General features: G+C 34.4%; 4 protein-coding genes across 4 annotated transcripts; 2 read left to right on the forward strand and 2 right to left on the reverse strand.

Annotated features, from left to right (window-relative positions):
* Positions 1-16,891: 16,891 nt before the first annotated feature.
* On the reverse strand, positions 16,892-18,513 carry LOC129945591 (neuferricin homolog). The gene is made up of 3 exons (XM_056055420.1): positions 18,043-18,513; positions 17,817-17,976; positions 16,892-17,612 (listed from the first exon to the last, which is right to left on the reverse strand). Exons 1-3 carry the CDS (start codon positions 18,362-18,364, stop codon positions 17,273-17,275), a joined length of 822 nt encoding a protein of 273 aa, XP_055911395.1. The 5' UTR covers positions 18,365-18,513; the 3' UTR covers positions 16,892-17,272.
* Positions 18,514-22,764: 4,251 nt separating this feature from the next.
* LOC129943994 (pre-mRNA-splicing factor ATP-dependent RNA helicase PRP16) lies at positions 22,765-118,140 on the forward strand. The gene is made up of 7 exons (XM_056053102.1): positions 22,765-23,914; positions 23,979-24,757; positions 24,819-25,012; positions 116,199-117,111; positions 117,172-117,313; positions 117,391-117,551; positions 117,611-118,140. Exons 1-7 carry the CDS (start codon positions 22,872-22,874, stop codon positions 118,042-118,044), a joined length of 3,666 nt encoding a protein of 1,221 aa, XP_055909077.1. The 5' UTR covers positions 22,765-22,871; the 3' UTR covers positions 118,045-118,140.
* LOC129943995 (signal transducer and activator of transcription B) lies at positions 43,264-61,191 on the reverse strand. The gene is made up of 4 exons (XM_056053103.1): positions 60,185-61,191; positions 50,579-50,757; positions 44,106-44,210; positions 43,264-43,997 (listed from the first exon to the last, which is right to left on the reverse strand). Exons 1-4 carry the CDS (start codon positions 60,507-60,509, stop codon positions 43,905-43,907), a joined length of 702 nt encoding a protein of 233 aa, XP_055909078.1. The 5' UTR covers positions 60,510-61,191; the 3' UTR covers positions 43,264-43,904.
* An 829-nt stretch (positions 118,141-118,969) lies between the features above and the next one.
* LOC129945058 (protein screw) lies at positions 118,970-120,331 on the forward strand. Its single transcript, XM_056054719.1, has 3 exons — positions 118,970-119,121; positions 119,208-119,377; positions 119,436-120,331. Exons 1-3 carry the CDS (start codon positions 118,970-118,972, stop codon positions 120,329-120,331), a joined length of 1,218 nt encoding a protein of 405 aa, XP_055910694.1.
* Positions 120,332-128,396: the final 8,065 nt, after the last annotated feature.

Below are 128,396 nucleotides of genomic sequence, written 5' to 3' on the forward strand. Positions count from 1 at the left end.
GCATAAATTAACAGTATAAAAATATAATTAATACACAAGATAATAAATAATACATAAATAACAATTAATACAAGAATAAAAAAAAATATGTTTGACAATTTATTAAATCAGGTTTCTAATCAGAGAATTTTCACTTAATACAAATTTTCTGAAAAATTTTTGATTGAGAATTTCAATTTTCTTGTCTATTTTTAACACGTTCGTTGTCTCTATGTGTAAGGCTTAGGTAGAATAATGCCAGGGGAGCTTCAGCATCATTTTTAAAATTTTGTTTTGGAGAATTTGCAATTTTTTAATATGCATTAGATCACAATTACCCCATACGGGCGATCCATATAACAGTATTGCTTGAAAAACGACTTTAAAAATAATAAGATTATTGTGTTTGCTAAGTAATGACCTTCGGTTAATAAGCGGATATAACATTTTTATTCCGACATTTATTTTATTTGCTGTCATTTCTGTGTGTTTCTTGAAGATCAACTTCTTATCTAAGTAAATACCTAAATACTTGACAGAGCTGACCCATGGTATATCACACTTATTAACTTCCCATAGGAAGTTATTGTAATGGGTTCGATTTGTCAAATTGAAAATTTTTGACATTTCTCGACGTTTCAAGGTCCCTAGAGTCGAAATAAAAGATTTTTAGAAAGATGTCTGTGCGTGCGTGTGTACGTACGTTTGTACGTCCGTACGTCGTTTCTGGTGAAAAAGATAGCTTGGCTTTTCCCAGCATTGATTTTAATTTTCCAGTGTTTGTAATACTCGAAAATAATTGCTAAATCAGTTTGAATATTGTTAATTATATTATCAGGATGTTCATCGGATGAGAATATCGCAATGTCACCTGCATACATATCGAATTCACAATTTTGCAAAACTGGAAAATCTGAGATAAAAATATTGAACAACTTAGGAGATAACACTGATCCTTGAGGAACGCCAGCAGGAATAGTTTTTGAGACTGAATTTTGTCCATTAAGTGAAACTATGAATGTCCTTTCACTTAAAAAACTTTGTATAAGTTTCATTAAAAAAGTTGGACATTCATTTATAATAAGTTTATGAATAAGTGCATTGTGCCAAACAGTGTCAAACGCTTTTTCAACATCTATTAAAACTAATCCTGTTGATTTATTTTTTTTTTTTAATTTTTCTTTTACGTGTCTACAGATTCTTAAGACCTGGTGTGATGTGTTATGCACTTTCCGGAATCCAAATTGTTGTATTGGTATGATATTCTTTTCATTTAAAAACAATTCTAATTTGCAGCGAATTAATTTTTCGAAAATCTTACTAATACTACTCAGTAGGCTTATTGGCCTATAACTTAGTGGATCACTTCGAGGTTTTCCAGATTTTAATATTGGAACTACTTTTGCCATCTTCCATTTAAGTGGAAAATATTGAATTTTAAAGCAGGCATTTATTAAATTTCCTTAGAATAGAATCGTATCTATCCACATTTACTTTAAAGGTTCTATTAGCCATAAAGGATATAACAATCTCAAATATTTTCTTAGGTACACCCTATTTGTAAAGCTGCTAGATTACCGGAACCATTGTTATTTTGCAAAAGCTTTTTCTAAGTCCGATGACATAACAATACTGTGCTTATTAGTTCTCGAGAATTTGTTTGCTCAAATTCTGTTGATAATTTTATAAATTCAGTTCCGGCGCCTTAAGCATAATTGCCTCAACTTAAATTTTGAAAAATTGAGCTTCCTTTTCGTGCTTAAGGCTTAACATTTGCTTTTAAACTTCTTTTCGAAAAGACAACAATATTTTTCAACTTCACTTTTTCCGCTTCAATAATAAGAATTACAACCAAATTTAGGTTTTGTGGAAAGCAGGGGAAATTGTTCCACTTTTTGGATTTAACAACACCAATAATGCATTGGGGGCATTCACTAAGCTAGTGGCTACGGAGTGAAGGCATTCTGGTTACATAAAATCAACTACAAAATGAGTTGAAATTTTCCCTCCGACAAAGTGTAAAAATTTACACTACAAAGTTAGTGGACTCTGATTTTTACAAAAAAAAGCTTTTTTTTTGTATATATGCTTGTGCTGAAAAACGGATAGAGTAATTTCATTGAGAAGTGCTTGAGAACTTTGTAGTTGGTTAAAAGAAGATAAATATGCGTCCATGTTATTGTTAGGTAAATTTGGTTATTTAATAAATTACGTCTTTTCAGCAGTTATGCTGACGTGTTGGGTTCTTAAATATATCCTTAAATTCCCGGTAGCCCCTTCGGTAATGCTTATAAATTGTTGGCAATGGACGCATTTTGCGTTTTTCACAATTTCCTGAAAAAAAAGTATTCGAATTCAGTTCCGTTTATTTGTGAGATCCATTTTCTTTTTAGAGTTTGTATTTAAAATCATACTTTTGTCGTTGTTTACTCAGTTGAAAATGAAATCTACCTTTGAAATTAAATTGGAAGTTAAGAATTCCTATTTTCGAAAAATCTCGACTTTCCCATTTCTAAGGGATTTTAATATTCTTGGAGCCCTTGAAAATACTCAAAGTTCGCAGATATTCGGCCCTATCGAGGCCGATAGGAGATAATTGGGAAACAAAAGCTATATACGCAAATTATCTGGCGCGGCGTAATTAAACTTATCTTCTAATCTAGTTCTAATCTTATAATTCAAAAATTCTTGTTATATTCTAATTCTCTTCAAGGTTCAAGAAAAACTTTTGCTTCGATAAAAATGTGTTTGTTTTTGTTTTGGAGCAGTAAACACAAATACAAAACAAATCATCTTGCTTGGAAAGGAAATTCCGCAACAAGAACCTATCGGAGGACTTCGTAAATTTTTTTTTTAATCTGTCAGAAATAAAACCATTACAAGTAATTAAACCTCCAGCTCGAAATACCTAGGAGTCATTATATATCCCTAACTAAAATGGAAGGTAAACATTGATGAATTGGTTTAGAAGGCCTGCATTGCCTTTAACGCCTGTAGAAAAACTTCTGGTAAAAAGCGATAGTGATAGATATAGATAAACTAATGTCGATTTCCATTGAACCACATGAAATAGACGGCCCGTCGGCCGTCGCTACTAAAAATCAATATTTTTTGGTTCCAATGGAAAGAAAAAACGTAGCAATATCTTTTTGTAAGTGTATTAGTGTAGCAGCTGTCAGAAGCATACTAAAATATTTACAGTAATAATCCCGCCTCTCGTCAATTGTTTTGAATTAAATTTCATTAGCTGCTACCGGTCTGGTGTCCGTATATTTTTCTACAACGTTTTCAAAATCTTTAATGGAATTTCTTTCATTCCTGGATAAAAATGCATTAGCTTGAACAATCGTCGAAGTCGTCCAATTGAAAATTGTCAGGTTATCTTCGTCCTCGGACGAAGACGAATCTAGGAGCGAATCCAGCATTCTGTAGTCCATACCCTGACAATGAAATAATTATGCTTCAACCATCTCAAGTATTCAATATAATTTTATAATTACCTGATCCTGAAAGCACTACAATAATATTGCCAAAAAATTGATCAAATTTTGTATTGTTTTCACAGAAAATAATTATTAATAATTAAAACAGAATGAAGCTGAATTCTCTTCAATTATTTTTTCCACAAACAATAATTTCATTTGACGTTTGCAAAACTGTCAAGTTTTAAGTATGTGTTCAAATGAGTGTGAAAATCTGTGTAGATTCTTCTCAAAAGACGAATTCAAAACGAATCAATTCGTCGGGAAAAAACATCAATACTTTTCCCATTGGAAAACGTTTAAGAAAAAAATATTGCCGGCCCGTCGACGGCACATCAATATTTTGGTTCAATGGAAAACCACATAAGTAATAGGGCCCATACACTACACATGCCTGCATGCGCATACAGTGCTTGCGCATGCAAACTGCCAGTGTATGGTGTGAACTGTGTGTTTGTGCAAGCGGCATGAGCAATATCAAAAAATTTTGATATTTTCTTGCTTGTGCATGCAAGCATGAGTGGTGTGTGTGCTACATTTGCTCAGTCAAGAGCTAAAGCAATCAAAATTGCCGCAGCAGCGGAGTCGAAGCTTGACATTTTTTAAAGTTTTCTGTTCAGCGGTGAACACAAAACTGAATTTTGTACAGTTTGCATGCGTAGTGTATGGGGAAAGAGTGTTTGCGCATTTTTGTGCTTGCGCATGCAGGCATGTGTAGTGTATGGGGCCTATAAGTTCAAAGAATAGCTAGTGTCGGCACTGCAGAGACCCTTAGATCCTGTCCAATAGATGCCTTAAAAGTTATTCTGTACCTCCTACCGATAGAACTACACCTAAATATTTGGTATCGTGGAGCGCGCTAAGGCATTTTGCGACCGACACCGACTGCACTCCTGACTTGAACCTAAGTAAAGATTCTGAAGTCATCTTTGTTTAATTAAAGAATAGTTTAAACCTTTTTAAATTACAATATATGCATACATATTTCAAGAATGTATTTCGTTAATATTTATATTCGTGTGTTTGCTTCCGACACACGTTCACTAGTGGCTCACAAGTGGCCAAACTTAAAACTAATGAAAAGAGGCTGGGATGTGACCCACACTGATAACTTCCCATCCCGCCTGTCGATTTGTCTTGCTTAAAAGTTTGTCTTTATGTACTCGTATCAATTTTTACCAAATTTGGGTACTCTTTTTGTAGATTTTATTTTTTATATGAAAAAACGGACTGTTGGATTTTTATATAAAAATTACTGAATATCGAAAACAATATTTTCTGTGAAATAAAATAAATTTCAAGCCAATATTTTTAAGTTTTGAAAAGCTATTTGAGTCGAAAGTAAATTTTTACCAAGTTTTAGTATTGTTTTTATTTTAGAGTTTTATTTTTTGTAAAAAAAACTGTCAATTCGATTTTTTTAAATTTTAGCAACAATATTTCTTATGAGATAAAATTACTTTAAAGCCAATACTTAAAATTTTTAAAGAGATATTTGAGTCAAAAATCAATTTTTACCAACTTTTATACATTTTTTTTAGGTTTTTATTTTTTGTAAAAAAAATGTCAATTCGATTTTTTTCAAACTTTAATTGAATATTGAGAGCAAGATTTTTTGAAAAATAAAAGTAAATTAAAGCCAATATCTCAAAGTTTTAAAAAGATATTTGAGTCGAAAATCAATTTTTTATAATTTTTTTTTAAGGTTTTTATTTTTTGTAAAAAAAACTGTCAATTCAATTTTTTTCAAACTTTAACTGAATGTTGACAACAAGATTTTTTGAAAGGTAAAAGTAAATAAAAGGCAATATCTCAAATTTTTGAAAAGATATTTGAGTCGAAAATCAATTTTTACCAACTTTTATACATTTTTTTTTAGGTTTATATTTTTTGTAAAAAAACTGTCCATTCGATTTTTTTCAAACTTTAACTGAATGTTGACAACAATATTTTTTGAAAGATAAAAGTAAATAAAAGCCAATATCTCTAAGTTTTGAAAAGATATTTGAATCGAAAATCAATTTTTACCAACTTTTATAATTTTTTTTTTTAGGTTTTTATTTTTTGTAAAAAAAACTGTCAATTTGATTTTTTTCAAACTTTGATTGTATGTTGACAACAAGATTTTTTGAAAGATAAAAGTAAATTAAAGCCAATACCTCAAAGTTTTGAAAAGATATTCGAGTCGAAAATCAATTTTTACCAACTTTTATATATTTTTTTTTAGGTTTTTATTTTTTGTAAAAAAAACTGTCAAATCGATTTTTCTCAAAATTTTTCAGAATGTTGAAAAACAATATTTCTTATAAGATAAAATAAGTTTGAAGCCTAAATTTAATGTTTTTGAAAAGATATTTGAATCGATATTCAATTTTTACGAACTTTGAGTAATGTTTTTTTAGATTTTTATTTTTTATAAAAAAAACTGTCAATTAGATTTTTCTCAAAATTTTATCAGATGTCAAAAACATTATTCTTCGTTGCACAAAATTGTTTTAGAGATAAAATTATATTTCAGTCGTAAAATTTTGGAGGTGACAAATTTTTTTTTTTCAGTTTTATTGATTTAAAATAAAACCGTTATATTCATTTTTTTAAAAAAATATACCTGTTTGGTATCACGTTACAATCTATTATATAAAATTTAATTCAAGTCTCAAGCGTTTTTGGTTCGTTTTTAAACTGCTATGGTAAAAAAACCACCCACGCAATTTTCTTGAGAGACCTTTCTGCATCTTTCTGCCTTTTTATCTGTATAACAAAATTTATTTGAAGTCGATATCTCTTCTGGTTCTTGAGCTATGGACGACGAAAAAAACGTCGCGAACGTACGGACGTACGGACTTACAAACGTGCGTACACACGCACGCACAGACATCTTTCTAAAAATCTTTTATTTCGACTCTAGGGACCTTGAAACGTCGAGAAATGTCAAAATTTTCAATTTGACAAATCGGACCCATTACAATAACTTCCTATGGGAAGTTAACTAGAACTTAAAACTAAATAACAAAAGATGCATTTCATATGTAAGACTACGATTATAAAGAATTTTATTTTCTATCAGGTTTTTATTTTTGAGTTTGAAATAAATATAGTAAGAGCAGTTACTTAGTTCGAGATATAATTTAATATGTTAGAACAAGAAACTTTTGATTTATTCAAACAAATACAAATAATAGAAAATTAATTTAATTTTATTTAATTCATAGGCTATATGAACCAACTATAATTTTATGTATTATATAAAAAGATGTACAATATTCTTTTTTTTTTAATATACAAAATTAAAACAATTTTATCCTCGAAGAACGTTCAATGTTGTCAGCCACAACATCTTAAATACTGGTCCAACAATGTCGGGATGAAATTTACAGCCAGGTTTCCAGGTCATAGTGGCATTGATGAAAATGAACGGGCTGATGAGTTAGCTTTTCGCAGGCGTAAAGGGTAAAAATTCCTATTGAAGCTATGAAGGGCAATATTTTATAAAATTTTATGTCAGAATCCAACCGCATATAGAACAGTCTAACGGACTTTACCATATCCACGAAGGTATACTACCAAAACGTAAATGGACTTCGGACAAAGACCAACATCCATCCAAGATCCATTAAAATTCGAATTTATAAAAAAGATGAGGTTAACGCGGAAAGCGGGCCTCCAAAAACTACCGAAGGTGAACTAGCGGTTGGTGAACCTGGGACGTCGTCTTCTCTCCTAACAGATGGCGACGATGCACCCTTGTCCTCTCCAATCGCGACTGCACCCTCTACAAAAGTCGTAGACAGTCCATCCTTAATGGAGACTGAGGACGACCTTAACATGATCCTTCTGAGTGAGGACGAACTCTTGGGTTCATCCTCAGACTCAGAGGATCAGAACAAAACCGTGGTGGAGGTTGATCTGCCTAATTGTAGCCAAAATGCTGCAGTTAGTACAGATTAATCTCCAACACTCCATAAAGGCATCGGCCTCATTTCTTCTCCGTCTGGCGAGTAACACTGATCCAAGAGCCATGGATTGTAGGATCTGTTGTTCGAGGACTCAGGACTCCTGGATACTACACACTTTGTGTGACAGATAAAGGTGAACCTAGATCTTGCATACTAGTGAAACGTAGCATTAATGTATTTTTACTCCATCGTTTAAGTGACAAAGATACCACCGTAGCTAGGCTGGAAACAACCAAAGGAAGTTTCTGGCTGGTATCGGCGTATCTTGGGCATGACCACCTTGGCCCTCTCCCTGGAAAACCCCTGGAAAGGCAAAGGATCCGCCTAATTATTGGGCGCGATGCTAACGCTCATCATACTGTATGGGCAGTACGAATATCAACGACAGAGGTGAGTCTCTTTTTGATTATATTCTTGGTACTAACCTCTTAGTAAGTAATGTTGGTAATGAACCAACCTTCATAACTAAAACTCGACAAGAAGTCTTAGACATAACTCTTGTCTCAGATAGTATACACCATATGATCTTGGACTGGAAAGTATCCAAAGAACACTCGGTTTCTGATCATAGATATATCCAGTTCAATATAAATGTGGATGATAACCCGAGTCCATTGACTTTTCGAAACTATCGAAAAACTGACTGGTCCATATACAGGAACTTATTACAGAGTTTACTAGAACCTGGACTATCTAGTCCTTCCTCTAACGCTAACGAACTTGACAACAAATTCAATGACCTTACCTCAGCTATGAACAGATCGCTAGAAATTGCTTGTCCACTTATACACATAAGATTAAAGAGGAAACCACAATGGTGGGCCTCAGAGCTGGACTCGCTCAGGAAGAAATGCAGGAAACTTTTCAACCGGGCCAAAGCTGCAAGACTAGCCTTCTGATATAATTGCACCAATCCTTTAGGCAATTTTCACCAGCTGTCTTTACCTGGTCCATGTTCCCTCGGCATGGAGAGAAGTTAAAGTTGTTTTTATACCTAAAGCAGGTAAATGCTCCCAAGTCAATCCTAAAAATCTACGACCTATAAGTCTATCATCATTCCTTCTTAAGACCCTGGAAAGATTGATTGATATCCATTTAAGGGCACGTATAGATACAAGACTTCTGTCTTCGTCTCAACATGCCTACTGTAAACGTAAATCGGTGGAAACAGCGTTACACACTAGTAGTTCGCTTCGGGAGTTAATTCATTTAATGCTTACGAGCAGAATAATTAACTCAAAACTGGGGACTCTTCTAGCAGACGATTGGTTAGTAGAGGGACACCGCAAGGTGGTGTTTTATCCCCTCTCCACTGGAACCTAGTGGTGAATGAAATCCTAACTAGTCTGGATGCGGAGGGTTTCAGAGTGATAGCCTATGCGGACGACGTTGCTATAGCAGTTTCAGGAAAGCATCTTAATGTCCTAAAAGAACTCTTACAAAATGCCTTGGACAGACTAATACTTTGGGCTGATCGGTGTGGACTGGGTGTTAACCCACACAAAACCGATCTGGTCTTATTTTCGAGGAGATACAAAATTCCATTTGTCAACCCTCCTAACATTAAAGGAATCCAATTAAAATTATCAGACGAGGCTAAATACCTAGGTCTTGTCTTAGACAAAAAACTAAATTGGAAACGCAACGTACAGGAAAGAGTCAAAAAAGCTACTGTAGCTCTCTTTTCTTGCAAAAAAGCTATTGGTAATAAAGGGGGTTTACAGCCCAGAATCACGCATTGGCTATACACATCGGTAATCAGACCGATTTTAACGTACGGTGTGGCAGTATGGTGGACTGCTTTAGAGAAAGGTATAAACAGGGATAAGTTAAATAAAGTCCAACGTTCAGCCTGCCTATGTATAAGCGGATCGCTTCGCACGACCCCGTCTGCAGCACTGGACACCTTGCTCTACCTTACACCTCTTTAGCAAACAAATAGCTGCAAGCTCTGCTATTCGCCTCAATGCTTCGTCGCAGTGGACTAACAACAACATTGGCCCCTCCGTAATTCTAAGGTACTTAGAATCAATTCCAAAGCACACAGACTACACCATCCCCCAACTACAATTCGACAGAAACTTCCAGATTTCTATACCTACCAGATCTTTTTGGGAGGATAGGACATTCTTGGAGGATGAGTCAATCCATTTTTACACAGATGGCTCAAAAACCAAAGAAGGGGTTGGTGGAGGTATGTACTCTGAACGACTGAAATTAAGTCTCTCATTCCGCCTTCCCAATCATTGTAGCGTGTTCCAGGCGGAACTTATTAAAAAAGTCTTGTCTTGGCTCAAAGAAAACGTGATATCAACATCTGATATCCGTATTTTCTCTGACAGCCAAGCCGCTATCAAATCTCTGGACTCTGTCTCTACAAACTCTATAACAGTCCATAACTGTCGATCATTCCTAATGGAGATGGCGCAACAGTTTAATATTCACCTTTGTTGGGTGCCGGGCCATAGAGACATTCCAGGTAACTGTAGGTTAGGTTAGGTTGGAGTGGCTGTCCAGATGTCATTGACGCACGTAGACCTCATGTGTCCATTGTGATACCACTAATGAGGTTACTCATGGGAGAGTAATGAATTTAAACAAACCATTTTGTACTTTTAATAAAGTTAGAGAGACGTTTTGTGTCAACAACCATCAGGTAACTGTAAGGCAGATGAACTCGCCAGGAACGGTACAGTACAGCCCATCCTACCACGTTTGGCAAGTACTGGCATACCAATCGCTACTTGTAAACTGTTGCTAATGCAAGACGCTGCGAGGAGGCAGGCACCAGGTGGAACAATATCACCACGTGTCAAGCCACAAAAAACATCTGGCCAACACTAGATTTAAAACGTTCAAGGTGCTTGCTCTCTCTAAGAAGATCGCATATAAGCTCGTTTATAGGTGTCATAACCGGACACTGTCTAATAGAAAAGCACGCTACGAGACTAGGCGTATTCTCAAATGACTTTTGCAGAAGCTGTATGGACGAGGAAGACGGTTCTTCATCTTCTCTGCACATGCCCTGCTTTAGCTCGAAAACGCAATAATTACCTAGGAGAATTCTTCTTTTACGATCTATACGATCTAAATCATATCGGTATAATCAGCCTCTCACGTTTCGTAAGGGACTCAAGCTGGTTCCATTGAGCTTAGGAGGAAGCCTCAAGATTCATGTGGTATCACAATGGGCCATTAAACTGGAATAAGTGTGTCCGTTTCCATCTTGGACAGCCACTATAACCTAACCTAACCTACTTGATTGACGACTTTCGATCAATATACATCGAAATAATATGCTTGAAAATTAAAATGTGCAACAGAACATATATTTATTTTATCAGCGTATATACTTCCAAGCTCCAAGAACGAGGTTTATGAAAAACTAAGTCAACTAAACGTTGTGAAGATCCGTTTTGGAAAAACACTCGATCTGGTATTTTTCTCCAAAACCATATGAAACCATATGCTCTGATTTCCTCTGCTGTCAAAATTGTGGACGAAGATCGCCATCATCGTGCATTAGACATAGCAATTAATTTAAACATGAATTCACCTCATATGCTATCTAATAACAACAAACTAGAATTCAACTTTAGAAGTGTTATTTTGAAAAACATTTTACCTATTATGTACGATCAATTATGTGTATATTTTTTTATTTAACTCTTTTTGACTGTTTTTACAAAACGATTCTATTTAAAAAGACTCGAAATTACTTGAGTGTTCCACCATGGTTTGTTTCTCACATTAAAAACTTAAAAAACAAAAGGAAAAAATTATAATAAAACAACTTTTCACTGACTTCCCTAACATCCTATATGATGAATTAATTCGGAAAATTGAATTACACATTAAAAATAATCCTGACAGTTTTTGAAAATTCGTTAATCGTAAGAAGAAACATGTGGGTATCCTAACTTAATAACTGATTCGACATCAAATAGTAATGAGCCGAGAACATTTGCATGTTTGCAAACTACTTCAAAGATGCTTTTGTAGATTATAATACTATTAGTTATAAGTGAATATATTGTCCTTAATAATATCCCACAGCTTGACGAATGTTTTAGTCCTGGTTCCGACGGTGTATCATCATCCATTTTAAAGAAATGTGTTGCGTATTTAGTACACCTGTTATGTGTTCTTTTCAACACGTCTTTAGGTATCTCGCTGTTTCCATTTATCTGGAAGAGCTCTTTCATAATACCAGTACACAAAAGAAACGTGAACAAGTGAAGATTGTATCTTTACTGATTTCAGCAAGGCCTTTGACAAACTGTGTCATAAAAACTATTTAAAACTATCAAAGCAAGATTTGAACGACTATTTCATAACCTGGATCTCCTTATATTTGCAAGATAGACGTTATAGTGTTAAAATTCGTAACGAGTGTTCAAGTTCATTTGCTGTGAATTCTGGTGGCCAGGGTAGTCACCTTGTCCTATTCTATTTGTTTTATTTATGAATGTCTTAGTTTCGATCATACAAAATTCGTCCGTCCTAATACATATATGCTGAAGACATTCAAATTTTGCAAGAAGACCTAATGGGCGCATTCACAAAGCTAGTGACTACGTAGTCAGAATTCAACTAGTTTTGTGAATGCAAAATGGCACTACAAAGCTAGTCAATCCGGAACTGTCATATTAATGACAAATATAAATAGGTATATAAAATAAGAAAAATTTGTGTTTTCAGAACTTTAAATACCTAGTTTTTTTTTTAATTCAATAAAACCATATTTGTTTTTAAATTAAAACCAGTATGCACTTACTTTGTAGCCGAAATTGTTATACTAAGTGTCGGAGGGGAAATTTCAACTACTTTTGTAGTTAGATTTAGCCAATCAGAATCCCTTGACTACGTAGCCACTAGCTTTGTAAATGCGACCAGAATTATTCAGGGAATAGTGCATTATTCAAATTACGGAGCAAGCAGGTTCATCAGTGTACAACCTTTTTTTTTGTTGTAGATCATACGGCGAATTATCGGTGGATGAATTTGAAAGAGAGTCTTTTATTTCATTTGCATTTAATGGTAGTGGTTGATTGACTATTGGAAGGGAAAGGAGCAGCCTTTGTACTCTTGTTCTTATTATTATTATTTTTTTAGACTACTTCCCTTGTCCCTCATTATGAGGCGTGGAAAAATTAACTACCGGTAAATTGGATCGAAGAACTCTTTGGGAGTAGACATTAGAATTATCATTTTTTTGTTCTTGTTTTTACTTCAAGCAAGATTTAAATTATCATCCACTTGGCAATGGGCACTTAAATGGGCATACTACTCAGATCTCAATTCACGGAGACACACTTCATATTAATTATAGAGCTTACAAAAAAAAAGTTGGTGGAATTCAGAACTAACAAAACTCTGCAAGGAAAAAATGTTGGCTTTAAAAGCATTCCAGAAAAGACCCATACAATCACACTTAATTCATTCTAAAAAATCGAACGCAAAATTTAGAAAATGCCTTAAAGAAAGTAAAGCTAAAAGTTTTAGAGAATTTACGGAACAAATAAACCCGAATTCCACCCCTACACAGGTAATCCTCTTCCATCAAAAATATTTAGTATTTTATCAGAAAATCAAATTATATCAGACACCGCAAGTATGGCCGATTGTTTTTCAAAAACATGGTCCGAATACTCAAGCGATTCAAATTTTCCATTAAATTTCACATTATCCCCAAACCAAATAAGGACAAAATTTTGATTGAAAACTATCGTACAATATCACTGATTTCATGTCTATCAAAAATTTTGGAAAAAATTGTGGCGAAACGCCTACTTTAGTTCGCTGAATCCAAAAAATGTATATCTCCAAAACAAGTTGCTTTCAAGCCTAACAAAGCCATCTCGTAAAAAAACCATGTATCCGTACTTTCATTACACTTCGAGAAAGCTTTTGATCGAATCGGGAAACATGTTATTTTAAATAAACTAAAAAAGTGGGATATTGTTTTAAAAATTTTCAATTACGTCGATTCATTCTTATCCAACAGAAAATTTTCTTCAAGAATTAATAACTGCTTTTCCAAAACATACCCATTAGAAAACGGTATACCACAGGGATCACCTCTATCGGTAATGCTGTTCACTATAGCATTCGACGACATAAGCAATATACTCGAAAAGCATAACCTATTAAACCACTGTCTTTATGCTGACGACGTTTATATTCTAAGCAAAATCTCTGACTTAAATATTTGCAAAAACATGTTTCTTAATGCCGTTAACGATATCCTCACATGGTCTCTAGAATCTGGCGCGAAATTAGCATTATCAAAATGTAAACTACTTCATATTTACCGAAAACTTAACTGCTCTAATCTTAGTTTTAATGTTAATAATATACCGATTCCAAATGTAAATAACCTAAGTATTCTAGGATTAATTTTTAATAACAAATATTATTGGAAAGAGCACCGTTTAGAATTAAGAAAAAACCTAGCTGCGAGAACCAATATCATTAAATATTTAAGTAATAGTAAAAGTAATGTTCATATAAATACTCTTTCACACATAACAAAAATATTAATATTAAGCAAAATTGACTTTGGAATATATATTAACGCTTAACGTTATTAAACCATCGTAATATCAAGCAGTGTAGTACCCGTGGCATGATGGTTAGTGCGTTAGGACCATTAAGTTAGTTGTAAGTTATGGATAATTAGGCTAGTTTTATGAATTTTTGTCTAGCTTTAAGATAGGTTTAAGATTGAATAAATAAAAATGAATTTGAAAAAAAAAAAAGTGCGTTGGACTGTCATGCAAGGGGTCTTGGGTATACGATATCATCTCATCAAAATCCCAATCATTATGTTGATGTGGGTCCGCGGTCATTCTGGCTGGTATACGTGGCAACGAAGAAGCTGATCATGCTGCTAGGTCAATCAAAGATGCACCCGTTTTTTTTTATAATTTGCAGGCACTCAAGGGGTTATTAGTACCCTTTATATGTTTATATTTCAACACAGTGCGAGCATTAGGACAATAGAGAAGGATCTAAAATGAGATACCGGTGCACATTTGGTCTTAAAGTTCTGAACATCAAAATGGGAGGGAAAAACAGAGTTGGCTAAAGCATTCCACAATCTTAATGTGCGATTTAAGAAAGAATCTCTATACTTGACAGTACGCCCGAAATTGAGCTCAAGGGTAAACTGATGAGCATTCCTGGAAGTGCGAGTATTACGGCTGAATCGTTTAAGGGGTGGAATGCAACTGGCTAGTTCAACGGAACATTGTTTGTAAAAATATAGATAAAACAACTAAAGGCATGAAACATTGCGGGGGTGTTCTAGCGATGTAAATGTTTCGATTATAATTCTCTTGCCTATCATTTTTAAAGCCCTTTTTTGTGTTCTATCCAAGAGATTTAAACTTGTTTTAGTGGCACCTGGCCAGATATCCGAATTATATTCAAGCTTTGGACGGATGAAGGCTTTGTAAGTTACAGCCAGATCAGAAGGGGTGAACAATTTATTATTATAGAAGTGGCAGACATAAGATCATTTATGAATATAAGAAAGATACCGGATGGTATCCCCGCTATTGTTCTGAAGAGGTGTTCTTCATCGCTGGCAAAACCACTGCATAAGCTTTTTCATCTGTCCTCAGGTCTCGTTCCGAGCGGATGGAAAACTGCATTTGTCCAGCCTATTCCCAAGAAAGGCGAATCTTCCTCACCCTCTAACTACCGACCGATTGCACTTACGTCCCTCCTTTCCAAGGACATGGAAACGCTGATTAATTATCAGCTCAAGAAGATCGAAAGCTTCTTAATGACCGACAATACGGCTTTCGTAGCAACAGGTCCACTGGTGATCTCATGGTTCATCTCACCGAACAGTGGAACAAATCTTTACATAGTTTTGGAGAAAGTAAGATTATTGCACTTGATATTTTAAAGGCATTGATAAAGTCTGGCATCTTGCTCTCTTATCGAAAATGCGTGCTTTCTATATCGACGAATCTCTTCTTTGTTGGATTAGAAATTTTCTTTCGAACCGTTCAATACAAGTTGTTTTCGACGGATTCAAGTCTGAAACTCATAAAATAAACGCTGGTGTGCCCCAGGGCTCCGTTTTGTCTCCGACCCTCTTCCTCATTTTTATAAATGATCTCCTGTCTGCTACTTCTAATCCAATACATTGCTTCGCTGACGATAGCACTCTTAGCTTTTCATATTCGTTTCCAGACTCACAACCCTCTTCTTCGGATGTGGAACTGCAACGGCAAAATTAAATTCCGACCTACACAATTGTACAATGGGGAATAAAAAAATCGTGTGGAATTTAATGCTTCGAAAACGCAATGCTATCTTGTATCGTTAAAGCGTAGTACACCCCCCTTGCCATTATCCATAAATGGCACTTGCATCGAGGAAACTGAACATCTCGATATTCTCGGTATGTGTATCACCAACCACCTTTTGTGAAACGATCACATACGCGATGTCGCCAAAAATGCCGCAAGATGTTTGAGTTTTCTAAGGCGATGCAAGAAGTTTTTTTCCCCCTTTGATCTGGCTGTTATCTACAAGACTTATATACGTCGAAAGCTTGAGCATAACTCCCATATCTGGGCTGGTGCTCCCGCAACTTACTTAAGCCTATTGGATAGTATTGAACGTAGAGCATTTAGATTGATTGGTGATATTACCATCATAAGATCATTTACGTCACTTGAACATCATCGAAAAGTTTCTTGTCTAACCCTCTTTTACCATTATTTTAATGGTTTATGCTCTAGAGAAATAGCCAGCTGGATTCCTCCCCTTAAACACTTCAACCGTAATACTCGCGCTTCTAGGAATGCTCATCAATATACCCTCGAGCCCAACTTCGGTCGTACTCTGAAGTAAAGAGATTCGTCCTTTAGCCAAATAATATGTAATCTTAATTATAAAATTTAATTTCGTTTTAGCAATTCAGAGCTAAAAGTCCTCGCAGCTAGGCTCTATAATAATTGTGATTACCTGGTTACTTTTTAAGTTCCTGTTAATAATTAATAATAATAATAATAAAAAAGTTTGGCAATAGATTTAAGACTGGTATTAGTCATGCAGGTGTTACACCTTTAGCACAGATTATCATTAGTATCAATTACTTTTACAATGCTTGGGCATATATTAGAGCACGAAACATTAAAAGCTAATGAACAAATTCCGCACAATGTTGCTTCATCATTATTAATGATTTTATCACACTCAAAACAAATACTAGACATTGCAATACATAACCAAGCAAGAACACGTCTTGACTATTCAACGACACATCTAACTATCTGCATTCATCCATCCAACAAATTCTAACATTCAAATGCTGATCTGGTACTATCAATAGTGTACTCTTAACATTTTTAGAATCGGATCATTTTAATTGTATCCTTGCGAACTTCGAATAAAAATTGGAGGTGTAGTAAAATTGTGCTTAAGTGTTAATTAATTTAATACAAACAAAACTTGATATTTGTGACACTATTGTTATATATTTTCTTTAATAATTTATTTTATAATTGCATATGTTGTGTAAAAGACTTTTAAGTGGTACATATATGATTTTGAACAAAGCAGGCACTTGTATCTTTTTTTTTAAAGTGCTCTTTAAACTCTAATATTTTACATCTCATTTACAATAATAATTTCAATAGCAACCTTTTGTGTGTTGTACATAAATATTAATTAATTGACTATATTTTTCTTGTAAGAATTAATCCCATTGTTTTATTTCCATTTTAATTTTCTAAGAGTGGATCAGGTTAATAAGAAAAATTAATAACTAAATAATGTTCTTAAACAAAAGAATACACATTGCTACTCTAATTAATTTTCTTTAAACAATTTTTATTCTACTTTGTAGAAACAGGTTCTCGATAGAGGATCACAGTTTTCATAAGGCTTTAGATTGGGAGAATTAAGTTCAGATGTTTCTATGCATGCACAACGATAGTCTTCTTTGCCGGCTTCATAATATTTTCGAGGAAAACCAATCCAATCTCGTTTTTTGCCACCGGATTGATCAGTACACCAGACACGGGTTCCGGTCTTTTCTGACCATTCGATGTTACATGAAGGATAAGCTTCCAGATTTTTATTTGATGTTATTTTATCTTCCAAAGCTTGATTAGCTATGGCATCCAGTTTATGATGATATTCGGTTTTGGCACCATTTTTGTCGTAGAATCTAGAAATAAAGAAAGTTTATACTTTTGTTTTTTTTATTTGTTCTATAAAGATATTCAACAATAAGATACAGTAAATTTTGAAGGATTTGTATTATAATTAAGCTTCCTAACAGCGTGCAAAAATAACAAGCTTCCATACTAGTATTCAGTAAATGCTTTTCAATGGCCTAATCTTTCTAATTTTCACTGCACTGAGATTCTACCTTCCAATTGATAATCCTTTGAAAATGTATTCCTTGTCGTAGAATTTCTTCCAATCGTACAAACTTAATACTTCACTTGGTTTTAAAGCCATCACATCGTCTGAGTTTTCATCGAACTCCTGAAATTCCCCAGTAATAAAAGACTTTGAGGCATCTTTTCCTAAAAAACAAAAACGAATTGATTTAACTTTAAATGGAAAATTCCTGACCTTTATGCTCAACCTACCAGCAAAATAAGAGTACGAACACCCAGTTCCATAGTGCTTCCTGCCCTTACTAACATCATAAACCGAACCAAGAATACTCAAGTAAATTGGTTCATCTTCGTTTTCGCCATTGAACTTAGCTAGAGCTGCCTTAGAGAATAATTGAATATCATTCTCTGCACTAAATTTAACCGCAATTGGTTCATTATCAGAAGATGAAGATATCTCAAAGATAAGTGACTTGATTTTTTCAAGAATTTGTGGATAGTAGATACCGGCGAAAACGGCAATGAGAATTATAAGGAATTGTAGTTTAAATAAATGCTTTAGCACTGCGAACATTTTCCATAAGGCACAAGAAGATTTGAACAATAAAATACTAATGAGGCGTAGCCGATATAACTTTAATTTAAAGAATTAAAACACGAAAAATTAGAGAAAGTTAAATTAAAACTCGTTTCGGTTGGCAAACGATAATGTTATTTTTATTGGTGACAGGTGACTTTTCATTAATGACAGTTCATCAGCTGTGGCTACAAAACTCAATACTCAACCCATGCATTTAGGTGGAAACACAAGACTACAAAATTAAAGGCACAAGCATAATGAATAGTCTAAGGGCTGAACTACATTTAAAACATTTTGCAAGGTAAAAATGAATGACATAAAACTTAAGCTTATAATTATCTCTAGTGAGCCTTCAGCTATAAATACACTGAAGCAGCAAATGTTGTGATACCAACGATAGATTTATTCATTAATGCTGTTATTTAACAATATTTGTATGTTGATTGATACTTTTAACCCCTGACTGGACCAAGAATACAATATGAATCGGAAATCTAGGTAAATTCGAATTGCACAGCACAAATTCATCAACTTTAAACCAATGAAGTAATCAGGACGGTCATATGATCCATAAGGCTCTAACAGTTTAGTTGTTAAACCAAAGATTTGATCAACGTAATTTTTAGTAATTGAATTCAAGAAAAATCAGTTCGTCTATCAAAAACAACTGAAATGTTTGTAATAATCTTAAGCTATTGTTTTTTTGACTTGTTGAAAATCCAAATTATTCGATAAACCAAACTGAACCACTTCATTTTCCCCAAACACGGTCGATTTTCGATCGACTCCGGTTCATTTGGCTTTTTGACTCTATAGTGTATGATTCAGTTTGAGCTCAAAGATGTAGCAAATACATCTACGGGATTTCGAAATCACCGGAACACTAACTGGGAGCGTTATAGGGAGGTAATAGCACAACTGCTTAATCACAACCTTCTTAAAAGCTTCTCCAGTAAAAATGAACTAGACCTTTCTGTAAATCATCTCACCGAAGCCTTAAATGAATCGACTTCTGACTGGGACTTATACAAACAAGCTCTAAAGCAATATAAAAAAGAATTAAGAAAGAGTAAGAGGTCTTCCTTAAGAAATTTTTGTGGTAAAATAGAAAATACTTCAGAAGCCTCAAGACTCAGGAAAATTATCTCAAAAAGAACAACAATACCCAGTGTTTTATAGACAGAAGCAGGCACGTGGACTATCACAGATGAAGAATCTCTTAATCTGTTATTAGACACCCTTCATTCCCAAAGCAGGGAAACCGTCACACGTTAACCCTAAAGATCTATGACCAATCAGCCTATCATCCTTCCTTCTTAAAACCTTGGAAAGAGTGATTGAAATTTATATCAGACATAATTTAAAATAATGTCTCATACCACAGCTCAACATGCTTACTCTAAGGGAAAATCAGTAGAATCAGCACTTTACTCGCTTGTACGTACTATTGAACATTCCCTCGAATACAAAGAATATAACCTGGTAGCGTTCCTAGATATTAAAGGAGCTTTCAACAACGTCAGTTACCAGGCGATCACAACAGCAATGGATAAGCTGAAATTAGAGAAATCACTCATAGATCTTATAAGTCTCATGCTGAAAAGCAGGACAATAATTTCTAACATGAGAAGTTTTACTACCACCAGATCGGTCAATGGAGGCACTCCCCAAGGTGGAGTCCTTTCGCCTCTTTTAGGGAACATGGTAGTAAACGACCTACTTACAGCATTGGAAGCAGAGGGTTTTAAGGTGATTGCCTATGCTGACGACGTTGCGATATCCGTATCTGGGAAGCACCCCCAAGTTCTCTCGGAACTCCTACAAAATGCCCTAAACAGGCTAACTAAATGGGCTAAGCAATGTGGATTGGACGTCAACCCACACAAAACAGAATTAATACTCTTTTCGAGAACATATAAAATTCCTCAGATTAGCCCATCCAAGATTAGAGGAATACCATTAAGCTTTTCCGATCAAGCTAAATATTTGGGCCTCATTTTAGACAGAAAACTAAATTGGAAGGCAAATATTGATGAAAGAGTCAAAAAGGCTACTGTAGCGCTTTTTACTTGTAAAAAGGCCATAGGATCAAAATGGGGCTTCTCCCCAAAAATAACCCACTGGCTATACACTTCGGTAATCAGGCCGATACTCATTTATGGAGCCGTCGTATGGTGGACCGCACTGGACAAGATGGTAAATCTAAATAAGCTTATCAAAGTCCAGCGTTCAGCAGGTATGTGCATCACAGGAGCACTTCGCTCAACACCAACCGCAGCACTGGAAGTTCTTTTAAACCTAACACCACTTTACATCTTCTCTAAAAAGGTGGCTGCCAACTCATGTGTAAGGCTTAGAGCCACCTCTCAATGGACCAGATCTATCAGATCTATTCAGATCTATCCCAGATCGCTTAGACTACCACCCCAAAAATGGTATTTGGTAAAAGATTCCATGTGTCCATCCCTTCAAGATCCTCCTGGGAAGAAGAGAGACCCCTGGAAGACGATGCGGTACACCTCTATACTGACGGTTCAAAGACCGATCACGGAGTTGGAAGTGGTATATATTCAGAACAACTGAATCTCAGTCTATCCTATAGACTTCCCAATCAATGTAGTGTAATCCAGGCAGAAGTAATGGCGATTAAAGAAGCACTATCCTGGCTCAAAGAAAACGTTATATCTTGTTAGGATTGTCGATCATCTCTGAATGAGATGACGGAACAGTTTAACATTCACCTCATTTGGGTGCCGGGCCACAGAGACATTCCGGGAAATTGCAAAGCCGATGAGCTCGCCAAAAACGGAACACTTCTGCCTCATGTTAGAGAAAAACATAACATACGAACACCACTTGCTACATGCAAATATCTTCTCAAGCAATATGCTCTAGAAACAACAAATGCTAGATGGTCACAAAGTACCACCTGCCTAGCAACCAAGCAAATATGGCCAAGTATTGACTTAAAACGGTCAAAAAGCTTGATATCACTGAGCAGACAAAGTATAAGCTCTACAATTGGAGTAATAACTGGACACTGCCTCATAGAAAGACATGCTCTGAGGCTAGGGGTCTACACAAATGACTTCTGTAGAAGCTGCATGGACGAGGAGGAAGAGGAAACAGTCCAACACCTTCTGTGTACATGTCCACCACTCTCCATTAGAAGGAATTACTTTCTCGGTAATCCCTTCTTCGATAACACCAGTGAACTGGCAACGATTGACAAAAAACGTCTCTCTAACTTCATTAAAAGTACAAAATGTTTTGTTTAAATTCATTATTCTCGTATGAGTAACCTCATTAGTGGTATCACAATGGACCCTTGAGGTCTACGTGTGTCAATGACATCTGGACAGCCACTCCAACCTAACCCACCTGGTGTATGATTAGCTTTAGACTTATTCGTTTCAGCCACGAGAAAAATCAAAGACCCATTATTCCACAATCGATATAAAACCTTCCAAATAGAATTCAAGAAGAGGTTTCGAGGACGTATGTAAGAATCTTATATGGTAGATTCAACAAAAAGAATTTGGTGGTATATGGCTTTGTAATATTAAAATGCAACATTGCATTTAAACACAATTATTTTCTGACACTTAAGAAGTGAGTTCATGACTTATTTCTGTATAACAACAAAAAATTAAGATTTTATTTCATACCTGTAAAATCCTAGTGCTCACACTGTGTCTTTACGTTACAAGGGTTTATTATATAAAAAAATCTCTCACTCATATCAGTTCTAGGTTTTGTTCTACCTCAATAAAGTTTTATCTATAATGTAATTATTTGTATCTTATTTTTCTGACAGCTTATTTTTCTGCTATGAACTTAGAAAGTTAAGGGCTAGGCTCACACAAGCAACTTTTAGTTTCGAAACTGTTTGTTTTCTTAACTGAGCACTATAGACTTATATGTATGTGAATCCACGAACATGAAGAAACTATTCTGTCGCCCATTTGAGCAACTTTTTAGTTTGTGTTTTAAAACAAACTAGACGATCACCTTGAACCAATTGCTGAGTTTGTGTCACAAGGAATTATAGATAACTGCGCGGACATTCAACTTAATCGTTGAATAATTTTCTGTAAGTGCAAAAGGGGGAAACATTTAGTCAAGGTGAATACATTTTTCCAGTGCATTGGTTTATTTCATTGATTACTTTCGAGGTAACGATCGAACTATTTGGCTACGAAAAAGTTGCATATGCGCGCCTAGCCTGAATGCCTATTGATGTACTTCCAACTCAGTCGTGTCATTCGGAGCAAAGTAAGCATTGTGCTATGAGCTTTAATATGTTTCTCGAACACGCCCTATTTTCTCTTCATTGCCATATCTGTAACTGTCATATGCAATATGTCAAAATCACTTGTTTTGCTAGTACTGTCATTAGTGTCATTGTCATCGGTAAAAATAAAACGTTTCTAATTTCTATATCGAAAATTCTTTCTACAATTTCAATTAAAAAGAAAAGAAAAACAAACCAGAAAAATCAATGGACAACGATGAAAATGTCCATCGCTTAGAAGGTCCTGCACCCACAAAAGGTGGCCTCGTTATAAAAAAACAAAAGGATAAAGATGAACACTCCTTCAAAGTACCGAAGTCATCAATTCTTGGTCTGGACAAATTGGCGGCACAACGCCGCAAAGAACGCGAAGATTCCCAGCGATTGATATCATTTAAGGACAATGATTACGATGACAAGGAAGGTAGCCAAACTCCTGGAAGCAGCAAGGACTTTGCTTTTAAAACTCCTGACACAAATAGTTTCCACAAATTGAGTCGTCAATTGAGGGAATCCAAAGATGAAACTCCCTCGCACACTGGAGGTGTATCAGATCTGGCCAGAGATCGTTTGCGTGAACACATAACACGCGATCGAACTAAAGGAGTGTATTACTCAACCAAGGACAAGCAACGCGAACGTGGTAGTGACCGGTCACCGAGACGAAGCGATCGGGATCGCGATCGTGACCGAGATCGGGACCGGGACCGCCGTGATCGTCGACGTCATGATCGTGATGGTAGACGCGACCGCGATCGGGAGCGAAGTAGAAATCGCGAAGAAAGCCATTCCGAGCGTCACAAACGCGAACCGGATTCTTCACGTAGTATCAATACGCCGCGATTCAAAGACGAGCCGCGCACACCAGCAGGCAGTTCGGTTGCCAATAGTGCATGGGATGAAGATGATGAGCGAAGTGGTCAGTTAAAAAAATCCTCCTGGGATTTCCCCACACCCCGGTCCTATGTGAGTGACCGTCCCGATTGGTCTTCTCGTCGAAGCAATCGACAAGATGAAACACCGCGTCCAACGCCAGCCCACAAATACAATTCTTGGGCAAATGATCGCAAGAAATCTGGAGCGACTCCAGCTACAGGTCGCAGCACTCGGCAGCCATGGGGAGACACTGAAGAGGACCGTGATCTTTGGGAAGAAGAGCAGCGAAGACTCGACCGTGAGTGGTACAACATTGACGAAGGCTACGACGATGAAAACAATCCGTTTGGTGGTCCAAATGCAGAGTACTTCAGGTAAAAAGTTAATCAATTATATTAACCTCAATAAACTTAAGCTTCATGTTTGTATTACTTGCAGAAAACGAGAAGAATTACTTGAGCAGAAGCGCACAAAACGAATCAGTGCACAGCAGCGTCAGATCAATAAGGACAACGAGCTGTGGGAAAGGAATCGAATGCTCACATCCGGTGTGGTTATGTCCATCAATGTAAATGAAGACTTTGATGAGGAAGCCGTCGAAAGGGTCCATCTGCTAGTTCACCATATTGTCCCACCATTTCTGGATGGTCGCATAGTTTTCACCAAACAACCAGAGCCCGTGATTCCCGTCAAAGATCCCACCTCCGATATGGCTCTGATCGCTCGCAAAGGAAGTGGCCTTGTAAGAGTTTATCGCGAACAAAAGGAACGCAAGAAGGCGCAAAAGAAGCACTGGGAGCTCGGTGGCACCAAACTAGGAAACATTATGGGCATTGAAAAAAAGAACGAAGGTGAGGACTCTAAGTTTGATCAGGAAACCGATACTGCTGACTATAGACGTGATCAAAAGTTCGCCGAACACATGAAAGATTCGGACAGTGGTGGAAAGAGTGATTTCTCGCGAAAAAAATCCATCTACGAGCAAAGGCGTTTCTTGCCTGTGTTCGCTGTGCGACAAGAGCTCTTGAATGTGATTCGTGAAAATTCCGTAGTTATTATTGTAGGTGAGACTGGAAGTGGTAAAACTACTCAGCTCACTCAGTACCTACACGAAGATGGGTACAGTAATTTTGGTATGATCGGATGCACACAGCCGAGAAGAGTAGCAGCTATGTCGGTAGCCAAGCGTGTTTCCGATGAAATGGGTACTCGTCTAGGTACGAAAATAACAACAAGAAACTTAAAGGTTTTCATAACTAAGTTGATTTTGTATTTTAGGTGAAGAAATTGGCTATGCCATTCGTTTCGAAGATTGTACAACGGAAAAAACTGTAATTAAGTATATGACCGATGGTATTTTGCTGCGTGAAAGTTTAAGAGATCCTGACTTGGATGGCTATTCGGCAGTCATAATGGACGAGGCTCACGAAAGATCATTATCGACAGATGTACTCTTTGGGTTATTGCGTGAGGTAAGTCGTATTAATGAATTCATATGGATACTTGTTACTTGGTTAATACATATTTGTATGTATTTTTTTGGTAAGAAGTTGAGTTAGAGGACGAAAAATAATCTTTAAAAAGTTTAAGCAATGCAATAGTTTAAAATTTAAAACTCCCTTAGGCCGAGGAATAGTATTTATTTGTTCTTAATACGACTTATAAAAGCTTTTGGAATAAAAGAACCGATTTGTACATTTTTGACTCACGAATTCCATCTTCTCAAGTTCAAGAAATGTCTGTGGAAACATTGGCATTGACCTATTGAACTTATTTTTTTTGACCTCAAAGAAAAAATGTCTGAGGGCGTAAAATCACAAAATATCGGTGACCAATTGTGATCACCTCTTTGAGAAAAAAAAAAACGTTCAGTAAGCTTTTCCTTCAAAAGTAGCGAATTTTCATCTTTTTCTAAGGGTTGAGAGATGAAGCGTTTCAAAATGAATGCAAGGTGCACTACAGTCTTGTGTGAACTAGGGCCTCGCCCAACCAACTTTTCCATCCAGTTCGGTCCTTAGCTAGACTTCACTTTCTACTTGTGAACTCCACATGATCCGCGGTCTTCCTCTACTGTGCTGTCCTGTAGGCGTGGATTTGAAGGCTTTTCGTATCGGAGCATTGGTTTCCTTGCGCCCAAAGGACCCAGCCATCTCAGTCGTTGGACTTTTATACAGCCCGTACAGCTCGTCGTTCCATATTCTCCTCCACTTACCTTCTATACATACCGGACCGTAGATCACGCGAAGAACTTTTCTCTCGAAATGAACAAAGGTGCTTTCAAAGACTTTTGCCATAGTCCATGCTTCTGCACCGTATAGCAGGACGGGGATGATAAGGGTCTTATATAGAAACACTTTGGTCCCTCGAGAGAGGACTTTACCACTCAATTGCTTTCTTAGTCCAAAGAAACAGCGGTTAGCAAGAGTTGTTCCGCGTTGGATCTCAGCGCTGGTGTTGTTTTCTGCGTTTACCTCAAAGTTACGTCTGTCGATGGTGACGTTTTGACCAAGACGTCGGTGTTGTATGTTCTTTCTTGACGACAGCATGTACTTTGTTTTGCCCTCATTAACCGTTAAACCCATTTTTTCCGCCTCTGCCTCAATACTCACCATTGACATCACGCTGGGTTCTTCCCATTATGTCAATGTCATCAGCATATGCCAGTTATTAGACAGACTTTTGAAAGATAGTGACTCTAGTGTTGATGTGTGAGCTTTGCACTATTCTTTCAAGTACGATGTTAAAAATATAGCATGACAGTGCATCACCTTGTCTAAAACCTTTTTTGACATCGAAAAGTTCTGTTAAGTTGTTTCCAACCTTTATGGAGCAGCGTGAATTCTCCATGGTCATCCTGCATAAACGAAAGAATTTGGCAGGGATGCTAAAACTAGACATGGCTCTATACAGCTCGTCCCTGTAGATGCTGTTATATGCGGCCTTGAAATCGATGAAAAGATGGTGGGTGTCGATTTGGTGTTCTTGGGTTTGTTCCAGGATCTGCCGTAATGTGAATATTTGATCGACTGTGGACTTTCCTGGTCTAAAACCACACTGATAAGGACCTATCAGGTTGTTGACGATGGGCTTTAGACGTTCACATATTACGGCAGAGACTATTTTATAGGCGAAGCTAAGTAGACTGATTCCTCTATAGTTGGTGCAGTTTAGAGGGTCTCCTTTTTTCAGGATCGGGCAAACAATAATGAGGTTCCATTCATCGGGCATGTTTTCTTCCGACCATATCTTACATATAAGTTGGTGCATGCTCTTAACCAGCTTATCCCCAGCTGCTTTAAAGAGTTCGGCATTCAAGCCATCTGCTCCAGCAGCTTTATTAGACTTCAGCTTAGATATTGCAATCCTTACTTCGTCTAAGTCGGGAGGATGGGATTGTTGGCTTTCGTCGTCTATGTTGAATGGATCATCCTGCCTGACAGCGGAATTCGGTTCGTCGTCGCCGTTATACAGTCTGCAGAAGTGGTCCTTCCATATCCTCAGCATTGACTGCAGTTCCACTATGATGTTTCCCCTTCCGTCTTTGCAGCCTTCGGTTCTAGGTTTATGTACCTGTGAATTTCGTTTCACCTGTTCATAAAACTTTCGAACTTCATTCCTGCTTTTAAACCTTTCAACATCTTTGACCGCACGCTTCTCATGCCCTCTCTTTTTCCTTCTGAGAAGTCGGCGTTCCCCTCGCGTCTTCTGCTCATACAGCTCATGAGCAGCTTTCGTCCTTTTATGCAGCCGACATTCCTCATCAAACCAGGGGTTCCTTGTTGATGGCTGTTTGAAACCCAGCACATCAGAGGCGGCTTCTCTGATTGCATCTTGGCAATGTTGCCACTGGTTTTCGATACATTGTGTTGGCGGCAGAGAACTTCGTGAAAGGGTACTTGTAACTCGGTCGGAAAAGGATTTGGCGATCTCTGGCGATTGTAGCCGTTCGACGTTGTACCTTCTGCCAGCACCTCCCTGTTTTGCCTTGGGTCTGGAAATCCGAAGTGCTTCCTCGGCTAAAACAAGGAAGTGGTCCTAGTCAATGTTTGCTCCTCGGAAAAACCGTACATCCATGATGCTGGAATCGTGTCTGGCGTCGATCGCAATATGGTCAATCTGATTGACGGTAGATTGATCTGGAGAAGTCCAAGTTCCTTTGTGGATTTTGTGGTGTGGAAAACGCGTATTGGTAAGTATAGTCGGAGACAATTCGAATTCTTCCTTTATTTAATGTTCAATTTTCTTGACTATATAACCTTCCACCATTTCTGAACACAATTATCTCGGATTTAGATAGATTTACTTCTAGGCTCTATTTAAGGCAGTGACATTCCAGTTGCGTTGTCATCTGCTGCAAGACCGTGACATCATCATAAAATAGTTACCTTAAGTTGAACAAGTCAATAAAGAATCCTCCTCCTAAAGATTCATGCAAATAGTTTATATCCCGAGCGAAAAGCAACGGTGATAGCAAGCATCCCTGTTTGGCTCCAAAAAGTGTCTCAAAATATTCGGAGAGCCTTTCTCCCATCCAAACAGATGATTGTTTGTTGGAGTATATGGCTTTTATTAAGTTCACAAATTTCGTCGAAACTCCTATTGTGTGTAGTTTGTAGATAAGCAAGTTTTTTGAGATTTTATCAAATGCAGCTTTCAGATCGACAAAAATGCATACACCTTCTTTTTCTGTGCCAACTGTTATCCACCGACGAATACTTTTTCCTAAAGCCCGCCTGACATTCTGTTAGTATATCATTTTCCTCCACCCAGGAAAACAGCCTAACGTTGAGAATTCCCATCATAATCTTCGCCACACAATTCGTAAAGGAGATTCCCCTGTAATTACTCGGCTGATTTGTATCGCCGTTTTTAAATATGAGAAATATAAATGTTTTCACAAAGGCTTCTTCTACTTTGCAGTCGTTCAACATCCTATTAAATCCTGCTGCCAGTTGCCCCAAGTCTTCTGTTGCATGTATGAAGAATTCATAGGTAATTCTGTCCTCTCCTGGTGCTTTGTTTAGTTCAACTTTTTTTTAGAATACTTATAATTTCATCTACAGTTATAGGCATATCTAGATTCCAATCCTATGTCCTATACGAATAGAGTACTCAGAGTATTGTATTTATTTCAATTCGATAAATAATAACGAGAACAATACGTATACATAATAATTATAATCTAAATAAATTAATCAAAGCGGTTTAAGAACATAGTTTAAAATTAAATGTATTTTAGATTGTCAGTTATAGACTCTATACAACAGTAAATTTTATTAAATATTGATATCAATTAATTTAGGGGACTATTTTCACCACAGTTGTAGCTGTAGTCTTAAACTTGTACGACTAAAACTAAAATTTAACTGAGCAATCATAAAACAAAATTACAAATACTTTCTATGACTAGTGAGTGTTGGAAGCTTTATTAAAGCAACCCTTTGAGATTAAGGGAATGTGTTTTTTCATGCGTCCATGCAAGAAAACAAGGGCCAAAACGCATAAATCTTGTCTGACTTGCTTAAACTCTTGTTATATGAATGGAGTGGTAGTAAGGTGACCACACTACACAACTATATTCAAGTATAAGTTTTACAAATGAAATAAATAAAAGCTTAAAAACGTAATTATCGAAACACAAACACGCTTCAGCTTCAGCTTGGGCCTGCTTCCAGGTTGCTTTGAATGACACTTCTATTATGACATTTCTAATATGGTACTTCTATCATTAGCAGCTGTTATTTTTTCTCAAAATAAAAAAAAATATGATTTTTGAAATTAAAAAAAATAAATTTATCACGGAAGTAGCTTACACAACCTATAATTGTTTCCAACCCAATTGTTTCTTTACTTTTTTTAAAGCTGTTAAGCTGACAGACAAAGCAAATGTTCAGCAAATTTGAACTAGAGCTTCCGTTTGGAGTCAAATAACGTAACATTACGTTATTTCCTTCCAATTGTCAAACGAAACGTGAAGTCGAAGATAAATTGTGATAGCATGCATTGAATTCCTATGGCTGAACTCGTAAACGTCAGGTGAAGCCGAAGCTGAAGCGTGTTTGTGATTCAGCCATAAAAGTCACGGAATTCGCCACCAAATCTCCTTATGAATCCTAGGAACCTATTAGCTTTCTTACCTATGTAGTTTAAATGCTCATTAAAAGTAAACTTGAGATCAAGAATAAACATTAAATCAGAGAACACCAAAACTTTACTTACGTAAATGACATTAACGAGTATCACTTAAAATCAAGATACCAAAATTACTTCCCTGAGAGACGCCAGAATTGACAACAAATTGATCCGAATACGAAATATAATACAGTTGTTGTTAAAACGTAGATCCTTCAGGTTTAAAATGAATGTATTGTGACACAACTTGTCAAAGACATTGCTAAAATGAGTAAATACACAATCTAACTGCGCACGTTTTTCAAACAAACTTAAACAAAAGGACAAAAGGAAATTTAATAAATTAGTAACTGTAGATCTCTTTTTCACAAATAAATGAAGTATAATGAAGGAAAAGCATATTACTTACAGTAGACTCGAACTGTTTCGATATTACAGATAATTTAGCTATAGGTATATAGTAGTACCCGTGGCATGATGTTAAGTGCGTTGGACTGTCATGCGAGAGGTCTTGGGTTCGATCCATGCCTATGGCATCTTAAGTCTTTTCACGGGTACTGCCTCCTGCGAGGAATTGACAAACTCTCCAAGAGTAACTCTTGTCATAAAAAAGTGTTATCTGAAATTAGCCGTTCGGATTCGACTTATAAACTGTAGGTCCCCTCCATTCCTGACAACAGTACTCGCATACAGGAATGGTTGAGAGTTGTAATTCAATAGGCCCTAGCTCTCAACGGACTGTTCCGCCACCCAATTTATTTATTTTTTATATAGTTCAGTACATCATTTTTAGGACCTTCCTCGTGCACAGGTATAAGTAAAGAACTTTTCCAGATATTAGGAGGAAACGATGAATGGAGGATGGTACACTGTGATGGTCACATACCAGATTCTTTTTTCGAAAAATGCATCGCAACTATTTTTGTAAATGCAATGCTCTGAAACACGTTCATTGATAAATTCGTGTAGGTAATTTGGTTGACTTGCAACTCGCATGTGAGATCGATCTAGCAGACTCGTACTCGGACTCTTTTTCACATGCAAAAAAACGAGTTTCCTTTCTACAGTTCTGACTCAGTGATATGAGAACAATCTCAAAGCTCTTTGCACTTGCACTAGTTAAAACAGTAGTTTCTGTCAGCCGAGTCAAGAAGAAAAAATGTATAAATGGAAATATAAACAATACTGCTGACCATCTTTGTGAATTTCTAGTAACTGAAACTAAAAAAAGAGATGCTATTCTTAAAATCATAGAAGCATTTAAAAATAAATTTGGCGAGGACAAAAAAATTACAAATATGAAGCCCCGCTTAAAAATCAAAATACTTACTTACTTAAGGTGGCACTACAGTCCGGGCGGACCTGGGCCTCAACCAACAAGCGTCTTCAGCCAGCTCGGTCCCTAGCAAGCTGTCTCCAGTTTCGCACGCCAAGTTGGGTGAGGTCCTCTCCCACCTGGGTGCGCCACCTGAGTCGCGGTCTTCCTCTACTGCGCCGTCCCTCGGGATTGGATTCGAAGACCTTCCGGGCTGGAGCGTTGATGTCCATCCGCTCTACATGACCTAGCCATCTAAGCCGTTGGACTTTAATTCTGCTAACTAGATCAGTGTCGCTGTACAGCCCGTACAGTTCGTCGTTATATCTTCTCCTCCATTCTCCATCTATGCGTACGGGACCAAAAATCACCCGAAGAAAGGACTTTACTTCTCAATTGCCTTCTAAGTCCTAAGAAGCAGCGATTTGCAAGAGTTATTCTTTGTTTTATTTCAGCGCTGGTGTCGTTGTCTGCATTAATAGCGGTGCCTAGGTAGACAAATTCCTTAACTACCTCAAAGTTATAGCTGTCCATGGTGACGTTTTGTCCAAGACGTCGCGGTCGGTCGTCCTTCAGTGTCCTTTTTTGATGACAGCATATACTTGGTCTTGCCCTCATTGACCACTAAACCCATCTTCTTCGCTTCTATCGCAATGCTCAAAAACGCTCCACTGATATCACGCTTTGATCTTTCAATTATGTCAATATTATTTGCGTATCCGAGTAACTGGATGGACTTTTGGAAGATTGCGCCTCTGGTGTTGACGGTTGAGTTTTGCACAATTCCAGAACGATGTTGAAGAAGTCGCATGACAGTGCATCGCCTTGTCTAAAACCTTTTTTGACATCAAATGCATCGGTAAGATCTTTTCCGACCTTGATAGAGCAGCGTGCATTCTCCATCGTCATTCTGCACAAACTTATAAGTTTGACAGGGATGCCAAAACTAGACATTGCTCGGTAGAGCTCTTCCCTATAGATGCTGTCATACGCGGCTTTAAAATCGATAAAGAAATGGTGGGTATCGATTTGAAGCTCCTGGGTTTTTTATAAGATCTGCCGCAGTGTGAATATTTGGTCGATAGTGGACTTTCCTGGTCTGAAGCCACACTGATAAGGACCAATCAGGTTATTGACGAATGGTTTCAGACGTTCACATAATACGGCAGAGAGGATCTTATACAATGTTAAGGAGACTGATGCCTCTGTAGTTGGCGCAGTTTAGAGGGTCTCCTTTCTTATGTATCGGGCACAATATGATGAGATTCCACTCATCGGGCATGCTTTCTTCCGACCATATTTTGCAGATGAGTTGGTGCGGAATTGTTGATCTGCGTCGCCGAGGTTGAGTGGTTCTATCTCCCTTACAGCGGAATTCGGTTCGTCATCGCCGTTATATAATTTGGAGAAGTGATCTTTCCATATTCTCAGCATCGACTGCGGTTCTACTACGATGTTCCCCTGATCGTCTTTACAGGCTTCGGTTCGTGGCTGGTACCCTTGGGAAGTTTTTTTTACCTTTTGGTAAAATTCACGAGCCTCATTCCTGTTGTGACATCCCTCTATCTCCTCGATCGCGCACTTCTCATGCTCTCTTTTTTTCCATCTAAGAAGCCGGTGTTCCTCTCTCCTCTTCTGCTCGTAGAGCTTGCGAGCAGCTCTAGTCCTTTTGTGCAGCGCCGTTTTGTATGCCTCTTGTTTCGCTGCGTGCGCTTGCCGGCATTCGTCGTCAAACCAGGGGTTTCGCTGTGGTGGCCGTCTGAAACCTAGCACTTCAGAGGCGGCATGTCTGATGGCTGCAAGGCAATGTTGCCTTTGGTTTTCAATGCTTAGGTAATGCAGGCAGCATAGGGCTCCTTAAGAGGTTATTAGGACATGGCAGTCTCTTGCGATTGTAGCCGTCTAACGTCGAATCTTCTCACAGTACTTCCTTGCTTTGGCTTGGATCGGGATATCCGTAGCCGTACCTTGGCTACAACGAGGTAGTGGTCCGAGTCAAGGTTGGCCTCTCGGAATGTTCGGATATCCTGGATACTAGAGAAGTGTCGTGCGTCGATCACAATGTGGTCAATCTGGTTGAGGGCTGATTGATCAGGAGATTTCCATGTCCCCTTGTGGATATTAAAATGCGTGAAGTGCGTACTAGCTACCAGAACGTCTCGCCCCGCAGCGAAATCGACCAGCCTGAATCCGTTGTCGGAGGTGGTGTCGTGCAGGCTGTATCTCCCGACTATCCCACCAAAGATGTCTTCTCTTCCTAGCTTGGCATTAAAATCTCCTAAGACAATTTTAATGTCATAGCCTGCAGGGCACTGCTCATATGTCTTGTCCAAGAGCTCGAAGAGTATGTCTTTGGTTTCTTTATCTTTCTCCTCTGTTGGGGCATGCGCGTATATTATATTTGCGTTTGCCCGGTCCATCCCATCGCACTTCTTAGATGGCGGTAACATCTGCCTTGCAGAAGTTTAGGGCTTCCGCTAATTGTTCGGCTGCACGTGGTCTGTTAAGGGACCTAACATTTCACGTACATATCCGAAGTACGTTGTCCTTATTTCGTTTGCGTGGGTTGTCAACAGTGAATCCGTCCGTATCCGAGGCTTGTTGGTGCTTCGAAACTTAAGGTATTTTTTACGTGGCCAGGAAGTCACCCCGACGGCACAACCTCAACCTGGAGAGCCAGATCCTTAGTATTACTCCAAGGAAGGGGAGCCGGATAAACCGCTCCTTACAGGCCTGGGCTCCGAATATGTCGAAGAAGCCCTATAAGGTGTTCACTAAGTAGTTCAACCTTGCTGGAACTGTAGACGCCACCGTTGATTCCATCTCGAGAATTCGTCCGCTGCCGCCTGGATAAGGAGAAGTGCCTTAGTGGAATAACCTTTGCTTTTCTTCTATTTCTTCAGAAGTGTGTGGGAATATGATCCATCCATCACCATTTGCACATCTTCTATTTTTATAAACACGATTTGTATCAACATTATTCAGAAACTCGTCCATTTTGATAGTTGTTTATCAACTGACTAAGGAAAAACCCATCCTTAACAATTTGTGAGATCGATCTCATGCAATTGACCGTTTGCTCATCTTTTTGCATACCAAAACTAGAACTTTCTCACATAGAGCTTTCGTCGAGAGATAGATCTCAATACTTTGAGTTCGAACTCACAGCTTGAGATCGATCTCGGTCTCTGTATTTCTTTTCCATACCACTCTAACAAAGTTCTCAGAAAAGTTAGTGAAGAGCCTGAACTAATCTTTTTGCATATGACCCAATTTCCAATCGATAGTTTCATAAATTGATTCATGTACATAGATAATATTTGATACGACTACGATAACACTTTCCTTAGAGGGATTATCGTTCGTGTAAATATTGTAAACATTCTCTTAGCACTTACTTATTTTTAACTAAATGTGTTTGTTAATTTCTATTAATCCATTTATTATTATTTTATTGATTTCTCAATGAGTTTAATTCCCAAATAACTTTGTTTTCAAAATGTTTATCTAAAAATCAAAAAAACAATAACAAATTTTACTCGCTTATCTATCAAGATCTAAATAAAACCAATTCCAATAAAATATTTTAAATGAGTAATGTAAGACAACAATAATGTTGTTATGCACTTGTGCAACCAAATAAAACAAAACAAAATTTAAATTTAATTGTTTTTATTTTGTATTTTATGTGACGTTTCTACATTTTTTTACGGCGTAAATCAGAGGTGGAATTAATACATTTAGGGTGTGGTATCAAATGATATTAAATAATTTTGACATTTCAAATTTGACAATTTCTTAAGTGCTTTATTTACAATAATATATAATTTTTAATCTAAATCACAATACTATCAACAATTTATCAGTACTATTAACCTTTGCCCCTTTCTTACTTACTTTCCCGGTTTTATGTAGAATCATCACTTCAAAGTTCAGTGGAATGATGATTGCACTTGAACCTTACTGTTTATATCAGCATTATAAAAGGTCCTGCCCCAAAGGACCTTTTATTATGCTAAATGCTAATGAACTAAGTTTAACGGGGTCAATGCAGTACGTTGAGAACTAGGGCTTAGAAATTATAACTTTCAACCATTACTTGTTGCGAGGGATGAAGTGGACCTACAATTTTAAGCCGAATTCGATCGGCTAATTTTAAAGCACTTTTTATGACAAGAATTACTCTTGGAGTTTGTCAATTCCTCGCAAGAGGCAGTGAAAAAAACTTTGGATAGATAGAACAGGCAGAGATTGTCACAGTCCAACGAACTAACAATCACGCCGCGGCCGGTACTGCAGGTAATCAAATAAATGATTATAAGTAAGTTTCATATACTATTAACTCATTCGCATAATAGTTTCCAGGCCCAATGCTCTAAACTGTTAACGAAATATTAAAAGCATTAAATTTAAGTGTATTAAAGGTCGTTGCATATTCTGGCGACATCGTAATAATGGTTTCAAGGAAATTTATACCCACACTTTGAGAATTTCTACAACTAGGTCTTAAGAAGCTTTGTAATTGCGCCAGTAACTGGTGATAACAAGTGCGAATACGTAAGACGAAAATGATTTTATTCACCAGGAAAGAGAAAATTCCAATTATAGACTGTCCTACTATGCCGCTTGTAAAGCTGGTAATAACTGGAAAATGGCTTCATCCTGTCTAAGAAACATAAAAAAACACCGTTGACATAGACACGGACATTCAAACAGATTTTTAAAGCCTTGCAGAGATTTTAACCTATTAGGCCTTACAGTAATTCCTTCTAGGGAAAACTGGAAGAAAAACAGGTAAAAACAAATCGGTATCGGTCTTTATTTATGGTTCCAATAGGGGGAGAGGGGTAGTGTCTGTTATATTTTCATGAAATCCTCTCCTAAAAAGATCAATAAAGATACTAAACTAATGCAGTGTCTTTTAAGCAAAAGTACCTCCAGTTTCATTCCTCCCGCAATTTGGAAAACAACAACTAAGACATTTTTATCAATAACCAAGCAGCAATCAAGTCTATTTTCGAACTGCTAACAAACGAACTGCTTCATCCGCTCATAAAAGAAGCCTGCATAACCGAAAGCTTGCCCGATGAGTGGAAGAAGGGAATTATTGTCAAAGCAAAAGTCATACTGGATCCTCCTGTATTGATCATATCAACACCCTCCGTATCATTATTGAACAGTGCGTGGACTATCGATCACCACTACACCTGCTGTTCGTCGACTTCGAGAAGGCCTTTGATAGCGTTAACAGGGAGTATATTTGGTTAGCATCCCAGAAAAACTAATTGCTATTTTTAAACCACCATATGATGGATCCAAGTGTCACATTCTGCACGATGGTAGGTTGTGAGATAATTTTGAAATCCGTAGCGGAGTCAGACAGGGCTGTATTCTGTCGCCAATATTGTTTTTGTTGGTAATAAGCGATGTACTGTGCCTGAAAATTAATTCCGTCAAAACAAAAGTGATCAGCCTCGGAACCCGACCATCTTTTCAAATAAATATTTCCTCTCAACCGGATTAAAAAGGGGAGTTTTTAGTACCTTGGAAGTATCGTCTCCATCGAAGGTGGAACCAAACAAGACGTCATCTGCCGCATCAGCAAAGCAAAAGCTTAAGGACAAAGCTACGACTGTTTTTCACAAGTGTCAATTCTGTGCTTCTTTATGGGTGCATCAGCACTTGAAAGGTTACTTCAGCCATTACAAGAAAGCTGCAAACCTTCGTGAATAGATATCTTCGTAACATCCTAAGGATTTTCTTCAAAGAAGGATAGGACAGGCCAGGGACCTATAAACTCTATAATACGAAGGCGTAAGTGGCAATGAATTGGACATAAGCTTCGAAAATTTAACGACTGCATTGCAGGCCAAGCAATGCAGTGGAATCCGCTCACAACCGAAGGAAGAAGAGCTAGACTTGAGATAAGCACATGGCGCAGGACAGACGAGGCGGAATCAGCGTAACTAGGCAAAAGTTGGAATGAGCTAAAACACATCTCCGGAAACCGTAGACGTGCGTAACAGAAGAGGATCTATATATTGTTTAAGGGGTTTCCAACGGACTTAACAGGTCTAAGGACCTAAGTAAGTCAAGTAAGTATAAGCAGCAATCAAGTCCATATCCGTACAGAATCAAAACTGTTTAAACAATGCTATAGAGAGATTCGTTTACTCAGCGAAGCCAACACGGTTGACATTGAAGGTAGTGAGAAAGCAGACAAATTGGTCGAAAACAGATCAATGCCTAATCCGAGTTATGTTGTATCAATGACTTACAAGCAACTAGAATGGTTAAATGAGCTAATCCACCAAAGTTTTATTGAAATTACAAACATAAAGTGGTCGGCTTTTAAAGCTTGCAGAGTTTCGAGGAATCTATAGCCGAATATTGTCTAGAGAAGGCTAAACTCTTTGCTAGTCAAATTATATCAATTCTACGTTATTTGAGAGTTTTATGACTTCGTGATAGTCTTTTTTGGGACCCCTGCAGTAGCCATGACTCCTAAAAGACCCCAACACAAAAAAATCCGCTATCTCGGATGGCAACCACGCTATTGTTCTGAAGAGGTGGTCTTCAACGCTGGCAAAACGTCGGTTCTTCTTTATATTTGATACTAATGTGGTTAAAGAAAAGTTTTTCATAAAAGCAACAACTTTGGTGCAACATGTAAACCAATTTTCTTGAAGATGTTTGAGCTTTATTCCAAGCTTAATTCACAAATATTTGTGGTGCGCATTCAATGTTGTTGAATAATTGAGAATTGGAAAGTTTAAAAATTCGTTTAAAATTTTTTTTTTTAACTATATCGAAACAATCAATATCTGATTTTCATAGCAAAACCACCATCAACAAATTTGTTGCAAAAAAATGGTCCACACAACATTTATAAATGTGTTAGCGGCTACAAACTGACAAATTTTAATAGTTTTACTCTAAGAAACCTCTTTCTTTGTGAGATATTTTTCTTTGCGAGATTTCCAAATTCAATTTGTTTGACTTTGTAGTATTAATTAAAACCCATAAGTCGCAAAATAGCTTGAGCTTATTTATTTAAAGCTGCAGAGTTATGGGACTATCTGCCATTATAAAAAATATCGTCCGCATATGGAAGCATCTTAATTAACGTGTCACTACATTTAATTTCACCCGAGACATTTTCGGAAACATCATAAATAAACAAAACAAACATAATCGGACTTAACCCACAACCTTGAGGGATACCACCGTTTGTATTAAAAACGCTTTGATATTTTATTCCAAATAGCAGCAGAAGTTTGTAATAATAAATAGCTTATATACATTAAGAAACTTTCTCGATAAACCTAAGATTATGAAAGCTTATAAATAAAAAAAGCTCTGTTCACAGTGTTAAAATCCGTCCTACAATCGCCAAAAAAGCTTTGAAGCTGCAAATCACGATTTTGGGATTTTTTCTAGAAGACTTTTACAAAAAAGTTTATATTATTTCCAAGAAAGAAGCCATCACTCCTTGCTGCTTTATGATTTTTGATTTGAGCGTTACTAATATACTTCACTTACTGTAATTGGCCAAATCTTGTTCAAAAAGTAAAACTAATGGAATGATAGATGACTTGTAACATAGTTCAGAAGCTGTTCAAAGTAGTCTGTAAGTTTTTCTTAACTTAAATAACTGAAGATCAGAATGTTTCTCCTTTGACCAGAAAGTTTTTTTAGATCTAACGAGTTAAAAAAGTTGCAGCAACGTCACTTATATAATTTTTCTGTTTTTGAAAACAAAGATTTTCATAATGCTTATTTGTTTTAGAAAAATTTGAATTGATCTTTTTGAAAAAATTCCAAAAGAGTAAGATTGTTTACGAAGTTTACTACATTCCCAGTCAAACTATTCACCAACAAACATACGCGTATACCTAGATTGAGGTTTCTTCACAATCGATGCTTCTCTAATACACTGTGTAATAATTTCAACAGTTTGGTCACAATATCGATGTTCTTGAGCGGGATGGCGCATTTATTGGGCTTCAAGTCTTTGACTAAACACATAAGCAGTGATTATCTATCTATTTTATATTGATACAAAGATTGAGTATAACTCGCATCTCTTGGCTGATGCTCCAGTAACTTACTTAAGCCTTTTGGACAGTATTCAAAAACTAGCTTTTAAAATATTGGGTGTTATTGACATCATTGTAACTTCGAAATTTTCTTGCCTATGAGTTTACTTTCGAGCCCGACTTCGGTCGTATTATGAAGTAAAGATATTGGTTAGCCTTACAACACTAATTTGGAATGGCTTATCCCACTCTGTCTTTCCTAGTCTTCTTGAAGTTCACTTACACTAATTGGACCCTCAAGTTAAAGGACTAAAAACAGAGGTAATGGATACTAGAATGATAGAATGCTTGTAATATGGTTCAGAAGGTCTTCAAGCAAGATTTTTTGCAATTTAATGATATACACTGTGTAATAATTTCAACGGTTTGATCACAATTCCGATGTTCTTAAGCAGGATGGCACATTTATTGCCCATCAAGTCTTCGCCTTAGCATATCTGAACGATTAGGTATCCATTTACGTTCCTAGGCAACAAAGATTGAGTATAATTTCCATCTCTGGTGCTATAGTAACTTGCTTTAGTATCTTGGAAAGTATCAAAAGACAAGCTTTTAAAACGATTGGTGACATTAGCGTCATAAATTCAATTACATGACTCGAACATCATCGGAATTTGCTTGCCTCAACCTTTCCTATCGTTATTTTAACAGTCTATAGTCTAGTGAAATGTAGTACCCATGGCATGATGTTACCAAAAATCACCCGAAGAATTTTTCTCTCGAAGCATCCTAAGACGCTCTCATCTTTCTTTGACAGGGTCGAGGCCTCAGCGCCATAAATGAGAACCGGGATGATGAGTGTCTTTTAGATGGTGATTTTACATGCTCGAGAGAGGACTTTACTTCTCAATTGCCTTCTAAGTCCAAAGAAGCAGCGATTTGCAAGAGTTATTCTTCGTTTGATTTCAGCGCTGGTGTCGTTGTGTGCATTAATAGCGGTGCCTAGGTAGACAAAGTCCTTAACTACCTCAAAGTTATAGCTGTCCATAATGACGTTTTGTCCAAGACGTCGTCGTTCAGTGTCCTTTTTTGATGACAGCATATACTTGGTCTTGCCCTCATTGACCACTAAACCCATCTTCTTCACTTTCGTCGCAATGCTCAAAAACGCTCCACTGACATCACGCTTTGATCTTCCAATTATGTCAATATCATCTGCATATCCGAGTAATTAGATGGACCTTTGGAAGATTGTGCCTCTAGTGTTGACGATTGAGTTTTGTACAATTCTTTCCAGAACGATGTTGAAGAAGTCGCATGACAGTGCATCGCCTTGTCTAAAACCTTTTTTGACATCAAATGCATCGGTAAGATCTTTTCCGACCTTGATAGAGCAGCGTGCATTCTCCATCGTCATTCTGCACAAACTTATAAGTTTGACAGGGATGCCAAAACTAGACATTGCTCGGTAGAGCTCTTCCCTATAGATGCTGTCATACGCGGCTTTAAAATCGATAAATAGATGGTGGGTATCGATTTGAAGCTCATGGGTTTTTTCCTAGATCTGCCGTAGTGTGAATATTTGGTCGATAGTGGACTTTCCTGGTCTGAAGCCACACTGATAAGGACCAATCAGGTTGTTGACGAATGGCTTCAGACGTTCACATAATACGGCAGAGAGAATCTTAGACGCAATGTTAAGGAGACTGATGCCTCTGTTGTTGGCGCAGTTTAGAGGGTCTCCTTTCTTATGTATCGGGCACACTATGGTGAGATTCCACTCATCGGGCATGCTTTCTTCCGACCATATTTTGCAGATGAGTTGGTGCATGCTCCCTACCAAGTCATCGCCTGCTGCTTTGAATAGATCGGCAGCGATGCCGTCAGCTCCAGCAGCTTTGTTTGACTTAAGTTTAGATATAGCTATCTTTACTTCGTCAAGGTCGGGTAGGCGGAATTGTTGATCTGCGTCGCCGAGGTTGAGTGGTTCTATCTCCCTTACAGCGGGATTCGGTTGGTCATCGCCGTTATATAATTTGGAAAAGTGATCTTTCCATATTCTCAGCATGGACTGCGGTTCTACTACGATGTTCCCCTGATCGTCTTTACAGGCTTCGGTTCGTCGCTGGTACCGTTGGGAGGTTTTTTTTACCTTTTGGTAAAATTTACGAACGTCATTTCTGTTGTGACATCTCTCTATCTCCTCGATCGCGCGCTTCTCATGCTCTCTTTTTTTCCATCTAAGAAGCCGGTGTTCCTCTCTCCTCTTCTGCTCGTAGAGCTCGCGAGCAGCTCTAGTCCTTTTGTGCAGCGACGGCATTCGTCGTCAAACCAGGGGTTTCGCTGTGGTGGCCGTGTGAAACCTAGCACTTCAGAGGCGGCATAACTGATAGCTGCAAGGCAATGTTGCCACTGGTTTTCAATTCTCGATCGGAAAAGGACATGGCAGTCTCTTGCGATTGTAGCCGTCTAACGTCGAATCTTCTCACAGTACTTCTTTGTTTTGGCTTGGATCGGGATATCCGCTACAACGAGGTAGTGGTCCGAGTCAATGTTGGCCTCTCGGAATGTTCGGATATCCTGGATACTGGAGAAGTGTCGTGCGTCGATCGCAATGTGGTCAATCTGGTTGACGGTTGATTGATCAGGAGATTTCCATGTCCCCTTGTGGATATTAAGATGCGTGAACTGCGTACTAGCTACCAGAACGTCTCGCCCGCAGCGAAATCGACCAGCCTGAATCCGTTGTCGGAGGTAGTGTCGTGCAGGCTGTATCTCCCGATTATGCCACCAAAGATGTCTTCTCTTCCTAGCTTGGCATTAAAATCTCCTAAGACAATTTTAATGTCATAGCCAGGGCACTGCTCATATGTCTTGTCCAAGAGCTCGAAGAACATATCTTTGGTGTCTTCATCTTTCTCCTCTGTTGGGGCATGCGCGCATATTAGGCTTATGTTGGCGAATTTAGCCTTGATGCGGATTGTCGTGATGCGCTCGCTCACACTGTTGAAACTCAAGACTTTTTGCCTGAGCCTAGTTCCAACAACAAATCCACACCCAAATAGACGCTGTCTTTGTTCTCGGTAGCAGTCGCCGTAGTAGATATCGCAGTCTTTTAGTTTGCGTTTACCCGGTCCATCCCATCGCACTACTTGGATGGCTGTAATATCTGCCTTGCAGCAGTTTAGGGCTTCCGCTAATTGTTCGGCTGCACGTGGTCTGTTAAGGGACCTAACATTCCACGTACATATCCGAAGTTCGTTGTCCTTGTTTCGTTTGCGTGGGTTGTCAACAGTGAATCCGTCCGTATCCGAGGCTTGTTGGTGCTTCGAAACTTAAGGTATTTTTACGTGGCCAGGAAGTCACCACGACGGCACAACCCCCAACCTGGAGGCCCAGATCCTTAGTATAACTCCAAGGAAGGGGAGCCGGATAAACCGCTCCTTACAGGCCTGGGCTCCGAATATGTCGAAGAAGCCCTATAAGGTGTTCACTAAGTAGTTCAACCTTACTGGAACTGTAGACGCCACCGTTGATTCTATCTCGAGAATTCGTCCGCTGCCGCCTGGATAAGGAGAGGTGCCTTAGTGGAAACACCTCTCCCCCGCTCTCTCGTTTGCTGCCCCCAACAACTTTCCACTGGGGTTGGAACCCAATCTCCAGTTGAGGTACTAGGCACCCGATGTTCACCGCGGGGAGGTGAGAGTAGGAGTTGATAGACAGAGGTGGGTTTTGAGAAAAACCTGTGGACGCTTGTGTCCTCTTGAATGCACATGTCTACCATTTGAACATCAAATGCTCACACTATTTCTCTTTTATATTAAAGGTTTTCAAAACCCTTTGAGTTTTAGCTAATTATTGAAAAGAAAAACAAATCTTACCAATCTTGTTGCTAAAACAAGATGTTTTAGTTGATCACAACTTCATAAATAGGCGTGCATTTCGACTATGAGCTCATAGGTAGAAATGGCGATCTCAAGGCAACCTAGCCTGAGATACAATTAGCGCTGTAGTGCGCCGCTGAGCTCATACAGATGGTTTTCTGTTACGATTCATCTTCCAAAAATAAGCGTAAAAGATGATGACTTAAAAATTATTGGTACAAGTGTAATGAACATTCATTCACCAAAATTTTTAAAATAGAATAAAAGAACAACACAAACAAATTATATTCAAAAATAAATTTATTATTATTGTACATGATTCGTTTTATAAAAACAATATTATTAAAAAATTGTTCCTCGTGTAACTATTTTTCTTACATCTATTCAATCCAAATAGTATAAGAATATAATATAAAATATAAATTTATATTCATAAAGTTTAACCTTACTAATATTTTGTTTTTTAAATTAAATATAAAAAAATCTTAAATTTTACAAAATAGTAACTCTATTAACAACAAAGAAAAAATAAGTCTTTTTATATTCACATATATTTCTGCCTTCTTTCTCAAAATATCGTTTTAAAAAATACATATAAATGTATTTTTATTTTTTAATGAAAATTAGAATAATTCCAGGTATCGAACTTTCACAATAAATCTAATTGTGTATTAATGTGTTTTTTTTGGAAAGTATTTTTATGAAGTAGTGAAACTATTTTTCTAGATTGAATACAAATGTTGGCATTTTTGAACTATAAACACTTATGAAAGTCAATTCTTGCCTATCACTATACATCTCCACTGTGTATACTAAAACTATGTATTTTATGAAGATCTATGTATATTTTTTCTGTTTCTATAATTTTTGATTTCAAGTCTAATTTTAATTTCATATATGAAAAGTTTAGGTACCGTTTGTGATATTTAATCCACAATATGGTTTTTTGTTTGCTTGTTTTGATTCATGCCGCGCAGTATTACTTAAGCTTAAATCATTTTGATGTTGAATTAGATTTTTGTTTGTTCATTATAAGCAGCATCCCGGCATTCATTCCAACACTTCCCCATTTCACACATTCTGACATCTGAAAAAAATACAAAAACAAATTTAATAAACCAAAAGAAAAAATTGACAAAATTGTAACAAAAATTTTAAAGTTGTCTTAAACTTAAAAAAATAGTTCTTTCATTACCTGGCGTTTTCTGACATCCTGTTGTCGGCTTCCGTAACGGCACCAATATGCGAAATGTTTGTTATTATGCCAAAGACTTTGTTTAGCTTTGCGGGCAAAAGCTACCTAAAAGTAAAAAAAAAATACATAAAATAAATTAGTTAAACATTCAATGTTTAAATTTAATAAATGATAACATTTTTAAATGGTTGGTATTAGCTCTTGACATTAATGATTAAAACGAATTGATAAAACTTAATAACAAAATCACAAAAAGAGGCGGGGTTGCGACCCACATTGAAAACTTCCCATCCGTACCCGTCTGTCGATTTGTCTAAAACCTTAACAAAATAAAAATAACAATACTTATTTAAAGTCAATATATTTCTTTTTGCACTTCCTGTCACTTTTTTTCATTGTTGTTATAAGTTTTTAGTTTAAAGAAAAAAAAAACTTGTTACTTGAATTATTCTAAAAAAAATAACTTAAAATTAGCAACAATATTTCGCATATGATAAAACAAGCTTGATTTCAAAATTTGTTTTTCTTGATGAGGTTTTTATAAATTTAAATAGCATTTTTTGAAACTTTTTATATCTTAAAACATAATAATACTGATTGGAAAACCATTATCCTTGTTTTGTTGGAAAATCTATCAATAGTATAGTAGGATTTTACACGAGTAACAAAAACAATATCCGTAGTATGAATACTATCGATAAAAGTCAAAGTAGAATCTTACTAAGGATGGGTTTTTTACATTTATACGAGTCTCGAATGGATGTTATGTGAATTCGTTTTTAAATGTTGGTACGATTGATATTGCATTTGTATCTCGATGGCTGTGTTCGTTGAGTAGTTTTGCATATGGCATCATGTGTTTTCCATTGGGGAAAAAAATCATTCTGTTACTGTTGATATTACTTTGTTTTGTTTTTGAAAATGGACTAAATAGGCTTATTTTGCAAGATAAAACAATAGAAAAGATAATTATGTTTTGCTATGTTTCCAGATAAACTTTCATTATCTCAATTTAAATTAAATAAATCTTGTTGGTGTTTCCACCGCACAAGAAGATTTAAAAATTATTAAGTTTGATTCGACTCCGAACCCCTCACCGGAATTGAGTCGAATTAAGCTCAACACCACATGTTAATGTAGTAGTCTACGAACAAACCCCTTCCTTGAAGCAATTGTTAAATGAACTTCTTTTATGGAATTTAAATTTTCAAATGTTTTCTTAACATTTCTTCTTGAAAACAGTTCATTTTATTAGTTTCTTTTTGCTGAAGTTGATTTTAGCTTTTGATTATCACAAAACTTTCTTCTATTTGTGTTTTTTTTATTATTGTTCTGACAGATATTCTTTCAGTTGTACCAATTTTTAAATACAAAAATCTTGCTACTGCCGATGCGTTTTCTTGGGAATTTTCTACTATACTATTTATAGAATGCCAAAAATAGGGGTATTATCTTACAGTAATTAATAAATTTAGCACGTAATGAATTAATTTTGAAGTGAAAACCTTCATTTATTCACGAGATATCGATAATCCAACATCAATTTTCATTAATTTTGAATTGTTTTTTGTAGATATAAATTTTTAGGAAAAAAACGACCGTTAGGTTTTTTTAATTCTTTCTGAATGTTGAAAATAATATTTTTTGTAAGACGAAATTAGTTTAAAGTCAAAAATCAATTTTTTTAAAACCAAAAACGTTATTCTCCGTTGGTTAAAATTATTTTGAAAGTAAGATTATTTCTTGTTGGAAAAATACTCGAGATTTCAAATATTTTGTACTTGCTTGAAAAAAAAAAACAGTTGTATGCATTCTTTTTCAAAATAATACTAGTTCGGTAGCGTTCGAGAGGTATTTGAGGTCAACGAAAAAAATAAAACTTTATTTTAAAGCCCTTTCTGTATCTTTGGATGTTAATATCTATATAACAAAGTGTATTTGAAGTCGATATCTCTACATACACTGCCAATCACTAGGATGAGGCCACATATTTTTCAACCGATTTTCGTTCTTTATACCTGCTGGAAATTTCGTACCAATCAAAATTTACTACATTTGAGTAGGTAGATATTTTCTTTAAAAAAAGTAGTAAAATTAATTGGTTAAATAGAAAAAACAGTTGGAATTTCCCTACATTAATTAAAGAGCTACTTAAAAACAGTATGAAAAAGTGCGTCACTTGGATGAGGCCACATGAAAAATCTTATAAAATATCAAAAAAAAATTAAAGAAATGTTTACAGTTTTTGGTTTTCAAACATTTATTTATTAAGTTTTTCTCAATTAATAATGAGTATGCCCCCCATTTTTCGATATGACCTCTATTAGACGTTTTGGAATGGAATCATAAAGTTTTTTTAAATAGTCAAGTGAAATCTCGTCCCAGGCATCACGGATAGCTTCAATTAAGGAGTCCTTGTCTTCAAATTGTCTACCGCCTTCATAAACTTTTCGAGATAGCCATGCCCATACGTTTTCGATTATGTTCAAGTCCGGTGAATAGGGTGGCCATGGCAAAAGATCTACGTTTTTTGATAAAATCCAGCTTTTGACAACCCTGGAAGTGTGGATGGGGGCATTGTCTTGTTGGAAAATCCAAGGCAGAGGTCCAAAAATATTTTTCATCTTCGGAAATGAGCGTTCCAACAAGTATTTGTAGCTGTTTCGATTTTCCCATAGTAGGTGATAGCTCCCCACACCATAACACCTGATGAACGGCTGTGATGTCTTCCCAAAATTAGTTCCTCTTTTCTTAAATCATGGAAATAAGAGTTGTAACCATCGGGGCCGTCAAGGCTAAACTTTTTTTCATCCGAAAAGACAACGCGTTTCCATTGACTGCTCCAAGAGACATGTTCTGTTGCAAAGTTCATTCGCAGCTCCTTGTGTACTTGCTTTAGAACAGGTTTCTTTTTGAGTTTTCTTCTCTGGATAGTACCATCTTTTCTTATTATCCTTCGGACTGTCGAAATACTGGCTGATACTCCGCTTTTGGACCTTATTTTAGTAGCTGATTGAGTAGAATTTGAAGCAATACGTCAAATTAACCGCATTTCTCGGGATGTTGTTGCTTAGGCTGTGCGTCATTTTTGGTTTTTACCATAGTTTTGAGGATCAGCAAGATAGTTGTTTACAACTGTCTTACTTCTGTTCAGCTTCCTCGCTATTTCTCGGCTTGAGAGTCCCATTTCCTTGAAAGCATCGATTTGTCCTCTTTCTGCTACTGTCAACGTCTTTCCGGAACCCATTTGTAGTTGAAATTTAATAAAAATAGTTATTTGTAAAACGTTCTTAAATATTGTAACCCAAATTTTGAAAAAAATTGCTGATCTGAACTTCTACAACGAAATATTCGCAATGGCCTCATCCTAGTGACTCACTTTTTTATATCCTTTTTAGGTAGCTCATTCATTAATGTAGGGAAATTTCAACGGTCTTTTCTAATTAACCCTATAATTGTATCCCTTTGTTTTAAGAAAATATGTACCTACTCTCATGTAGTAAAATTTTCCGGGTTAAACAAATTCCAACAGGTATCGGACCGAAAATCGGTTGAAAAATATGTGGCCTCATCCTAGTGATTGGCAGTGTATATGCCGCACAGACATATCTCTAACACCCATTGCTAAAGATTATACCTTAAATTAGATCTTGAAACACAAAATTTTAAATTCGGAAGTTAACAATGTCTAACTAATATGTTCTCAAATGGTATACTCAGGCGTATACGCACTTTTTTTTTGCGTAACATTAGTTAAATGGTAAAACTATGTGTTTCTGGTAATCTTTGTCAACATACATAAGTAGATAAACAGACGATTAATTTATTTTCATTCCAAAAGTGTTATTAAAAGTATTTTCGAATATATTTACAGTTGCAAATCAATGTATGAATATCATTTGTGTTTGTTGATTCTATAATCTTTAAAGTCCCTTAACGTCACTTTGCATTCCCTCAAGAAATAATTGTTATTAGCGTAAGAGTGCAATAATACTATTAATTCTAATTAGCTAACCACAATCAATACAAAAATGCACTGCACCCTCTTATGGGGGTGGTTACAACAACTTTAAGATGTAAACAAATTAAAATTATCATTAGAAAATTTAAGTTACATACATCTTAATAAAATAAACATCAACTGATTGTTTTTAGAATAAAATTATCAATAAATAATTATCTTATCAATAACTTCGTTGAAAGTAAAATTGTTGTTATCGATTGTCTCAGGGCATTCTGTATAGTCTCACAAATCCATTAAACAGTCATTCTTCCCTTTAAGTTCTATTTTAATATTTTAATTATTTGTCTCTCAGCTCATAAAATCTGTTATTTTTTTCTGTTTTATAAATCACTTGTGCTTTTATAAAATACAAACGAAAAAAAAAATATATTTCTTTCAAGTAAATTAATAACGATTGAACTTAATTTAACCATATGGCATAGAATTTGAAATAAACAATAATCATCTTGTTGGGGAGAGGTCAGTTTTATTTACAATTTTATTCTCAACTCTCAATGCTGTTGTATATTTTATTGTATAGTAGATATTTTTTGTGACGAATCATTTATAATTGAAAATGTACACAATGGTTGTAGCGTAGCTATTTTCAACTTTTCCGGGTGCCCAGTACAAAAATACTAGGTAAAGTTTTATTGGAGGTTTTCAAGATTGAAGGTGTCAAATATTTAAAACTTATGATCAATTGACTTAAGTCAACAGAATGAAAAATCAAAGCTAAACAGAATAAAACAAAAATAGTGATAACTCTAACGATATCAGGAACTACCTGTAAATTGTTACTGAGCCTTGAAATGAGAAAAGAAGCTGCATTTTTGGTTATGCAAGGTTCATGTTTATCGAATACAAAATAAAAGTCTTACAATTATTCGGTCTTCTAATTAAAACTAAAAATTGAAAAAAATATCTCATCGAATGATCATGCTGAAAAAAAATCATTCCACATTCTCGATGTGCGGTTAAAAAAAGAATGTCTACACTTGACAGTGCGTTCGAAATTGAGTTCGAAGTTAAACTGATGAGCATTCCTAGAAGTTCGAGTATTGTATATAAAAAAAAACGGTAGAACAACGAAAGGCACTAAATATTGCAGCTGTGTTCAAGTGATGTAATTGTTTCGGTTATAGTTCTATCGCCGATCATTTTTAAAGCTCTTTAATAGATCATATCCAAAAGGCGTAGACTTGTTTTAGGGGCAACTGCCTAAATATGCAAGTTACCCATTTAAATAATTTTTGTTTAATAAAGGGGTTTTTGCTACCCTTATTATACCAAACTGCAATGTGGAAATTATGAAAGAAGGTGTTATTGCAAATTGGTTTTGATTGCCTGAATATTGCATTAACTGGAAAAGTCAAATTGTGGTTAAGCATTCCACATTCGTGTAGTACGGCTAAAAAAGGTGGTTAATTCTGTTTTAACAACAAAAACCTTAGAATTCTACAATATTTTTCTAGGTCAGAATTTAATGAGCTTGCTGTTAAAAATCTACATCCGAAGAGAAATGTTAAAGCAATTATCAATATTATCGAAGCATCGTTAATGCGGCAGTACTATAAGTAAACATTGGAAATAAAATAAAATTAACGATTTATTTATTATAAACTAGTTGTCACCCACTTGGTAAAATAAGATCAAGATATCACTTTGAAACATTCCAGCGGTAATTGAAGCTTTCAACAATTAAATGAAACAAAGAGTAACCAAAAGTCATGCAGTCTATCGTTAGAGAGATGAAGCAGGGTCTTTCTAGCTACTTTTAGTTTAGCCCTTACGCCTTATTAACTGTTAAAGTGAAACTAAAGTAAATGAGGAATTGCAGCCTTTGGAATTAGAATAATAATTCTGTAGGAATTTTCTGAATCATAATTACAATTCCAACCTTTTTCAACGCTGCCGGTTAAGTTATTTGCACTTTTAATGTTTCGACAAAAATTGTGCAAACGAAGTCTTTTATCGTTAATAACCGACAGGCATCTAAATTTTACATAAGCCTGATTTCAGTTGGAGCTTATATAAGGGCACATCGTGAGTTAAGAAACTCTACTGGGTATGAAGTGCTCTATTCTGAATCTGTGTCCATTGTCAAAAACTTCCTCATACATCCTGCTACTTGAATTTATTTTTTTTTAAACAGCATCGTTTCTTGATCTTGTCAATAATCTTACTAAAATAGACAGATTATAAAACAGTCTAGTGTTAAGAAAGATTTGTTTTCCACATTCTCTTGATACATTTTTAATTTTAAAAGTTCAATAATTTTATATTTGTTAAAAAAACACAATTTTTTTATCGAAATTACGACTGTTTTGTAAATTTAAGCCATTTGAAGACAACATAAACAAATTAAATGACAGACCTAAAATAATGTTAAAAAATTGGCTCTTAAGTAAATATATGTAATATTGAATTTATAATAATATGTATATGTTTAAAACTAAACAATATTTACCTGATTTCGAATGTCTTTTTCGTTGTGTGGTAACTTTTCCTTATCAGAAAAATTATTTATACGTAATTCCCATCCGTTTTTCCAAATATCTTCTAAGTTTAATTTAAACAATCTAAATGTACCATTTTCACGTATTTTCACAGAAAATATCTCTATGGTTTCAGGTTTTGGCTTGTTATCTGAAATTATACAAACAAAAGTTAATTATTTAATAAAACAAAATTAAATTTTATTACTCATAAATTTGATTTACAATCAACCGATAATAAGAAACAAGATTTTGAGAAAGTTGCCAAATCATCTCCGTGCAATCTAATTTTTATAATAATAATTAAATGTCCGGAAATTCACAAATTACTCTATTGATTTAAATTAATGACTAAACCCAATGGATATCATTTAGTTTGATAAGATTAAGAACTCAATTTAATTATACATATTTAAATTAATTTATTTTGTTTTTAATTTAATTAACTGTGCCATTTCTAATAAATCAAATCCTACGACAACGGCGACGTGTGATCTTGCACGTTCCCTACAAAATACATACATATGCAATAGATACGAGTATACAAATATTATACTGCACTATAAAATTTACTTTTGCAAAAAAAACTCAAGATATAATCAATTTCATAATAATTTGTTTAACAAAGTTATGAATTGTTGAATTATAGAATTGATATGAGATTTTATGATTTGCAATCGTTATACCTATCTATTGTATTAATCTTATCACGCGATGATGTTATGACTTAAAAAACCCGCTCTGTTTTTTTTGCTTTTGTATATTTTAAAATTTGTTGTTTTGTTTTATCAGAATTTCATCAATGAATTTTAAAATCTCTTTGTTTTGGTGGTTTGCAGCTGGTTCCCAAAAAAAAAGAGTTATTAAATGTTCTTGTTTTTTATTCCCAAAAAAAAGAGTTATTAAATGTTCTTGTTTTTGATTGCCAAAATTAAACTCCTTCTAGAAGGCTTAACTTGTTCCAAAAATTCCACAATGAATAATATAATACAAAAAGGAGTCTTATTTAATACGATGATGAAGAAGTCCAGTTTTGAAACACGTTGACTAGATTAGTGAGTCATTGTACCTATAATTTGTATCGCCTCCTTAGTTTCTCCTCGTCTGTATCTTTTCCATTTCAACTATCAAATAAGCAATTCTGTTTAAAAGGAATAGTACTGACTAAGACTATTTTCATTCTAAACGTTTACATTTCTCCAAAAAGCTTAGAGTCTATTTGTAGCTAGCCCTTTGACATTGATATTTTAATTTGAAGTGATTTTAATTTCTCACTGGCATTGGATTTTTATTATTGACTAGAACACAATTGAAGATTTATCCGGTCTTGAAGCATCTCCCTCGTCTTCACAATCAGAACTATATTTTCTCGATAAAATCCTTTTCAATGACTTACAGCAATTAAGATGAATCAAATCTTAACTTAAAAATAGATCGTATGAGATAAAAATTTGAAGTTGTCATTCAGAACATTTTGTTGCTCAATATGGTGTTCCCCAGGGGAGCCACATTGGCCCTTTTCTGTTTATCCATGCCAGATTTTTGTATTAGTATGTTTCGCAGCAAAAACTCTGTCGCGTCTTCTTTTTTAAAGATTTATAGATGTTCAATTTTTGTTCCAACTTAGAATAAACACATCACAATAATTTCATTTTCAATAAAGAAAGTTCTATGCTTGGTTTTATAAAACCTTGAATAACCGAGGCGGAGCTCATGACCTGCGTACATTTGTTTATGTATACTTTGACTGTCATAGAACTAACTATGGGAAGAATACAGTTTTTAGTCGATGAACATTTTATATAACCACGATCGATTTAAATCTAATTAATTAAAACCATTGTTTAAAACAAGTGTTCCACAATCGTTCTCAAATAGTTCAAGTTAAATGTTAAATCTTTGGCGCAGGTAAAAGTTAAAAAAAAGGCAAAACAATAGTTTCCTTAAAGTCAAATCTATTCACTTATCATATCTTATTCACACGATTTTTTCTCGGGAATCATTCGATAACACAAAAACCTAACTTTATACAAATTCTATGTTATTCCCTTTGAATAATCACCATTCATTGGAAAAAATGATGTGCACGAAGGTTCTGAAAAAATTTGCATAGTAATTATTTTGTAACTTGTAAATTTTATTTGCAAATTATGCCCATTTCATACAAAGTTATAATTCTATACAAATACGCCGGGTTTTTGTGGCCCTGTGTACACAAAAACGTTATTATCATAAAATTTTCAATTACTTACTAAAAAATTCAAAACTTAAATAAAAAGGTTTACACAAATTTTTGGAACACAACTCACAATGAGTCAAAGAAAAAAGAAGAAAAGTTTAAAGAATTTAAATAATTTGTGTGTTGGTATTTAAAAGTTTAATAACAAATAGAGAAAGTTTTAAGCCAATGTAATTATTTGTGATTTTGGCAGATGTGAAATGATGAAACTTGAAAAGATGATAGATCAATTTATCGATTTTGTGTTCGATTTTCTATAATTTACTTCAAGCATAAAATTGATGAACCCCTTTGCAATAATATTCTTCATATTTTAAAATCTATACATACAAATCTATGAACCAAGATAGATTCCATGTGGAAGAGCCATTATTGAGCTCACAACTAATTTTAATTTTTAAAGCCACTCCGTTACAAATTTATATGCCAATTTTAATTTATCAATTTTTCTCATGCGTGACTTCGACTGCATCACACGCAACGTGATTATCAATTAGTTTGTAGTTTTTTTTTTAAATATATTTTTTGTGTCTTCCATAAAAAAAAGAAAAGAAATAAAGAGAAGGTATATTATAATATATGCAAATTACTCGTAAACGCTTTCGACATTTGTTCAGATTCATTGCATTCAAAATGTTTTATAAACGACGACTCACGGTGTACATTCCTATGGAATTTAAAAAATTAATGAAATGGAAAAACCTTAAATAGACAAAAGCTACAGTTTCAGCATTAAATAGCAACATTATATCGGTTAATTTGTTGCACATAGATAAGATATTTATTTTTAAAATTCATTATAAGGGCCAATTTATTCACACAGAAATATGTTTGCTTATTTTATTTATAATTAGTTAAATCAAAAAATAAACAGAAATCGATTAAGGCTTTTCTTAAAATGTCATCGCTTTAAGTTGTTTTTAGCTTGCCATAGAAACGGGTCTGATTTGTATGATATTTCTCGTTGTTTTAAGGTCCCTAGAATCTTAAACAGAGACTATAAAAGATATGTCCGCCAAATTACGAACGCATAAAATTAGTAACCTATCCAAACGCACATCAGCCAAATTCATTTTCAACCCCAAAAAGAAGTAAAAATACCAACTGTGACTGTGACGTGTCTTTTGTTATGTTGGCATAAGATTACTTCTTTAAAAATAACCTCATTAGGAGTTTTAACATGGCCTACGTGACCAATTCAACGTATATAGAAAGCAACTTCAATCTGAATGAACTTCACACACATTTTTTGTGTGTGGTCTCGTTTGTGTCGTGACTTATTTTACTTTTGTGTGAACACATTCATAAAGCTTTACAAAAGTTTGTAGAACAAAATCTCAAGGTTGAAAAAAGGTGCATTTGTTCAAATTCTGATAAAATACTTTATATGTAGGTTTGGAACTCATTGATAAAAGGTTTAACTTTGAAAATGTTTTGTATCTTTATTATTTATAATGTATATAATGCAAACGCATTGTACAGTGACTGCAAAATTATTCATACAAATCACACACACTTTCATTTAAAACATCACATTCTGTTTTTTTCTGCATGTAGTATTTTTTGCACAGTTTTTTTTACTTCGACAGCTTCTAGGATAAAAAAGATTCAATATTCATTAAATACAAATGTGTTAGAAATATGACGAACCTCATGACCTTAAACTTAAATTTACAAATAATTTAAATTTGTTCCATTCGTTACAAAATGAATTTTACTAAAATTAAAATCTGAATAAAAAAGTATTAAATTAAACTTTAAATTAAAATAATTATATCAGTTAAAAAATGTGCTCTATTGTGAACTAAAATTTATTGGTATGATTTTCAAACTTCCTGCCCGACCATATTTTATTTAAAATTTTAAAATTAAGAAGAAAAATGGAAATAAAATGAAATAAAATAAAAACCATTCCACACGTTAGTTCCGCACTTTCAAGACGCATTTTTTTAATCTGTATTTTGTCGCTAAAGTTTAACTTCTTTTTTTTTTAATTTTCGGACTTAACTTTAACAGCTCAAATAATTCGAACATTTCTTAATTTTGAGTTCAACTGTATTTTTGTTTTCACGTACAGCTAATAAAATCATAAAAAAAAATTTAATATATTACAGTATAATATGAAATTAATGAATGCAATCTTTAAGTTGAATTCAATAAATAATTTATAAAGATTGTATTTTTTTACAATGAAATAAAAAAATTAAAAATGAAATTCATTTAATTATGAACAAGTACATATTTCCAAATAAAAATCTAATAAAATCTATCAACAAATGAAATTAACTGACATTTTAGTTTTTGTTGTCGATATTTATGTTGTTTTTTTAAAGTTTAAGTATTTCTCTTTTGTTGATCATTCAAAATCTTGATAAGTTTTTAAATATCACACATTTAATTTTAAAGTACATATGAACCAATAATTAAGAATGTTTTTATTATTTTGGCCATAACTGTACATGACTGTATGAATTTAAAAAAAAAAAACATATTATATCTGTGTCAAAAATCTCAACATGCATTAATTTTTATTTCAAAATGAAACAAAATATTTATACTTCCATTTCATACAAATAAACACTTCCTCGAATTATATTATTGTTCTTTTTTTTTTAATTTTTATTATCGCTTATAGTACCTACCTTACCTACCATCAGTACATTGTATTGACCGCTTAAGATTTTTGTTAAACTTTATTTTTTTATACATAATGTATGTACATATATTAATTCGAGATCTACGTTGGGGGAAAAAAAAGTACCACACTCGAAAACGATGTTGTTCCAAAAATAGAAAGCAAAACAACCTCCCGCTGATATCAACAGAGCGTCCCTCGTTAAAGTCATGTACCCCAAGAATACTTTGGCGTTCCGTCATCTCCCAAGTCAGACATTCATGTAGACGGAATCGTATAATTTAAATTTATGCATATGCCAACACATAGATTTGCAAAAGTTTGCTTTTCTGTTTTTTTAATTTTTGTTTTTATTGTAATAATTATTGTTATGGGCATATATTGGATTCCTTGTGAATAAAAGAAACAAACGAACTAATGAAAGACTAATTAAAATTTCAATAGCTTTCCTTAAGTGATCTGATTTCCGTAGATCCTATATTACCCGCGTTTAATAATAACAATAACAATATCCGCAGTATGAATACTATCGATAAAACTTAAAGTAGAATCTTACTACGGATGAGTTTTTGACATTTGTACGAGTCTCGAATGGATTTTATTTGATTTCGTTTTCAAATGTTGGTACGATTGATATTGCATTGGTATCTTGATGGCTGTGTTCGTTGAGTAGTTGCGCATTTGGAATCATGTGTTTTCCATTGGGGAAGAAAATGAATCTGTTACTGTTGATATTATTTTTTTGTTATTGAAAATGAACTAACTGGGCTTTTTTGCAAGAGAAAACAATAAAAAAGATAATTAAGTTTTGCTATGTTTAAACCAAAGGCTTATCTCAGTATAGATTAAATAAATCTTTTTGTTGTTTCCAGCACAGAAGAAGATTTAAACATGATTAAGAGTTTTACAGCACTTTCTAAAATTCAAAAGGTGTTTTGATCTTTCTTATAAGAATATGCTACCTACTCCATGATCAATTTTTGTTTCTTATTTGATTAAAACAAATCTATATTTTTTGTACGCAAACATGCAAATAAACAGACCGTAATGAATTATCGGTAAAACCAACTCCTCCACCGAGGTTTTCCTTCAGAAATTTTGACTTCACTCCGATCACCGAGCGGAATCGAGTCGAATCAAGCTCATTTCAACTTGATTCAGATATGTAAATAATTGAGGCTTCAAGCTCGCTTCAACACCAAATGATAATGTAGTTGTCTACGAACAAACCCCCTTCCTAAAGTTTTTATTTTATGCCAAAGCTGCAATTGTTAAATGAACTATTTTTTGTACAATCTCAATTTCCAGATGTTTTCTTACCATTTCTTCTTGTAGTTTGTCCATTTTATTAGTTTAAGTTAATTTTTTTTCTAAAGTTATTTTTAACTTTTGATTTTCACAAAACTTTCTTCTATTTGTGTTTTTTTATTATTATACTGACAGATCTTTTACCAGTTGTACCAATTTTTAAATACAAAAATCTGGTTACTACCATTGGGTTTTCTTGGGAATTTTCTACTATACTATTTATAGAATGCCAAAAAACACGTTGTAATACCCGTTGGTATATTCAAGACTTTTTTATATAATAGTATATAATTTCCAACAAGTGTGTGCGACGTATACAGTTCACTTAATAATTTGTTTTTATATTTTGTAGCTGACTTTATGTTTATGAGAATTTCTATATTTATGTATGGTGTTTAAAGAGCTTTTACAAAATAGAATATTGTTTAACGGTCTTAATCGTCAAGACTCGAAGAGTATTTAAATAAATAAATATATAAACCTATACTTATGATTAAAATGCAAAATTTCAAAACTAACTTATATTTAAATAAGTCCAAATAAAACCTTAATATACATTTTAATCTGGTATTAACATAATAGTTGCTAAGGTCAACATCTATACGATTTTGTAAATAATATTAAAAGGTATGTGTATGTTTCTATTTTTGGTTATAAATTTTAATTTATATTTTTGATTATTTCTGTTACTGATTGTATCAAGCTCTTTTGAAGGTTTGTACAAGGCCATAAAAAAGAACGATAAGCTTACATTTTAATAATAACGAAACTAATCAATCACCTAGCCTAAATCTGCATTTAAGCACATTTAATTAGAATGGGCAACTTTTTAAATGTTTACTTTCAAAATCTTATTTTTGAAATTATTTTTCTTTTAAATTGTTCTGTATATCGAAAATTAATTAGAATTTTAAAAACCTAAAGTTGCTACCCAAGGTTTTCAAATATTTACTTAAAACGTATCAATAAAACGAAAACAAAAGATTCTAATTAGCTTCTAAAGACCTTCAAATAATTGTCTAGGTCTTATCTATGGTTGAACAGCTGTCAAATATTTAGTCAGAAATCAAAGAGGAATGATATATCAAAAAAAAATACAAAATGGACAAAAAAGAAACGAGTTACTTATTTATTTTGCATTCTGTTGCTACACGTAAGAACTAAACACAAATAAAAAAGCTTTCAATTTATTTTTGTTCATTAAATGTATTTATATTTTTGTGATCTTCTCATTTTTTTAAAAATTGAAATTAAAATAATTGCACATAATAATATCTTATTTCATTGTTTTTTAGTTAATCCAATGCAAGGAAGAACTCAGAAACATTTATTTTATTAATCTAATTTTATAAATAATATTTTTATGACTCTGAAAGCTGAAAATTAATGTTTATTAATTTCCTAATTTATTTTAATATTCTTAGCTGTAAGAAGTCTAATTTCGGCTATAATAAACCTAAGGTCGTATTTGTTTATAAATGTTGTTATATTTTAAAAAAGGAATTGGACCGCAAGATTATTTTCAATTAAGATTTTGTTTCTTTTTTTTTGTTACGTTTTACTTAAACCATGTTTCAGGAAGAAGAAGGCCCTTAAATTCAACCATAAATAAAACTTTTTGATGTGTGACAAATATAAATCTTTAAACAATTGGAATAAAGGCTTTACAGAAAAAATCTGACAGTTCAAACATATTAAGCGTCAAAACCTGCACAGAACTTTTTTTTAAGAATTCACCAACTTGTAAAACGAGTGCACACTTAAAATCTAGGTCAAATGTAACATCAAATAGTATATTATTGTTTTAGTGTTTTGTTTAACTTATCAGGTAGCAATTGTTTTAAGTACAAGAAAATCACTTAAAATGATAACGTTCAAATGAAATGCTCTCCATTTGAGATGTCATTACAATTTTAATCATTTCTTTATTGCTACCAAATTGTTTGCTATATTTTATTGCGAAAAAAAAGGTAAAATTCCTAAGTCTTCAATTTAATCTCATGCATAATTTAAAAAGCACTTATTTAAGTTGTTTGTTCTGTTTTTTTTGTATCAATATTAACACAAAAATATAAACAAACGTTTAAATTTGTTTAATCGAGATAAAACAATATATTATACCTATTTTCCAACTTGATGAAATAATTATATAAAAACACCTAAGCTTGACACTTTCGAAAATATAATCAACAACAAAAAAAACCCAAATTATACACTTCAGATACTATCCTAAAAGCCATAATTAAATAGTTAACAATTTAATTGGATTATGGAATCAAGAAGGCGCCTTCTATTTCCGATAATAACCCCGTACATGCCTAAATTATGCATGGACCCTACCTACCAACATAGATATATCTGAAACTAACTTGAAATTGCTTAAGTTTGCATCTCATAAATTAGAAGAATAACCAGTTTATCTTTTTAAGAGGCACCACACATCTGGTTAATGTAAGTTTTCTTCTTTTTTTATTAAATTTTTGTAGGGTGATTTGAATGAAATTAAATTTTAACAAAATGAAATTATTGCAAAATTTGTCTAAAATTGTTAAGAATTAAAATCCAAAAACATCAAAAGTTCAGAGGATTTTTTACAAAAACATGTCAATTGAAACTTAAAGAAAAAAAAAACAGAAGCTTCTGTTCGTAAACATTAAATAGAAATTCTCAAGCTTATCAAATTATAAACTCTTGAGTTTAAGCGCTTCAGTTAACCAATGCCACAAAACGCTCTGTATCAAAAGATTCAAGAGATTCATTAGTGAATTAATTTTAAATATTTGCTGAAGTTTTAAAAATAATCGTTTTTAACATTTGTTTTTATATCTTTTGGTATAATTCGAAAACTTGATATAACAGAATTGTTTAGATAACTTTCAAACCGTTTTGTATCTTTCTGTTGAAAACCGTGTTAGCATAAATGCTTTAGCTTTGAATTCTTAAAACTTATGAAGATTATTCGAATATTATATGAAATAATATAAATATTGAAAAAAGGATTATAGATTTCGATAACTATAAGGTATTTTATTGAAAAAAAGCTACTCCATCAATTAAGATAGTCTCAAAAAGCCTTATGGAGATGTTTTTTTCAAGTGTTCAAAAGTAATATTTCAAAAACCTGACGTGATACATTAATTTTGAAGTCGTATTTAAACTATCCATTAGAAAAGTGCCATCCTATGAAAGTAAGAAAACCTTTTCGACCCGGGTTATTATTCCAAATTTTGTTAAACTATCTTTAGTCATTTCACAATTAACCAAATTTCTTTTTTTATTAATTTAACATATCTTAATCACCCTGTAAATCAAAGTTCCGGTAGAAAAAAAATGAATATATTACTTTTGGTTGATTGTAGTCTTGTTTCTCTTGTATCTATAGCTTCCTTTACTCACCTTTGGTAGTTTTACATATCACCACGCCGAACCAGGATTGATCGTTTTCATCGTGATTTTGCGACCTCACCTCAACCAAGAATCCACATTCAACAACAGCACAAAATATTCTTCGTTCATCCACTCGAAACCATTTGGATTCTCGAAGCTTCTGCACTGCCACCGAACTACCAAATGTGAAGTTTTTTTGTGAATTATTGTTATTATTATTATTATTATGATTGTTGCTGTTATTATTACTACTATTGGTATTATTGTTGTTGCTACTTTGTATGGGCCACCATTTAAATGAATTTACAAAACTGTTCGACCGGTTCATCGTCATTTGGACTGGACGATTATATTTAAAGTCCGTTTATGGTATTAAAACACTCGGTGTTGAAAATCCAACAAAAAAAAAAGATGTAAACTACTTTTCCTTGAAGCTTCAACTTTTCGTTGTTCTGTATCTGTATCTTTTTAATGTTGTTGTTTTTTTTTTACCAAATTCTTTCTCTTTCCTCACAAAAATGAGAATTCGGTTATTGTAAAATAACTTTCACAAAAGACCACTTGGTTGTACAAAAATAAATGAATGCGGTATAATTAAGGGAACTATTATCAAAATTATGAGCCTTTGTTTATTTGTACGAACAACAAAAAAAGTTTATTCTTTTTTGTTTTTATTTTCTCTTCCACTAGTACCTATCTTTTTTTTTATTCCTGTATTTATCTAAATTGTGCTGAATAGCAACAGATAAATACTTTGAATCTTTCTTATACGTGTTTCTTGTTTGTTTAAATTATTTTGCACAATAACAATATTTTTTTTAAGCATATGTTAATTAAATGCACTTTGAATATTTTATTTTATTATTTTCTTAATAAATTCTTTAGCGCACTGCTTTTCTTTTCAAGACAAGAGCTAAAACACTTCTGAACTATAGGAGTCTCAAAAGACAAATACCAACCAGCAGCAGCGGTTGGCGATGAATATTTTTATTTAAAGCCGGTTGTTGTATGTTTTCGATTGATACAACCACGACGCGACGACGACTACGACGATGTTGATGACAACGCAATGGCGGGAATGAGATAGAGTCAGAGTGCTGAACGAGGCGAGGGTACTGAATAAAAGTGCGCTGCCAAGTAGTACTGAGCCGCAAAGGCGTTTTTATAGTCTGGCAGATGGTGTTGGAATAAAATTTAAGTCAGTTAAATTATTTTTTTTTTTTTTATAAAAAAGGCATCACAAATTATTTCCTTTTGATTTTTTTACAGTTAGGTAGGGGTCTCAATAGAACAGGCTTTAAATATTAAGGTGAGGAAACACCTTTAAGTCATAGAAACAAATATTTTCTAAAAAAAAGTTTTTCTTTGAATTAATAGAACGGCCCGGGCACAGTGGTGCGAGAGCGGAAAGAAATCTTTTTAAAAAGTCATATGTATGCTTTTAAACTTTATGTTTAAGTACTCTTAAATAACCCGAGCGTATATGATTTCAAAGTGTTATTAACATTAAAAAGTTGCAAAATAATTTTACTCAAAGCGCGAACCATATTTTCAACGAATTTTGAGACGTTTTTTCCGAAGTTAATTTAAATAAAGCAAACGAGAGAGGGGGGAGAGGTGTTTCCACTAAGGAACCTCTCCTTATCCAGGCGGCAGCGGACGAATTCTCGAGATGGAATCAACGGTGGCTTCTACAGTTCCAGTAAGGTTGAACTACTTAGTAAACACCTTATGGGGCTTCTCGACATATTCGGAGCCCAGGCCTGTAAGGAGCGGTTTATCCGGCTCCCCTTCCAGAGTTATACTAAGGATCTGGCCCTCCAGGTTGGGGGTTGTGCCGTCGGGGTGACTTCCTAGCCACGTAAACAATACCTTTAGTTGCGAAGCACCAACAAGCCTCGGATACGGACGGATTTACTCTTGACAACCCACGCAAACGAAATAAGGACAACGAACTTCGGATATGTACGTGGAATGTTAGGTCCCTTAATAGACTACGTGCAGCCGAACAATTAGCGGAAGCTCTAAACTGCTACAAGGCAGATATTACCGCCATCCAAGAATTGCGATGGGATGGACAGGGCAAACGCAAACTAAAAGACTGCGATATATACTACGGCGACTGCTACCGAGAACAAAGACAGCGTCTATTTGGGTGTGGACTTGTTGTTGAAACTAGACTCAGGCAAAAAGTCTTGAGTTTCAACAGTGTGAACGAGCGCATCACGACAATCCGCATCAAGGCTAAAGTCGCCAACATAAGCGTAATATGCGCGCAAGCCCCAACAGAGGAGAAAGATGAAGACACCAAAGACATATTCTTTGAGCTCTTGGACAAGACATATGAGCAGTGCCCTGGCTATGACATTAAAATTGTCTTAGGAGATATAAATGCCAAGTTAGGAAGAGAAGACATCTTTGGTGGCATAATCGGGAGATACAGCCTGCACGAAACCACCTCCGACAACGGATTCAGGCTGGTCGATTTCGCTAAGGGTCGAGACGTTCTGGTAGCTAGTACGCAGTTCACGCATCTTAATATCCACGAGGGACATGGAAACCTCCTGATCAATCAACCGTCAACCAGATTGACCACATTGCGATCGACGCACGACACTTCTCCCGTATCCAGGATATCCGAACATTCCGAGAGGCCATTGACTCGGACCACTACCTCGTTGTAGCCAAGGTACGGCTACGGATATCCCGATCCAAGCCAAAACAAGAAAGTACTGTGAGAAGATTCGACGTTAGACGGCTGCCATGTCCTTTTCCGATCGAGTCTCTAATAACCTCTTAAGGAGTCCTATGCTTCCTAGATGAAGCATTGAAAAGCAGTGGAAACATTGCTTTGAAGCCATCAGAGATGCCGCCTCTGAAGTGCTAGGTTTCATACGGCCACTACAGGGAAACCCCTGGTTTAACGACGAATGCCGGCAAGCGCACGCAACGAAACAAGAGGCATAAAAACGGCGCTGCACAAAAGGACTAGAGCTGCTCGCGAGCTCTACGAGCAGAAGAGGAGAGAGGAACACCGGCTTCTGAGACGAAAAAAAAGAGAGCATGAGTAGCGCGCGATCGAGGAGATAGAGGAATGTCACAACAGGAATGAGGTTCGTAAATTTTACCAAAAGGTAAAAAAAAAACTCCCAAGGGTACCAGCCACGAACCGAAGCCTGTAAAGACGATCAAGGGAACATCGTAGTAGAACCACAGTCGATGCTGAGAACATGGAAAGATCACTTCTCCAAATTATATAACGGCGATGACGAACCGAATTCCGCTGTAAGGGAGATAGAACCACTCAACCTCGGCGACGCAGATCAACAATTCCGCCTACCCGACCTTGACGAAGTGAAGATAGCTATATCTAAACTTAAGTCAAACAAAGCTGCTGGAGCTGACGGCATCGCCGTCATCGTTTGTGCAGAATGATGATGGAGAATGCACGCTGCTCTATCAAGGTCGGAAAAGATCTTACCGATTCATTTGATGTCAAAGAAGGTTTTAGACAAGGCGATGCACTGTCATGCGATTTCTTCAACATCGGTCTGAAAAGAGTTGTACAAAACTCAACCGTCAACACTAGAGGCACAATCTTCCAAAGGTCCATCCAATTACTCGGATACGTAGATGATATTTACAAAATTGGAAGATCAAAGCGTGATGTCAGTGGAGCGTTTTTGAGCATTGCGACGGAAGCGAAGAAGATGGGTTTAGTGATCAATGAGGGCAAGACCAAGTATATGCTGTCATCAAAAAAGGACACTGAACGATGACGTCTTGGACAAAACGTCACCATGGACAGCTATAACTTTGAGGTAGTTAAGGACTTTGTCTACCTAGGCATCGCTATTAATGCAGACAACGACACCAGCGCTGAAATCAAACGAAGAATAACTCTTGCAAATTTCTGCTTCTTTGGACTTAGAAGGCAATTGAGAAGTAAAGTCCTCTCTCGAGCATGTAAAATCACCATCTATAAGACACTCATCATCCCGGTTCTCATCTATGGCACTGAGGCCTGGACCCTGTCAAAGAAGGATGAAATTCTTCGGTTGATTTTTGGTCCCGTACGCATAGGTGGAGAATGGAGGAGAAGATATAACGATGAACAGTACGGGCTGTACAGCGACACTGACCTAGTTGGCAGAATTAAAGTCCAACGGCTTAGATGGCTAGGTCATGTAGAGCGGATGGACATCAACGCTCCAGCCCGGAAGATCTTCGAATCCAATCCCGAGGGACGGCGCAGTAGAGGAAAACCGCGACTCAGGTGGCGCACCCAGGTGGGAGAGGACCTCAACCAACTTGGCGTGCGAAACTGGAGACAGCTAGCTAGGGACCGAGCTGGCTGGAGACGCTTGTTGGTTGAGGCCCAGGTCCGCCCCGGACTGTAGCGCCACCTTAAGTAAGTAATTCCATCAAAGTAAACAAATGAAAAAAAAAGTAATATTCACACAGTATTGTCACCGATTGATTTCTCTAAAATTATTCAAGTTAAAAAATGTTTGTTCAAATTGAAAAAAAGATCACAACTTCACCATTTTGTAAGAGAACATTATTAAAAAAAAAATAATTAAGTTCAATTGAACTTAAATTTATATTAAATTAAATTAATATTGTTTCGCCCTAATAAGTTAAACATTTTGCTCCATATTTTATTTTAATTTTTATCAAAAAGAAACAATTTATTTAAATTAAACACAACCTCCTTGACTATTAGAGATATGCACATAATGTACATCTGAGAGATACGGATTGTTTACTGTGTTATGTACTTTGTGTAAATGTTTTTCGATTTAATTTTTGTTTTGTTATTTCTGTTTACTCTGTTCTTCTTGCGGTACAATAAAAAGGGGGATAGTAATGAATTATTATAATTATAATATAAAATAATATTCTAACCTATCCAAAAGTAAAACAACAAAATTCTCTTTGAATTTCTTTAATTTTCAATACTTTAGTGTTCACACTTTGGTTAAAAACAAAATTGTAAACAAATAAAAAAGGTTTTAGCTTAGAACTAAATATCTAGTGTTTGCAAAACGAGTTGCTCAAATTTTAAAATATGAACCTTATCTTCAAAAAAACAAGCAATATAAGTTGCTTTTACTTCAAATAAAATTTGAAAGCATTTAACACTTAAAAGTAGAAGCATTGTTCTTCTTCTCAGTACTCAATCTTTCAATTCTTTCGATTTCTCAAAAACAAACTTAAATATTTCTCATTTTAAAACGTTTATATCTTAAAGTAAAACTAAATAACATTGATTTAAAAAAACTCTCTTCCAATATGTGGGATCTTAAAAGCTTTTAAAATAATTTTTCTAAAGAGAAGAGATTCAGAGTAACATGCAACCAAAAAGCTCTCCGTAGTCGTCGAAGACGACGTGAGATTTCTCACATTTGCAATAACAATTGAACAACAGAACTATTTTAAAATTCATCAAATAAGAATCAATCAACAACAATGTTTTTCTATTATTGGGACTAGGGTAATATAAATAGAATTCATACAAATGAAACCACCTGTTACACTGCTTGACATCTTATTAATAAACATTATTTATTGATGTTTGTTTAAATCATTAAAATTTGTTTGTTTTTATTTTTTTTAATGTCAAGCAAATTTATTGAAGAAGAATTCAAAAGCAAACTAAGAAGTATACAATACATGTTTTATTATTTGATACAAAATGTAAATTGACAAATATCTCGTCTCATTTTGTTTATACTTTTTAATCTTATATTACTTAAAATTAGAAATGTCTCTTTGAATCAACACGGTTTGAACATTTTATTATAAAGTGTTTTTTTTTTGTATTATTTTATTAACTTCACATAAGATGTTATTGTACTCCGTCTGATTTGTCGAATTGAAAATTTTGACATTCCTCGACGTTTCAGATTCCCTAGAATCTAATCGTCTCGTCGTTTAATCTCAAAAACCAGTAGAAATATCGACTTGAAACAACTTTTGTTTTTCAGATAATAACATCGAAAGATGCGGAAAGTACTCTTTTGAGTTTTTGTTTTTTTTTTACTAATAATATCGAAGGATGCAAAAAAGAATTTCAGACAAATTCAGTGGGTAGTTTTTTTCTATACGAAAAATGAAATGAACAAATATTTGTGGCCTCGAAACGGAAAACTTCTCCTATCTCTGTAAAGCCTCCATCCAAACGAGTTTCTTTTAAACCTTCTCATCCGGGTCTTGGTTTTTGCTCTCCCATGGTTGATGCTCCTGCTAAAACACCCGCTTACACAAATTTCATCCATTCTCACACCATTAACCCTACTTCTTCTTCATCAGTTTCCCAATAACCACAAGGATTCCTCAACCCAATGATTCCTCCAAATGTTAAGTTAACTTAACATTTATCTGAGGCCAATACTAATGATCGGTATGTTATGTCCCGTCTTAGAGACCACACAATCTACAATAATGTTCGTCTTTACTTAGCTTTCCTGCACGACAAACCAGATTCTGTTTGCTTTGAAGGTAAAACAAATACAAAAATTAAGGTTTTAATCTCCCAAGAAGGCCTCCCTACCAAACGTGATGCACTTATGGAAATATTCTTGCAATTTCATGATGACCTTGAAATTTCTCCTCAAACAGTGAGAGAAGACCTAACCTCTTTTGCGTCGTTTATCTCTTCAAAACGACTATCTCATATCCAAAAATCCCGTGCAGATATGAAGAAATACTATCGCTCCTAACCTAAAGACCACTAAACCTAAATGTCTTAGCCTTAACTATCAAAATGTAAGAGGGTTAAGTTCTAAAACGTCTGCCGTCTTTAATAACTCCTAAAACCTTCCTTATGACATCTTTGCCCTTACCGAAACCAACCTTACACCTGATATCCTTAGTACTGAACTCTTCACTAACGACTATTCCATCTATCGAATGGATGTCGTGTAATATGCGAGTAATACACACGGTCGTGGTGTGCTTTTAGCTATTACTAGTAATTTTGAAAGTTCATTACTCCGTATTCCCACTTCAATCGAATTTGAAGGTGTATCAGCTAAGGTTACACTCCCTAAGTTTTGTCTTTTTGTCTTTTGTTGTTATATTCGACCAGCTCAACAAATTAAATCATACCAAGCCGCTGTTACTGCCACTGATTATCTGCTTGAACTAGTGCAACCTAATGATTTGATCATCGTTCTTTGAGACTTTAATCTTCCCCATCTCAATTGGTCCACCTCAGACGATCAGACATCCTTCTTTCCAACTAACATCTCTTCTAAATCTGAATCGCTGTTCATTGATCGTCTGTCTGATTGTGGTCTTTTTCAACTAAATGGAGTAGCAAACTTTATGGGAAACACCTCGATCTCATATTCTCATCTGATTGCGATACCTGTGTTGTCTCCGCGAGCCCTCACCTTCTCTCAACCTTGGATCGCTATCATCCTCCCCTTAATCTCTCCTTCCCCATTGAATTTGAAAACAACTTTTTTGAAATGGTGAATTACTGTTATGATTTTCGTAGGGCTGATTTCTCCAAACTTAACAATCTTCTTAGCTCAGCCGACTTTGAATTAAGTTCCCTCCACTTAACAGTTGAGTCCCTTACAAATTTTTTTTATTTGATTCTTTCGTACTGTATTGAAGAATCAGTACCGTTCTCTCGTAAAAAAGATTTCACCTCTGCTCCCCCTTGTTACAACAGAGAGCTCCGTAGTCTAAGAAATACCCGTAACAAGCTTTGGAAGATCTTTTTACAGTCCAAATCTGATACTGATCACAACAACTATCTTCTCGCCTATAATTCTTTCTCTGAATTAAGGGAATCCCTTTATAACCAATACTTTAACCAAATGGAAAATAACCTTCTTTCTGATGCAAGGAAATGTTTCAAGTTTATAAATGTCAAACGAAAATCTGATGGGCATTCCAAAACTTTTTGAAAGCTTATTTTATGATTCCGTTTATTTCCATTGCAAGCCTTTATTCTCCCCCGCTCAACATGGTTTTCTTAAAGGTAGATCCACTACGACTAACTTAATTGAATTTATATCCAAAGTTTTGTCAGCCCTTGAGAATGGCAAAGAAGTTGATGTCGTATACACTGATTACAGCAAAGCCTTTGATAAAATATCCCATAACATAATTTATCTCAAACTAAGAGCTCTAGGCTTTCCATCTATATTTATAAACTGGATAAGCTCCTATCTTGCGAATAGAACTTATAGAGTCCTTTTCCGTAACTCAGTCTTCAGTCCTATACATGCAACTTCTGGAGTCCCACAAGGTAGTCACCTTGGCCCCCTTCTCTTCGTCTTATCTGTTAACGATGTCTGTCTTAAATTAAAAAACTCAGATATCCTAATGTTTGCGGATGATAAGAAAATTTTTAAGATTATCTCTACTCCATCTGATTCCTTACTTTTACAAAATGATCTTAATATCTTTTTTGTTTGGTGCATGCATAATTTCCTAGAGTTAAATGTAGGTAAATGTAAACAAATGACCTTTTCGCGCAAACAAATTCCATCTCATAGAGTATACTACTTCCTTAATGACGCCGTCAACGTAGTCGATTCTATTAGAGATCTTGGTATTATGTGTGACAAACACCTGAATTTCCATTCCCATTTTGACCAAATTATTAATAAAGCTAATAGATCTCTCGGTTTTATTAAGAGATGGTCAAAAGAATTTTCCAACCCCTATGTTACTAAAGCGCTTTACATTTCCCTAGTCCGTCCTCATCTTGAATATGCATGCCAAGTATGGTCTCCCTTTTATGAAAACCATTCACTCAGAATTGAAAATGTTCAAAGACGTTTCGTTCGATTTGCCTTACGTGGCCTCCCCTGGGATGATACATCCAACTTGCCTCCTTATGCCGATCGACTAAAACTGATAGGTTTGCAGCCTTTATATATTAGACGCAAAAACGCTGATATAATATTTGCTCTGTTAATGGGCAATATAGATTCCCGGCACTCCTGAGTGATATTCATCTAAACACCAACCCTCGAAATCTGCTATCTGTTCCCCTTTTCTATATCCCTCATCACCGCACTAATTACGGGCACTTTGAACCAATGTCCAGAATTCTTCGTCACTGCAACGCTGCTATGGTAGTTTTCGGTTTCAACATTTCCAAATCCCATCTGAAAGATACCCTCTACTTTTTCCCTTTTTGAGTCCGAATTCCTCGTCCCTTGTAATTTTAAGTCAAATAAAATCAAAATTGTTAGTTCTAATACATAAAAGAGCTTTTATGTGGGCCATAGGGCCCACATGAATTAATGTTGAAAACTGATAACAAGAACTGCAAAAAAAAAATGTTGAGCTAGTGTTAAGTTAAATTATGATAGCTTGTATTAAGCTGAATAAATAAATAAATACCATTCGAATATTTTACGAATAAAAAACATTTTTACCTCCAAAATAATTGTATGCAACTAAAATAACGTTTTTGACATCTGGTAAAATTTTGATAAAAATCAAATTGACAGTTTTCTTACAAACAAAAAAAAATACAGAACTGAAACAAAACATTACTAAAAGTTGTTAAAAATTGATTTTTGATTGGACTATCTTAGCAAAAATTGAAGATACTGCCTTCAAACTAACTTAATTTTATAAAAAATGTCGTTTTCAGCATTCAGTAAAATTTAAATAAAATCCAACAGCCAGCTGATCAAAAAATGCTGAGATGTTAAAAAAGGTATCCAAGAATTTCTGGGGTATGTAGGGGTATCTGACACAACAGCTAATTCAACACATGGGTGAAGAAACTTGAAAATTAATTTCAGCTTTTCGTATTTGTTGGTAAATAAAAAGATACATAATTTTAGTTGAAGTTGTATTTAAAGATATTCTGTACATAATAGACGATGGAGAAGCTATTTGCCTCCGAATTTTAGAACTGTTTAAAACCGGAGATTTCGCAAGTAAATTATTAATCGTATAGAATTCCAATTGAGCTAAGAGGAAATTTAACATAGATTTCAGATAAAGGTTATCTCTTATTTATTAAATTGTTACGCATCTATCAATTCATCATCGTCCGACAAATCAGTTGAATTCTCCTTTAAATGTTTTTTCTTACAACAATTTTGACTTTGGAGCTTAAATGTTTCTTTTGTTTTTTGTGAACAGCTGAAAGTTGTTTTTATTTTTTGACAGCTATCTCAATACAGCTATCCAACTCGTTAAACAAGCTATCTAAAAATCCACGTATCCAAGATACCCTATCCAACACGAGATTGAACGCAGGTGTTTTAAGTAACTTAATTAACCACAAAGCCCATTTTTGCCGCCTCTACCTCAATACTTGCAAAAGGCCCATTGACATCAAGTTGAGTTCTTTCGATTATGTCAATGTTATCAGCATATGATAGTAGTTGGACAGACTTTTGAAAGATAGTGCCTCTAGTGTTGAAGCGGGAGCTCTGCAATATTCTTTCAAGCACGATGTTAAAAAAAAATCACATGCCAGGGCATCACTTTGTCTAAAACCTTTTTTGACATCGAAAGGTTCTGTTAAGTTGTTTCCAAACTTTATGGAGCAGCGTGAATTCTCCATGGTCATCCTGCACAAACGGACGAGTTTGGGAGGGATACCAAAACTAGAAATGGCTCTATACAGCTCGCCGTGTAGATTCTGTCATATGCGGCCTTGAAATCGATGAAAAGATGGTGGGTGTCGATTTGGTGTTCTTAAGTTTTTCCAGGATCTGCCGTAATGTGAATATTTGATCAACTGTGGACTTTCCTGGTCTAAAACCACACTGATAAGGACCTATCAAGTTGTTGACGATGGGCTTTAGACGTTCACATATTACGACAGAGAAGATTTTGTAGGCGATGTTAAGTAGACTAATTCCTCTATAGTTGGTGCAGTTTAGAGGGTCTCCTTTTTTCTGGATCGGGCAAACAATACTGAGGTTCCATTCATCGGGCAGGCTTTCTTCCGATCATATCTTACAGATAAGTTGGTGCATGCTCCTAATCAACTTATCTCCACCGATGGCAATCTTTACTTCGTCTAAGTAGGGAGAACGGGATTTTCGGCTTTCTTCGTCTGTGTTGAATTGATCATCCTGCCTGACAGCGGAATTCAGTTCTTCATCGCCGTTATACAGTCTGCAGAAGTGGTCCTTCCATATCCTCAGCATTGACTGCGGTTCCACTATGATGTTTCCACTTTCGTCTTTGCAGCCTTCGGATCTAGGTTTATGTACGTGTGAATTTCGTTTCACCTGTTCATAAAACTTTCGAACTTCATTCCTGCTTTTAAACCTCTCAACATCTTCGACCGCACGCTTCTCATGCCCTCTCTTTTTCCTTCTGAGAAGTCGGCGTTCCTCTCGCATCTTCTGCTCATAGAGCTCATGAGCACCGCTCGTCCTTTTATGCAGCGCCGCTTTTCGTGCCTGTTCCTTGGATGCATTTGCCTGCCGACATTCCTCATCAAACCAGGGGTTCCTTGTTGGTGGCTGTTTGAAACCCAGCACATCAGAGGCGGCTTCTCTGATTGCATCTTGGCAATGTTGCCACTGGTTTTCGATACCTTGTATTGGCGGCAGAGAACTTCGAGAGAGGTTACTTGTAACTCGTCGGAAAAGGATTTGGCGATTGTAGCAGTTCGACGTTGTACCTTCTCCCAGCACCTCCTTGTTTGCCTTGGGTCTGGAAATCCAAAGTGCTACCTTGGCTACAACGAGATAGTGGTCCGAGTCGATGTTAGCTTCTCGGAAAGTTCGGACATCCATGATGCTAGAAGCGTGTCTGGCGTCGATCGCAATATGGTCAATTTGGTTGACGGAAGATTGATCTGGAGAAGTCCATGTTCCTTTGTGGATGTTGAGGTGTGGAAAACTCGTACTGGCTACCATGACGTTTCGCCCCGCAGCAAAATCTATGAGCCTGAATCCGTTGTCGGAAGTGTTGTCGTGCAGGCTGTTTTTCCCGATTATTCCACCAAAGATGTCTTCCCTTCCTAACTTGGCATTAAAATTGCCCAGGACTATTTTAATATCGTAGCTAGGACACTGCTCATATGTTTTGTCTAGAAGCTCGAAGAACATAGTTTTGGTGTTGTCGTCTTTCACTTCGGCTGGGGCGTGCGCCCATATCAGGCTAATGTTGCCGAATTTAGCATTGATGCGTATGATCATGAGGCGCTCATTGATGTACCTATAGCTCAAGACTTTTTGCCTAAGCCTGGCTATAATGGCTAAGTAGTTCAACCTTACTGGAACTGTAGACGCCACCGTTGATTCCATCTTGGGAATTCCTCCGCTGCCGTCTGGATAAGGAGAGGTGCCTTAGTGGAAACACCTCTCCCCCCCTCTCTCGTTTGCTGCCCCCAACAACTTTCCACTGGGGTTGGAACCCAATCTCCATTTGAGGTACTAGGCACCCGATGTTCGCACGGGGAGGTGAGAGTAGGAGTTGACAGACAGAGGTGGGTTTTGAGAAAAACCTGTGGACGCTTGTGTCCTCTTGAATGCACAATGCACATGTCTACCATTTGAAGATCGAAGATAAATTTACAAACATTAATTTTTTGATCCTCCAAGAAAATTACCTCATTCTGTTTGAATTCTATGAGAAATTCCAATAAGAACTACAAATGATCTATAAAACATATACTTGCCTTAATATTTAAGTTTGTCGAAAAAATTTGAAAAATGCTACAAAGCTGTTTATCACATTTAAAAAAATTGTATTTGTTAAATATTTACTTATTTACAATGGTGCAAATTTTAAGAAAAATGTGTGGATGTGTTAAAAAAATGTTTTCTTGGTAAATAAGTTTGTTATTCAAATTTCTTTTCTCTCTTTACTTTTGGCACTAAAATCTGCCCCTACAATTGACAATAAAATTTGGCATGCCTCCTAAACCAATGTCATACATATATTTCTGTTTGATTTATATATTATGTACGAGTACGAGTACTTATATTAAAGTTAGCAAGCATTAGTGATCGTAATTTTTCTTTTCTGATTAACAATAAATATAATAAAAACAAATTGTTGTTGTGGTTGTTATTTAACACAATTTTTTTAAAGCTGTTTGCTTGGGGTCGAAATTTCATTGAAGGTTAAACAACGAATATTTTTCTGTTAGTGGGCTACTAACCTTTTAATGGTAGTTGATGGTTGTTATTTTTTCATTGTAATGAAATTAAAGCGATCAAAACAGAAATTTGTCATGCAGAGGGTGTTTCAAATTTAGAAATATATTATTTTGTTTACTATGTTGAATTAATGGCCAATTAACAATATGTGAGGTGGTACTAATATAACGACTGAGAGAAATTGGAAGAATTCGTATTGCACGATCGAAGGTGAAGTGTATCAACTGTTCTGTTGGTTTGGTACAGAGTTATCCAAGCTTCAACTTTGTGAGTCAGCTAGAATTTTGTTTTCAGGGCAACATGGTACATGGTGTGTATATTTATAAACTCGAATTTTCAAAGTTTAAACAATAATTTTTAGGGTCATACAATAAAGTTAAAAGTATAATTTTAGTAAAATCTTAGAATCCCTTATCCCTGACATACTCTAAAGGAAAATCAGTAGAATCAGCACTTTACTCGCTGGTACGTATTATTGAACAATCCCTCGAATACAAAGAATATAACTTAGTAGCGTTCCTAGATATTAAAGGAGCTTTCAACAACGTCAGTTACCAGGCGATCACAACAGCAATGGATAAGCTGAAATTAGAGAAATCACTCATAGATCTTAAAAGTCTCATGCTCAAAAGCAAGACAATAATTTCTAACATGAGAAGATTTACTACCACCAGATCGGTGAATCGAGGTACTCCCCAAGGTGGAGTCCTTTCGCCTCTTTTATGGAAGATGGTAGTAAACGACCTACTTACAGCATTGGAAGCTGAGGGTTTTAAGGTGATTGCCTATGCTGACGACGTTGCGATATCCGTATCCTACAAAATGCCTTAAATAGGCTAAGCAATGTGGATTGGACGTCAATCCACATAAAACAGAATTAATACTCTTTTCGAGAACATATAAAATTCCTCAGATTAGCCCACCCAAGATTAGAGGAATACCATTAGGCTTTTCCGACCAAGCTAAATATTTGGGCCTCATTTTAGACAAAAAACAAAATTGGAAGGCAAATATTGATGAAAGAGTCAAAAAGGCCATAGGATCAAAATGGGGCTTCTCCCCAAAAATAACCCACTGGCTATACACTTCGGTAATCAGACCGATACTTATTTATGGAGCTGTCGTATGGTGGACCGCACTGGACAAGATGGTAAATCTAAATCAGCTCATCAAAGTCCAACCGATGAGCTCGCCAAAAACGGAACACTTCTGCCTTATGTTAGACAAAAACATAACATAGGAACACCACTTGCTACATGCAAATATTCTCTCAAGCAATATGCTCTAGAAACAACAAATGCTAGATGGTCACAAAGTACCACCTGCCAAGCAACCAAGCAAATATGGCCAAGTATTGACTTAAAACGGTCAAAAGGCTTGATATCACTGAGCAGCCAAAGTATAAGCTCTACAATTGGAGTAATAACGGGACACTGCCTCATAGGAAGACATGCTCTGAGGCTAGGGGTCTACACAAATGACTTCTGTAGAAGTTTCATGGACGAGGAGGAAGAGGAAACAGTCCAACACCTTCTATGTACTGTACATGTCCAGCACTCTACATTAGAAGGAATAACTTTCTGGGTAATCCCTTATTCGATAACACCAGTGAACTGACAACGATTGGCACAAAACGTCTCTCTTACTTTATTAAAAGTACGAAATGGTTTGTTTAAGTTCATTACTCTCCCATGAGTAACCTGATTAGTGGTATCACAATGGACCCTTGAGGTCTACGTGCGTCAATGACATCTGGACAGCCACTCCAACCTAACCTAACCTATCCCTGACACAATTTCTTTTAATTGTTCTTCTGTTATATGTCCAAATTGACATGTATTTATGCAAAAATATACAATTACTAATTTATTACATTTCTCTACGTTTTGTTTGGATGCATTTGAAATACAGTCTCAAGTCGATTGCACAGACGTAAGTAAAGCATTTGACAAATAAGTCATGAAATTCATCTTAATCGATTGAGTTTAGGAGTAACGCATTATCTCATGTTTCGTTGTATTCCCCCGTCTAAAAAGGCACCGTTTGTATACAAAAAGAGTCATATCCGTCATTATTTTCCTTTTGTACAAAGCCTTACCGGCTTTTATCCAACAAAATATTCTTCAAAGTTAAAGAAGTTTATTATTTGTATTTATGATTCAAAAATAGCAGGAGTAAGAAAATATAACACGACAGTATCACTGAGATTAATAAAAACACTTCACTTATAACTAATCTAGGAATCCCCCCTTAAAAAAAATATCAGAAGAAGCGACCAAGGTTGAATATACTTAGTATCGGTGATAAAAACACTTAAAATATTTCCTTAAAGTTACTAACTACTTTTCATATTTATATTACCAATTAAATTTCACAATAAAACATTGACGGAAATTGTAGTGTAATAAAAAAACATACATGCTTTATTTAGATAAAAGAACTTTGTAGGTACATACTTTTTATCAACTAAGTTGTTTGGTTTTTAAACATATTGTATATGGTATGTTCCTTAGGCTAAGAGTATTGAAGACTGCTATCTTCATTTTTTTGTTGTTATGCTATAAGTTAAAAATTATGAGTAATGAAAGACTAGGACAAATTTTTTTAAATGTCCTGATCACTTATCACTAGCGTGTTGCTTCATTTACACGACCTTAAAAGTATCCTAAAATATAAATAAAAAAAGATCCAACAGGGGTCCTGGGCCAACATTTTAAATCATTTTAACTTTATGATGAATTAACACCTGGCCTACAGAGGAGACTTGTCATTCATTTACACCACCTTAAAAGTATCCTAAAAATATCAATAAAAACAGAATCCAACAGGGGTCCTGGGCCAAAATATTAACTTTATGATGAATCACCATGTCGCCTACAGAGAAGAGTTGATCAAAGGCGTAAGATGTGATATGCGCAATTACACTAAAGGTTTGGCTCAAGAACACGCACCATACCACCCAGTAAAGAAGAGATATGTACCGTGATCGAAGCACTCACGCAGAACTGATGCAAGCAGCGCCAAGTTAATTGAGCGAATTGCTGCAACGGCTCACAAAAGCAGCATTGTTCCCCGAACACTTCCTCGAAAAGTGAAAAAAAGGAATAAAATCAAACTTCCAAAAAAAAGAGATTTTTGGCTCCAGTCACCAAAATAGTAGCAAAGATTGTCTAAGACCAAGAAAATAAGAAAGAACACCTCAGGGCTACAAATCATCTGCTATTCTTTGATGTTGGGAAGGCTTTTGACAGTATCAAAAGGGAGTTTATCTGACTTGCTCTGCGGTGGAGGAATATCGCCGATAAATAAATATATATTATAAAGGCAATTTATGAAGGGTCCAAATGTCGGAAGAGTTTGAAGTCCAAACTGGAATCAGACAGGGCTGCATACTGGCACCAACTCTGTTCTTATTGGTGATCAGTGATGTACTGCGGACAGACAGACAGAGGAAGGGGAGGAATTAGATAAAACATCTAGACTACACAAACGGTATATAAATATAATAATAGGATAATTGATCTCCATCAACTGACTATAAGGGTGGAGAGAGAAGCAGAAAATGTGAGGCTGAAAATCAACGTCGATAAATCTAAGATGTTTAGTCTCGAAACCTCCAACTCATCCTCTCAGATAAACGTTTCTCAGCAACCAGTTTTCAATGTCTTGGATGTATTGTTGAAACCGAACAAGATATCGCTAGCAGTGCCGGGAAATATAAGGTTGCGTTTGAGAAATTATCCAATGTTTGGATGAACTACTCACTCGGCTTGAAGACGAAGCTACGACTGTTGCGCTCAAACGTCGAATCAGCAATCTTATACGGATGCAGCACCTAGAAAATAACAGCAACAATTACAGGAAACTGCAGGCTTTTATATTACACAAAACATCTTACAAATTTTGTAGCCCAATTGTATATCTAATGAAGGCATATATAGGATAATGGGTCAGGAACCAATTGACACTATTAAACGAAAGCGTAAGTGGTAGTGGATTGCACAACCGCTTCAAAAAGTCAACGACTACATTTCAGGCCACACAATGCAGTGAAATCCACTCACTTAAGAATCACAAGAGGTCACGTGGAAAAGAACATTCGAGGAGGAATTGTAAATATTAGTAAGAACCTGGAGAAAGCTCAAGCACATCACCGTTAGGTTAGGTTAGGTTATAGTGGCTGTCCAAGGTGGCAACAGACATACTTAGGTCAGTTTAATAGCCCATTGTGATACGACATGAATCTTGAGGCTTCCTCCTAAGCTCAATGAAACCAGCTTAAATCCCTTACGAAACGTGAGAGGCTGATTATACCGATATGATTTAGATCGTTTAGATTGTTAAAGAAAAATTCTCCTAGGTAATTCGTGCGTTTTCGAGACAGAGCAGGGAATTGCAGAGAAGATGAAGAACTGTTTCTTCCTCTTCCTCGTCCATACAGCTTCTGCAAAAGTCATTTGAGAATACGCCTAGTCTCGTGGCGTGCGTTCCTTTTAGACAGTGTCTAGTTCGAAATGATGCTCCCACTCCTAGTGCCTGGGGACTTACGGTCCCCGTCGTTTTACGATACGCCCAAAACAAGCATGTAACTAAAGAAGCCGCAATAGAAACTGAATTTACGAATTCATAGCCAATTTATTGTATTGTATTTAAAAAAAAAGTGAAACAATGTCTTTATTATGTTAAAGGTATAAATTACAGTAGACCCCATTGTACCAAAACTTTAACTTACTTACTACTATGTTTTCATAATGTCAATAATTCCTAATGCTTTAAAAATAATCATATCTATGTATTTCTACTTATTTCCAGTTAATAGAAGATGAACATTTATTGAATGAATTTCTTTTGTCTATTTGGATAATTTTGCTTTTAAGGAAAATTTCCGGTTTCCACAACAAAAGCTTTCAAGTGCAAAAATATCTATAATAATTTACTTATTTCAATCCATGAAATCTTTTTTTTTTTGTTCAATGCTTACTAGGAAAATAGGAACAACTATAGGGGTTAGTAACATAAAGATATGAATTTGTTGAAAAAAATAAATAAAATCGTATCTACTTCATTAGTTCTGTATTACATTGGATTAATATCACAATTATTTAACAACTAGAATATTATCTCATTGAACAAAAAAAACTGATAAAAATATCAATGTCCTTGACTAAAATATTAAAAACAATAAAATATTAGATTTCAATACCCATTAAAAGAAGCGATGAAAAATATACAAAATTTGTTAACAATTAAAGTCACAGAGTTCGATGTGTTGAAAGAATATTTTATTTATCCATAAATATATAAACAAATAACTTACTTACTCACCTTGTAGTACGGCGGCGCGGCGCGCGGGCGCTGAGTTTTTTTCTCTTTATTATTGCGATCCAATGCAAAGTCAATGAATCGCAATCCCGCGCGCATTCCTTTCCATAAAATACTCGATGCAATAGAAATAAAAAATGCAAAAATTGTATTTATATTGCAAAATATCTGTGCCTTGTGTAAACAGAATCCAATGAAAGTTCAGTGTGTAGCTATTTATCTATTTTTAGATTTGGTTTAAGTCTGATAACTTCATTTGCAGTTTGCTGTTACAGGCAACAAGTGCAAGCCCGAAGAAATTTGACGCCTTAAAGCAATTTGAAGTAGAAAATTAAGTAGTAAACCTGATTTCATATAAATTGTATATTGTTTTGCTTACTTAGTGTTCCATTGGTTATTTCTATTCTGAATCTGTCAACACGATGTTATTTTAATTTTTTAAATTTGATTGGAGGTAAATAATTGGTTTACCTGCTTTTGATTTGAAATACTTTTTTCAGGCGTTTATTGTTTTTTGATATGGGATCTTTGTGAATGTTGGTTGTGATTTGTTCAATTTGATCAAACTGTGAAAATTCGATGAATTTTAAAGAAACGAATGTTTTTTTTAGACGTGTGATTTTCAATCTGACTTTTTTCGAAGTTGGTCTTTTCGACAGCTGTCATTTGATTATTTATACTGTTTAATGAACAATCAACGAAATAATTTATTTATTGAATTAAACTCTTGATAAGCGCATTGTCACACGCCGCGTAGTGGGTCTGTGTCTTGGGCAATTTAAAAACTATCGACTATATTTGCCCGAAATTATTTTTAAACATAATCCCCAAAATCAAGTGAAATGAAATCGATTTGCAATTTGAAAATCGAATGAAAATGTTTCAGGGTTCTACTATTCGATCGATTTTATAACTTAGAATAATTTTCAAAATCACTTCAAGTGAAATTAAAGAAGTCAATAAATAATTATGTTGATTGTCATAAAGCTAGGCTCTACATTTCACTCGAAATGAAATTTAAATCGATCCAAACTATAAATTAGAGTTCTGAAATTGGATCGATGTAAATTTAAAACGAAGTGAAAATACATGTTCTAAATTTTGACTTTCAATGTGATTTGAAATTTAATTTTAAGTGATTTAAAGTTAAGTTGGTGTGCTTGGAATTCGACAAGCCGAAATGGTTTAAAAACAGTAATACATATATACATATGTAGTTTCACTTAAATTAAGTAAACATTAAGTTTTTTTATAGAATGCACTTGATTCTTGAGAAATTCTAGTTAACTTCCCATAGGAGAAGTTACTGTAATTGGTCCGATTTGTCGAATTGAAAATTTTGAAATTTCTCGACGTTTCATGGTCCCTAGAGTCAAATTAAAAGATTTTTAGAAAGATGTGTGTGCGTGCGTGTGTACGTACGTTCGCGACGTTTTTTTCGTCGTCCATAGCTCAAAAATCAGAAGAGATATCGACTTCAAATAAATTTTGTTATACAGATGATAATGCAGAAAGATGCAGAAAGGGATCTCAAGAAAATTGAGTTTTTACTATAGCAGTTTAAAAAAAGTTGAAAGTTTTGGTTAACCCTAAATATCTCACGAACCAGTAACGCTCCAACTAACGGTTTTTTTTTATAAATCATAAAACTGAAGAAAAAAAATATATGTCGCTTCGAAAATTTTACGAATACAAAATTATTTTATCTCCAAAACAATTTTGTGCAATAAGAAATAACGTTTTTAACATCTGGTAAAATTTTGAGAAAAATTAAATTGATAGTTTCTTTTATAAAAAAATAAAAACCTAAACAAAAATTGCTCAAAGTTGGTAAAAATAGAATTTCGACTAAAATATCTTTTCAAAAATTTGAAATTATGGCTTCCAACTTATTTTATATTTTAGAAAATATTGTGTTCAACATTCGGTAAAAAATAAACCTAAAAAAATTATTAAAGCTATTAAAAATTGATTTTTGACTGAAGTAACTTTTCAAAACTTTGAGACATTCGCTTTAAACTAATTTTATTAAAAAAAATATTGGTGTCAACATTCATTGAGATTTTGAGAAAAATCGAATTGACAGTTTTTTTACAAAAACATTAAAAACTTAAAAAAAACATTAATAAAAGTTGGTAAAAATTGATTTTCGACTTAAATATATTTTCAAAAATTAAAAATGTTAGCTTCAAACTAATTTTATCTTTCAAGAAATATTGTTCTGAACATTCGATAAAATGTTGAGAAAAATCAAATTGACAGTTTTTTATCAAAAAAATTAAAACCTACAAAAGTACGCAAATTTGGTAAAAATTGATGTTCGGTTCTCGATATCTCGTGAAAAATAGAAGATATTGACTTCAAATTAATTTAATTCATCCAATTCGTATTTGTTTATATAAGAAATAAAAAACTTTTAGGAAATGCTATTAAAATTGGTAAAAATCGATTAACGTCTAAAAATATCGTTTACAAAAATATATTTTGAAATCAAAACTTTTCATCATATCCAAAATATTGTTGGTTATTTTAAAATTTTACAGAATAATTGAACTGATACATTTTTTAACAAAACTCGAAAACTCGACAGACGGGATGGGAAGTTATCAATGGGGGTCGCATCCCAGTCTCTTTTCTATTTTGTATTTGAGGGAAGGGAAAAAGCTCTTAAAATAACTTTTCAAATGTTTTCTCTATACCCAAAATAACGTTTTTTCAAAAACTTTTAAGACGCCTTCTGAAACTATAATTCGATATTTGAAAACTGCTTATCACAAGAAAACCAACAATCTGCAGTAAATGTGCATCAACAGAGTGCAAATCAAAAAACGCTAGTATTTTAAATTTATTTTATTAATTTCTTTTGAAGTGATTTCAAAAAGTATTTGAAATCGGTCGAATAATAGAAAACTTAAAACAATTTCAGTAGACTAAAAATTTAGATTTTGATTTTGGGAACATAACTGATAGTTTGTATTATTTCTTATGCTTTTATTTGTTGTGTGCTTTCCAATAAAAATAAATATAAAATATAAGTGTTTTTTTCAATATTATAGTTCAATTCAAATTTCTTGAAAATTAGTTCTTCTTAAAAATCACACATGTAAAAAAACACCCTATATATTAATTTATCTAAATGTATATAGAGTCAAACAAAAAACATCAAAATTATTTACATAAGGCCCTTTTGAAAATTTAAGTAAGAGCCGGTCCTGCCGAAAATACGGCTAAATATAATTAAAAAACAAAAAAAAGAATGCAAATGAATGTAACAAACAAAAACAAAAAACACTATCAGAACTGTTTTAGTGGTTGAGTCTAGTCATTTATAGATACTCAACTCCTAACCTAGGTACACAGGTGGTCAGGCTACTATAAATATAATCTAAAACTTTTATTATTATTTGTTTACTATGAGAATATGTTTAAGATATAAGCGCACTTGTTCGCCGGCTATGACGAAAGACAAACAACTTTGAGCTATAGATTTTTAAAGTGTTAACACACCTACATACTTGTAAAAACATGGATGCATATTTTACGCATAAAATTGAATAATTAGATGAAATATTAAAAGTTTCAAGAGCTATATGTCTCTATTGCTACTTTTATTGCGTTTTATTTTTCTTAAGTCACATCGAAGTTAAAACTGTAATACATCGTTGAGTACTTCTAGCAAAATGTAAGAATTTGATACACGGAATGCCGAAATTAGGATTAAAATGTTTGGCCAAATAAAGGGATTTGCAATAAGGGCGTCTAGATGTTGAAATTTAATAAAACAAGCTGTGTCTGAGGTATTTACAAGATTATTTTTTATTTGAAAGGCACATATATCCCATTAATAGTGGAACATGACATCATTCAAATGCCCGCCTCGATTTCTTACGTTGACACGGATCCTAGTGGTCCAATTCTCAATGACTCTTCCGCATAGATCCGGCTAAATTTGAGCAATGGACTGCGTTATGTTCACCTTTAGGGCATCGGTCGATTGTGGTTTATTTGCATAGACCTGCGCCTTTAAAAAACCCCACTGGAAAAAGTCCAATCGCATGACCTTGGTTGCCAATTCACATCACCCCTGCGAGAAACTTACCCTAAAATCGTTCATGCAATATATCAATCGTGACGTTTGCTGTGTGGCACGTACGTCGCGCCGTCCTGCTGGAACCACAAGTCATCTAATTCTAATTAACACGGCCATTCATCCAAAAATGCGCCCCGCCACTAAAGATTTTTCGGGCAAAATTGGGGTCCTCTTCCAAACAATTCGAAGCCCAGCCAGGGAACAAACGGCGTTGTCGATGGTCATGAACTTTGAGCTCCTGGGTCTGTTGGATCTTGTTGGGTAGGCCCAAGTCCTGATGCAAAATTAGCAAAGTTGAAGTCTGCGAAAGGCTGAGTTTTTGTGCCCGGCGAGGAATAGACTGCCTCGGGTTCGGCTGTACACTTTTGAATTTGGCCACCAAAAGTTGAAGAGTCGACTGTAAAGGGCTGTGCGAATTGGTCATAGAAATTTTCATGAAGGGCATGTGGTGTGCAATCGTATCGTTACTCCACAAATTTCCTTGTAAAAATACTCGTATTTCTTAAATATCAAAATGAAACCTCTCAAAAAATACTCTACATTTTTTGTCTTCAATAAACTGATATTTGGATATCTTAATCAATTCATGATTAATTTCATTGGTGACACATTTAAAACTCTTGACCATGGCCGACTTAACAATTCTGGACTTTCGTACTGTGATAATGAAATTTAAACTTGGCACGAGTTTGCGATTGCAAACTAAATAAAAAAAAAATAACATGCAAAGTAATTAAGATAAAAATTAGACATCAATTATATTGCTTGATATTTTAATACAATTGTTTCAATTTCAATTCAATAAGTATTTACTTGTATTTATACACAAAGCTGCATATATGTTTTATTAAGTAAAAAAATATCAAGATCTTTGAAACAAACAACATTTGGAACATGGAAACACTGATCAGTTTCTAGCTTTAGGCAAATCTCAAAGAACGAAAGATTTTTAATCACCTTCAGTATATAGCAATAGGTTCACTAGTGATCTCATGATTTACTCAATGATTCTTAACATCGTTTTCGAGGAAGGAAAATTATTGCACTTGATATTTTAAAAGCTTTTGATAATATTTTGCATCAAGATCTCTTATCGAAAATGAGTGAATTTGGTATCGATGAATCTTTTATTTGTTGAGATAAAAACTACCTTTCGGACCGTTAAATTTAAATAATATTGGACGGGTTCAAAAATAAACGCTGGTGTGCCTCAGGGCTCCGTTTTGTCTCCGACACTCTTGCTTATTTATATAAATGACCTTTTAGATGAGACTTCTAATCCACTTAATTGTTTTGCTGATCACAGTACACCCAGCTTTTCATATACACTTTTAGATTCTCAGCTAATCATTGTTGATACAGCTAGGTAAACTAGCCCCGACAGTCATCGAGCTAAGATCTTACTTCGAGGTTTGAAATTAAATGTCTTTCCTCTATAATTTTAGCTCTTAAATGTAAATAAGAAATCTTGGTGCTTTTGATAAAACACCCTATTCACGCTTATCGAATTTATGTGAAAAATGGTTAGCACCAATTTCGAAGCTATGGTTAGGTGTTAATTTTAAACAGATCTTGAATTATTATTGTAGGATTTGTTGAATCTTCTTTTGGATGACATGTTGAAATTATATATGTGTCTTTAGCTCAGCTAAGAATAATCGATTAGAAAATTTTCCAATGCTGACTGAATTTTCAAAAGACTTCCAAAAGCATCTAATTCCGAATTTTCCATCAAGTGCAAGTTGCCCGGTTAGTTTATTTTATAAGAATATTATGAGGTTTTCCAACTTTTTTTAGTCATTGCGTTAATGCAACTTCGTGTATTTGCTTACGGTTCGATAGAACTATCTAATTTCCAGCAAAACATTTGTTTATAAAAACTTACAGTTTGTTGATAAGATAGATGAAAGTGAAATACCAATTGTAAGACTTAAAGAAATTAAAAGTATGTGTTTACATCAACTACCAAATAAAAAATCACCAGGTTACGATCTAATTACTGCTCAGGTTATGAAAGAAATGCCATTGAAAGCCTTCATAAAACTCCAATATATAATAAATGCATGCCTTAAGCACCGGTATGTCCCGCACCATTGGAAAATTGCTGAAGTAATTGTCATACCAAAGCAAGGTAAACCACCTACTGAAGTGACGGCTTACAGACCAATACCGCTTATACCAATTATGGCAAAAGTTTTTGAAAAACTGCTTCTAAAGAGACGTAGCAAAATCATAGAAGAAAGGTTAATCCCAAACCATCAGTTTGGCTTTACAAATAAACATTCCACGATAGACCAAGTTAATAAAATATCGGATGTAATAGAAAAAGCATTAGAAGAAAAACAAATATGTTCAGCTATTTTCTTGCTTGCTCAAGCTTTTGACAAGGTTTGGCATGAGGGACTTGAGTACAAATAGCAAAGGGATCTTCCCAGGCAGTACTTTGAAATATTAAAATAGTACATCTCAGACCGATTGTTTAGAGTAAGGTACGATCAAAAATACTCGGAATTGAAGAAAATAGAAGCCGGTGTACCACAAGAAAGTGTCCTAGGTCCTACCCTGCATTTACTATACACAAGGGATATTTAAGTTGGTAATCGCACCATGGACGAAAAATGCGTATCAAACTCAATGAAACAAAATCTTCACATATAAACTTTACAAATAAAAAGAAAAACAATATTCGAATGATCATTAATAATCAAGCTGTACCTTACGCCAATACGGCCAACTACCTTGGAATGACTTTGGATGCAAAGCTTAGGTGGAAAGAGCACATCAAAAAGAAAAGAGAAGAACTAAACTTGAAATATAGAAAAATGTACTGGTTCCTTGGTAACAATTCCGATTTATCAATCCAAAACAAAATAATGCTGTATAATCAAGTACTTAAGCCTGTTTAGACCTATGGAATCCAATTATGGGGCTGTACAAAGAAAACAAATACCGAAATCATCCAAAAATTCCAAAACAAAGTCCTTCGTGTAATAGTTAATGCACCTTGGTACATTAGAAATACCGATCTACATCGTGACTAACAAATAGAAATGGTTACAGAAGTTGTTAAAAAATACGCTGTATCGCACAACCAGAGGCTACAAAGTCATACTAATTCTGAAATGGAGTCCGTCTTGAATATAAGAAAACATGTTCGGAGATTAAGAAGAACCAAGCCTCATGAGCCTATGGTATAAAAAAACATGGGAAAGTATTAAAAGTTTAAACTTCCCCCAAAATGATTGTACAAAATTAAGAAAGAAAAATCGGAAACCGATATTTCAAGATTGGTCCTGAAGAAGAGGTGGTTTTAGTGATTAAGAGTCCCTCACTACTTGGTGTCGAATACCGCCAAGTGTCTTTTGAAGATTTCCTCCTGTCAAAAAAAAAATGTTTATAATTGTATTAGTATTAGTGCAAACGTGGGTAAATACATCAATTCATTTCGCACTACGGAATGCAAAAAAAAAGAGACATTTCTGTTTTGACAAGTCTATATAGTAAATAAATTGATTAACTCAACCCATGGAAAACCCCTTTAGACAATTTTGTTTGGTAGGTAATCGGCAGACAATTGTTTGCAAATGTTTTTCTCCCAATTAAAAATTGTCTTTGTACATTGTTGGAAGACTTTATAAAGCAATAATTGGTCAATTTGTTTGGTTCTAAAAACAGCATCGGCTTAAAAAGTTTGCAGGAGATCGAGAACTTGTCGCTGTTTTTTTTTTTTAAAGGTTAAAATTTAAGATTTTGCGGGGATTTGACTATTTGGCCTAACATTCATTTATGGCCACCTCATATCGTCCTGCATCAAAGGTTCTCGATCCCCTGGATAAATAGTAAAGTTTGTTCAAGCGTCCAATCATTCAACTTCTTTTTTGCCAGAAAGTGATTTATAATTTTAAATTCTTTCCAAATTCTGTAAACTTTTGATGTTGTTTCCTACTCAAAAACTTTCTACCAAAAAAAATCAGACAATATTGGAAGATCTTTTAACCGTATATACTTAGCCTTAAACTTCCTTTTTGATTTTATATTTCAATATCTAAAGTCAAAGTTTATCTTGTTACCTTTTGCATATCTGTATAAGAAAATTAAACTATTAAATAACGCCAGACGGTATATTGACATGCTTTGTAATAATTTCCTACGCTGTTCTTATTACTGATCCCCGCTGGTTTGAGATTTATAGTTAAAGAACTAAATTAAATTAACGTCCAATTGTCCATTGTCCTTCGTGATCTTCACTTCTGAAAGAAATAGTGCCTTGCTAACAAAAAAAAATATAATGTAAATAAGTATTACGACGGAACTTTGATACTTAGCAAATTAATATTACTTTAAATAACATACGTATAGGAAAAAAACGTAAACAAATTACTAAGATTATAATATTCTCAGTCTGATATAATAATGGCGCCATGCTTTGAAATACTTCACAATGAGTTATGCCTATAAAAAATGATTTCATTGACGCTTTAACTTTATAAAGATTAATAATAATTAATAACAAAAGCCGCATACAGAAAAGCTATATCCAAAGATAATGTGGATTTGTTCAAAGATCAAATTTCATAAACAATGTAGGTACATGCATTCATATTTATATATTATAAATATATAAGTATGTACCTATATGCACATTGAATGTCTAAATTATTCTGAATAAATTTTCCACTGAATCGTCGAACGAAATCCTGATTTTTCTAGATAAATGTTACATTTTTTGAATCACCTATATAATAGGTAATTAATAAAGTGTATTTATAGGTTAGCCTATAAAAATTATCCGGGTTTAATGTAGTTATGCAAATTATGCGCAACATTCCTATGCATAGAATTAAAATATTTATATATTTACTGTTTATAAAGAAAGCTTATTAGAATTCTTCTTTTGCTGCGCACAATACAACTCATAATAATAATAGCAAGTAACTTGTAGCTTTGGACAACATTTTTAACATTGAAGTTTCAAACATGAAAATTGCATACAAGTATAAAAGTAGAAGATTCAAGAACAACGAGTTAAACATAAGTTCAACAACATTGCTCATGTGAATTGCTCTCAACAGTTTAACAGCAAGTAGAATTTCTTTATTTAGAAAGTACTACATTCAAGTAACATGGAAATCTCGCTAACTTGAACACAAACGAAACGAGGCATGTTTCAGTTACTGGATTGTTCAAGTTTCTGAAATTTTTTTTTTAAAAAACTTCGTTTCTTCATGTATTCCATGTTTAATAATAAATGGATGTGATGGATAGTGCGTTGGACTGTCATGACAGAGGTATTGGCTTCGATTTCTGTATATGCCATTTAAAAAATGTTCACGTCATGAAGTGAGAAGTGCTTTCTCAAATTAGCCGTTCGGATTCGACTTATAACAGTAGGTCTCCTCCGTCCCTGACAACAGTACTCGCCCACAGGAATTTCAACAGACTGTTGCGCCACCCAATTTATTTATTTATTTTTGTATGTGAGTGACACAAAACACAATAAACCAAGTTTTGAAAAAAAATCGTTAATTTACTTTGCTTATTTTTCTGCAAAACATTTTTAAGCTCTTTGTCTGAGATTTTTAAGAACTGGGAATTCTGAGAATGCCCTATTTTTTTGACTGGCCCAATCGATCACTTACTTTATCAATTAATTCGATAACATCGAGTAACTTCACCCAAGTCAGATACAATTTCTGAAGCGATGTCTTCATCTTCAATACAATTATGAATCTTGATCACGTAATTATTCGTTAACTTCTTCTTCGGTGTAATGCTATTGAATTGAACATTAAATGTTTGTTTTTTTCATTGTTGTTTTGTACTAAGAGTTGATAAGTGTTTCCTGATTATTCTCTAACTTTTCAAGAAAATGTATCAAGGATGCTTCTTTCCCAGGAATCTTTTTTTTTCAAGAATCAAGGAATCGACATCATTCAAAAATTGGTTACATCATTTTTCAAGAAATTAAGAAGTTACTTGACACAAATAATGATGTCTTCGCAGTGACTTTCGGTGACAAGAACAATTTTTTTTTTAATTCACAAGCACTCAAGGGGTTATTAGTACCCTTTATATGTTTATATTTAAACACAGTGTAAGCGTTAAGAAAATAGGGAAGGATTTAAAAGAAGATACCGGTGCACATTGGTCTTAAAATTCTGAACATAAAAATGGGAGGGAAAAATAGAGTTGGCCAAGCATTCCACATTCTCGATGTGCGATTTAAGAAAGAATCTCTATACTTGACAGTACGCCGAAATTGAACTCAAGGGTAAACTGATGAGCATTCCTAGCAGTAGTGCGATTATTACAGCTGAATTGTTTAAGGGGTGGAATGCAACTGGCTAATTCGACAGAACATTGTTTGTAAAAATATCTGAAAAATAACGAAAGGCATGAAACATTGCGACGGTGTTCTAGCAATGTAAATGTTTCGATTATAGTTCTGTCGCCTTTCATTTTTAAAGCCCTTTTTTGAATTCTATCCAAGAGATTTAAACTTGTTTTAGGGGCACCTGCCCAGATATGCGAATTATATTCAAGCTTTTCACGGATAAAAGCTTTGTAGATTATAGCCAGATCAGAAGGGGTAAAAAATGTCTTGCCTCGTCGGAGAAATCGTAAGCACCTCGCAGCATTTTTGGCGATATCGAATATGTGATCATTCCAAAAGAGGTGATCTGTAATACACATACCGAGTACTAATAGTTGATTAGTTTCCTGGATGCAAGTGCCACTCATAGAGAGTGGCATCGGGTGTGCGTAACGCTTTAACGACAGGAGACAGCATTGAGTTTTTGAAGCAATAAATTCTACACGGTTTTTGATTCCCCATTGGACAATGTTGTCAAGATCAGAATTTACTGAGCTTATCATACGCTGCCGTTGAAATTCCACATCCGAAGGACAAGGATGTGAATCTACAAACGAATATGAATAGCTGAGGGTACTGTCGTCGGCGAAACAGTTTAATAGATTAGAAGTGACAGACAAAAGATCGTTTATGAATAAAAGGAATAGAGTCGGAGACAAAACGGAGCCCTGGGGGACACCAGCATTTATTTTATGAATTTTAGACTTGAAACCATACAACTTGTATCGTTAAAAAGGTAATTTCTAATCCAACGAAAAAGAGATTCATCAATACCAAAAGCACGCATTTTCGATAAGAGAGCTTGGTGCCAAACTCTATCAAATGCTTTTGAAATATCAAGTGCAATAATCTTACTTTCTCCAAAACGGTGTAAAGATTTGTTCCACTGTTCGTTGAGATGAACCATGAGATAACCAGTGGACCTATTGCTACGAAAGCCGTATTGTCGGTCATTAAGAAGCTTCCGTTCTTCAAGATATTTCTAAAGCTGAAAATTAATCAGCGTTTCCATGAGCTTAGAAAAAAATGATGTAAGTGCAATTGGACGATAGTTTGAGGGGGAGGAGGATTCGCCTTTTTTAGGGACAGGCTGCACAAATGCAGTTTTCCATCCACTCGGGAAGATACCTGTAGAATAGGACAGATGGAAAAGCTTACGCAGTGGTTTTGCCAGCGTTGAAGAACACCTCTTCAGAACAATAGGAGGAATACTATCCGGGCCAGCGGATTTGTGTATGTCAAAGTCTTTCAGTACTTTTGCTACTGCACGAGTGCGAAAGAAGATTGGTCCCATAGAATCGTTTTCGCTCTCAAGAACAGGAGGAGTTGTGACACTATCCGGTAGCGTCAAATTAACAGCAAAAGTTCTGCAAGCAAATTGGCTTTATCAATCGAGCTTACTTAGGGATTGTCATTGTGGACGAGCGTTGGAACCGAGGATGACGTGGTGTTTCGTACGTTTTTTACAAATGACCAGAAATGTTTACTACCTTTGGGACATTGTAGTATTTTTTGCCTTAATTTCTGATCATGCAAAAATTTGGTTCGTCGAAAATGAGTATTACAGGTCTTTCTAGCTTGTTTAAACTTATTCCGGTTTTCCTCAGTCGGGTTGGCTTCATAACAACGGAAACTTACATCTCTGAACCTAATAACCTCTTTACAGCTCGAATCAAACCATGAGTTCTCTTTGGGTTTGATAGATTTCACCCTATTCGGGATAAAATTTCTCATTCCACAAAGAAATAAATTTGTTACCATTTCTGCGATGGAATCCAAGTCACTGTCGAGGAAGCATAGTCCCAATTGGTTTTCTCATATTGCCAAATGGTTCTCATAGGAGTTTTTTCTTTAACTGGGTTTTTTCGACATGAGACTTTTGCAGATACAATACAATGGTCTGATGTGGCTAGAGGCGGTAATACACTGATTGTGTATTTATTAGGGCCAGAGGTAATAAATAAGTCTAGGGTGTTGGCGGATTGACCTGCAACGGCAGGGATTCAAGTTGGCTCATCGACTAGCTGAGTTAATTAATTTATGAATGGAGTCAGGCAGAGCATCAAATTCGTGAATTCGCATGGATGATGTGCTTATTTACCGTAAATTTTAACCACATGAAATTGAAGTTTGTATTAGAGCACAAACCATATTTTGGCTGGAGTTGGTACGCAACATCATTTCTTATATACACGGCTAATCCATGATGAGGAAAAAATATTTAGATTAAATTTTGAATGATCGGAATCTTCACCTATTTGAGTTTCACTCAATGCCAAAACAGCTGGCCTGATTGATGCAGTGTGGACATATGTGGCTTAGAAGTTCTTTCTTAAACCACGAATGTTGCTAAAATCCACCCTGAATTCACCCAACATTCTAATGCTCAAAACTAATTAAACACAATTCGGACAATTACCTGCCAATGTTTTCATTAAGATCCTTTAATTCTTCTTTTGAGGATTAGAAGTGTCTTAAGTGAGAGATTTTGTTCTTCAAAATGTTTTATTTTAATTACGAAACTTTTGAAAAAATCAACAACTTCCAAGAAAGATCAGTTTCACCTACGTTGTAAAATCGTTTCGTCGTAAGTTGAAGAGTTAAGATATTTTATTATTTTTTTTAATGACTCAATAGGTCCTGGAAAATAAACTTATTTTTCGCCAAATAGCTAACAATTAAATCTTCTTTTCCATTTCTGAACTAGCATTCAAGGAGCTACTTTCTTGACTCTGATACTTTATGAATAACTGTTTAGCTATCTCTCTTAAAAATGTCAGCCTATCGGATCATTTCTTTTGCATTGATTTAGAAACCATGTGTAAAGGGTGTTTTCCTTGCTTGGGTGTTAAGCTTTTTCAATTGTGCACATTTTCCCTTGTCAACAAAAAGCATTCGCGAACGTTGCTGTGATTTGTTTTCTCATTACACTTTATATTGCATATCGTTCTTTTGAAATACTTTATTGTTTTGAACAAACCGTAAGGCTTTTAACTTTTTTTATTTGTTAAATAATTACTGCCTTTTGTTAAAGTGTCAAAATTACCTATTTAAGCTAAAGAATGGAAAAAAGGGAAAAAGTATGTTCAAGGTATTGTATTGTTTAAGTTATCGTATGTTCAAGTTAGCGAGAGTCCACTGTACTTTCTTATAAGTAAAATTACAATGCTGTGTGAATTAGGGCCTTATCCCACAAACTTCTTCATTCAGCTAAATGTCTATAAATGTGCAATCCAAGTTGAACGAGGTCGGTTTCCACCTGTGTCCACCACCTTACCAGGGACTTCCTGGCCAGCGTTGTCCACAGGAAAGTTCTGGCTATGTCTACGTGCGGTGTTGCACACGTGAAGAAGTTTTCTCTCGGAACAACTATGCCATTGCACCATATAGCAAAACGGGGATGATAAGGGTCTTATTAAGCGACTCTTTTGCCTTCTAAAACAGCAGTGGTTAGCAAGAGTAATCTTATGTTTGCATTCATCACTGGTGTTATTTTCTGCGACCATAGCGAAGGCCAAGTAGACAAATTCCTTAACTACTTCAAAATTATACTTGTCGTCATCGGTGTTGTATTTGATAGACTGTGGACTTTCCTAGTCTAAAGCCACACTAATAATGATAAGGTCCAATGGCTTTTAACGTTCAAATATTATGGCAGAGAGTATTTCGTATGCTATGTTTAGGAAACTGATTCTTTTATAGTTGGCGCAGTTTAGAAGATATCCTTTTTTCAGTATCGGTAAAGTTCAAAATAAACTATGGACATAAAAGTACTTTTCTCTGTTTTCTTTTATTAACAAGGATTATCAGATCACTGATCTTATTACCAAATCAAAAAGCATTTTATTTCCTTTAAAATTATAAAGTTTATACCTCATTATAGGGAGTCAGTGTATTAAAATATACGTATAAGCAATCCAGGTTCAAAACCCTTATAAAATAAATGACCTCGAAAAAGCTATGGATGCAGCTCATAAGGGGATGTCAAAAATAAAAGGTCGCAGAAACATTCGAAGTGACTCGGCCAACTCTACTAAGGAAGATACTTACTAACTAAAGGTGGCGCTATAGGCTGGGCGGATAGGGCCTCACCCAACATCCATCTCCATTAAACATGTCTCCAGTTTCGCATGCCAAATTGGCGTTGATGTCTAATCGCTATAAATAATCCAGTCCTCTAAGTCGTTGAACTTTTATTCTTTTCACTGATAAGTGTCGCTATACAGTCCGGAAGATGCTTGGAATAAATATAAAACATCTTGGATAATCAACCGTTGTAAGCCTGAGGAGCAATTGATTTCTGAAACCCTTGCAGTTGTACCAAATTAGGCATTCTTCTTGTCGAAGGCAAACACTCGAGATGTGATGAAAAAATATGGTTATCCAACTCAGCAATTTTTGAAGTAACGATTTGACGATCCGACACGCAAAATAAGAAAAATTCCTTCAAAACAAATTTTAAGTAATTGATGTTAGGTTAGGTTAAAGTGGCTGGGAATTCATAATCCACACACTTAGGCCAAAAAAAGCCAATTGTGATACCACATGAATCTAGAGATTTACCATTTGGAGCTTTTTATAAAGCGAAGGAGATATTTGATATCCTTTTAAGCTAGTTCACTGAAATTATCAAAGAGTATTCTCCCAGATGAAGTTTGCGTCTTAGTAAAAGAGCAGGGCAAGTGCAGAGGAGATGAGAGATTGTTTCCTCTACTTCCTTGTCCATACTGCTCCTGCAGAAGTCATTTGAGGCTACACTAAGTCGTATTGCGTGTCTGCCTATAAGACATCCATTAGGGAGCTAAATTGAATAATTGATGTTAATAACTGAAAAAAATTAAATAGATTTTCTCAAAAGCAGTTTAGTTTCTATTTCATTTTTTTAAAATAATAATTATACCTTCTTGGTTCAAAAAATTAAGCGTTTCTTAACTTAAACACTCATCATCAAGTTAAATGTGCTTGAATATATATATCAATGGACTAAAGATCAATTATTCATTTGCATTGTTCGCATAATTGTAAATCAATGCAATTGACTTCGAAGGGACCATCAGAGACGAATAATCAAACAAACAGCCTTTTTTTTCGCTATTTAGCCTTTGATCTCATAATAATATGCATACAAAATATCTAGTGTCAATTGACGTTCAAAGAAATTGCCCTTTCCAGAAGTATAGTCAAGTAAGTGGTATTTAAACTGCAATTATTATTTTAAAAACGACAAGCAATTTAAAAGTGCAGTATATGTCCATATCTACTTACAAGTTACCCTACAATCTTTATTTAATATTTAAACAAAAAAAATGTATTAATTTGTAAAGTGCTGTGCAATTTTCTTAACCTATATAATACGCAAACCATCATTTTGTTTTAACCGTTCTAAAACGAGTAAATCATTAAAAGCGATTTGTACATAATCGTATAATTAAATAAACTTCTTTTAGTTGCTTATTTTTAGCAATCAATTTTTGAAGTTTAGGTGGGTTCAATTACACAGCATTCGATTCGGTATAACAACTGTAGGCCCCCTCCATCCCTGACATTACTCGCACACTGGAATGGTTGAGAGTTGTAAGTCAATAGGCCCTAGCTTACTACGGACTGTTGCGCCGCTTAATTTATATTTTTTTAATACCAGATGCCACAAGAGTTTGGCATCTGGTTTTATCAAAGTATAAAGTTTACAAAAGTTATATCCCTCTATTCTCTAAAATGTCCTTTAACCTAAGATAAAATCGTATTTTAAACTGGAAATTCTGGGGAAATATTCTGCCTTCAAAAAAAAATTGAATACGCAATAATGTTTGTCACTCTAAACCTTTTTGAGGAGAAGGATAATCTCCAGAGAACTAGATTTATTAACCTAATACATTTATATGCTGATTATTGGTAAAGGAGCATTTTTGCAAGAGTCTATCGGCTCTCAACAGGTCATTGAAAAAGTTAAAATGAAAATTCACAAAAGCAAACACAACAAAGAAGTGCCTTTTTTTATTGGCTTACGGAAGACAGTAATTTAATTTGTAGGACTCTTTTTTTGAAAACAAAAGAATAGTGCGGCTTGCAAGAATTTTTAAATTCGTAAGACAAAATTTACTTAAAAATATTAATAGCTATTCAGGGAAGGAATCTTTTTTTTTTAAAGAATACTTTCATCACGGTAAGTTGTTAAATTGGCATTTTTTTTGGTTTAATAAATATTTAATTAAAGACAAGCTGTTGAACAATTTAAAGGAGGTGGAAGTTGTTGCGTTTATTGAATTTAAATCAACTTTTGGCCTCAATCGTTGGATTGAAATTTTAAATTTCTTTTAAAAGAAATCTTACTTAAATTGGGTACCTATATTATTCAAGATTAATTACTGACTGAGTTAGTTTAATATTTGATCCGTGATTCGCATATTTCAACAAACTTGGATTGATTGGCCTTCTAACTTTGATTAAGTTTTAAGTAATTATGTGATTTCACAAAATCTTGAATCACAAAAAACAGAATGACAAGATAGTTTTAGTACTAAATAAACAGCATGAAGAACTGGTTATAGTTTACAATTTAAAGGATAGAGCTAGAATATAAATATTAACCTGCGAGCAAGAAGGGGCTCTGCTTAGATATTCTCTTAATTTTATATAAAGGGTGTCCCAAAATTAACGCAAGATTTGAATTAAATAGAACACGCCGTTTTTAGTCTTTTGATAGTTATATTTTTATTGACTCGTAAAGTACATAGGATAGGGTTATGTATGGAATAACACATCGGACAAATGGCCTCCACGGCTTTGCATGCACATGCTCACTCTTTTGTTGAAATTTTCCATGACCATTCTGCATAAATGTGGCTGAATTTCATTGATGCAGCGTTGAATCTCCTCCTTTAATGCACGGGTGGTTTTGGGCTTGTTGATATAGACTTGTGATTTCAAATAACCCCATAAAAAGAAGTCTAATGGTGTTAAATCACACAATCTAGGAGGTCAATTTTGATCACCGAAACGAGAGAGTACACGACCTGGAAATTTCTCATGCAGTAATTGAATTGTTTCACGGGCTGTATGACATGTGGCACCGTCTTGTTGAAACCACATATTTGACACATCAATATCATCCAATTTTGGCAGAAAAAACTGTGTAATCATGTCGCGATATCGAGCACCAGCAACAGTCACTGATTGACCAGCATCATTTTCAAAAAAATATGGTCCAATTATGCCTCCAGCCCAAAATCCACACCATACAGTCACGCGTTGTGGATGCATTTGTTTTTCGACAGTCACATGTGGGTTCTCCGAACCCCAAATGCGGCACAGTTGACGAAGTTAAAACACTATTCCGACCATATTTTGTATGAAATTTTCGAACTGCAGCCCAAGCTTTCACTATTTTTGAAATATTCTTTAATATTGAAGACACGTTTTTCTATCGTGTAACGCTTCAGTTTTAATAACCCTATACTGTTAGCTGTCATATTGCTTTTTTCAGGGTTGCCAATACTTCACTGCACAAATGGCGGCAAATTCAAATCTTGCGTTAATTTTGGGCACCCTTTATATATTACTACATTTGAAACTTCATTTTTAATATTAATGAATAGCAGATGGTGTGAGCAGTACCATGCGTCCTAGGAACAGCATTTCATCTAGTGAAATTTATAATAAGCTCAAAGATAATTATGTTTATTTTGTACAATTTGGAGAAACGAGCTTTGACATTGATAAGAATTTGCGAGTGGAGAAAGGGCTCTGCTTAGGTATTTAGTTAAGTTTTAAAGTATATATTTTTTAAATATTATATCTGAGATTAATATTATAAGTTTAATAAGTGTTTAATGATTATCGGTAGCGGATGGTGTGAGGTACCATGCGTCCTTGTCGGTTGTTGTTGGGTATTGGAACAGCATGGATTCTATTTTCCATAGTGACACAAATTAATGAGAATCAACAAGAACAAAGGTTCTTTCTATACCTACTTGAATATTCAATATACAGAAGGCCCCTCTGATTTCTTTTACTTTTAAACAGCGCTGATTAACTAAATTCGCAGTTCAAATTCGCCATTCAAAAAAAGCATTTTTGAAAAAAATAAATCTTGAATTTATTTCACTTCACTAAGAACTCGACTGAGGTAGAATTTCGTAAAGAAATAAAAACTTTTAATTTTCTTAGATGTTGTCGGCTGTGTTGGGTTACTTGCATGTAGTGTTATTTTTGGGGGATATACTTTGTAATTGTAGAGATACATATTAATTTAATTTTAAAATTCAAGTTTTGATAATTCAAATACAATACAAGCAGTTTTTTACATTAAAAATACCGCGGGTCACAGGGATTTAAATTCTTTCTTAAAAAAATCTTGTGAATGAAAAAAGTTTAAGCATATAGAACAATCTTTTTTTTTAAAATAAGTTTTAGTTTATACCAGTAAGTTCAACTTAACAGCTCTTTCTTTTACTCAATTCAATTCTTTTATTGAGGCTTTTGAAAAACAGTTTTTTCTTATGTATATAAATATGTAAACGAATTAATAATTATGAAGTCGGCTTGTAAATATTCCAGACAAAACAAATAAAGAAATATTTTGTATATAATATTTAAACAATTAATTAAATGTTACTTAAGTATAAAACAAGTTCTGAAGTATGCTTGCTTCCGGCGTATGTTATCTAGATTTTACTTTTTTGCATGGATGTGTAGTGAAGAGAATATCGAAATATGGATTAAGCTAGACAATTCTAGCTTAAGTTTCTTATACTGATACTTCATAGACCAACAAAAACAAAGCAAGAGTAATGATTGTTTTCCGATCGTTTTCTTTAAAAATCGTTTGTATTTTGAAATATTTTAAGCAATATGTTTTGCAAAAAGCTTAAAATCCTTTTGATTTTTAAAAGTGTTGAAAATTAAAATCTCAAATACTCGTACGTAACAAACTAACAAAATGCTCATATCATATCATATCATATAATCTTGTGTTTTAATTATAAATTGAAGTAGCTGTATTGCACACAAATTTACAAAAATAATTCAACAGTCATCTTAAAATTTGAATGCGTCGGTTTAACAATAGACATTTATAAACATAATATTTAACATTTTTTCTTGTTTGCAAATTTTTTTTCGCAAATAACGAACAAATTATTTTTAAAAATCGGAAAAAAACATCTATGGCAGGGTGCCAAATGAACATTTTGTCATCTTTCTATGCGTAGACAAGATAAACCTACGTACGTACATATAAAGAACAACTAGACTCTCATATTTCTTTTTAAAATGCCTTAATTAAATTTTAAATTCACGTGATTTTCCTTGCTTTTCTATTAATATCCTTTATAGCTAATGACGCGGATGTCGTAGTTTTAAGTGGGAAATTATTTGTTATTATTATTAATTCCTTAGTAAATTAATTCGGATATAATTTGTTTTTAATGTTGGTACATAATTTAGACATGTTTTTTTTGGATTTTATATTGTTTAATTATGTATGTAATATAAATTCTAACATAATATTTACGTCATATCTTGTACAAATCTTTGAGTATTGTCAAATGAATTTTGCAGAAGCTATATGGACGAGGAAACAGTTCCTCATCTTCTCTGTACATGCCCTGCTCTCCTCATATTTGCAAGATAGACGTTATACTGTTAAATTTCGTAATGAGTGTTCAAGTTCATTTGTTGTGAATTCTGATGTCCCCCAGGGTAGTCATATATTTGACTTGGTTTGGATCATACAAAATATGTTCCTCCTAGTATATTCTGTTGATGACATTAAATTTAAAAAAAAAATAACTCTACATCTTGCTGTCTTCTCTTTCAAGAAGACTTAATATTATTCAGGGAACGGTGCGATAATAATCGTCGTGTTTTGAATGTTGAAAAATGTAAAGCCATGAGTTTTACACGCAAAAAAGTTCCAATCGTTTTTAGTTACATGTTTGATTCTTGTCCTTTAAGTAAAAGTAAATGTCTTAGATTCTAAACTAACATTTAATAAACGTATTTAAATAAAATAAAATAAATTGAGTGGCGCAACAGTCCATGAAGAACCAGGGCCTAGTGACTTACAACTTTCAACCATTCCTGTGTGCGAGTAATGTTGTCAGAGATGGAAGGGACCTACAGTTTATATGCCGAATCCGAACGACTAATTTGAGAAAGCACTTTTCATGACAAGAATTACTCTTGGAGAATTTGTCAATTCCTCGCAAGAGGCAGTACCCGTGAAAAAATAAGGTAGCACATTCAGGGATTGAACCCAAGACCCCTTGCATGACAGTCCAACGCACTTTGTTTTTTTTTTAATTCATTTTTATTAATTCAATCTTAAATCTATCTTAAAGCTAGACAAAAATTCATAAAACTAGCCTAATTATCCATAACTTACAACTAACTTAATGGTCCCATACGGACACTCTAAGTTAAACTATAACAATTAAAACTAATGCCTTTCTGCCCTAAGATCTAATTTACTTCATTAAATTTTATTTATTTTTGTATTTATTAGAAAATTTGAAAAAAAAACTAATATCAATTTCGTTTTTATTTTTATTTTTTTAATGTTTTTTTTTTTATTTTTATTTTTTTTGTTTTTTTTTCGTATTTTTTTTTTTCGTGTCACCATGCCTATTCTACTTAAAACTAAACCCTAATACTATTAAACAAGTATGTAAGCCGGTCAAGGCTTAAAACCCCATCCCGACTACCCACTATCAAGTGCCGATTGAAGCCACCAAAACTGGTTCTCCTGCCTCACCCTATCAGTTCGGTCCCGTTCGAACACAGCCCTACTGAACCGAAGGATCTCTGCTCCGCCTTGTGCCATGACGTCCCGATTGTACAGGAGTCGCCTATCCACGGTTCTTCGTCTGACGTGGTAGATTAACGGAACTGCCAATCTATCCTGCATCAGACCGCATTTGTCTAAAAAGAGGAATGCCTCTGGTGGAATGAAGCCGCTCAAGCGTGCACTCTCAAAATACTCGTCGTTCGGATAGAACGCCCTGAAAATCAAATTGTTGGTCGAAGACATAGCTCTTGTGATGTGACCTCGAACGAGTTTTATCACGAAATTGTTAATTCTGTTGATTCGAGCCCCGTTGTATAGGACCTCGTTGGAAAAGTAATGCACATAAGAAGAATCGGCTGTTCGATATAAACCGGTACAGCGTCGTAAAACACTGCCGCTCGAACACCCGAAACTTCTCCATCTGGGAAGGGGCAACGTTGAACCACACAGGACAACCATAAACAATCATTGGCCGTATGAGGGCCATGTAGCAAATTACCTTCACTCTGGGGTCAAGCCGACTGCTAAAAAAACAGCCGTTTCGTCAAAGCGAAGGCTCCTCTGGCCCTGGTCAGAGCAGCATTTATGTGTCTGTCGAAATATAAATACTGATCTAACCAGATACCGAGGTACTTCACTACACTTTTACTCGCCAATGGCTGCCCCTGAAGATCAACGATGACCATCTTGCGCTAATTCTTCCACGTATCCCTCGTGGCCCTAGCCAACGGAGTCCGGAACAGAATTGTCTCCGACTTCTGGACATTTATTTTCAGTTTCCAGTCGTCGCAATGTCGCTGAATCTTGTCGAAATATTGAAGTTCCAGAACAAGACTGACTTTATTTAATTCAATTATGTATAACAGAAATAAAGTTAAAAGATAAGACGAAAAATTACATAAGTACATGATATGATAAAGAGGATGCTAAAAGTAGATAACAACAACCTGTGTTGCCACTTATAATATTCATATATTTTCAACACTCCTCCTCAACACATTGTTTTTTTTTTCTTTTAAGTACATTATATATTCATTTCTTTTTTCAAATAATTTTAATAATTTAATTTTAATTAATTTAAATTTAGACCCATTAAAAGAGTAAATTTGTTGTGTTTGTCTTTAGGAAGATTCTTGGTCAAAACATCAGCGATCATGTTGTTGGTACAAACATACTGCAAATCAATCTTCTTTTGCTGGAAAATCTCACGGACATAGTGGTACTTGATGTCTATATGCTTACTCCTCGAGTGATAGACTGGATTTCGTACGAGTTGTTGTGCGCTAAGATTATCTCCATTGATGATCATTGGTGTTTCATTATGATGTAGACCGATCTCAGTTAAAAGTTTTTGAAGGTAAACTGCTTCTTTTGTTGCAGTACATAAGGCCATGTACTCTGCTTCGGTGCTACTTAAAGCCACACAATTTTGTTTTTTCGATTCCCATGAAAAAACACTGCCTGCAAAGAGAAAAACATAACCTGTGAATGATTTTCTATCAGAAATATCCGCACCCCAGTCTGCATCAACAAAGCACTCAATTGGCTTTCCAGTTCTTTTATAAGTTAGTTTAAAGTTTATGGTTTTATTTAAATATCTGAGAATATGCTTTATCCCTGCCATGTGTTCAGCGTGTGGATATCTGGACGTGTCGATATGGCCAAATACATTAGTGATCCAATTAAACTTTGGTAGGTTCGTTCATCGATTCTCTTGCACTCCTTAGACGTACAATGCACTTGAAAACCTGAATCCAGAGGTGTAGATGCTTCGCGACAGTCCACCATGTGGTTATTTTTTAGCAATTCTTTAATGTATTGCTTTTGGCATAATGTAATAGAATTTGCTGTCCTGCTAACTTCGACTTCCATTCCCAAGAAATAGTGAAGTTGGCCTTTGTCTACTACCTCGAACTCATTTGCTATACTTGCTTTGATTCTGGCCAGTGTAGTTTCATTAGAGCAAGCAATTAAGATGTCGTCGACATAGACTGCGATTATGTTGAATTCATTCTCAAAATTCAAAACATAAACACAAGGCTCACTTTCGCATTGCGAAAATCCAATTTTCTTTAATGCTTCATCAAGCATCGCATTCCATTCCCGCCCAGATTGTTTCAACCCATAGATTGCCTTGTTCAATCTCAGCACCATATCTGGATACTTTTCATCGACAAACATTTCTGGTTGTTTCATGTAAACTTCGTCATGTAGCTCACTGTTTAAATAGGCGGTGGACACATCCATTTGGTGTATAAACAGCTGGTACTCTGCAGCTAAGGCAATTATCATTCTGATGGTAGCGAATCTTACGACGGGCGAAAAAGTTTAATCGTAATTTACACCGTACTGCTGACCGCACCCCTTGGCAACTAGTCTTGCTTTAAATCGGTCAATCGTTCCATCTTTGTTTTGTTTTAAACTGTAAACCCATTTACAATTTATCGCCTTTTTGTTTGGAGGTAGATCGCATAAAGTCCAAGTGTTGTTTTCAATAAGTGAATCAAATTCTCTGCTCATAGCTTTGACCCACATATTTTTATGTGAATTATCGTTAACAGCCTCAATAACTGTCTGCGGAACCTTAATATTTTGGTTAGAACTCATCAAATTTACCAAATTGTACTGTTTTTTGGGACGTCCTGGATTCCCCGTACGGATTAGTTTTGGTCTGCCCGGGCCTATCCTAGGAACACCCACCTCTCCAACAACTTCCTGTTTAGTACACTCACCGCTATTTGTTTTCTGAACAACGTCACCTTCCTTCTCACTTTACTCGCACACGTCTCCTTCAGCGATTTCCACGGATGAATCAGTAGAGTCATTATTCTTGATTATATAAGGAAAAGATTCACTTATTAAGTCTTTTTCTTCAGTTTTCCCATCTTCTATGAACACAACATCCCTGGTTATTATGATAGATTTCGTCTCAACATCATAAACTCTGTATGCCTTAGAAGTCTGAGAATATCCCATCATTAAAACAGTTTTACCCTTTGATGCGAACTTTTTTCTCTGTGTTTTGTTAAGTGCAATTCCCTTAGATCCAAATACCTTTAAATGTGCTACGATTGGCTTATGACCCGTCCATACCTCAAATGGAGTAACGTCAACTAAAGCCCTAGTAGGTGAGCGATTCCTCAAATACACTGCTGTGCTAATGGCCTCTGCCCAGAAATGTTCCTTTATACCTGCATGACCTAACATACTTCTCGCCATTTCCACAAGTGTTCTATTTACACGTTCTGCTACACCGTTCTGCTGAGGTGTGTACGGCACTGTTAGCTGTCTTTTAATGCCACTCTCACTTAGGAAACTGTTGAAAGCATTATTAACATATTCAGTGCCGTTGTCACTTCTGAGTTCTTTGATCATTTTACCAGTTTGAAGCTCTACTTCAGCTTTGAATTTCTTAAAAATTCCAAGAATTTCATCCTTGGACTTCAGAAAATATACAAAAATGTACCTCGACTTGTCATCAATGAAGGTGACAAAATATCTAGCCCCACCATTTGAAAACGTGTTGATAGGACCGCACACATCCGAGTGGACAAGCTCCAACAAGTGCTTTGAACGATTCTCTGACATTTTGGGAAATGGTTTCACGCACATTTTACCATTTAGACAGCTTGTGCATTTAAAACTCAATACACTTTCAGATATATTAGAAATGTTCATGCCATGTACCATATTTTTCCGAACAATATCACTAAGGCTGCCAAAATTTAAATGTCCAAACCTATTATGCCATATGATAGAATCACTAACATTATTTTGTGCGACTAGACAGGCGTTGGTGTTGCCCTCATCATATAAAAATAAGTTGGTCACCTTTTTTGCCTTTAACACAACACCACCAGTTTTGTTTTTTATCCATGCATAATTATCATCAAATAAAACAGTGTTATGATTCGATACCGCTTTGCTAACTGATATAAAATTGCTTTGTAAATTCGGCACATACAGAACATCTCTAAGAATGACCGTAAAACCGTGAGAACCGTTTGTTTTTAATTCGTCATCTCCTCTACCGTATGCAAGCACCGTTTCTCCACCCGCTACTTGAATTTCTTCTCCGTGTTTTTCGAAGGTAGAAAACAGATTCCTGTTACAGCACATATGTGCCGTTGCCCCACTGTCAACGCACCATGCACCACGTGATAAGTTTTCCGTACTTGTAGCCGCTACAATTGATAAGAAAGATGCATGCTGGTTTGATTTCTCGTCTTTCTTTCGCTCTTTACACTCTGATGCAAAATGACCCTTGCGCCCACATTTAAAGCATCTCACATTGCCTTTCTTCTTAGTTGCTTTCTCCTTTGATATTTGACCTTTGGATTGTACCAAGTATGCTTTGCTATCCGCCAACAAAACACCGCTACCTTTGTCTACCCTACGTTCCCCCTCCTCAATAATCTTAGTTTTCAGAATGCTTAGGCTTGGAAACGTATCTCGAATTTCGATAGCTATAACGAAATTTTCATACGAACCTGGAAGACTCGAGAGCAAAATGATTACCAAAAGTTCTTCTGGAATGATAACACATACTTCGCTAAGTTTCTCAACGATGTTGGTAAAAGAATTAAGATGCCTACATGCATCTCCATCCTCTGCCATTCTGAGCCCCAACAGCTGCTTAAATAGCGATACTTTTCTTGCAGGACCCTCTCGCTGGTATACCTCACGGAACTTATTCCATGCCTCAGATGAGCTCTTACAATGCCTTATATGGTTAATTTGGGATGGCTTAATAGAAAGCATAATAGATGCCAATGCTTTCTCATCCTTAGCCTCCCATGCCGCCGCCGCCACATTTGCAGCCGTAACCACCGCAGCATCAGCCCCAGTATCTACCTCAGGTTTTACCTGCTTCCCGCAAACAAAAGGCCACAGCTCTGAACATATGAGAACGCTTTTCATTTGCACGCTCCACGAGTCGTAGTTCCCTTCATCCAATTTTTCGATTTGAAAATTTGTTGACCCGCTCATATCAATTATTTTTTCTTTAATTTTAATTATGAAAATTTCGCAACTCTTTCACGAGTAGGACCTGGGCCCATAACCTATTGAAGTTCCAGAACAAGACTGACTTTATTTAATTCAATTATGTATAACAGAAATAAAGTTAAAAGATAAGACGAAAAATTACATAAGTACATGATATGATAAAGAGGATGCTAAAAGTAGATAACAACAACCTGTGTTGCCACTTATAATATTCATATATTTTCAACACGAAATCACGCTGCAAGAAAATTCTAATAACCTCAACTTTTCGGGCCGTTCTGTACGCAATTAAGACTTTGTAAGACTACCTATCAGATCGCTGGTGTAAATGCTGAAAAGGATCGGCGAATTCACCGCTCCAGTCAAACGCACTAACTATTACACTACGGGTACTACAATGAACGTATTTACTTCATAGTTAAAAAAGCAAAAAGAATTCTGGGTTTCATTAAGAGATTTGGTCGTGATTTCCGCGATGCATATGTTTTAACATTACTTTTTGTTTCATTTGTGACACCAGTCCTGGAATATGCTTATACAGTATGGTTACATTACTACGTCACGTCACTAGACTCGAAGCCATTTAGAAAAGATTTTCGCGTTTTTGTCTACGATCTCTTCCGTGGTTTGATGATATTCTACCGTTCAAGTTGGTGCTTCGCAAGCAAGTTTGTTGGGTGAGACCCTAGTTCACACAGGACTGTAGCGCCACCTTAAGTAAGTAAGTTTAATCGTTCAAGTATAGGAACCCAGAAACCATTGAATACTAATTTTAGCAGATCAAACTTTAGTAAACATAGCCCCTTAAATCAATTAATTGAAATCTTTAATAAATTTCACTCTTGTATTTATTCACCAAATGATAATATAAAAAGTATAATTAGAAGTTAATATTTTTCAACAGTCTAGTTTAAGTTTTTAGATTTTAAGTATATATTAAAAATTGTTAGCCTTAGTATTTAAAGAGTTATAAATAAATAAAATAGAAAGCCCTGCTCTAGCTTAAAAACGCAAGAATTACCTAGGAGAATTCTTATTTAACGATCTAATCGATCTAAATCATATCAGCATAATCAGCCTCTCATGTTTCGTAAGTGACTAAAACGGTTTCCATTGAGCTTAGGAAGAAGACTCAAGATTCATGTGGTATCACAATGGGCCATTGAATTGGCCTAAGTGTGTCCGATTCCATCATGGACAACCACTTTAGCCTAACCTAACCTAGCAAAAAAGCTGGTTGCCTGCCAAAAACAAATAAAATATTTGTAATAATCTTTAAGATGTTCACAAAATTTAACATTAGAAAAAAAAATTAGTAGTGAATTGTATTATTTTAATAAGACTTTTTTGGGAGAAAGAGGAAACATTCACTTTTTTAAAAAGAAACATTGATTAAAAAACCGTCGTTTTGATATTAAGTTCTGAGAAAACAGAGTTTTTTTATTTTCTAATTTCAAACTAATTTCCGAGACTCAATTTTATCTTATTTTTTTCGCGCAGTGTAAGGTTTTTTTTTCAAAATTGATCATCTTTTTAATACAAAGGCCATTAAGATCTTAATATATTAAAGAATTCTACTTTTTGAAGTGAATATGCTTAAGATGCTCTAGAATTGAGATTTAAATACATATTACTAATATTGACTCCTTTTTGATCAAAATATTTGCAAAAGGTTCCAGCAAAACAGTAATTTTTTAGAATGTGTCTTATACCATCAGCTCAAATCAACGAGCTAGCAGGCTGAAAACGATAGCAGTTATAAACTCCCAGAAATTGCGTCAGAAAAAAAAATAGGAAAAAAAAACAGAGAAATCTTCATATTAAACTCTGTTTTATTTTAGTAGGAAAGTCATGCTTCAACACAATTTCTAACATTTGTGCTTGAATATGTTTTTCACTATTGTATCTTTGCTCAAGGCATAATTATACTGTTGGATATAGGAATGTTTTTAGAATTTTCCAAAATTAAGACAATACATTGCTGGACAAGTGTTCTAAAAAAAATTATGAATGAAATTGCCAATCTACACCTCAAAATATGTAAATGTCAAGTAAAGATACACATTACGTTATTTTTATTTTGCCCCCCCCCCCTGATTAAACGCCTGGATCCACCCTTAAATATTACCTGAAGTTGTTTTTTAAAACTGTCCATATTTTCAAATACAATGGCAATAATGTAAGGAACTCACTTATGGGTTTCGTAAGTGGAGACATTAACACATTTTTTTTAACCCGCTCACAAGACATAAACGTATCTCCTTTTAGGGAATGGGCTCAGGCGGTAGATTAAAACTGAAATGCCACAATTACTCCCATGCATTATTAACTTATTCATTCTTATGGTAACTTGTTTTGCGAAAAAATACAAAAAAAAAACATTAAATGAACCCACAACTTAAGCAATTTAATCTGATATTATTTGTATGTTGTTATTTTATCTTAACTATTAATGTCAGGGTAATATATATTTTGTATGCACAGGTAAAAATTATCGTTTACATCTATTGAAAAGTACTAAGTTGATGTTTAAGTTTTTAAATATTTCGGCAATAAAAAATTGTTTTTTTTTTAACCACTTTTCTGTTTCCTCATTTAAAATAAAATATGCAGGTGCTTTTAGAAAACTATAAATTGACCGACTGGAACGCACGAACTTGCTCCTTCTGTTTAAGTCTGTTTAAAAAAGTACCTATATAAGATTTAAAAATATAACTGTAAAATAAGTTTATCTTCAAAGATATAAATGCCAGTTAATTTGTCAAAAAAATAATTTGTATATATACAAAATTGAAATTTTGTCTTCAAAAAATTTTTATTATGCAGTTGTTTAGTGATTGTAAATATACTTCCTGAGAATTATAAAAACAAAATTACGCTTCTATGAGCGGTACTTTATTTCGTTAGCATGTCTCCCTTTTTCGGCTCTCATGCGGAACTAATTTTAACAATAAGGTGTCAAAACTAAGAGAATTTTCCAAAGACTATGCGAAATGCATTTGGTGAAAAAACTTTTTCTATTATTATAATAAAATATCAAATACTCGGAAAATATTATGTTAAGGGATATGGTTTGTGTATTTGAATAAACTTATCGAATACACACCATTTTTTGTCGGTAAGCTAGTTTCATCCCAAAACACAACTCATCCCGGAAATGAGAAAAAATTGTAACCATACTTAACGAAAACAATTGTTTGTGTTTTCAACTAGTTCGTTCAAAGCTTTTTTCCTTTGAATAGCTTTATTTTAATTTCATATCAGAAGAACCAGGATGGAAAATGAATTATCTGAAGATAAGAAAGAGGCAGGGAACATGTATGTTTAACTTATAAAGCAATCGCCTATTGGTTGTGCAGTTGGGTAGGTGTCTAAAACGGATAAAGAATAGTTCATTGGCGTGCTCAGCTTTATGCAGATAGATAGATATAGACATGTTTATGATGATAATGAAGAAATGTTATTGGTAGGTAGAAGGTACTTAGTACAATACAATCACATTCCTTCTTTCCTACACATTTTTAGCGCAAACATGGAGTTATTACGTTCAACTTATTTTATCCGTAAAGTTTAAAAAAAAAAACACTTATACGAACAGGTACAAGAAATTGCTATTCACGTGTTGTTTACAGTCAGGCTCTTGTGCGTTTTAGATTTTAGTTATGAAGTGACACGTAAGCAGTAGGTAGAGGTTGTACTTTAAAATAGATTGTTGATTAAATATATAATGCTCGTTAATCCGATGCAGTGGTGCTTCAAGGCCCAACTCCGTCCGTACTGTGAAATACAGAGATTCGTTCTTTAGCCGTACTACGCGTATGTGGAATGCCTTACCACACTCTGTCTTTCCTAGTCATCGCAATATTCAGGAATTCAAAACTAATGTGCACGGACATCTTCTTTTAAACCCTCTCTCCTCTTCCTAGTGCTTATACTGTGCCGCTGCATAATAAGAGTAGTAATATCCCCTTGAGTGCGTACTTATTATAAAAAAAAGTTATAGTTATAAAAATACATAAATATGTAGCAAATGCATTAATTTGGATAAAAGATAGGAATGTAATCAAAATTTTATAAATCAAAAAACCCTTGATTTTTTTTTAAACTAATTTTGTATTATGTATACAATTTTTCAATTTTGTTAAAAAAATTATTTTTTGTATGAAATTTCGTAAAAAAAATGTTGAACCGTTTTTGAGATATATGTAGAATTTTGAAAAAAAAAATCAATATTTTTTTTTTAAATCCAAACGAAAAAAAAATTCACGTTTGATAATCAAAAATTGTTAAGGCAATATAAGAGCTCGTTCAAAGTGTGATAGAAATCGGTTCATAAGTTACTGAGACATTTAAAAAGCAAAAAACTGTTCTATGAGAGGTACCTTTCTTGAGCAATACAAAAATATGTTTTTTTTTCATTAAAAGAAGCCAAGTTAAAAAATAAAATTTTAGGGTAAATTTAAAGAAAATATACCTGTTTGTTTTTGATAAAATTCGAAATTTCGTTTTTTGACCAAAAACAGTGTATGGAGGCCACTGTTAGTTTTGATCTTAAACAAAATTAAAAAAAAACCCTAACGCGAATCTGCTGTAAACCTTAACTACCAAGTTTGGACTCAATCGATGGTTTAGGCTGGACAAACAGACAGGACAGACGAACGGAATCGCGGGACCAACTTTTTTCGACTTCTTTACCATCGTAATATCGTGTTTGATTAAAATCTCGAGTTCGAAATTTTGCACGAATGCGAAACTTGCCATAAAGTTCCTATATGTCGCAAGTAAAAAAGGCTGAGGGATTGTGACCCACTTTCATAACTTCCCATTGATACCTGAAAACAAATTTCAAATGGTAATTTTTGTAACAAGTCAATGTTTTTATCAATAGAAAATGAAAGACCAAAATTTAACTTTAAGCTGTTTTCTGTAAGCATTCCAGAAGTTATATATATATTTTTATTATAAAACACTGTCTTTCAATATTAAAAAAAACATTAGCAATAATATCAATCTTTTTGTTCTCAAGATACTTCAGTTGAAATTCATATTTTAACAAATTTAATTAGCATTATTGGATAATCTTAATTAACCATAAAATAACAACTGCTAAAAGTATTTTATTAAAACTTTATGTTAATAACAATATTTTGTATAAAACAAAGTAACTTGGAAGGCAGCTAAATTAATTGTTTCGGAGATATTTGAATAAAAATTCAATGTATGTATATCGATTTTTAGTAGTAATTTGTGTAAGTTTCTATTTTTTGAACAAAAAAAACTCAATTCTGGATAGCATTTTTCTTCGTCCATACCTTAAGAACCAGTAGAGATATTGAAATCAAATAAATTCTGTTTTACAGATAACAACATCGAAAGCTGCCGAAAAAAATGACTTTGTTTGAATAACTGGGAACTATATGGCCAGTTTTGTATTCTTAAAAAATTTCGAACTCGATATTTTAATCAAACATCACATTACCATGGTAGGGAATTTGTTAAAAGTGGGTCTTTCACTATAAACAAAATATTATTGTATTGCTTAAGAAGGATACCACCATAAAAGAGTTATTTTATAATCAAAAATATCATTGTTTTTATTTTTTTTAATTAAAATTGCTTTTTTAAATTGAGTTGAATATAAAACGTATATTAACAAGTTTTAAATAGCATTCCAAAAATATTTGTTAACTAAAAAAAAGGGCTCTATAGAATGTCGAATCAAAATTTGGAAAAATTAAGTTTTTGAAAACAAACTTTTTTGCTGATACATTTTTAAATCTCAAAATACAGGAAATATTTTTTAACAGACTCTTTGAATACATGAAAAAGTTCGTAGCACAGAATAAGTTTTTTACAAAATTTTGAGCAAAATCGAAGTAATCTAAAAAACACTACTAAAAGTTATATATAATCTTCAAACAATACTACGAAAAATTGATAAAATCGGATTTTCGATTCAAATATTTCAAGAATGGATGCAGGTATTGACTTCAAAATTATTTTATTCTATAAAAAATCGTTTCGTTAACGTAAAATAATTTTCCTTAAAAAATCCAGTCGGTATTTTTTGTTTTTTTTTGTTATAAGAAATAAAAACGTTCAAAAAATGCTGTTAAAATTAGGAACAAATTGGGTTTCGTCTAAAAATGTCGAAAACAAAATCAAACTTATTTTATGATATGCAAAATAATTTTATTAACTGTTTTTAGAAAAATTAATATTCATTTAAAACCTGAAAAAGCAACGAAAATTGATAAGAAAAAGTTTTCGACTCAAGTTTTATAAAAAGAAAAAAAGATACTGTCTTAAATTTTGTTTTATGAAAACAAAGAATGATACTGTTTCAAATTTTGTATCTCACACAAAATGTTATTGATAAGTTTTAGAAAAATCAACAGACGTATGGGAAGTCAGAAGTGTGTGTCGCATCCCAACCTCTTTTTAAAGAATATACGTTACCTGAATTTTAGCTAACCGATACATCAATTTTAAAATAAATCTAATCTTTCTTTGGTCCAATATGAATCAAATATGAAATTAAAAAAAAAAAAACTGTTCCATTGTATTCACTAAAAATTGATAACAGAACAAATAATGAATATGCGATTTCCCTTTGAATTTCTATGAAATTATCTTCTAGCCTCATATCAACGGGAGTTCAACCAAATATATGCATATACTCACTGAAATCACATCAGACGTAAATAATAAATAAACACAATTATTTTAATTAAGGCCTACCTTCTCTACCTCTCTCTCTTTCTCTCTGTTGATAATCACAATCAACACATTGTTTTCAATTTTATATTCAAAATATTGAAGATGCGGAGTAAACAGCCTTGCTGTTGTACTCGTATAAATATGCTCTAAATTACTACGCTTACACCTTCTATACGTTACGTGCCGGAACTCATGCCAGCCGCGTGCCCCAAGCCCCGGTAAAATAAGGCACATCTGTTTTATTTGTTCGGTCTACTCAAAGACTATAAGGTCATTTTTTCTTAGTGTAAGTACATTTATTTGTTCATAGATTGTAGATGTAAAAATACACAGACACATCATTTCGTTTTAATCTTTAAGAAGTCCAGCCTGAAAACATTGGATTTAAAAAAGAGAGAAATAAAGAGAAGCACTGTATGCAAATAATTCTCTTTTTAATTAAAAAAATAAAAGCTTTTATTCATTGTCAACCTGTTGATGTGATTTAAGTCTATGAAAATTACAGCCTATTTATTTTGTATATTTTTAGCAATCATTGATAAGTATTATTTTTGTGTTTAGTTGTGACTTCACAGATGTTGTTAAGGTCTTACGTACTTGCTCTAATTTATAGAAAATTCTTTAAGAACAAAACTGAGCCTAGTATGTTATTGTACAGGATCCAAAAAAAAGACAATGATAAATAAATAAACAATTTAACAGACAATATTTATTGAATATTTTAAATTGGAACCAGACTTCTTTGTGGTTTCTAGAAAACTGATTTAAGTTTGGTTGGAGGAAGGTCTCAATCATGTGACAGTAGCGATCTGCATTAACTGTGACATTTTGTCCATTTTCTTCTTTTTATGGTGTGTTACACCATATTCAGCAACAGCACAGCAAACTGTCACATAAAGTTCACGCCATTATGATTACTAAAAACGGCTCGTAGACCTCTACCTATCTATTCCCGGAATACCATTTTATCTATATAAATAGCTTTAAATATAAACGTCTTAAAATACGGGAGGTTTTTCTTCCCGACCCTGTATATATAAAACATTTTTTCTGTTAAGCTATACTTTTTGACATTTCTGTATTGCATTACACTGGCCGACAAGGTTTTCTTACTGGCAATAAAATTGGACTTTTGCAGCTTCAAATTCAAATGTAATGTATCACTTCAGATTTTCGAGATATTACTTTTCAAAATTCGAAAAACATACATACTATCCTTTTTGAGGCTATCTAAATTTATGAACTAGATTTGTTCAATAAAATCCATGATCTATAATCTTTTTTTCAAAATTCATGCAGATGAAATATTTTATTATTTCATGTAATTTTCGAAACACCTTCATATGGTATTAGCTTTTAACTGTTTTACAAAAAAAAATTGAAACAAATTTTAGACCATTTATACTGAAGTGGTTTTCAGCTCAAAAAAATATATATGCTCTTGTAATGAATCTGTTGTCTAAACAATTCTATTGATATCAAGTTTTTAAAATATTTTACAAAAAATAAACACAATCTTAAAATCGCGCATTTTAAAAACTCGTCGAAATAGTTAAAATTAAGGTTTGCCCAAAACTTTATAAAGAGACACTAAAATGATTTTTTTAAAAATGTGATGTGAAAGATAAATTTAAAGGTGAGATTCGAATTTGGGACATCTTAATCCTTTAAAGCAGTGTTTTTCAACGTGTGGGTCGCGACCCTCTAGCCTTTTTAGAGGGATAGCGAAGTTATACAAACCAATAAAGTTAAAAAGGTTTATTAAGAAAACTGATAATTAAAGGAAATATTCATTTGTGTCAAATAAACAAAAAATAAAAAATAACCTATGAGATATAATCCATCTTAAACATTTGTATCAAATTAACAAAAAGTTATTCTTAATGCGAGGGTTGCGCTTGTTTTTCAGAAATCAATTTTTCCCAACATGGATTCTTTCAACTTTTCTAACACCATTTTCATACTAGGTATAAATTCCTTGATATTTATCTCACATCCGACTTCTTCAACAAAAAATTGTGTAGGGGAAAATGAATCTAAGTGGTATTGATTATCCCGCCCTTGAAGACTTTTATTCAAGATATACAAGCAATACTTTTTGCTGACATCCAAGTAAAAGTCCTACTCTATGCTGAAGACAAATCAACAAACTGGATGCCTTTTGCGAAACACGCAGAACAAAAAAGCAGTGATGCTAAACTGGCTTAGAGCTTAATGTGGTCCAAGTTCTTCGCTAACCAAGAAATCGATCTGGTGTTAAAATACCACGTCTTCCAGACAACCATGTATGTGCTACGGTGTGTAGGTGTTTGGATATTTATTCTTCGAGTCTGCAAAGATATAATTTTAAGCGCTTTTTTAGATTTCCACACTCAACCCCAAACTACGCCATCTATGTCGAATATATATATAACTCCTCTATTCACTCAAAATCTTAAAGCCAATTATGAATATCTAATTAGAGTTATGAAAAGAAGTGGAAAAAATCTTCACAAATCTATTTTGATAAGATTATTACAAACCAATGCCTCACCATATTAAGGATTGGAATGAGAAGGCCCTGTCACATGACGTTAATCTATCTATAACGGAGTCAAATGTTGATGAATGGCGAGGATTGTTTGCAGAGCTCACGGCTAAAATAGATGAGAAAAGTTATAGTCAGTACCTAGGCAGATCGGCTACAACAAAATCAAGGAATACATACAGGAATTTCGAGCACCAATTGACATCAGAAACAAACTATTTCAGGACCAAATTTTAGGTCGAAGCTATAAGCCATATATTTAAAGCACGTGTTGAGCTCTTTAACTTAAACTCTAGGCCTCATCGAGCTGACCTGATACAAATTTGTAGTTTATGCAATAGAAGAGAAAATGAAGATGCTACCATTGCATCGCAATTTGTTCAATAAAGTTTTCTTTCTTTTTTTAAACGGAGTTCTAGGATGCCCTAACTTTTCTAACTTAAATTTTGTTCGTTTAACCAGTTTTTACAGTTTAAACGGTCATTATTATTTATTTATTTATTTTAGGTTTTAAGTCACTTGAAAATTGATATTTATTTATTTATGCTTCAAATCATTTTAAAATTGGTATATTTTTGTGTTTCAAATCATTTTAAAATTGACATTCTTTTAATTGTTATGTTACATCTCAACAAATATTGAAATTGTAAAGTTTTGAATTATTATTTTTTTCTATTGATAATTGATAATTCTTTGTTACTTTTGGAAAAAAAAAACTATTGAAATGGATAACAAACAAGATAGTTGATTTAACATGATTCCGAACTGAAAGATAGGGCTTCAATTGTTTTACCCGTTTAAAGCTGATAACACAATTACATTTGGCTAAAATAGTCGATAACCTTTAGCCAATATACATAGCTTAATATGCAAGGTATTTTTTATCCTTTGAATTAAAGGAATCAAAATTAATACAATACACGCACTCTAAAATTGAAATGGTCCATTAAAGGAAAACGTTTATCAATTTCAGTACTAAGAAGGTAAATCGACTTTCAATTTAACACCCTTTAGCCTTCAATATCTGTGGGAATTTTTTTGATTTTTGGTTCTCATAAAATCAAATATTTCTACAAAATCATTCATCGCTCAAAAAACTCAATCTCACGAAATATATTTGTACAGGCTCTTTTAATTCTTAATTTGTACAATATATTTAACATGTATTTCAAGTTTCATTAACTTACCATTATTTAAAATGGGTTTTCAATAGAACTTTACCGAAAAAAACAGACTCGAACTTTTAATAAAATTTTTCTATCTTGCATGTTTATTTCATTAAATTAAAAACTTTTGTTTTGTACAAACATAATATTCCAAAATGATCATACTTGCACCTTTCCTTACTCTCGCCATCTTAAAATCCTCTAAACAAAGAACCAATAGTTAAGTTTCCAATGAATTAATTATTTGGACCTTTCAGTTAAGCTTTTGCTATTATTCCCGAACTGTATTTTGACTGGTAGGGTACACAAAAATAAATCTCTTCGTTTGGCTACTTTAAAAAAAATTGCTTGGCTGCCTTACTGTTGATCTCCTTAGCTTTAAACTGAATCTCTGTTAATTCAGCTAATCCCCTTTTACAGATGAACAATTGTAAAGTTGGCAACCCTATAACTTTGTAAACACCTATTTCAACATTGAACCACATGAGCTAAATGGTAACAACACAAATCCACCAGAAATAAAACCATGCAACCTGAATTAAATTATTATCCCAAAAGGTTTTCATTTTTCTTCGATTTTATTGATTTATACTTTTTTTACTTATGTACTCGTACATCATACAAAACTTTAGTTTCACATTATTAATGATTCTGTAAAATATTTTAGAAAGAATAAACACTTAGGCCTAGTTTGAGGTTCAAGCTAAGTCTGAATTAATTTAAGTTTGTTAAAATAACCTAACCTAGGTTTTTAGGTGTTTTAAAAAACACAATTTTGAGTTAAGTGTCTATTATGTATGGCTAAGGTTGGCTTACACTGGTTAAACTATTAACAATTAAAATTTTGAGTTTCTAAATAAGTAAATAATGAAGTTTTTTCAAATTTTTCAATGTTTTGTCGTTTTGTATTTCAGATTGTTGCTAGAAGACATGACCTCAAACTGATCGTTACTTCGGCCACCATGGACTCGACAAAGTTTGCTACATTCTTCGGCAATGTACCAACTTTCACCATACCCGGACGTACATTCCCAGTTGATACCTTGTTTAGTAAGAACACCTGTGAAGATTATGTCGAATCGGCAGTTAAACAAGCCCTGCAAATTCATTTGACACCGACCGAAGGTGATATGCTGATATTTATGCCAGGTCAAGAAGATATCGAAGTTACATGCGAGGTATTAGCAGAACGTCTAGTTGAAATTGATAACGCCCCAGAATTATCTATTCTTCCGATATATTCACAACTGCCATCCGATTTACAAGCGAAAATTTTTCAAAAATCACCAGAAGGATTAAGAAAATGCGTCGTAGCAACAAATATCGCTGAAACATCACTTACCGTTGACGGTATTATATTTGTTATAGACTCTGGTTATTGTAAGTTAAAAGTTTACAATCCACGAATCGGTATGGACGCTTTACAAATATACCCAATATCGCAAGCAAATGCTAACCAAAGATCAGGTCGTGCTGGGCGTACAGGACCTGGACAAGCATTTCGATTGTACACCCAAAGACAATATAAGGAGGAACTCTTACCTCTGACAGTACCAGAAATACAACGGACCAATTTAGCTAATACTGTACTTCTATTAAAATCACTCGGCGTAGTTGACTTACTACAATTTCATTTTATGGATCCTCCTCCTCAAGACAATATTTTGAATTCGCTGTATCAATTGTGGATTTTGGGAGCCTTAGATCATACCGGTGCTTTGACGTCCTTAGGTCGACAAATGGCTGAGTTTCCACTGGATCCACCGCAGTGTCAGATGCTTATTGTATCCTGCCAGATGGAGTGCAGTGCAGAAGTCTTAATTATTGGTGAGTAACTTCCAAAGCTTCCAAATATTTAATGTTAAAAATATTTAAATGTTTATATAGTGTCCATGTTGTCTGTTCCATCTATATTTTACCGTCCGAAGGGGCGGGAAGAAGAAGCTGACGGTGTAAGAGAAAAATTTCAAGTACCCGAGTCAGATCATTTAACATATCTTAATGTTTATCTACAGTGGAAACAAAATAAGTAAATATAAGACATTAATTCATTCATGATTATTAGTTAAAGAGTTTTACTTAAATAATATTTTGCTAATCCTTTAGTTACAATGCAAATTGGTGCAATGAGCATTTTATCCATGTCAAGGCAATGCGCAAAGTTCGAGAAGTTCGGCAGCAGTTGAAAGACATTCTCGTCCAGCAAAAACTTAATGTTAAGTCCTGTGGTTCCGACTGGGATATCGTAAGAAAATGCATTTGCTCAGGTATACCTTTGTGCCCTTCGCCCAAAAAATAACACAAACTAAATTTGTGTCTGTTTCAGCTTATTTCTATCAAGCAGCACGGTTGAAGGGTATTGGAGAATATGTTAATTTAAGAACTGGAATGCCGTGTCATCTTCATCCAACGTCTGCTCTTTATGGCCTAGGTACAACTCCTGATTATGTGGTGTACCATGAGCTTGTAATGACTGCTAAGGAATACATGCAATGTGCAACTGCCGTCGATGGTTATTGGCTGGCAGAGCTAGGTCCTATGTTTTTCTCTGTGAAAGAAACCGGTCGAAGTGGGCGCGAGAAAAAGAAGCAAGCCGCTGAACATCTAAAAGAAATGGAAACCCAAATGCAAATGGCTCAGGAGCAAATGGAAGAACAAAAAATACAAGCTGCCCAACGTGAGGAAGCTCTTATACCCAAACAGGAGATTGTAACTCCTGGACAGACACCACGGCGCACACCTTCTCGTATTGGTTTATAAAATATTTTGTTTGTTTTTAATTTTCCTCAACACATGATAAAAAAAAAAGTGTTTTTTTTTTGTTGAAAATAAAATAAAATAAATTTTCCAAAATTATGGTTTGTAAGAATATTTTACTCTCGAAAAGATATTTGAAACATTCATAGCTTCCAAAATGTTTATCCAAAACTGAGGAATAATAACTTAATATTTTGAGTTTTTTAACAAGGTATGCAGTTCAATGCATTTAAAAAAATGAAAAATTTCAAACACTATCTAAACCGACTCTTCCAAAAGTTTGTGTTTTATAAAAGAACGAATATTCTTCTTTTCAACCGTGTATCATTTTTTCTTACATCGAGAAGTTATTAAAAAGAATAGGCAAATGTGTTGGTAAGCGCAAAATTCGAGAACGGCTAAACCAATTCATCATGTTTTGCCATGTTTTTAATGAGATATATGACAAAGGAATGAGTTGGCCAACTTAAACCTTATAGAACTATTTTGTCTTGATTGCCTTGGGTTGTTTTTATGTAACTGCTTTTTTTAACACTGTATACAAAAATGTTATCGATATAAAATGCAACATCATTATCATTACAAAACATGATTTTTTAAATCATGTAGCTCAATGTATTGTCATCATAAATAAAGCAGGTACATTTCCCTCCCTAACCAATAAGGATTAACTAAGCAATAAAATAATTACAATTTCACACACTAATTATTTTGTGTTTTATGACCAAAAAAGGATTACCAGGTACCTAATTACATTATGACGGTAAGTACCCCTTTAAGCATCTATAAATATCCAGTTGTGAGTCAATTTTAATACAAGTTGACAAAGATCTGTACAATAGTGAGCATCGTCGATATGATTCTAGCAATTTTTAGTATTTTACTTATTTTCTTTTGTACATTGACAATTGGGTTACCTGATATTGCAATGGATAATCCATATTTCCTTGACGAAAATCTAGAACAATCAGTTGTTATGAAATCTTTGGATAGTTCTGAAGATGAATTTCAATTTGAAATGGCAGACTTGTTGGGCCTTAACGAGCGTCCCAAACGCATAAGAAACCCAATATCACTCGAGTAAGTTTTTAAAATTAAAAACCCTTAGCCCTTTAGTTTTGTTAACATAATTTTTCTTAATTCAATTATTTTAATTTTCCATCTAGGAAGTCTGCGTCTAAATTTCTAATTGAACTCTATAATTCCATAAGAGAAGAGGAGGAGGAAACTCATGTTTCGAATCACCATAAACGAGTTGCCCGGAGTGCATTCGTTAATAAGGAAGACCGTTCTGTTATTGAAAATTGCAACAACATAATAACGTTCTCCAGCAAAAGTATGTTTGTTCAATAATAATTCATCAATATTATCATTACAATAATTTTATTTGACAGAATCCAAATCAAACAGAAAGCTTAATAGATCACAAATGGCGGCTACTTTCAACACCAACAACGTTCCTGAAGACTTACAACTTGTCCGTGCAGAACTAAGAATTTTTCAAAACTCAAAGTTGGCACTTCGCAAATTCCAATATGAACGCAATCTAACAATTTCAGTTTATCATAGAGTTCTTCATAGGAAACTGCAAAAAATCGAGCTACGACTGCTAAACAGTTTTACCACAACCACAAACTACAATGGCTGGTTGGAAGCCAATGTGACAAGAACTGTATCGAAATGGCTCCTAAGAGGATACACTCCAAACGGACATGAACTTATTATTTCCAGCCAACTTACCGGCATAAGCAATAATGTACTTGCAGAAAATGACAACAATCTATCTCCAAAAGATATTGGACTGATCGATCAATCTGGGAGTGAGGAAAATCAACCATTTATCATTGGGTATTTCAACGGACCAGAGCTATTGAACAAAATTCAACATCTTCGAGTTAAACGAGACATCGGCAGAAAAAAGACCTTTTCATCATCAGATTATTCTGATTACACTGAGGGAGAAAGTTATAAAATTCCAAAAAATTGTGAACGCATGAATTTTTCAATTGATTTTAAAGATTTGCAAATGCAAGATTGGGTTATTGCGCCAAAGAAATTCGAAGCATACTTTTGTGGTGGCGATTGCAATTTTCCGTTGGGTTCAAAAATGAATGCCACAAATCATGCGATAGTCCAAACACTTATGCATCTCAAACAACCCAATTTACCGAAACCCTGCTGTGTTCCTACTGTTTTAGGATCGATATCAATTTTACATTATCTCAATGAGGATAGTGTTAATTTAAGTAAATACCCAAACAGTGTTGCGAAAAGTTGTGGATGTCTCTAAAGGATATTATAAGAAGAAATATAAACAATGCATATGTTTGTTGATAATAATGAAATGCACAAATAATTTATTTTAATTTTAATAAAAATACACTTTTAAATTGATATTTTCGTGAAAATAATTTAATTTACAGCAAAATCACTGCAATAATTTGTGATGAGATTTTTTCTTAGAATCGTTGTAAGCTTTATGTTCAATTGTTGTAAAATTCTAGTTTAAAGCGTTTATGTTTTCAAAACTACGAGAACTTTTGTGTTTATGTTGTTGAGAATTTTACTTATTCCACCCTTCTGGCAAACTTCTATTATGTAATGCTCTTTGAAATTATTTCTTTTCATATTCTATTCTATTATTATTATTCCTTTATTTCATTAAAAAAAAAAACAGTTTTTTTACAATTCGAAAATCAAAATAATATATGAACATGGCAAGATTGCCGTCTGCCATAAAATAACATTTGCTTTAATAAAATAATAAGTTGGTAGGTTTTCATTAGATCTCTTGTTATACAAAAAAAATATAATTTGTTGTTTTACATTCGCTCAAACAGAAAAAAGTAAATGATCTTTTGATAACTATGCGCAAAAGAGACCTGAAAACATTTACTTGAACGACTGTCTAACTCATCAGACACGTAAACTGCTAAACACTGCATTGTCGCTGAAGGCTACGAAGGATTTAAATATGTTTGGACCAGAAACGGGACAGTTTTTATGCGGAGGAGTGAGGGTGACAATTCAGTAAGAATTGTTAGTGTTAATGATTTTGATAAAATAATATGAATATTGTTCCTTCTACCGTCCGTCCCAATCCAAACATGTTGTGATTATCCAGTACCTTGTGTTGATACTTGGTTTTGTTTACAACAAAATATCCGTAGTTTGAGAAAAAAATTTTCGGTTCTTCTAGCTCATGTTGAGTCGCTCATACGTTTACCTGTAGTAATAGTTTTGAGTGAAATTTGGATCTATGAGAATGACCTTTGTTTATACAATATACCTGGTTATTCGCTGTTTGGTAATTGTAATGACTAATATCCAGCGGGAGGTGTAGCTGTTTATGTGAGAGATGGTTTTGTATGCGAGTGCTCTAAAATTGTATTTTCTAGTGCAGATGTGTTAAAGTTGTCGTTTTATTATGAAAATGATAACTACACTATGTTGTGTATATATAGACTGCATGATGTTAGTAAAAGTATTTTTATTGAAGAATTAAGCAATATTCTTGGTATAATTAAGGCTAAAAATTTGATTTTAATAGGTGATATTAACATTGATATATTAAATGAAATAGATAAAGACACAGAAAATTACTTATTTCTCTTAGCAACAAATGGTCTTAAAAGTTATATAAATGAGCCAACCCGTGTGACAAAATCTTCGACTACTTGTATCGATAACATATTCGCCAGACTTAATAAAAAACATAGCAAAATTTCTTATGGTAAGGTTTATGATCTTAGGTTAACAGACCATCACATGGTTGGCCTTAATAACGCTTTGGATTCCACTTCCCAAAAGAAATAAAGAATAAATTGATTACTCTTTATTATTGGAACTTTTAAAATATGAATTTTGGGAGCCAGTTTATTTGGAAAGTAACCCATCTAAGGCCTTTGATTTATTTAGTTCAATTTTACAAAATCACATAAATTCTTGTACTTATACTTCTAGTCTAAGCTCACAAAGCCATAAGCATTTAAAGCCTTGGATGACTAAAAATTTACTTAAGCAGATTTCTAAGAAAAATACTTTAAGTGTTAAGTGCAAAAAACATCCCCAAAACAGAAATCTTAAAAATTATTATGTCTCTTTATGTAAAACAATCAAACATAAGATAGAAGAAACGCGTAACAATTATTACACGAGTTTATTCGAAAAAGCAAATGGAAATAAAAGAGAAGAATGGAAGGTAGTAGATATTCGCAGTTAGTCGAAATAGATAACTTGCAAATTAATGATGTTTCCATTAGTGACTTAAACTCTATTTCCAATATATTTAATGAATATTTCACCGGAATTTCAGATAAACTCAAACCTTCAGTTGATCCTTGCTCAAGTTGTGATTGTTCAATATTTTCAAATATAACTTCTGATGGTTTATAATCAAATAGTTTTGTTTTCAATTCTATATCTTCGCGTGAAGTCTACATGGCTATTTTATCTTTGAAAAATAAAAATTCGTGTACTACTGATGGTATTTCTAGTATCTTACTTAAAAAATTTGCCTTGTATGTGGTCGATATATTGAGTTATTTGTTTAACGCAAGTGTTGAAAATGGTTGTTTTCCCAAACGCCTTAAGTGTGCTGAAGTTGTGCCTCTTTTCAAAAAAGGGAATAGAAAGAATGTTTCCGACTACAGACCTATTTCTCTGCTTTCAACTTTCTCAAAGCTTTTTGAAAAACTTATAAAGGCAAGAATAATTTCCTTCTTGGACAAAAATAAATTTTTAAGCGATAATCAATTTGGATTTCGATCAGGAATGTCTACCGAAGACGCTATTTTAAGGCTGTGTACTCAATTATATAGCAGTTTAAATTGCAACAAAACTACCATGGCTCTTTTCGTTGATATGACTAAGGCCTTTGACATTGTTGACCACGACGTTCTGTTAAACAAACTGTATAATGCTGGTTTTCGAGGTGTTATATTTAAATGGCTTCAATCCTACTTAAAGGAAAGAGAACAAAAACTAAATGTGAAGGGAACTTTTAACAATTCACTTCCTTTAAAAAATGGAGTCCCACAAGGCTCCGTTCTCGGTCCATTATTTTTCTTAATTTATATAAATTCTCGTTTCAATCTTAAAATAAATGGTTCCCCAACTGCTTTTGCAGATGATATAGCATACACCTATCAATTTAATATTACTTTTGAATGTGGGGCCAAAATTGAAGAAGATTTACAAATCCTTAGGACATGGTTTGTTGCTCATAAGCTAATTATAAGCGAGAAAACTAAGTTAGTAACTTTTAAACTTTCTGATAACAGTCTTTTTGATTATAACCTTTGCTTTCATGACCATAACTGTAAACAATTTTGCTTACCTATTCATAAATGTGGTGAACTTAATTTTTATTCTCATAGTTTATGTTCCGATAGTTGCTTTAAAATTGAGTCAGTGATGAAATTCAAATACTTGGGTGTTCTAATCGATTTCAAATTAAATTGGAAAGAACATATTCGCTCCTTGAAATCACACATGATGTTGGTTATTCGTAAAATGTACCTCATAAAACCATTTTGCTCGAAAAAAGTGTTAAAAGTGATTTATAACGGTCTTGCGCATTCAAAGCTTCAATACGGAATTTCCAGCTGGGGTGGGTCATACGCAAATACTTTTAAACCCCTTATGTTAGCTCAAAAACATGCAATAAGAATAATTTGTAATAAAAATCGTTTTGCTGAAAGTTGGCCTTTATACCAACAATTGCAAATTTTACCAATGAGACATCTCTATGTTTTCAAAGTTTTAAGAGAGTTTTTCAAACAAAGTGGCAATATTCCAACTAGAAACTCACAGCTTTACAGTCTACGTATAAATAACTCACATCTTGTTACTGTACCACTCGCACGTAGAACACATTTCTCCCTTTTTTCACAGTTACAGCTCCAAAACTTTTTACTAAATTACCGTTATTTATAAGACAAACTACTTCTTTTAGATCTTTTTTGAAAGTTTAAATATTTGCTTGTTGTTTTTATTTTTTGTTTACAGTATATTATTTTTGAATTGTTAAGTTTATTTTTTGAAATAATTTATTTACTTAATTTTTGCTCAAGTTTAATTTTATTATTAACTTCATTTTTTTGAAATAATTAAACTCTGATTGTCACTCCACATCAGATATTACTTGAATTAATTTATTTGGCGTGTCATTCAACACTAACTTTTATAGTTACCGAATGTTCACTAATTTCATTCAATCTAAAAACATTTATATTGTATCTAGCTTTAAGTTTGCTTGAATGAATAAAAATTATCTATCTACATATCTATCTATCTATCTATTGATTTTTGCGTTTTAGTTTACGTTTGTATAAATTCATATTATAAATTGTTTTAGAAACTTGTAAATTAATTTTTTTAGGAAAGAAGAATTAAAAGAAGACGTGTCGCACTCGGCGACTGCCGCGGTAAGGCTATTGCATAGCATTTTGTATCAAGTTATGCAATTATAATTATTAATTTTTATTTATTTTATTTGTGCAGTAGGTATTTAAAAAATTAAAAGGTTGAAAATTAAAAGGTTAGAGCATGGTCGCAGAACATAAAGAGATTTTTCCACCCAACGGATCCGTTCATTACACCAAACATTTGTTCTCTAGAGAGGACACTATGTTGAAAATAGAGCCTTCGAATTTCTTGTAGTATCGGACAAATAGCTATGAAATGGTAAATATCGTCACGCTCATTTCTGTTACAATAATTGCAAAAGAGAGGTAGATCTGACCGATGCGGAATATAATTCAAGTTCAATATTTCAACCCTTGCTCTGAAAATTGTACATATAGCTCTCGCAGATAGTCTATTATTGAAATAATTTGTCGCATTAGTATTTAAAGAGTGGCTTAGATTTCTATATATTTCTTTTGTTGACGACGATGATGCTCTGTTTAAATGTTAAAGATATATATTTTCATCAACTTTTGCGATAAAATTCGAAAAGATATCTTGCCATTATCTATGTTAAACTCAGTCAGTTCAAGAGAAATATTATGCAATCGGGGAAGTTGAGTCCATTCCTTAAATGGCGATGCTTTGGTTCGCAACAGAACCTTCATGACAGATGTGTTTACTCATTACTCTTGTTAGAAAATCTGCGAACATGAATTGCATAGGTTGGAGTCTAATTAGGTAACAGAAATAATCTTTTGAAAAAGAGGTGTTGTATCAACTCAAATTCTTTAAAATAGGTTTGACCAAAAACTTGAATACCGTAAGTCAAGCAAGTGTTAATGGTTGCTTGGAAAACTAGGTATTTAGATCCTAAGTCTATGTTTTTGTTTGTTGAGAGCTACTTTAGCTTCTTTACTCTTACGCTGAACATGTTTATTGAAGCTACCGTTAGCAGACATCAACACTCCTAGATATTTGAATTCCTGTACTATTTCAATAGGTTGGTTGTTAAGGAACCACCTTTCTTCTCTCAACCTTCTACAACTCCGTGCCTCAAATACCATTATCTTTGTTTTCTCTCAGTTTATTTTAAGGTCCCAGATATTGCAGTACGTTTGGACCCTATTGATTTGTAGCTGGAGAAAAAATAGGTTATCCGCTAGCATAACCAAGTCATCCGCGTAAAGAAGCACTTTTATACGAATATCACAAAAACAAACTCCACCGGGTAAATTATCTGAAATATCATCAATGTAGATGGCAAACAAGATTGGGCTAAGGATACATCCTTGGGGAACACCTGCAGTCGTTTGAAACTAATGTGAAACCTCGGCCCATCGGCATAAGTTTTACATAAAAAATTTTCGTAGATATTTAGAAATTTTCTAGATATACCAAGTGAGCCCATTTTGTAAATGAGAGCTTGTCGATTGACGGTATCAAATGCAACTTTTAAATCGATAAAGCAAGCATACATCTTCTTTTTCTTTTGGATAAATTTGTTAGCAATACTCGATACTGGTAAACCGTTGAAAAGCCCTCACGAAAACCAGCATGAAACATATGTAAGCCATTGTTTCTACCCAATTGATAAGTCTTTTATATATATATTTTATATATTTTCTTCTCCCTGCCAAACCTGATACAATTTTTAAGATATGTTGGATGTAATTTTAGTAATTAAAACAAAAAAACTGAAGATTTAAGGCCCAACTATAATAGGCATAAGTAAACATAAGCTTATGTCAAAAACACAACGAAAATTCACTTAAGTTTGCGAAATTACTGCATAGCCATAATGCAAATTTTGCTCACGTATCTACATGTCAGATTTTACTTATGCGGCGAGCGACTGGGATCGCTCTTGCTTAAGGCCCAACTATAATAGGCATAAGCTAGCATATGCGCGCATAAGTAAACGTGCGAATACAAAGAATCTCAATACGAGTGAACATAATGGAGTCTAGCTCCGTTTCGTTCAATTTTTCTCAGTTTCGTTAACTTAAGCAGACTTAAGCAAGAGCGATCCCAGTCGCTCGCCGCATAAGTAAAATCTGACATTTAGAAACGTGAGCAAAATTGCATTCTGGCTATGCAGTAATTTCGCTAACTTAAGTGAATTATCGTTGGGTTTTTGACATAAGCTTATGTTTGCTTATGCCTATTATAGTTGGGCCTTTAAGTGTGCTTAAGTTAACGAAACTGAGAAAAATTTAACGAAACGTAGCTAGACTCCATTATGTTCACTCGTATTGAGATTCTTTGTATTCGCACGTTTACTTATGCGCGCATATGCTAGCTTATGCCTATTATAGTTGGGCCTTAAGAGATTGAATAGTTTCGTTGTAAATGCTTCAAAAATGGCTCAAAAATGAATTTATGTAATTTTTGTATGGGAAAAATAGAGTGCTGCCAGTTTCCAACCATACTCCACGTTCAAAATGCATTCTAACAATTTTTTGTAAAATAGGACAGGTTCTTTAAAAATGAGAAACGTTTTGGTTTGAATGGCAGCGTGAAAAAATAGCGTCAGTGTCTGTTCGTGATCTATGTGGCCTTTAGTTAAGCTCACGAATTTTAGTTCGTATTTTGAATATTAAGGTTATATCTGTAGCCGAAAAGCCCTCTCGAAAATAACTGGTACCACCCAATGTTATGTTATGAAGGCTATAAATAGCTCTAGGAATTAATAACCTAGCCTTTTCAAGATTCGTTTTGTCGATTTACTCCCGAACCATTGAATTGCAATCGTAAAACATTTCTCCATTCTACATGTTGTATTCGTTGGTAAATTATGTGCTTTGGTAAGTGACCAGAGCAAGCTGATAGTTTATTTAGCTACCAATAGTTTTTCTTCTGATGCTTAAATTAAATAAATTAAAACTCTGTGACAATTTCAAAAGTGGTACCATCTAATGTCCAGTTTAAAAATCATCAATTTTGGAATGTCGATTTTAAGGTCCCACGAAACGCAATGTTGTTTAAGATTTTTTATCTGGAGCTGCAATGTCACAGGTTTATCAGAGAAAACTACTAGCTCATCAGCATAGAGTAAGATATTTACAGATAGATCGCCGCAACATATGCCTGTCGGTAAATTATTATCAATATCATTGATAAAAAGAGCGACCATCAACAGACTCAATATTCAGACTTATGGAACAGCTGTTTTAGATTTACCGTTGAAAATTCCTGGAGATATGTTTAATAAAAGCTGCTCATAGACCTAGAATTAGGTTGAAACATCAATAACTTCTAGGTTATAGCTATAGAAGTGATCTTCTGTTGATGGTATTAAATCCACTTTAAAGTCGACGAAAAGTGTGGAAAGACCTTCTTTTTGTCTATTAAATGCCTGCCAAAAATGGACAAATCGTTGAAAGACCTGCCCGATAACAAGTCTGATAAAATTTGTCTGTAATTTTCTGCTGAGCTCGAAAGCCATCCAACCGCGCACCTTTCTTATTTTGTATATTACTTGAAGATAATTCACAAGTTATAAACTTAACCATTGTATCGGTACTGTATACTTTTTATTAGGTAACAGCCCGAGAATCAAGGCCTAGTGGCTTTCAACTCTCAAGCTCAACCATTCCTGTGTGGAAGTGATGGCAATGTTTATTCTGAAGGGATAATTTTAGAAAGCACTTTTCATGACAAGAATTTCTCTTGTAGGATTTGTCAATTTCTCCAATGAGGCAGTGCCCGTGAAAAAACTTTTGGGTGGCACAGGTGGGTATAGAACCCAAACCCTAATAACTAATAATGACGGAACGGGTACAAATGGAAAAAAGATATTAGATTTACATATATTGTGAATAAATGAAAATTATTCACCCGAGTTTGAAAACTAGTGGATCGTGAATTATGTCGATTGGTGTATATTGGGAACCAGGTTTTTTGGGTATTATAGCTCTCATTTCAATTGGTCAAATTTATGGTCA

This window comes from Eupeodes corollae, chromosome 2 (assembly GCF_945859685.1).
Source record: "Eupeodes corollae chromosome 2, idEupCoro1.1, whole genome shotgun sequence".
NCBI lineage: Eukaryota > Metazoa > Arthropoda > Insecta > Diptera > Syrphidae > Eupeodes > Eupeodes corollae.

Bases quoted from the DNA above. Each gene is read 5' to 3' on its own strand.
- LOC129945591 (XM_056055420.1), bottom strand. From the start codon at position 18,364: ATGTTCGCAGTGCTAAAGCATTTATTTAAACTACAATTCCTTATAATT. The intron at 17,977-18,042 runs GTAGGTTGAGCA...TTTGTTTTTTAG, and splicing joins TTCGTACTCTTATTTTGCTG to GAAAAGATGCCTCAAAGTCT. The intron at 17,613-17,816 runs GTAGAATCTCAG...CTTTATTTCTAG, and splicing joins AAAGGATTATCAATTGGAAG to ATTCTACGACAAAAATGGTG.
- LOC129943994 (XM_056053102.1), top strand. From the start codon at position 22,872: ATGGACAACGATGAAAATGTCCATCGCTTAGAAGGTCCTGCACCCACA. The intron at 23,915-23,978 runs GTAAAAAGTTAA...TATTACTTGCAG, and splicing joins CCAAATGCAGAGTACTTCAG to AAAACGAGAAGAATTACTTG. The intron at 117,552-117,610 runs GTATACCTTTGT...TGTCTGTTTCAG, and splicing joins AAGAAAATGCATTTGCTCAG to CTTATTTCTATCAAGCAGCA.
- LOC129943995 (XM_056053103.1), bottom strand. From the start codon at position 60,509: ATGACGATGAACCGGTCGAACAGTTTTGTAAATTCATTTAAATGGTGG. The intron at 50,758-60,184 runs GTGAGTAAAGGA...GTATAATTTCAG, and splicing joins GATATGTAAAACTACCAAAG to ATAACAAGCCAAAACCTGAA. The intron at 43,998-44,105 runs GTAATGAAAGAA...TATTTTTTTCAG, and splicing joins AGGATGTCAGAAAACGCCAG to ATGTCAGAATGTGTGAAATG.
- LOC129945058 (XM_056054719.1), top strand. From the start codon at position 118,970: ATGGATAATCCATATTTCCTTGACGAAAATCTAGAACAATCAGTTGTT. The intron at 119,122-119,207 runs GTAAGTTTTTAA...TTTTCCATCTAG, and splicing joins AGAAACCCAATATCACTCGA to GAAGTCTGCGTCTAAATTTC. The intron at 119,378-119,435 runs GTATGTTTGTTC...TTTATTTGACAG, and splicing joins AATAACGTTCTCCAGCAAAA to AATCCAAATCAAACAGAAAG.